The sequence below is a fragment of the Eublepharis macularius genome, chromosome 2 (assembly GCF_028583425.1).
Source record: "Eublepharis macularius isolate TG4126 chromosome 2, MPM_Emac_v1.0, whole genome shotgun sequence".
NCBI lineage: Eukaryota > Metazoa > Chordata > Lepidosauria > Squamata > Eublepharidae > Eublepharis > Eublepharis macularius.
Window position 1 is genome coordinate 52,400,902 of NC_072791.1, and position 144,179 is coordinate 52,545,080.

A 144,179-nucleotide genomic window follows, 5' to 3' on the forward strand; every position below is an offset into this window, starting at 1 on the left:
ACGGAACCACCCATGAAGGAATTCCATCTTCCATGTACACCTTATATTTCTTCCAGACCATGAAGAGGCTTCTCCGAATATAATGATGCAAGAACATAGAGTCCGCTTTCACTTTGTCATACCACATGTATGCATGCCATCCAAATATTTTTTTATGTCCCTCCAGGGCCAGCAACTTGTGATTTTTTAACGTTATCCAGTCTTTCAGCCATACAAGACATACTGCCTCATGGTACAGTCTTATGTTGGGCAGTTGCAAGCCTCCTCTTTCTTTAGCATCTTGTAAAACCTTCATTTTCACCTGTGGTTTCTTGCCAGCCCACACAAAATCTGAGATTTTCCTTTGCCATTTATCAAATTGTTTGGAGTCTCGAATAATTGGTATAGTTTGCAACAAGAACATCACACGAGGTAAGACATTCATTTTTACTGCTGCAATTCTTCCCAGCCATGATAAGTTCAGTTTGTTCCATTTTATTAAGTCTCTCTCTATTTGTATCCACAATTTCTCATAGTTATTTTTAAACAAATCCATATTTTTCGCCGTCAATTCTATGCCAAGATATTTTACTTTATTAGTCACCTCACAGTCTCACAGATTCTAGGTACTATTCAATATCTCGCCCAATATATACTCGATGAATCCCATTTAATGGTTCCAGGAAAAAAGCCCACAAGAAAAAAGCCCACATAGAGAAATGTCCACATGGAAAAAAGCCCATACCTAAAAAACCCTACACAGAAAAAAATCCCACACGGAAATAATATTTTTTTATTAATTACACCTTTTTATACAGGCTTGTTTCGTGCAACAATATCATTTGACAATTGGGGCCTGAACACCAAGCAGCTTTTGATAAACTGAAGCAGGCCATCACAATAGCACCAGTCATACAATATTTCAGTCCTGCAGAATAACTAGAGACCTAGGCTGATACATCCAAGAATGGGCCAGGTGTGTGTTTGTTCTAGAAATGGGAGTGAACAGCATACGCATTCCAAGCTCCATCTAAGGCAGAACACAACTATGAAGAAATAAAAAGAGGATTTTATCAATTGTCTTTGCAATGTCCACATTTCATCACTATGTATATATGTATGTGTGCACGCATTTGTGGTGCCCACATGAGAGTCCAATCTGTCCATAATCTATTTTTGCCAAGCCGATCAGGAAGGCCCCAGCAAGACAGCAGAAAATGTTACTACAACTGCAGAAGTGGTAGTATTCAGATCCGGAACATTCAGTCATTGAGCTGGTACAAAAAGGACAAAGGCATGTTAATAACTGCACACTCTGAAGGGCTACTACAGACATTACTCCTGTTGATATGGAACCCTTGACAGAAGAAAGTGATGTATGATGTTGGCATCACAACTCCACCCAGTGATCATATGCAGGCACCACCTCCTCCCAGGAGTTGCCCCAGGTGAAAGTTCTTCCACCTCTTTCCCCAGAAAAAAAGCCCAGGATTCTGCTGTCTTAATGGCAGGTGTGTTGGCAGGTGTGTTTCTCGCACAACGAGGTCATTGTATCGACAAAGCCCTCGATAACTGAAAAGTCACACTAGAGGTAGTCCCTGAATAGAGGTGCTGGAGAATCATGTTTTTAGGCTTGGGATCAATTGATGCAATGTTGATCTCCAGTGCCTTAGCCATCCGCATCAGTTGTTCTGAGTAAGCACGGAAGTCATCCGTGGGTGAAACTTTGCCGTCCTCACCTAGGATCTCATCTGGGAAAGGGTCCGAAGGTCCACTAGGGCTATCCTCCCTCTCATATGTCAGCCTCTGGCTCCTGGAGCTGAAAGGCCATTGAGGATCCCTAGATGGAATGTGACCGCCTCACCGAACTCAAGGGGGATTTGAGAAGAGCAGATCTGTATGGAAAGGTTCACCCACATCCATTCCACAGTGTGTTGGCATTTGCTGGTGGTACCATGGGGAACACCCATGAGAGAAGCATCGTCCTGAGTGGGTGGAGCGAGAGCTCCTTCTGGCTGCTCAGTGCCTTGAAATTTCCCCTTCCTCTTCAGATGATGAGGGTGATGGGACCTGGATCTAACAGACGGGGTCTTTGGTGTCTCCAAAATCTCCACCTTGGAGGAGTGCCATTCTCTCTGAGCCCTGGTCTTGTTGGGGGCCTTGTCTACTAGGTGTTTTGTCTTAGCCTGTTTCTTCCTCAGAGATTCAGATGACATCGTAGCAGAGTACTCAGGTGCTGTTGGATCTGAAGGTTGAGCTTGAGTTGGAGTTGGTGTCCCTGGTGGAGTCAAGGCTCATCTCGATCCCGGGCATCATGCTGGTTCTGAGTGTGTTGGTGATCTTGACTCCGAGTGGTGCTTCTTTCGGCTCTGAGCAGAATTCGACAAGCTCGACGTACCTCAGGGAGAAGAGGATGGTCAGTTCCGAGAAACTGTCAGTTCCGATGATGCAGTTTGGCCTGATGAGGTTGGCTTTGGATCCAACTGTCCCGTGGCATTTTCGGGAGTCTTTGGTTTTGATCTTGTTGTCACCGCCGCTAGTGCCTTTTCCCAAAGGGATGCCTTCAATCGACTGGCCCGTTCTGCACACACATTAGCAGTAAAGTACTGGCAGGTTTTACACGTTTGAGTGTTATGCTCTTCGCCCAAGGAAAGAAGGCAGAGCAAGTGGCCATCAGTTTTAGACATCTTTGTGTTGCATTTTGAACAATGTTTGAAGAGAGCCCTTTTGGCCATTACTCACAAGAGATATCTCTTTCTTTCCAGGCAAAGCCGAAGAAAAATGCTGAAAATGCCGAACAGCTCACACTACAGCTAGCCTCTCCTGCCGGCAGTGAAAGAGAAACTGAGCATATCGGGCATATCTGAGAATACCGGGCATATCTGCAAGCCTGTCAGGTTCTGATTGTGTTTAAGCTAAAGAGGCCATTTTAATCTTGTCAGTGTCTTAAGTGTTTCTTTTGCAGGTGAGAAGCCTGTTGCTGGAAGCTTAGAGAGAGGAGGAATGCATTCGGTTTTGTTTTCTCGGCCATGTCGGAAGCTCCTCTCCGCAGGTCCGGGAGGAAGCGCCCGAGCAGCCTGACCGGGCGGCTGATCTGCGAAGATTAGCCCCCAGGACTCCCAGTGAGGGAGGCAGGGTCTGGGACGCGGCAGGAAGAGCCCCCTGAAATTGATGCGGGGGGTAAATTGCCCGTTTGTCCCTATGGAGGCCGGCAGACGTGCGCGGCACCTTGAGTGCTGCCAGGCCATGGAAAACGGCAAAGAGCAGAACTAGGCGGAAGCCTGTAAGTAAGCGAATCCCTTCTGTTATTACAAGCGCACGCGAAGGAGTGGTGGGATCTGAAGCTAAGAAGGCTCGTTCTTCCCCCTCGCTGAGTTTCAGAATTTGGTTGGTGGTCCCCCCCCCCCTAAAATGGCAGCGAAAAAGCAGAGTCCCGCTTTGGGCAAGTCAATTTCGGCTGCCCTGCAGGGGAAAGGAGAGTCGCTCGAGGACTTGGTGAAGAGGTCGGTTATCGAAGCCATAAAGCCCTTTGTTGACATGCTGAATGAAACAGATCAAAGGGTGGGCTTAATTGAGAGCGAAGTGAAAACCATTAAGGAAGCAGCGGGGGGGGGGGCAGAGAAGTCTGCCCGGGAAAATGCATCACTCGTGAGGGCAACGAATAAAGAGTTAAAGCTGGTGGAGAACCAGCTGATCGGGCTACAAGTGGAACGAACACAGACAATTTTGCGCCTCCAGAACATGAAAGAGGAGGAAAATGAGGATTTATGGGGTCTGGCCTCAGAACTATTGGCAACACCCGCGAAGGCAACTAAAGAAGAGGTTAAAAGCGCCATTTTGGAAGTCCGTCGGGCTTCTTCAAAATATGCAACGAAGCGTCAGCTGCCTCGCAAGATCATCATCGATTTTTCATCTAAAAGGATCCGAGACACTATCCTATACAACTCATACAATGCGGATCTGGACTTTCTGGGTAATAAAGTCAAGATACTGAAGGACGTCCCATTTTTAGTTCGGAAAAGAAGATTTAAGTATAAAAAGCTCACAGCTCTTCTGAGGGAACGTGGAATAAAGTACAAATGGCTATTTCCGGAAGGTATCTGGTTCAGTTACAAAGATCAAGCCTACATGATAACATCAGAAGATCAACTAAGGGATTTTGAGGACAAAAATCAAGAATTTCAGCAAGACACCAAGCAAGAAGAAAAGGCGAAGTCTGAAGGGGGGGGAGGGAACGAGCACTGCGGCTGCAGTTGCTCAGAGAGAATTGCGTCCGAGGCCCGGGGGGGGGGGGGGAGGAAGACTTAATTTGAATTGTAATTTGTATTTTGCAAGGTCAACCACTCCATCAATATCATACAAAGTTTTAATTCTTTAATAATGGCAGTATGAAGGGAAAGCATTATGTGTAGTGTAGTGTTGTTATATGTTGCTGGGTTTTTTTCTTTCCTTCCCCTGCCCCCTTTCTTTCCCTCTGTATTGTTAGTTAATGTAGCTAATAAAAAAAATCTTTAAAAAAAAGAGAGAGAGAGGGGAGGAATGTTGTGTCTACATATATCTGCCTTTCCGACACCCTTGAGAAACTTTCACTTTCTCACCCTCGGGCCGTTTGTTTTGGGAACTGTGGGGGAGGATGGGGCCTGCAGGGAACTGCTTATTCTGTACCTCATCCTTTGCTTGGCATTCGTAACAATTTCTTCGTTCAGCTAAGATCCGTGTATCTTGGAATGTGTACTCTAATGGTTGTTTATCTCCAGTAAAGCCTTTTGAAACCAAGGGACTTTTGTCTTATTGCAAGAGGCAGGCTGAGTTGCAACTTTTAGCAAGCCACAGTCTGACAGGTGGAGGGCACCACACCTTACAGATATAGGCTGTTTCGGCAGGAAAACAGCCATGCCTGTGCTCTGGGAGACATCAAGCGCCTTCTAGTGACTTTTTTAAGCCTCTGGTTGGCAGGCCTGCACATGTGCAGTCCCATGCACATTTGCAGTCCCATGTGGGACTGCACCAGAAGATCGACAACGAACTGAAAATTACCTGATAGATCCATAGGGTGCTATAGAAAGCACGTAGTTATATACTACTGGTAATTATATACTACTTTACCAAATTCCCAAAGACTCTTCACTTGAAAGACAACCATGAGAGTAGCAAAACTGAAAGCAACATTTGCACATAATGGCATTCTGAAAGAACAGTTTGAGACCATGTGCCAGTCAGATGATGGACATTGCCTTGACACATTAGAGTCTGAGGTACCCCAATCACAGAAGCATGCAGAGTGCTCTGTTCAAACTATCTCATGATATGCAAGATGGTGCACTCATTTTGCACTACTAAGTATAAGGAAAACTCACATTACTGGGTTGGATTTTGCTTCAACCCACTTGCTAACGGGAAGGTTGTTGAGGAGCACCTTACTAGCCATGCAAACGGGTTGGATTCCAGCATCAGTAACTGCAAAATGTGAGTCATGCTTATATTTGGTCTCAAGGCCACCATTACAGAATTCCTTTGGATACACCTCGAGAGAGACTGTCCTTCCCCTAACAGGCACCCTGTCACAGAAACTCAGGAGTTAGTAGGTGAAGAGGCTCTTGCTGAGGCACTACTCCCATTAGAAAGAGAACCTCAGCAAGAGCTGAGTAGTAGAAACAACATATGTAATGAAGCAGACAAGGAGTGGGCGTGAGGTGATGTTGCCTGTAAAATTCAAGGTTATGGGATAATAGTAAAGACTAATCTCCAACAGTTAGTCAAGTACTAGTGACCTCTAACTCCCAGGTCTGAAGTGGTTGTGATGACAATCGATAAGGAAGTGTTAGCTTGAAGGAGAAGGATGTGATATATGTATGTTCATATACCTTTAAGTGAGCCCTCAACAGTTAGTTTCTGTTTCCTTCCTCAAGGCCTATATGTAGGTCTTGTTTTGAGTGTGTTGGTTGCAGTCTTTCAGCGTCTTTGGCATTCTCCATCTGTGAGTGTTCTCTTCCAGGTGGAAACAATGAGACCTGTTATTGAAACTACCAGAGTCTTATGTATGCTGGCTATTGAACAGGACTGAAGGGTGATCTGTTAGGGAAGCTTACCCCCACCCATCTCACTTCAGAGGATATTACAGGGACTTTCCCTTTTATATATATTGCTACTTTTAAAATATAGCAAGAACAGAACCAATACAACCAAAAAATTATTCGCCCACTTTTTGCTGGACCTACTGTCTTGCTCATGCCTGATATCATCAAGTTGCTTTAAATTAGATGATTGGGCTCATCGGACAGATTTATTGTCAAGGAATATTAAGATGATTGTAACCACAGTAGTCACTGCACTATCATGAGAGTCTTGTATTGTCATATTTGGTCGTTCCCAGTAACTAGAGTTTGATAACAGTTGCCTCACAAAGGTAACAAAATGCGTTTTTAAGATCTAAGCAGGGTACCTACCATAAGAACATCAATATTATAATGCCACACCAAAGAAACAGGAAATATTAACATATTTAACCTATTACACAAGAAAATGGAGAAAAGAATGCATTTCCCCTTTGTTTCACTTGAAGATTCCTCCCAGAGAGCCTGTAATCCTAAACCATTCAATAGAAATTGTAATAGTGCAAAATTGCTCTTATGAACACTGCAGTTTCACAGGGATGTCTGTTGGCCTCATTAAATTTAACAGTGAATCAAATCATTGAAAACAGCTACACCATCCATTTTAGCTCTACCACACACAAAGCCTACGTTAAAATTTAGTTTGACATGAAGTCAGATAAGGTAGATAAGTAGAACCATGAATATGTTTAAGTGGTGTTTCCAGAGCATGGGAATGTTACTTTCGGTAAAATAGAAGATGGTTTTCTTAGAGGTCCGACACTTCTACTGCATGCATTTTACTCAAGTTGATTTTACATTATATTGTAGCCCAGTTATACATGTTAGAAGTCCTGGTCTCACACAGCAGGAAACATCAGAGGAACCACTGCAGTTTCTTCATCCTGATCTTACAAAGGAGTCAACATCTGGACCAAAGTGCTGATCTGAGCACACTTCAAGGTGGCTGAGGACATTCCCAGTGTTCTTTCCACATCTACACAATTTGACTAGAAAAAAATGATCTTCACTTTCAGCTACAAAAGCTGAATTTAAAATGTTAATCTTGTAACCATGACAGTAGATATAATGAAGTAAAGATATAAGTACCCTTATAGTACCCTTATTTAATATAAAATTGTCAGTTAAAATAAAAATGTACTGGTTTAAAATAGCAAATAGAAACCCTAACCACAGTGCTCTAAATCCTCTAGCAAACTTGGGCCAGTTCATAAACGCAATAAGCAATAATATGGCCACTTTAAAAACAATCAAGGTGGGTTGCTCAGGTTCCTTAATGATGTTCTCTTTACACTATCAGCTAAAAACACTTGATAGTATGGCAAACCTGGACAAGTCCTGATGGAAGTATCTAGGTGAGCATATGGGATGTTCTATTTTCTATAGTTTTTCAGAATTTTTAGAGATGTGTCAAAAACAAAAATCTGAAGAGGAAGCACAACATGGCACTCCTCCTTACTATAATGAAAACAAAAACATACTTCTCAGAATTAATCCTAGCTGGTCTTCATGTACAAATATGTATCCAGCAAAATCCTTTTATTGTAAATGTAAGCATACCGGGGTGGCTGAATTCTTAGCAATGCAACTCCAATACTACAAGATGGGTGCTTTTGGGGCTTACTTCTGAAAGCTTGTCTATACAAAAAAGCAATTTTAATTTTCTATTCATTGGCACACTTGCCATATAATTAGCTGCCACTGAGTTACCACTAGTGCCAAACTGATTCAACTTTACTTTCCAACTTCAATGTAGAATTCCTTATCTTACCTTGGTCTTTTTATTTATTTTATTTGCTGTATTTATAGTTCACCTTTCTCACTAAACTCAAATCGGATTACACAGTGTTAATTGGTAACAGTCCATACTAAGACATTTAAGAAGTGCCAGGTAGGTTGATGCAATCAATATGATGCGATACTGAATGTAAAGTGCACTACGACTAAGATACCAAAATCTGAATGACGTGCAATCCTACACAGAGTTACTCCAATCTAAGCCCATTGAAATCAACAGCAAATACATGCAGCAAACTGCTATGTTCTATACAGGTGAATAAGGAAACCCACCAGAAATAAATTCAAAGAAAATGAATCTTGATTAGAAAAACTCGTTTCACTATGGTTAAACATTTTAATTCCCAATAGCAGTGACCCAATAGCTCATCCTGTGAGTGCTGAGTATTTTTTATTAAGCAGATAAAAGCATGTAGGAGAAAAGAGAGTCAGTGGAGGTGCCTGTCACTGAAAAGGAAACATTGGCACTTACTGTGAATTTTCAGTCCAAGAGGTTCTGAGACAGTCTTTTCTTCTGTAGAGTTCTTTCTTTTGGTAACAGGGTCACAGACATGAAATTCCAAGGGGAGGGGCTTTCCAGAATTCCCGTGTCTCTGATGTGAATGCTAAAACTTGAACTACAGAAAAACATCCACATTTAAGGAAATGGTTCCAACAATTTAAGAGGGAAAAACCTAGGTGTAAAGAGGGACATCCCACAGGTGCTGTCCATGCAGCTGGTGCAAGTGTTCCCAAAGTGTTCCCATATAAGTCTAGCTTGCTATAGGATGGGTCCCATAGCAGAATGGACAGTACACTGCCCCGCTACAGAACTTGTGAGAATACAAATTCACATTAAGTACTAACTTTTCATTTTCTGGAGACTCAGAGATAGGACAGTCTTGACTTCTGTGATGCTGAAAGGCAGTACATCCAGTAGGGAGGGTCTCTAAATTGAGAGAAAAATTGGTAGAACTCTTCTACAGAAGGCTGTCTTGGAAAATGCATAAATATCTATTTCATAGTGTTGAACAACTACAAAGGATAGATTTCTAGGTAGGCTATGCCTCTAGAGAGTGGGAAATAATGCCATCTGGAGGCAAGCTGCCCTTAACTGCTTAAACTTTTCAAATGCAGTCCCTAATTCACCATTCAATGATGGAACAAAAAAGTCTAATCTCCATGGAGTTACAAGAAAAAAAATATTTCAGTGTTCAGAACTGTTGAGTCCTATCATCGTCGGGTGTTGGGTGGACACTCCCAACACCAAGTGTCTACCCAACACCAAGTGCATGCTATTCTCATAGCATGGGTTTAAACAAAGTGATGGAAAAACCAATTCCTGAACCCTGTGAAGGATTTTATTAATCTTAGAGTTGAATGTGGGATTCATATTAGAACATGGCAACCAGCTGAGTGAAGTGGCTAGATTAGGAACTGGTAGACTCAGGTTGTAATCCCTTCTTTAGAATAGAATTTTGTTGGGTGACATTGGACAAGTCACTTTCTCTCAGCTTGACAAACATCCTGCATGCTGGTGAAAGGTCATTTTTAATTACAATTCCCTAAGAGGACAAATAGCTAAGTGTGGAAAGGAGAACAAGTGGCAGCAGACTAAGCCAATTTAAGATTTCAATTGGGGAACCTGCATATTGTAAGATGATTAAAGAAGGCCATCCTGTTTGAAAATCTACGATCATATATACACTGAAGCAAGGCCTACCGTTGACTGTGCACAGGATACTTGGCAAGCCAGCTTTCACGTCCGTGTGTTGATGCCAAGTCCATCTTGACAGAAATCCAGGAAAGTCACATTCCTGCACTTGTGGTGATCAACATTCCTACCATTGTACCATGTTAAGAAATCAAGCAACTTGAAGGGTACAAACGCAACCAACCCCATCTAGCTGCTGGCTAGAGAGTTGATTCCAACTGCTTGCTGAGACTGGAATTGCACGAGTAATCGGTGAAAATGTGTTTTCTAGAGTAGCAAAAAGATACGTCCGAGGTGCTTGCAGATGATTTGAAAGATGCTGGATGAAGCCGCCACTCCATCTGTTCTGCTGATATCATGCTGAGCCAATTGATGATCAAGCATTCCATCCTGGCACTATGTTTTGCTGATAGGGACTTTGCGATGCTGTTCTGACCAAGTCGAGTTCCAAATATTTCCTGGATCAAACAACTCTGTAACACAGAGAAGCCAACAGCCCAAAAGGGAGTTCTTTGTAATGGTAATGACTGGCAATGTGGCATAGATGAACCACAGAGAAACTGACGTTTGAAAAGGCTTCAGTAGATTGTAGAAATAAAATTCCAACACACAATCATTGCACAAAAAGTCTGACATAATTGAACTCTATCCAGAACATCCCTTTTTAATATAGTTTAAGCCATCTAACATCCAGAACGGCCTGAATGAGTTTTTTTTCTTGGGCACCATGAAAAAATTTGAGCACACCACAGGCTGGAAAGACTCATGGAAAATTTTTTGTCACCTGCATATCCAGGACAGCTGAGAGAATGAAGCTGTTTGGGGGGCAAAGAACTATTGAAGAATGAATAAATCTTTTGAGTGAAACAAGCTTTGAATTATAAGGAGTATCCTACCAATATTGTGCTGAGTACCAGAGATTCAATGCCATCTGGGGCATATATTAATACTGTTGAAGGTGATCTCCAATGGATGATGAAATTTGCCATCATACCTGCCTTGGATTCTTTGCACTACTAAAGGAATTAAAAGTGGACCATTTTGTTTTGAAGGGGTGAAAATGCCTAAACAGCTTTGGAAAATGGAAAGGAATTAAATCCTATCTGAAGTATGGTCATCACACTTTAGAAAGTATAAAGCCTTTTTCTTCTGTTTCCACAAGAATAATGTTAAGCAGGTCTCCATCTCCCAGTAACATAACCCAATATTAACCCAATATTATGACTAAGACATTAGAGGTCATGCCTCTGGTCAAACACTGTTCAGTCAACAAAGGCATCTGCAGCCAGATGAGACCTTTTTAGATTGTACTTCACCTTCTTAAGATGGAGTATGCATGCTTCCAAGTTCAGTCCACAAATAGCTGGCCTTTAAAAAAAGGGAAGGTCACTGTGGAATCCCTGAACCAGCAGTAGCTTCGAAATTTCTCTTCAGTGCTACCTTAATATGTTTGTCACTCCCCCTCGCACAGGCAATCAGAATCTGCCAGAAGAGCCAAAGAACCATAGAGGTGCCCCAGGAGCATCAATAAGGGGCATTTTAAATTAATCCATGAACTTTAGAGATATGGAATAAAGCTTAAAAACAGATCTGTGCAGACGGTATGAATTGAGGCAGCCTACTTAGTATTCACCATTGAAGGAGTACCATCACAGTGAGGAAACATCTTTTTAGCTGCTTTAAAAGCTGGAGTTCTCCCTTGATCCTTAGGTTGCTCACTAAGCACAAGGAACCGGAGCACCTTTAGGCAGGGTGGATACCAAAACAGGGGTGAGATACACACAAGCAAAAAAGGTGTCCTTTCTCCTGGACTGGCCACCCACGTCCTCCTACCAGTTTGATGGGAGTAGTTAGACTGTCAGACTAGGATCTGGGAGACCCAGGCTCAAACACTCACACTGCCATTGTACGCTTGCTGTGTACTCTGAGCCTAACCTACCTCACAAGGTTGTTGTGAGGATAAAATGGGCGAGAGGGGAATGATGTAAGCTGATTTGAGTCTCCCCCACCCCATTGGGAGAAAGGTAGGGTATAAATAAATGAATTCTTAACTAAGATGCCAAAGAGATAGTTGGCCTGGGTAATTCTGAGAAGCCCCCCGCCCCAATTCTGGCATCTCATCTCTGTAACTCTGCATGTGATCAAGAGAAGGTACTCCCAGGAAGTCAAGACTGCCCCATCTCTAATCCTTTGGAGATTGGGATCATTTGCCAGTCAGTAGTGTGTAGTAGAATGTAAAGTAGTTTGGGATGGGATCATTTGCCAGTCAGCAGTGTGTAGTAGAATGTAAAGTAGTGTAAAGTAGTGTGTAGTAGAATGTTAGAAAAAGCAACATGGCTGAAGTCACAAGTGGGAAAAGCAGACACAGCAGATCAACTTGAGCAGAAGGCAAGCTGGGGAAAACCTGTATGCTCTCCTGAATGAACTTAAGCTTTCTCCCAAGATCTCTGCAGTTCGAAACCCACAGAATTCAAAGATAAAATTCTAGCACATGTAGTTAGGAAACAGAGCTGATTCTTCAAGCCCAAAAATATCCCAGGACAGTTGTCTAGGATACTTGAGTTATCAGAAAATAAGAAAGGAAGAAACAGTAGAAGTGGAAATAGGAATTAAATGGAAATAAACTTCAAAGTATAGCTAGAAAAAATAGTTTTTCTATTTTCCACAAATAATTAGTATGGCGGTAATATTGTACATAAAAATGTTCATTCTAAAAAAATCAAATTATGCACTTTAACAAACACAACTTAGACCTCTTTTGCACGGTGAAGTTTACATCAGGCTTTCTGCATATTCTACCCATGCAGATTGGATCCACTTTATTCATCGGTTCTGGCCCCATACTGCTTCAAGTCTTTAAATCTACACTTTGAGGGAGTTGAACCGAAGTAATGTCTGTTTTTTATTTCTGCACTAGAAAAATGTCTTGATTCTGCTGCAGGCTCTGAAGACTCGTCAATTGAACAGCTGAGGCCTCATCAGTTTTCTCAGTCAATTAGCTAAGGACCCGTCAGTTTCCTCAGTCAATCGGCTGAGAGGTTTTTTATCTTTTTTAATGACACCAATGTTGCAATATAATTTTTTTAAATTCAGGGAACAACTGGATTGGTTGCTGTTCAACCTATCAGGATGCAAGGGCATTAAGGGGAGAGCGAAAGACACAGACAGGGTCAGGTTTCACACCGAAGAAAGCATTCTGCACTTCAAAAAAGCCCTTGTTTGATTTTGTCCCGGGGAGGGGGGGTATTAGGGTATGTATGCAGGGAGAAAAGCTGCCAAAAAGCCAGGGAAAAATTGATTCCATGGCAGTTGCAACTTTTCTCCATGCAGAATGCAAAAAAGTCTGGGAAGCAGTTTGGAGACTGAATTGGGGTATTTTAAAGTCTGTAGAGAAATTGATGTAGTATGGGCATCAGAACCGATGAAAAGGTCCTGTGCAGAAAAGACTCTTAATATTCACACAAAAATACCTATTACTGTGCATATCATACATACATGATCAATGCAGGAAACCTTTTCTGGTGGACACATCTGTTTTAGGCAGAACATAAAAGATATTTTTACCTATTTGGTAACAGCTTCAATGCAAGTCCAAGACAGTAATCTTAACAGTTACCATGTACATCACCATCCAGATTATACAGGACTTCATAGTGCTAAAAGCCTTCACCCTCAAGTTGCCTCCTAAATATCAATGCACATACAATTACAGTGTACAGGTATTTCCTTCTCTCAAAATTTTCATACCCCTCTCCAAAAAGTTCCCCACATGGTTTTCAACATTGAACCATTTATAAGCATACAAGTTTTCAATCTGAAATTTCATCACAGTGGTTAATTGAAATATATGGGGTAAGTTTGCCTTTAAAAACTTTAATACTCAACTAAACATTATACAAGGTAGGCATCTTAATGTTTTATTCATAGCATTCTGCATACAGATAAGCTTCACTGATACTGAATTCACTTTCTGTGAGTGGTATGACAAGATTACATGAATTATAAACAAAACTTTAAAAGTATATATATATATATATATATTCATCTGATATAGCATCACAGTTACTGTAAAAAAAAAGGATGAAATCACAATGCAGGCAAGGCCTAAATTTTTTAAACCTCTCCCATTAGCTTACATCTTTACAATTTCAAAGAGATAACAGAAACTAAACTCCAGTACCTAAAAAAAACCCAAGTCAATGGTAATTTCTAGCAACCATTATTCAAGTAATGCAGAATACACATACACTGTGAAAAATTGTTGCTCTTCATTAAAGTTGTATAATTATTTACACTATGTTAAAAGTTTGAGTGTAATGTAAAAATAATCTGCAAAACATTTAATATAAAATGTCACTTAAATGGTTTTATGTGTGACTAAATACACTGATAAAATGCTTAAATACTTGTTAAACACATACAGAATGACCCTAAGAACAATTATTAGGAAGTCCCAGAGACTTCAGCTTACTTGCTCCCTAGTAATTGTGCTCAGGATTGCAGCTTAAGGCTACAACCCATCTCTGTAATCATAATGGATCTTATGTAAGCACATCTGTGCTCAGAACTGCAACCTAAAGCTGTATGTATAGTTTAGAAATACATAAAATGTGACAAAGGGGATGCCAAAAGACAAAGTGACAACTGCTGAACACTGTTAACATGACTGTAAAACTGATTGGATTCACAGTATCAGCAACTTTCCCTGGCTTGAAACTTCAGAAAAAGTTTATAGCTGAATACCCCATTAGCCTAAAGGAACAAGTCGAACCACCAAATATGTAGGTAGGCTGGCTTTCTATAAAACCAATGACATCCATAGGATTCTCAAATCTTATGAGGACAATACCCTCCCCCTCCACAATCATATCTGATTTTCTCATTTTTCAGTTTAGCAGCCCCATATCCCCACCCAGTTTAAAAGGTGAAGGGGTATGTCTGTAAGAAGTTGCTGAAACAAGACTAATATGCAAAAAAATGTATGCTGCTGAGAATCTCATGGACAGCATTCACAGCACTTTAATTCTGAAGTACAAATTATGGAAATGACAAGTAGGCATACAGATTAATGCTTAAGTATTAAACCTGTGATCTACGGACATGATCCACTGGGAACACATTACACTTAGCTTTATGTAGCAGCAGGGAGTGCAAAGGTTGTACTGTTATTACAGGACATACATAATCAGAGGCATACTTATGCTGTGATACATAAGGGTGTACAAGGTGACTACCACCTTGGTGGATCATGCCCTAGGCCAACTGTAAGAGCAGAATTTTAACAGTTATGAGAAAATCTTTTCAAGAGAAGAATGCTGTTAGATAGTTGCCTGTAACAACTTGAAAACAAGTTCTGGAAATCAATCTGTTAGGGTAATAACACAGTGTATCAACATAGTTAACTAAATTACACTAGTTTACAAAAAGACGGCATTCTAAATGAGAAACAATTTCAACTTTTATATTGTGTTAGACAAATTTTTCAGATGGATATGATTGAAAAATTTAAGCCTACTTGCAATAGAAATAAGCTTTTTCTGTACAGTTTGATGCTTTTGTCTATACCATCTACAGTAGAAAAATAAATTCTTTAGCAACCTAGAAATAGTTTATAAAACTCTTGAAGATTATTTTTCTTAACATGCCTATGTTAAACTGATGGCTATAAATAAAAACTAGACAACAGATGTAATGTAAAACAAGTTATGCTACTACATTTACAGGACAAATTTTATTATTGTGTTTATATCCTGTGTGCTTTGAACTGGAATAGGTTTTTTGTTTTTTTTAGAAAAGATAATTACTTGCAAGAATATAACACAAATATCAAGATAATTTATAATATACAAATACTTCAACAGCAGCCTGGGTTATGGTATTTTAACTAAATGATAATCAGAGTCATAATTAGAAGTACAATACCTAGGACATACAATTGAAAAAGGCAATTTTTATTTTAGACAAATGGAGCAAAGCTCTTAAGAACCTTAAAATTCTTTAAAATCTTTGCAAATCAAACTTTTAAGAAACTTTATATTAAAACTGTTCTACTTGCTATAGTAGATCACAAACTATGGATGGTGATTACAATGGAAACTGTAAACATTTTTTAAAAAAATTCTCATAATTTCCCGGCAACTGAATAAATCAGGTTACTTCTTTTCAGAATGTAAAAGGGAAAAGAGGGTAAAGGGAAATTAAAATAGTATTAAGCTCTACTCAGATCTGATCCATGATTTCTAGCCTTCTATCACATTTATCAACACCAAAGGTTAACTAAGGATGTTTCTGGAAACTAAGCAGCAATCTTTTACAGCAAAACCTGTACCAATGTAAAAGAAAAAAGAATTTTAACATGGTGCAAACAGCCATTCTGAATTTTTAGTACAACAGGTCACATTAAAAAACATGAATATGTGTCATTTTATATACACATTAAGATGCTTCAGTACCCAAAGTATTTATTGCTATATATTAGCAATTTTTTATACCTTTAAAGGGCTGCAGAAAAATAGATATAGTGTATATGTTAAATTTAAGTCCTAGATTGTTTGGTTTAGAGAGTTTACACTAAAACAAAATTTGCATTTATGTATGAAAAGTTATAACCTTATATGAAAATGTCAAACTTTTTTCTATATACTAGATGAACTCCTCAGAGGGAAAAACTAAAATATCTAAAATATATTACATTAAGTTTACAAGATCATCAATGATCTTTCAAACATGCAACTGTTTACAGAATTAACAGTATTATAAAGTGTTTCAATAACATAAAATAAGGGGAAAGTAAGCAACAGCAACATTTTTGCACAAGGGTTAAACTCACTTTTACAATAAGCATGTCCTTGGTATTGTGCTGTAAGGAAAAAAAATTACTAACCCCTCAAACACAAATGTCCACAGATTTCTTTAAAAGAAATGGAAGGTATGGAATAGTATTTTTAGCAGTGCAGTTTATATTCTCTCCGAAAAGAGGCAGACTGTAGTGTAAGTAGTTTGGGGTTTAAAAATAAAATACAGCTGTGCTTTAGCTGTTCACAGCAACTGGCTAAAGGGGAATGGAACTGTCAGAAAAAAAGAACATTAAACAACAAAAACAGCCCTAAAGCAGGCTGTAAGCATTGAATGTTCCATAAATGATTTATTTAATCATTACATTTCTATAGAAAAATTTTATTCACAATATATTGTGACAAAATTGTCACAGGAATGATAGTGATTGCAATAAACGTTCATGCAACAGCAGCTTTGCATTTTAATTATTTTTGTTTAAAAAATTAAACCTCTTCCATCATGCTAATCACATAATTCTGATCGGTGTGTTTATGAACAAGGTGTACAGTATGTCTACAAGAAGTATTTCCTGGTTTGGATCCAAATACTTCCATAAATATGAAAGCAGTTTTTATATCTTCAGAACATGCATCTTTCCTTTCTATCCAATTCCAGGCTGACTGCAATCATCTTCTATTTACTGTAAGTTGTTATATTTAAATAATACCAAGAGGATCTGCTTGCAACTGTGGTTGTATTAGCTGAGGTTGTAGAGGTGGTGGTAATTGCAGTGGTACGATTGGATCCACCATTTGGACTGGGTTAGAAGATGCAGGCTGGTGTGCCACGGTGTCAGAAGTTTCTAAAATGTCTCCATTATAAAAGAAAAACTGGCACTGTTGAATGAATGTTTCTATTACTGACTGGAGGATCTTGGTGGTTGAGAGGAATTCTTTGTTTTCAAAATCAGGTCTCATTAAAGTTGGCCAAAAACAGATTGATAAGTTGTCTGCAGTCATAAAATTGGTTCTACTCTGCAGGCTAACCCTAAAATAAAATAAAGATGTTAATTAGATAAACAGCATTTATGAAGATGAAAACACAATGCACTTGAACATATTCAATTTATACTAATGCAATACTTTGTAAATTTGAAAAAATTGAGCTACACATCCATCCTAACAGTAACAACTACTGAACCACATATTAAGGTAAGAAATTAAGGAGAGGAATCCATCCTCTTGGTGGATGCTCTTGGGCATCACAATTCAGAGACAGGGTTTAGTTCAGCAGAGCACATAACAGGGCTAAACTACAATAACATATCTAAGTATCTATGCTTTATAAAACGCTAAATATACTAGGAAGTTATATTAACCAAATTCTTAGGCCTGCAGATCCACTAATATTTCTAAACAGACAGGAAAAAGGAAAGACCTTGCAGAAAATTAACATATTGAAAGTTGATAAATGAGATCTCCCAAAACCTGTCTTGGAGATTTGATTCCTTAAGATTGCTGGATCCATGGAGAAGGAAGTAATTCTGACATACAAAGTTTCAAGTAAAGTTGGCAATCTTTTTCCTGGTTGCTTATTCACCTTCACTGCTCCTGAACAGCCGGACTGGACATCACAAATCTCCATTAATCCTTTAAAGGAAAGTTAGAGCTGCACAGGAGCCCAATTTATATGGGGGACATGTGACAGAGCAAGAGAGGGTTTAACTTCTGTATCATTTTAATAATTCAAGCCACCTCCCACCACACTATTATGAATAAGTGCAGATCACTGGTTGCATTTGCAAAACTGCATAGGGATGAAAATGTTAAACTCTCTAATGTCTCCCTACGTTTGATCTGAATCAGGTCCCTGAGCAGCTAATAAGACACCAGTTCTATCTATGACATTTAAACCATGCCTTTCTCCACTAAAATGAAGGTAGTGCACATGAATCCACCCACCATTTTTTCTTCAAAACAACCTTATGAGTAGATTAAGATGAAAGAGACCACTGGCCCATGGTCAACCATGGCTAAGTGGACATTTGAACCCAAGTCATAAGCCAGCACTGAACATTACACCATGAAGAGTGGGGATAGGAGAATCCTGACTGGAACTCTGTCTCACCATATGCAGGTACAGCTTTAAAAGGCAAAAGCCAGAGGGCTCTTGGCCCGTGTCTTACAGCCTGAGACCCCACTGATCTAGACCAGGAAGGTCACCACCAGCCAGTTACATAAGTTTCCTGGGGAAAATTTCTGATTCCAACTTAATTAACTAATTTAAATAACATTAGCAAAATTTAAATAACATTAGCAAAAAGTGGCAAATGTATCATGTACAAGCCTGGTCAATATATAAGCACTGGAGTTTGTGCTTCATATCCCACATTTGTCCCATTTAACATGAATGATTTGTGACATAATAGCCCTATGACCACTTTGCTCATCTGAGCAGGGCCTTCTAGAGGTGCCACTTTCAGATGGGCAAGATCAAAAATTGCCCAGACACATGCATTCTCTGTTATGGTCTTCACATTATGAAATGGCCTGCCTGGTAAGGTCAGGAAGGCTCCCACTCTTCTGGCATTTCACAAACTAAGAAAAACTGAATTATTCAAGAGGGTATTTTTACAAATGTAAAAGGACTTTACCATAACAGAATGGCTCAGGAAGAATGCTTTAATAAAGTGAAACAGACTATGGACTACTCTACTACGTACAGTACGTACTATCAGTTGCTTTATATATTATCCTATTACATAATTTCTGCATCATTTAGTATTCCACATTATGCTTTTTCAACTTTGTTGTAGATTTTTACTAAATTTTGATTTCTACAATCCTAATCCAATTACATTGCTTATTGGATATTGTATTCTATTGACAACATTGATTTATACTGTGTAATCTGCCTTGAATCCCAGTGAGAAAGGCAGACTATAAATATCAAGTAAATCAATTTGCACATGCAGGGCAGAAAATTTTCCAAGAAAAAAAATGTATCATTGGAAATTTTTCCACATCAATGACACCAGCTTGAGACCCCTCTTCAGCTGCACAGGACAAGGTGTTAAGGGGCAGCAGTGTAAGGCTACACATCATCTAGGAATTTACATCTTGCTTTTAAGTTTATAGATTCAACTCAAAGTGTTTAAAGCACGTTTAAGCTTCAAGACAGCTGCTGTACAGGTCCTGAGACCATACATGAACACACCTGCAGAACAACATGAGAAAAGATACTGGAATGGCCCTCAAAGCAAAGAGTGGTAGGTCAGGAAGAGCATGGTAGTCAAAGGGGACAAATGTGAAGTGTGGAGTATAGAAGTGACTCTCACTACTTCAGGACTAGGGCTAATTGCATATAGAGTCTACTCTGTCATTTTGAGTTGATCTCATTAAGTACTCCAGTACTGTTAAAACCTAGTACAGGATAATATTACATACACAACTCCATAAATGACTTATATTTCTGAAGGAAACCATGAGGAACTGTGCTGTCTCCAAAACAAAAATACAACCACTACAACGGTAATATTTTTTGAAGAAAGTGGTACTGGATTGAGAACTTGCTGAAATCACGTATTTCCCATGGCCAAAAATTCTCCTGCTGCTCCAAGATCCCTCTTCTATTTTGTGCTTAATATAACTGCTCTTCCATCTCCTCTCCTTCCTCTTTATCATTCTTTGAGATGACATTCTTTGCTATCCCCTCTCAAGAACTATTTGAAACTCTACAACCAGGTGAACTACTCTGGCTACTATTAAGGGAACAATTAAAAAAACAATCTCCCAAATTGTTCAACAAGAAAAATGTTTGTTTGCTTCTAAGAATCCAGAAAAATTCCCAAATCCAAACTGTGTAAGCAGTAATTAAAGGCATCTCAGGTCTGAAGTGGTGTCAGACATGACATTCTGCCCCCCCTAAAGATGGCCCCTCACCCTAAGGCCCCGGTTTGTCAGGATATGAAAGTTTGAAATCAATCTGGGTGCATTCATATGGGACTACTCTACCCATTCTCTGTACGATTCATCAAAGTCCTTCCACCTGACTAGGTAAAAGAGTTTGTTGTGCTTAAGTTTTGAGTCTAGGATTTCTTCCACTTCATAGTGAATATGTCCATCCACTAGCATTGGATGTGGGGCCCCTTTTCTGGGTGCCACTGATCAGGTAAGGGGGCCCTTTTCAAAAGACTGAAGTGGAACACTGGGTAGATTTGTTTTAAGTTCTTTGGAAGTTCAATTTCTACAGTCACATTATTGATTAATTTCTTCACAGGAAAAGGGTCCAGATATCTTCATCCTAGTTTTTTACTAAGTTGCTCCCCTTTTATGTTTTTGGTGGTGATGTATACAAAATCTCCTGGTTTTAGTTCCCATTGCTCTGAGCGCTTTTTGTCAGCAAATTTTTTGTAATCCTCTTTGGCTTTGTCCAGTCTTTTGAATGATGCCCCATTGGGAAGTTAAATTAGTCCACCATTCTTCCAGGTCTCCTCCCTGTGAAGATTCAGGGGCTGTAGTGAAAGGCAAAGCGTTTCCTTCATATCCATGTATGATTTTGAATGGTGTGGCTCCTGTTGCAGAGTGTACTGAGTTGTTATAAGCATATTTGGCAAAATCGCAAAAATCTAACCAATCATCTGGTTGGTAGTTAATGTAGCATCTTAGAAACTGTACAAGCACTTGATTTGTGTGTTCTGATTGTCCGTCGCTTTGGGGATGATAGGCGGAGCTAATTCCTTGTTCAATCCCCACGAGTTTAAGAAGCTCCTGCCAGAAGTTGGCAATGAATTGTGGACCTTGGTTGGATATTACCTTATTAGGAAATGAGTGCCGTTTCCCTGTATGTTTCAGGAACAGGCTGGCTAGTTTCTTGGCTGTAGGTATTGTAGTACAAGGAATAAAATGAGCCTGTTTTGAAAAGAGATCCACCACTACTAAAATGACTGTGTCCCCTTTTGAGGGGGGAAGATCAGTAATAAAGTCCATTGAAATCACAGCCCATGGTCTAGGAGGAGTTTCCAATGGTTGTAACAGTTCAGGAGGTTTCCCCTTCCTTGATTTTCCCATTATACATACTGGACAGGAGGATACGTATTGAGACTCATCTTTTCTCACTGCTAGCCACCAAAATTGTCTTTGTACTAAGTGTACAGTTTTAAGATATCCAAAATGTCCAGCAGTTTTTGCATCATGACACTGATTTCTTTCTTTTCTCAAGCTGATTGGGATATAAAGTTTGCTTCCCTTGTACCAGTGGCCACCCCCCTACTGTTTCAGTTCAGCTTTGGGCACATTTTCTCCCTCCTTTTCAATTTCCGCTTTTACTCTCTCTCCTCACTCTGAGAGATCAGGTTTCGGGATGCTCTGCATTTTTGCGGCTTGGCTGCGTGTTGTCACCATTCCTCCCAACTGAGCTGGTGAGAAAACTGTATCAATTATCTCCTCTCTGGCTGTCATGTTGAGGCATGTGTGAAAGGGCATACACTAGGAAATTCGACCGCCCAGGGAGGTATTTCAACGTGAAGTTGAATTTAGAGAAGAATTCCACCCACCTTAATTGTTTAGCATTCAGTCTCCGGGGGGTACGTAGTGCCTCTTTTATGATCAGTCCATACTTCAAAAGGTACTTTAGCCCCCTCTAGCCAACGCCGCCAGGTTTCAAGTGCTAGTTTTACTGCAAACGATTCTTTCTCTCACACACTCCAATTGTGTTCAGTCTCAGAGAATTTCTTAGAAATGTATGCGCAGGGGTGCAGTTTGCCCTCATCATTGGCCTGTAAGAGCACTCCGCCCACTGTCGTGTTGCTAGTATCTACTTGGACTATGAATTTTCGGTTCTCATCAGGGTGCTGTAGAACTGGTCCAGAAATAAACAGTTTTTTTAGCTTTTCAAAAGCTTCTTGGCACTCTGCTGTCCAACTCAATTTAGCATTAGATTTTTTCCCTTGCAGTCTTTTCCCCTTCATTTTTAACAAGTCTGTTAAGGGGAGGACAATTTCAGCAAAGTTCTTTATGAAGGATCTGTAAAAATTAGCAAACCCTAGAAACGACTGCAATTGTCTCCTTGTTTTGGGGGCCTCCCACCCCACTATGGCTTGGATTTTTGCTGGGTCCATTTTCAGCCCTTGGTGAGAGACTCTGTACCCCAAAAAATCCAGCTCCTCTTTATGAAATTCACATTTAGACAATTTCACTGGCAGGTTGTGTTTCTTTAGAGCCGTCAGTACCTTTCTGACCAATTCCACATGCAATTCTTTATCAGCAGAATAAATCAACATGTCATCCAGATAAACAACTACACGCAGATAATTTCCAACAGTATGTAATCAATCCCAAACTCATAGCTATTTGCATCATATATGGGATGGAGAGAAGTAATTTTCACACAAAGTAAAAACCAGCAATTTAAGAATTAAAAGTATATTATTTATTGTTGCACACCCCTAGATTCAATACATGCTAGGCTCCTATAAATTGACACTGGAGCGCATAGATAATTTCCAACAGTATGTAATCAGTCCCAAACTCATAGCTATGTGCATCATATATGGGATGGAGAGAAGTAATTTTCACACAAAGTAAAAACCAGCAATTTAAGAATAAAATCATATTATTTATTGTTGACAGGTATTATTTTTTTTTATTTCTTACTGAACTGATACTTGATAAATACCTGTTCAGATGACTTATTACGTATTTGAAGACATCATAGTTCACTGGATGAAATTTCTTCACAATTTCTTTTAATTCATAGAGCCGTTCTGTTCTATCAGGAATTTCTGAAGAAATAAAAAATGTTGTATAAATACTGAAAAAGACTTTAAAGATGAACAATTTTACTAACCATATGCAGAGGGAAGAAGGAGAAAGACCAAATGCAATTTTACTTACTACTACATTTGGGTGTGAAAATACTTTTCGGAACTTGGAATTCAGAAAAAAAACTGCAGCTTTTCAAAGAGCACCTCAATCATGAACCAAAGGGCTGGATCCCATTGAAAAGATACACACACACACACACAAGGGCGAGGGAGTGCTGATTCTGTCCTCGATGGCAGCTCTACAACTCATCTCCCATGTTGTGTCTGGGGGGGAGCTGCCCACCTCTGGCCAGAATTTCAGGAAGCATTTTAGCATGCACTGGTGGAGGAGGAAGTTGCATAGAAATTTTAGATGCGATCCAACTCAATATTCCCTATTGGTCAGATAAAGCAAAAAAAAAAAAAAAAACCTGGCGAGGAGCATTTGGAATGGCTCTGGTCTTTCTAGTAACATTATGATTGTTTTCAGTTAACTAAAACCTAAACGTTAGTAAAATTCCAATAATTTAAGGTCAGTAGTAAATCACTACTAAGTCTGCATTCATACGCAATTCCTGGTTAGCTACAGAATGACTAAAATCTATTTCCCTAAGGAAAAAGCATGAATTTGTGTCAATGGCAAAAATTTTCATATGTCTATACCAGAACAGTTTTCTGCTTTTTTGTTACAAACTAGAAATCTTACGACTCTATAATATGCTAAAGTGTACCATTTTTATACGAACAGAAGTTATGCAATAGCTAATAAACCGAAGCTCAAAGAGATTCAAATCCCAACATATCACTGATATTTTAACAGATTTACTGATACTGAAACAATGCTGAAGAATATTCATTTCATTTGTAAAAATCATTTAGTAGGCTCATTACTTTACAAACAATGTTATATTTAATGTAGATCAACAGATGCTTGACTAAGAGCCATCTAACACATTACAGCAGAATTCTTTTCAAAGGATTCAGGTTGAAATCTCATAAATTTGGTTCTAAAGCAGTACAAATGGAACTCCACTCAATCAAGAGGGCTTTTCTACCTCCTGTTTGCTGCTAAAAGCACACATACTACCAAGTTAGGGGATTCTGTGGAACTGTATGGGCTGCAGTTGAAGAAAGCAATCTGTGGAAATTGAAGACCTTTGCATCCAAACCCACAGCTGTTTCAATTTACATTTATTTACATCTTTTCCCATATAAGTTCTTTAAAAATGGTTCATACAGCAGATACTCCATAAAAGATACTTACTTGATGCTTCTACTAGTTCTGGATGTAGAGAATAGGGAATTAACGGCTCTGGAAGATCTGCAAAGAAAGCTTTAAGGGCTCCTGCCACAGCATTTACTGTTACATCCATAGATTCTAAACTGATACTATGATCTATAAGATAATATTAAACAATTAATTAGAAAGACAGTATCACTGCTAATTAAGAATATGCATCACCTGAAATAAAACACTAATTAAATTTAAAAATCATCATCATAATATGCTATAATAGCTGCCTGCTGTAAGGTATTCTACTTAAGCAATGATCAATTATCAATTTTATATAAAATTTTCAGATGCTATACTAATGAGTGAATCTTCTCTATTGTTTTTGACAGTTAAAAAAATCAGGATCATGTCACATAAAATTAAGATATTTTCACACGGTGATACCATGGGGCATTTTTTTTAGGACAAAAATAATACATAGTTGGAGGAGAAGGGATGATTTCCTTCATAAGTTTCACAATTTCATTATTAATGGAGTATGAACACTAAGTAACTTCTAATGTTATCATATGCAAGCAAACAATACAGCTTGGCAAGAAAAATATGGGGACTGGCAACAGTGGTTAGTTTCTGATAAATTTTCCCCCTTAATACTTAAGAGCAAATAGTTATCAGTAATGTAATGATGCAAACAGTTCCATAATGGATTAAAGTACCCATTTCCTTTGTGGCTCAGAAGTCACTCCCTTCCACTCAATATAAAATGCACCTTTAGTAAATGAAATGTATAACTGCTATTACAACATAATTTTTAAAATGTGATGTCATAATATATTTTTGTAATACCAGGCCACTCTCAAAAGATAAATGCATACTATCTTTACGCATGCATAAATGGATAAATATGAACCACTGTATCTGGATCATTAGAAGCCATTTACAATTTCTGTAAATTTTAAAGCCATGGGAAAAAGAAGTCTTCACAAAAAAATTAAGAAAATGTAAATAAGCATAATAATTAGTAATTAAATCAAGCAGCCAGCCAGAATCCTGTGTCGTTATCAGTTCTGCCTTTAATGAAGGTAAGAGGATAATTTTGTCTTTGACGTTGTGATCAGCTTTAAGAGGTAACATGAATTCAGGATGGTTCCAAGTAGGGGTGTGCAGCAAAAAAAGATTTACGAAGGGGGGAAAAGAGTCGGAAATAAGCAATTTCCTAAGTGCCAAGCCGCTTCAGAAATTGCTTCTTGACCTGCTTCGAAATGCTCAGAAAAGATTAGGAGCACATCGAAGCTTCCTCGTCCCCGCAGCTTTGTCTTAACCCAATTGGGGGGGAGGGGGGAATTCCCTGTCACCCCAGCATCGGGTCAGTGAGTGGGGGTGGCCAGTTTAAATTACTCCCTCCCCCCCGCCGCTGCCAGGGAGACGAGGGAGTCTCTCCATTGCCGTGGCATTGGGTCAGCAGTAGGCATGTGCGCTTCAGGAATCTGATTAGGGAAAAAAACCTGAGTTGGGCCCGATTCAGAAAGATTTGGTATTTCTGAAAGATTCGGGCCTAATTTGGAAAGATTCGGAGATGGGGCATGTTGGCCCTGCTTCGAAAATACCGAAGCAAAGCTTTCCGAAGTTATTCGAGTCGCTTTGGAAAGATTCGGAAAGGTGGCGGCAGCCATTTGCTGGCTGTTTGCATTTGCAAACAGCCAGCAAATGGCTGCAGAAAGTCAAGCTTCCTGCTTGACTTTAATCTGAAGCTTTTTAATTTTAATTACCCTTTGCTTTTTTGTGGGGGTGGATTCGTGTGTGGGGGGAGTGTGGGGGGCCTCTTTTTTTTGCTTTGAGTGGCTGCTGGCTGAGGCTTTTGCTTGGAGGGGGGAGACTTCAGATATATCAGTATTTCTGATTTATCTTTTGTAATTGGAGCAAATAAGGAGATGTTGGTGGCATGTGATAGTAAAGCCTCTCTACAATTTTCTGATGTTCTTCTTTCTGACTCTACTTTCCCTTAAATGTTTTTGCAAGCATAAATGGCTAATTTACTGAAAGAGGAATACTAGCAGGATGCCAGCCAAAACCCAGCACTCAAGCCAATATTTGCAATTTGCAGCACTCGAGCCAATATGGGATAATGGGAATCTTTAGCAAACATAGCTACATTATTCTGCCTTTGAAACAGAAACACTTTTGGTGCTTTATTTCTCTGTTTGAACTTCTTTTAAATTTAGCTGGTTTTGTTTTAAGGCTTTATATAGGTTAGTTGGGGCTTTTATTTTCAAGTTGCTGTTGCGGGGGGGCTTAAAGGTTTAAAGGGTTAGGGGCTTGAATTTTTCCAGTTGTTTGGGAAGGGGTTAAAGGTTAATAATAGTATTGGGATTAAAGGTTAAAAATAGTAACTAACCAGCTTCCTTTCTGTTCCTGGCCTAGAGAGACTAGAGAGACTCCCACTGCCACTGGAGTTGGTAGAGGCTCTCTGTCTCCAGTTTGGCTGCAGCCAGCCACTGAAGAGGAGAGGACTTCACCTGGAGGATTCCTGCCTGCCTGACCATCACTGGACTGCAGGACTGGTGAGAGAGTCAGTGACTCACTGGGTTTTCTATTTGGGTAGGGAAAGGGGTGGGTTTTTGCTTGTCTGGGGGGGGAAGGGAATTTACAGTTACTGTTGGGGCTTGAGTGCAATTGTTGCGGGGGGAGTTACAGTTTTTAAGTGTTAGAGTGAGTTACACACACTAACCAGAATAGTTTTACTTTTAAATAGTGTTTTGAGAAGGTACGCTAGTTGTAGGCCTTCACTGAATATTTGCCCTCTGAACTTAATTGATAGGGAATCAAGGGTAGTTTGTTTTCCCCAGTAAATAGGCTTCGGTAGGAAAAGAATTAGTTAGAGTTAGGTTCTCTTCAAATTATATTTACTCATATAAATAGGCTGCCCATTAGTTCTCCCCTAATTAGGGTTTCACTGCTCATCTCTGGCACCCTTGGAGCTAGGCAGGGCACATTAGAGGTAAAGCTTTCCTTTTATATTGGGGTTTAGGGCCAGCTTAATTCCTGAAGAGGAATTCAGCTGTTTGGTACGTTTAGGTTCCCAAAAATAAATAGGGTTGTTTAAAAAGACATTTGATTGACCATCTCCAGTAGTAACAGATCCACAAGAAGCATAGCTTTAGAAATAGTTAGATAGTTTCTGAAACCAAATTCTAAGTTTTCAGATTTCTTAAAATAAATTTATCAACAGTAGTTAAGTGTAGGTTCAAGTAGGGGGAAGAATGGCTGATAGGAAAGCTGAGAGGGGCCCCGGGGGAAAGGTCAGAGGTAAGTTTAGAGGGGTGGAGGGGAGGGGGGACTGCTGCGGCTGTCCCCCCATCTGAGCAGAGGAGGCCTTCCCCTGCACAGCTGCCGTTCATCAGCCTGGCTTCTGGTAACAGGAAGAGGGTTTGCAAGGCCCTCTTTCTTGAGGCAGCTGTTGGAGGGCCACTCCCAATCCAGGTGTCTGAGGCAAGAGCTGACACTGGGCGGGGGCCTGCTGCTGAGGCTTCCCTTCCTCCAGCTGCTGGAGGAGGGGCAGCATCAGGTATCTACTGGAATGGACGTGGGGCACGTGACTTTTCCATCCCTCACACTCACCCCAGGGACCCGTAGGATGTTGGAGGAACTGCAGGAGGAACCCCTTGTTGGGCGGTCCTCCCTTGTTTTCTCTGAGGCCAGCAGCAGGCCTCTCGTGGCTGTGTAGGAGGAGGGAGTGCTGGAGGAAGAGGATGAGACTGTGGCTCACTTCCAGAGAACAGAGGATCCCTGGTTTGCTCAGTGCTGGCATTGTAGGCAGCGCATCAGTTGTGGCAGGGATGTGAACCATCTCTCCATGGCTGGCATGAGGAACCACCTGAAGAGGCAACACCAGGTGGTGCTTCTTCGGGGGGAGAGTTCAAGTGGAACCACACGGCTGACAGCTAGCCAGAAGGAGGCAGACCACTCCGGTGCTCTCCCCCCATGGGTTCCTGTAGGACAGGGACACCAAGCCTCTCTTACAGAGAGGCTTGATATGCAGGGCCCTAGTGTGCCCAGAGAGGGGATTCAGAGGGTGAGCAGGTGCATCACGTGCCGAATAGTCAAAATGATTGCCTATGATGGCCAGCCATTTGCCCTAGTTGATCAACTCAGCTTCCAGAAGCTGCTCCAGGATCTCGCTCCCTGGCACACGATCCCTGCTCGTACAACGTTGAGCAGGACCATGGTGCCCTCGTTTCACAGGGCTGCCAGGGACCACGTGAAGGCTCAGTTGTCCGATATCTGGATCTGCTCTAGCACTCAGCATTTGTACCTCTCGTTTACTGCGCACTGGTGGCAACCCGAAGACCTTCAGGGTGGGGGGTGGGGTGCCCAGAGTTAGGCAGAGACGGATGGGACCGCCGGGCCAGCTAGTGTAAGGCCTTGCTTCATGCTGAGGTTCTCAATATGTTGCACACGGCAGAGAACATTACTGCTGCCTTGAGGCGACAGCTGGATGACTGAATAGGCGAGGGCCCCATCACCGTGGGATGCATGGTGATAGATGGTGGCAGCAACATGAGGGCAACAGCACATCAGGTGAGCCAAGAGTGCATTTACTGTGCAGCTCACAAGCTTCACCTAGTGGTGAAAGGTGTGCTTGGGGTGGGCTCCTCCCCGGAGCCCCAGGACCCCGCGACTTGTGACTTCCAGTATCTCCTGCAGAAACATCGGAGGGTCACGAATCACTTCTTGTGCAGCATGACATCCACTCATGAACTGCGCCAGAAGCAGGCCAGGACAGGCATGCCGGAGCACATCCTGATCTCTGATGTAGCCGCTCGCTGGAACTCCACCTGTGCCATGCTGGAGCGCTTGGTGGAGCAGCAGGCTGCACTCCAGGCGTGGCTCTCAGAAAGTGACGCTGCGAGTCAGGTGGGTGAGTTCAGCCAGGAGAATTGGCTCACCATTACCCAGACAGTGGAGGTCCTGAAGCCCTTCAAGGACTTCAGTGTAGCGGTCTTGCCAGACACGGCGACCCTGGGTCTGGTCATTCCTCTGGTGCACATGCTCCAGCATGGACCCAGACGCACCACGTACTGACACTGTTCCATTGGTGCGCGCGCTCGTGAGAAGGCTGCAGCAGGGCATAGCTGCCAGGCTAACGCCTCTCACGGAGAAGGAGTTGTACATGTTGGCAATCATGTGCAACCCGCGCATTAAGGGCACTTTCGCCAAGTGGAACGGGAACCTCACCCAAGCCAGAGATGCCCTCTGTGCACGGGTGAGGTGTAGGCAGGCCAAGAGGGGCAGGTCCCTCTTGCACCACTTCTGAGCAGGCTCCCTCCGCAGCCACCGCTGGAATGTCCATGGAGATGGACATGCTCCGGCGGGCCCTTGGCCCCTCTGGGATCGTGAGTCGCGTAAGAGGATTTGGCAGAGGCAGTGGTCAGGGACTACCTTGTGGAGTCCTGTGAGTTGCTGTCCACTGATCCACTGAGCTACTGGGCCAAGAAGGAGATGGTCTGGCCAGACTTCTCCCTCGAGGCGCAGCGGCTCCTCTCATGCCCTCCGAAGAGCATGAAGAGCGAGCGTGTCTTTTCCTATGCGGGCGACATTGTCAGCCCACATCACTCTTGCCTTCTCCCATGGAGAGTTGAGCAGTTGGTTTTCGTTAAGGTCAGCTGTCGGCTCTTTGATTTCTCAGGAGTGGACTTCCAGAGTGAATGAGGTGAGCCCTCCTCGTGGCCTGCATTCTCTGCGAGTCTAGGTCCTGGGGAATCGTGCTCTTCCCTATATTAAACTTGTAGAACTTGATAAAAACAGCCAGCAGAAGAAGGGTGGGACTCAGTGGCAAAGGGAATGCCTCCTGCAATTTGGCTCCCCCCCCCCCCAAACCAGAAATTAAAAAATTGACCCAAAACTGTCATAGACCCCCGTGGGAACAAATTTATGTTGATAATTAGTAACATGCCCCAGGAATTATTTTACTCACAAAGGCGAAAATGCATTAAATGTTTTCGTTTTAGAAATCTGATTAAGATAGTATACTGATATATTGTTCTAGACTGAATATAAGGTTAGGATCTGATAAGATGTAAAATGCTTAAATATCACTGATGAGGTAGAATACAAGATATGAAAACTTTGGTATAATAGTTAAAAGAAATAGAAATGATCTGTATAGAAGCATTAGACCATACTAAGATATAGCAGTAAGAATGTGCATGGAGTCCACTTGTTTTGATCTTTAGTTGATCTAAAAGTGAACACTGTAGAAAAACAATGTATTTAGTCAGTAAGGTACACAGAAGCTGGAATAGTAGACGCAATCTTTATTTTAACATTGATGAACTCTTATGAAGGTATGTTGTGTGTATTTTAACAACCCTTGTAGTGCAAAATCCTACCGTTCCTTAGACCCTGTTATCCCCCCCCCTTTTTTTCTGTACCCCTTTGTTTTGAAAAAAAATAAATAACATGCCCCAGAAATGTTGATTGCCCCTGGAGAGAGAGAAAGATAAGATAGGGACTGATTAGGTTAGGGAGACTTTGCTGCTGTTTACTGTGGTTTAATGTTTTTTGATGTTTTTTAATGTTGTTGCATACTGTTAAAATGTTCATGTTGAAGGGGTGGGGGAGGAGTGGGGCAGGTAAGGATGATGCGGTTGGGGGCCAGCTGATGATGAAGGCTACATCACTGTGTCTCACAGGTGTTTGCCAGTACAGCTTGAAGCTGGCAGGGGGAGGGGGGAACCTCTGCAACCATGCTTCGCAAATGCCATTATGTTGTGCTTGTGGCTAGGTACTGTTCTGCTCTGTGGTGTTTCCCCACTGGCTGAACTAAAAGCCCAGCTGCAGGAAATGACAATGGTTCTGCTGGACTAAGTTGCAAGAGTTTCCCCCCTTTCATTTTGGTTTGGGAGGGGATGGATGCTTTCCTTCATGCTGTGCCAAGAAATAAAGTGTTTTTGAAAGAAACTGTGTGTGTGTGTGTGTGTGTGTGTGTGTTATTCTTTCTTGAATGGCCCCCCTTCATGCCTTTGAGTTGCTGTACCATAGCTGTGCATTGCTTGCCGGTGCCACTTGCCAAATGACTGTGCTGTGTCTTAATGTCATATTGCAGTAGTTTTAACCTAACATCCTATCAAAGGCCTGGGACACCTGTTATCTTATCACTCTGAGACTGTCTCAGTCAGCACTGTGGCCTTGGACACAGGTGTATGCCAGACTTATTGAGATTTACTGTCTTAATGTATTTTCCCCTCTAGTATAGACAATGCTTGTTTTCTGGAATAAAGCCTTTCAACCTAGAACTTCAGTGGGCTTGATGTGGGGGTGCAGAAGTTTTCCAACCATAGTATAAGAACCTAAAGTAACAGATTCTCTGATCTGAAGTAAGCTGAGGTACTATTGTGTGGGAGACTGCTGTGATGTCCTGTGTTGTGCCCTCATGCTGCGTAACCTAAAGCCGGGAAAGAAATAAAGTGTTTTGCCAGCAATTGTATTTTTGTGATTCTCTGATGTAAAGTTAGCTGTGGCACTTGTGTGGGAGACTGCTGTGATGTGTTACACTAGTGTGCCTTTAAAGATGTAATTGAAAGTTAGAAAATATTTTTTAAAAACTTTATTAAATGTGTGTTTGTGTGTTATTCTCTGGTATGCAGCTTAGTTCCCATCACAGGGAGTAAGGGGAAGCGGCTGGCCAGCCTGCTCGGGGGAAGGGGACTTTGGGGATGGTGTCTGTGATTCAAGACTGCTTTCCCAGGGACGAGCTTGCACTCAGGAATGTGCCCTCCACTGTGGCACCCCTGGCCTATGCATAATTGCCCTGGGAAAGAAAGTTTAAAAGTTCCCATCATAGGGAACAATGGGGAGTGGCTGGCCAGCCTGCTCTGGGGGTGGCAGGGAACTTGGGGGAGCATGTCTTTGGGTCTGTGGGGATGGTGGGGGGTAGATTTAAAGGGGGATTAGGCCTGAGGCTGTTGATGCCACATTCCATGTGTTCTTGCTGTGGGAGTCTGGATTTTCCTATAACAATAACCAATGGAGAGTGGCTGGCCAGTTACTGCAGGGGTGGTTAGGTTTGGGTGGGGGGTGTTCTTCTGATGGGTTGCTTGGGGGGTGTGTGGTGTAGCCGGACTGTGGGGGAGGATGAGAGGGCAGGTAGTAGAGGGTCCCCTGAAAATTGGATGCATTTTGCTTGCAAAATGCCACCCTAAAAGTCACCTAGAAATATCACTTGTTTTTCCCCATAGGGAATAATGGAGAGTGGAGGAGGATGGGGGTACCCCCCAAAGTCCAAATTTTCTGAAACTTGGGGGGTTGTTAGAGGAGAGTTATGAGAAGGTCGCCACCAAGTTTGGTTTGCTTCCTAAAGAAAATGCCCCCCCGGGGTCCTGGAAAGCCAGGAGCATTTTCCCCATTGAAAATAACAGTCGAATCTTTAAGAAGCAAATCTGAATCTTTCTGAATCGGGTATTCCGAAGGGGCTTGCCGCTTCGGAATTCCTTTTATTCCGGATGTTTTCCCGATTCAGGTATTCCAAATCGGGAAACCCAAATCACCCTGAGCCTTGTGGTCATCTTTGCCTACAGCATCTAATGATGTCATCACAATACACCAGAGCCAACATGCAATATTCAGCACCAATCCAAAACCTAGATTATGTTCCCAGATGCATGACAGGATGTCAGGAAAGTTTATCTGATTACCCTGACAACTTTAAATGGAATTGCAATTATGGGGAAATGATCAAAAACCCTTTGCTGTTGCTACATTTTAAAATCAAAGACTTTCTGAAGTATTGAACTTAAATCTTCTATGGTTTTTTACAAATAAATTCTGTTACTCAGTATTTATCAAGCTGTTCTTTTAGGAGGTTTACTACTTGCTAATTTAGAAAATACAATCTTTCTGCATATCTGAGGATTCTACAAACTCCTACTACCTCAGAGGGAAGCCCCAGTTCATTGTCCTACCTATAGGTACTCAACCATCAAGTTTCTATTAGAAGGAGCAATGTCAATGATACGAAAGCATGTTAAAAGTTCTCCAACATCTACAATTATCTATTAATAAAACAAAGGCTATTTTAGGGCTTTAAATAAAATGTAAAATACTTCATAACATAGTAGTTCATTAGATCCACCTGTATTTGACATTAAGCAAAGAATCCATTACCTTGATCAAACTGTTTCTGAATGTTGTCTTGATCAGTTTTATTTCCACTAACGCGATAGAGACCTTCTGTACATAAACCTTTGGGGGGAAAAAACAGTGTCTACATTATTGTATTTTACATACTATCATCGGGCCCCAACATTTGTACAAAGTTAATTCAGTAAAGCAGTATTCATAGTTAGGAGTTTAACACTACACTATTGATTTTTTCAGTAAGAGTGTGTGATCACAAGACTCCTAACAGGGAAGCAAATCTCACTTTGAACTTAGCAGAACTTACTTCTAAGTAAATATGGCTGTACCAATAATTAACTACTTATTATGAATTAATTTTGAGCTCTGTTAAAATAAAAGTGTCACAGATATATGGATTACAGCACTTTATACTTAAGCAATACGCATGTATGCTAATGAACTTTTCTGAACTGAGTGAACTCTGCTGTAGTTTTTTTCTAACTTGTTATATAACCACAGGTGTATATTCATCTTTTACAGCTAATTAAAAGTAGTGGACAGTATCTAGATTAATGTCCTCTAATCACAGAATGGACCAATGATGATCTACTCACTTAACTTTTCCTGTCATTTTTACTAATTTATAGTTTTTATCTTGCAGATGGACATAGTATTATTTTTTGGCTAATTAGAATGTTATATAATTGAAAATAATTAATTAATTAAGACTTAAACCAATCAGAGTTTATCTATGCTATCACATGAAAAAGATCTTAGATTTCTATATAAGATAACCTATAAAAGTGCCAACTCAGATAGTAGGTCAGAGTTCTGGCTGAATGAAATCTCATGAAAACGTAGGTGAGAAAACTTATGGTAATGTTAGTTATGGGAATCTTAATACATTTCATTAAAAATCTGCTTGTATTAAATTTAGAGTTAATTAAGAAATGTTCGCAAACCTAATTTTTCCTGCCTTTCTGTGTTCCATCTTTGTAGGATTTATATTAATAATCATATATGCTTTGATATCTTGCTTTGTTAAAAAGACTAGAGTATATTTCAATAAAAGAAGTATTTAAACTCTAAAGAGGAGCCTTTGTGTCTTGGGGGGAGAATATTGCAAGAACCACCCTATAAATAACTTTGTACTGATAAGCAGCCTTGTTTTAAAAATGAGTGCTATTTTCCAGGCCTCCGTTAATGGTCTAAAAACTGTCCAGGAGTAAAGATAAAGTCTTTAGTCTGGGACTGTGAAAGCCTTAATTAGATGCAAATAACAATCCATTACAAATTTTCAGTTGTGATCCCACTTAAAGAGAACACATATAAATCCATATTAGGACCCATTACAAATAAACCCCAATGCTAATGATTTTGCAAGTCTAATTCCCATAATCTCTCCATTTTCCCCACATTCTCATAAGTTTACTGAAAGAGTAATGAATTCAGAACATTTTACAAATTACACAAATCCAATATGCCATTTGAAGCTACAACATAGGATTGTAGTACACTAAAGAAAGAAACACAAAACATAAGAGAATCCCAAAGGGAACAATGACAAGATCAATTTACTGGCCACATTCAGCTGTCATGAAAACCTCTGCTTCTGAGAGAGAGACAAATACAGTTTGTTTTAATGGCTGTGTGCCCCCAAACTCCCATCACTGCAAACACAGAATGTGACTGAAAGCATCCTGGTCTGGGAAATCTTGAATCAAGCTCCAAATGACCATGCCATCCAAAAATTTCTCCTCACAAACTGAGATCCTAAACCATTGCTTAAACCCTTTCAGGCTGCTGCATCCAGCTATCAAAGCAATTTGAAACTTCACTGTAGACTTCCCAAACCAGAAACCATGCTATACATCCAAGGGGAGAAAGAATGGCATGCGTAAGTATGGCAGACAAACCACATTTTATGTCCATCATGCAGAGAAGTTTATTACCACATAAGTGTATTTAAAGCATATGTCTAAAAAGAAAAGACTGTAATGTTTTGCCATATAAACAGTTTGGGTGTTTTATATCTGCTAATTAAGATTGGGTTTTGAATGTATGTTTACTGTGGTTGTAAATGCAGGCCTCTAACATAAGAAGGATGACTGGATGGGTGAGTGAAGAATGCCACGACTGGATGGTAGTTATATCCTAGGGGTTGAGAGAACTGCAAGTTGGCGAGAGGGGTTTTGAGGGAAAGAGTTGAGGGTTTTGTCCAGGTGTTGTTAAGAGCTATTCTTGGGGAAAGAGGGAAAAGTAGTAAGGTACTACTACTTGAGGTGAGAAAAGTCTCTGTGTTCTTTTCTTTATGGTTATTATTAGCTTAAGTGGCAACTGGCGGAAAAGAAGTCTTCGACTCAGTCTGTTTAGAAACGTTTGAAAATCTGAACCTATCTTGAAAGCATTTCACTTATAAACTACTCTAAACCAATTATGCATATGTATTACTAAAACATCTGGATTCCCTTTTACCTCATAGCCACCTCCCTGCACTGACTAATTTGTCATGCTACCAAATGCCTTCCACTATTACAAGACAAACTGAGAATCTAAAGTGAGAGCCTTTGGAGGCAGCAAAAATAATTAAAATAATAACCAAGGGATGCAGCATAATAAATCTATTTCAAGCCTGTATAATGAGATGTCATTGCAGGCATTACTTACAACAGGTCTCATATAGGGACTTAGGGAGCAAAACTCCACACAGATATTCTCTTTAATGGTCATATAGTTGAGTTAAATTAGCATTAAAGTGCTAATTTAAATGGAACAGGAGTACCATGCTAGCACTGAATTCTCTAGAAGGAACTGTGCTTAAGTCTGTGAGTGAATATTTCTCACTGTTCACTATGCAGGCCAGCAAAACATTTTAATATTTTTAATATTTCAATGAAATTGAGTATAATAATATTGTGGCAGTTGTACAAAGAAGGAGGGATGCACTAATGAATACTTGGAGCATCAAGTAGTTTATAAGTAGCTTTTGCATCAGTAGTTTAACAGTCATCACATGTTATTTTATGTTTATAATTGATATTTGTAAACACTTGTAAGCAATGCCTATTGATAACGGTATCCTTCCATACTGACTTTGGGGGTTAGATCTGTTTTGTAGTCCTATCTTAAAAGTAGGTTTAAGAGTGTGGTGCTGGGGAACTACTGCTCTGCCCCTTGGCCTGTGACCTATGAGGTTCCACAAGTTTCTAGCTGGTCCCCCATGTTCTTCAGCATCTATGTAAAGGCACTGGGAGAAATCATCCAGAGATTTAGGCCGAGTTAGCACCAATATGTAGATGACACTCAGCTCCATTTTATGTTTCCAGCAGATCCAAGGAGGGGTATGGAAATGGTGAGCAGGTGCCTGTAGGCTAACAAACAACCTTAATCCCAATAAAATGGAGGTGGTACTAGTGTGGGGAAGGTTTGACCCAGGAAATGGGAGATAGCCCATTCTGGATGTGTTTGCACTTCCCCTAAAGGAACAAGTTTATAGCTCTTATTGGATAAATGAGTGGTGGGGACTAGAGGTGCCTTTCACCAGGTCTGGCTGGTGAGCCAGCTATGACTCTTCCTGGACAACAAAGATCTTGCCACTGTGGTGCATGCCCCGGTAAGATCCAGATTACTGCAATGTGGTGTACATGGGACTGCCCTTGGAGACTGTCCACAAGCTACAGTTAGTACAGAATGTAGCTGCCAAAATGTTGACTGAAGTAAGTCACGGGAACCACATTGCTCCAGTCTTATTCCATTTACAATAACTCCCAATTTGCTTCTGTGTCCAATTGAAGGAACTGCTATTAACCTTTAAAGCACTATAAAGGCTTGGGGCCAATCATACCTTAAGTACTGCCTTCTGAAGCTACCTGCTTACTCCAGTCATCTTAGGAGACCGTACTTCAGGAGCCCTCACCATATAAGGTTAGATGGGCGGCATCCAGAGAAAAAGCCTTCTTTGTTATGGCACCAAAATTTTGGAACTTCCTCCCCAAGGAGATTCATCTGTCTCCCTCTACTGTTCTCTTTTCCAAGCTGATAAAGACTTGTCCGTTTCATTTGCCATATCCCCAGGAAACTTAATTGACCTCTTTCCCTGATTATGTTTGTCAAAGGTCTATATGTTTGTATTGTATTGTTAAATAGGAACAGAGAAACACAGAGCTGGAAGGGAACACAAAGGCCATCTAGTCCAATCCCTACAAAATGTAGGAAATTCACAGCTACACCCTCCCCAATTCCTCCATTGACCCTTGCTCTATGCCCAGAGGAAGGCAAAAACCCTCCAGGATCCCTGGCCAATTTGTCCTGGATGAAAATTCATTCCGGACCCCAAAGTGACAATCAGCATTAATCTGAGCATATAATAAAGGGTCATGAGAGCCTAGCACTGGCTCATCCCTTCCTGCCTCCCTCTCATGATCTGCCTAAATTTATTCTGTCATAGAATCGGCATTGCTGAAAGATGGCCATCTAGCCTCTTGTTAAAAACCTCTAGGGAAGAACAGTTTGTTTAATTTTAACCAGTTGGTTCTGGTCTGACCCTCTGGAGTAACAGAAAACTCCACTCCATCCTCTATGTGACAGCCCTTCAAATACTTGAGGATGGCTATCATATCACCTCTCAGTTGTTTCCTCTCCAGGTTAAACCCTCCAGCTCCTTCAACCTCTCCTCATAGGACTTGGTCTCTAGACCCCTCACCAACTTTGTTGGCCTTTGGACATGTTCCAGCTTGTCAATATCCTTCTTTGAATGCTGTTGTTGGTATTATTATTACGGTTGTTGTTGTTATGGTTACACGCAACACAATCAATAATAAATAGCGACTGCACGTTATCATCGATTGGCCTTGCTAAGCTGTTTTCACAGCCTGAAGTAATTTTTCTGTACTTCTACTGATGTAATCATTCAAGCCCCTCTTTTCTTCTTCCACTACCTGGTGTACTTGTAACAGTCCTCTTCCACCAATTTTTCGTGGTAAATATAACCTGTCAACATAACTTTTCGGGTGTAAAGAGTGATGCGTGTTCATTAGTTTTCGTGTTTTCAATCTAATTTTTCTAAATCGCTTTGAGCCCAATCTATTATTCCAGCTGGATGTCTGATCACTGGAATCACCCATGTATTTATGGCCTTGATTGTATTTCCACCATTTAATTTTGATTTCAGAATTGTCCGTACTCTCTTGATATATTCTTTCTGAGTCAGTTCCTTTACTTTCACATGCAGGATGTTATCTAGCTCTAATATTCCAAAATATTTATAATTTTTTTTATTTGATAATGATTTCATAATGTCTCCATTTTCAAGTTTTATTTCGTCAATATTTTTTACTTTTCCACATTGCATGGGGAGTACTACACATTTGTCTAAGCCAAATTTCATTTGAATATCATCACTGTACATTCTCACTGTAATAAGCAATGATTCAAGTTCAGTGGGACTCTGCATACAATTTCAAATCATCCATGTACAGGAGATAGTTTATTTTCCCAGCCTGAAATATAACAGCCCATTTTCATTTTCTCTAGGACCATTGTCAAGGGGATTAATGAGATGTTGAATAATAAAGGTGACAAGGAATCCCCTTGAAATATACCTCTTTTGATATAAACTTCCCCAATTTCTTCACAATAGGCCATTAAACATGTTTTTACATTTTCACATATTTTTCTTAAGGAACAGCTTGAAGTTTCTGCTAATTCCAAAAATTTCTAGGCAGGTATTAATCCTGTCATGTCTTCTACCATCTCTAGATGGGCTCTTCGGAGAGAAACTGCACTGCCATGTGTTGCACTGCCATGTATTGACGACAACTTGTTAAATGTTAAACTGAACTTGAATCATTGCTTATTACAGTGAAACCTAAATGAGCCTTCAGGACACAGTGGTCTGACCATGGCACCGGCTCTATCACATCCAGAACCATATCCAACCCCGCTCCGAAGATCAGATCCAGCATGTAGCCTGCATTATGTGTAGGGGCTGATACAAATTGGGAAAATCCTAGTGCTGCCATGGCCAACACCAGGTCCGCAGCCTGAATGAAGGCAGCATCATCAACATGGACAATAAAGTCCCCCAGCACAATCGGCCTGCGGTACTCCAAGGCTCACCCTACCACCGCCTCCAACAGGTGCAACAGGGTATCTGCTGGCACACTGGGTGGTTGATACACGAAGCAGATAGCCAAACTTTCCTTGGCACTCCACACTAGTCCCACACAATCAACACCAGGGATCTCAGGGGCAGTGAGTGGCCTGAAGGAGAAAGCCTCTCGAGTAAGGATTGCCACCCCTCCCCCTGACCTCCTGTTCGAGACTGATGGAGGACTGAGTACCCGGGGGGGGGGGTCAGCTCTCCCTGAGGACATAATGCATTTAATAAGTTCCAGGGTTGTGGTACAGTGGTAAGATGTTCCCAATGGGAACTGAATATGCAAGGTAAATAACAGGAATGTTAGAAATTTAGGAACCAACCAACGAACCAACCAACCCATGCACACACGTTTTCCCAACCAGTGGAACGCTGAGTGCTGTATCAGCAAGTCAATGATCTAATGCTTATCCATAATATAATTCTGGATCTGCAACCAACTTGGCATGTATCACAGAAGCCTGACTGGATGATGGGGAAGTGGAATATCAGGCTATCACAGCTATGTCTGCTAGGTTTCTGAATTTTAACAGTAAGATTCACAGTCAGCACAATCTATTATTGATTCAGTCTCTTCAGCAACCTTGTATTACCTATTTTTAAGAGCTTGTATATGGATCTGGAACCATGAGAATTATTAGGGATTCTGTTGGTATATCTTCCACCCTAGTGACCAACATCTTCTTTGCTGGAGTTGATAAGGCTTTTGGCATTGTGTAATTTCAACATCTATGTTGAGATCTTGCTGTCTACAACAGCTCAGGACTCACTGGTTGGACTATGGAGATCTCAATGAATATCAGGACCCACACATACAGCTAGCCACACCATTTATTTGGTCATCTATATAGGGTGAGATTAATCTTATCTGGGGATGGAAGAGATTATCATGGGCTGACCATTACATTAGGTTTATGGTTTGGAAACTCAGTTTCCACAAAAGCAGATGACATATTAAAATGGTCCATCCCAAAAGAATGATGAATCCAAATGGGTTCTTAAAGTGGGTGCAACAGATAAAATACACCTTTGCATCATATCCATAATTCCGTTTTAGAGCCTATTCCTGCAAGCAGATTTGTTAAAACACCACACATGTTCTGTTTTCAAAGCCAGTGGCTTATCCCTGTCTCTCTCCTCTTGCTTCCACTCCCACTGTTCCTAAGCCCTGCTACCTAAAACTTTCAAGCTCCAGTCATCCATCTAGAAAGGACTTTAGCTGATTAAAACCTGTCTCATACCTCAGCTAATCTGAAGAATCTGCATGCGACTAGTCTACCCTGCTGCATTACCATCAGCAGTTCAGCCTTACAGACGCCTGGTACTGCAAGGAGATGCTAGACTTTCTTTTTTAAAAAAACTGTCAGTCAAAAAGCCTGTTTAATCACAACTGAATTTGTGATCTGAAAATACTCAAATCTCTTATACCAACCGAAAATTGCCATACTGCTTACATTCCAGGGCTGAGTCAATCATGCACATGGTAACAGTTAGAAACAAGAACTAAGTCATAATGCTTCTAACGTTACAGTTCCAATTAGAAGCATACATACACAATCCTATTTTTTCAGTAAAATATTCTTAAAAGTATTACACTGAAGAGCTATTTCACACATTCAACAAAATGGAATAAAATTACCACTACTGGTACAGCTTAGATTTTTTTAAAGTTGATTTTTATAGGAACTGTGCTTTAGGTAATTTGGTAACTATTTAAATCATTTTAGTAACCTGGATCCATGCTATGGTAACATCAAAACTTGACTATTGTAATGCATTATACATTGGTCTCCCATCTAAGTTAACTAGGAGGCTCCAATTGGTGCAAAATGCTGTGGCTCAACTATTATCAGGAGCAAGCAGAAGCTTGAACATCACTCCCATCCTACAGTCACTCCATTGGCTACCTATCAGTTACCATGCTCAGTTCAAGGTAATGGTTATTACATACAAAGCCCTTCACATCCTTGGTCCAGCATACCTATGGGACCGCCTCTCTCCCTATGTCCCTCCACGGCAGCTTCGCTCATCTGAACAGGGTCTCTTGCAGGTGTCAGCCTGTACATGGGTGAAATCAACAGCATCCTGTACATGGACTTTCTCTGTGGTGGCCCCTACCCTATGGAATGGCCTGCCTGAGGAAGTCGGGAGAGAGCCCACCCTCCTGGCTTTCCACAAACAATGCAAAACTGAATTATTCAAAAAGGCCTTTTTTCTCAGCTAAGAGGGTGGTATTGTAGGAAAGAGATCCCAGATGTTTTGCTAATGAGTTAGAAACCATAGATTTCACCATTATGTTGCCTTACATATTATCTGCTGCTTTAAATATGTACTCCTATATCCTACCTGTGATTTATGTTGTTCAATGTAAGTCCTAGAATTGATTATGTTCTGTTTCAGCAATTCCTCAACCTCATACTGGATCCTTGCTAATACCATATCTTTGTAAACTTATATTCTTTTACCCCATGACATTGTTTACAGAAATGTTCTTGACACTATATGGAAATACCTGCCCCTGCCCTTGTCCTTGCCACTAATTGTACTAATCTCACACTATGTAATCTGCCTTGAGTCTCAGTGAAAAAGGTGGAATATAATAAACAAAAACAAACAAATAAATAAACAGCTTTAGCTAATGTACTCTAGTCATTAAGAGCTTACTTTTCAAAGTTCTTCAATGGTGCAGACTACAGCCTATCCATGGAACAAATCTCACACAGTTATTCTACTACTTAGCTCATTTAGGAAAATGAAACACGCATGAAAAGCCCAGTCGATTCACACGACCCAGGAGAAACAGCTGTTCATGGAAATTCATCGACGTAGGTAAAAAAAAGTAAGTATATTTGAAAATTTCCACGAAGAAGCATCCCTTTATTAGACCTTTCTGTAGACCCAAATTTAAACCCTGTTCATCATCAAAGAAAATCACCTAACTATGTGTCATTATGACCACCAAAGCACATTAAAGACTTTAATTTATCCTGCATTCCCCAGTAAGTTACAGTGACATTTATTAGAAATATTTAGCACAGTACTAGAGCAACTAAGTTTTTCATGTGGAACACTAAATGCCTTGAATCTGCTTTCATATTTCTAGTCATATTTCAGCACACGAGTCAACAGCATGGTGGCTGATAGTGGGCAATTTTTAGATCAAGCCTACCATGGTTCAATTCCAAATTAAAACCTGATCCAATATATAGCAGTATACTCATTGGAGTATAACTTTCTAGAGCCTAGAATAGAGATATAAAAGGTACAGGATGATAAGCAGGAGACCGGATTACACCTACCCAGCCTTTCCCCAAGTTTTTTCAACTGAAAAATATAAAATATTTTCTTCTTTTGGAATGAGTTAAATGATTTATAACACACAGTTTTACTCACTGGGATTCTCAGGTTCGACATTGGTTCCTTTGCTGCAGCTTGGTTCTGTTGGGCTTTGTTCGTTAAGCTTGCAAGGGGGTGTAATGATGAATCAAAGAATCCCAAACAGGGGGGAGGGGGGAGAGACAGGTCGTGGAGTTTAAAAACTTTTGAAATCTTTCCCTATATGAAACAATTGAGAGTGGCTGAGGTCAGTTTGTTCAGAAGCCCATGGAACTGGACCCTGGGGTCCAATCCTCTTAAAAGTTGGACAGGGCTTTAATAGACAGAAGTAGTTGGTTGTTGTGGATTTTCCGGGCTGTATAGCTGTGGTCTTGGCACTGTAGTTCCTGACATTTCACCAGCAGCTGTGACTGGCATCTTCAGAGGTGTAGCACCAAAAGACTGAGATCTCTCAGTGTCACAGTGTGGAGAAGATGTGGACAGGTAATTTATATCTGGGTTATTCTTACAGGATGACTCAGCCCAAACTCACCTTCCTGAGTAGATATAAATCTTCTCCACACGGTGACACTGAGAGTGTCACATCTTCTCCACACTGTGACACTGAGAGATCTCTGTCTTTTGGTGCTACACCTCTGAAGATGTCAGTCACAGCTGCTGGTGAAACATCAGGAACTACAATGCCAAGACCACGGCTATACAGCCCGGAAAATCCACAACAACCATTGTTCTCCGGCCGTGAAAGCCTTCAACAAGACAGGAGTAGGTTTTCAGCAAATTTGGTGGTTTGCTTAAAAAATGCCTCCCAGCCCCCTGCCCCCTGACATTTTTCCTCATAGGGAATAACGGTCAGTTAAATCTATGATTCTCTAACCCAGATAGGAGAATCTGACTCAGATTTCAGGGATTCTTTTGGCTTGGCCATGAGTCCTCCCTTAAAGGCCAAAACAGACATGGGTAAGACCTTGCTTCCTTCCCCTGCCTTTTACTGATAGAAAACAAAGGCCTGAAGGCTGGTAACACTGTTGTGGTTTCCTAACAAACCCCATAATGACTGCTAATGGCATTTGTTTCTTAGGACTACAGGTGCTGCTTCTATTATTTGGAAGGGGGAGTTAACTCCAATGTATCTTTTCTTTTGGATATCAGATATTTTCTGCAAAGCTGGGGCCTTTTCAGGTTTGTAGAAGAATCTGTTTTGTCTGTTTATAACTCCAAGCTCTGGATTTAAATAAGCACAGATTTGGCCACATTGAGAATTAGATATTGATATGACATGTAAAAACTATGCACACTTAAAGCAGTAAAAAGCTTATGCTTGATAAGAAAATATTGCATGTATCCCCCACCCCCACCCCACACACACACACACCGGACGCAAGCTTTGTAATGGTTTCAACATTTCTGGAAATTTCCAATTTCTGCAAATTTTACATCTCTAGCCTGGAAAAAGTAACCTGGTTGTAGAAATCATAGGCTCTCATGATTAGGGATAGAAAACCTGTTGCTTGTGCTTCCTAATTAATTTGGTTTTTTCATTAATTATTTTAATTTGTAACTAATTCAGACTCATTTGGAGTCTTAATGAACTAAAAACAGGCATGGCACCTTAATGACACCGTGAAAGCATCGAGTTCTCAAAGCCTCTGAGCCTAAGAAATAAAGAGTCTTCATGTGCCAGGAAATAGTAAAAGCTGCCACAACTAAAACAATCCAGACCAGGCTCTCTCTATGCTCTAACAAAGTTTGGGGGAGAAAGGCAGCAGAGACCTTCAGGCTCCATGAACAACTGCAGCTCTGCAAAGATCTGAGATGCCTCAGAAAGTGATTATGATTATCATCATCATCATCATCATCAAACATTCGATTAATATACTGCCCACGACTTAAAACCCACTCAGAGCGGTTTGCAAAGTATGTTATTATTATCCCCACAACAACAATCACCCTGTGAAGTGGGTGGGGCTGAGAGAGCTCCAGAGAGCTGTGACTGACCCAAGGTCACCCAGCTGGCTTCAAGTGGAGGATTAGGGAATCAAATCTGGTTCTCCAGATTAGAGTCCTGTGCTCTTAACCACTACACCAAACTGACTCTCTTATATAAAACATGACACCATGAAATAGGCATATGCTTCATAGCGATTTATCATATAAACAAGACACCAGGTTCCCCACTTGGGTAATCTGCAAGCTGACTCAATGTCTTTACCAGCCATGAAGGCAGAAAGATGGTAGGGACAGCCTAGTTCCAGTTCTATTGAGCCCAAGCCCTTAGCCAAATGTATGGTTGACTACGCAGCATGTCAAACTCAGACAAGCCAGATCTGGTCTAGAATAGACCTGGAACACATGGACACAAAATCTGAAACAAATACAATAATCCTAGATTCTGGTGTCATCTAAAGTCAGTATGGTCTGTTCCTGTAAAAGATAGGAGAGTGGAAGTAGATTAACTACATCTTTGTGCCTCTATCTTTTAATGATCCTATGCTTCAGATATGCTATGCAATCAATATCTTTCAAAGTTATTACTTATGATTGGTCCCAGGGGATGTTCTATGAGTTAGAGAACTGAGTTGATCTCTGAAGAGGACACAGTGGACACTATGTAATGAATGAAAGATTTCATTTCATTCATTTCAGTTATCAGATTTATATCTCGCCCTCCCTGCAAGGAGGCTCAGGGCAGGTCACAACAATGCTAAAACATACAGATATAATTTACATTAAAATAAAACCATATCAACAGTTAAAAGTACAGAGATGTCTGCTGTCAATTTCAGTTAAAGGCAGAATAAGCAGCAGCAAGCAACTGGCAAATTAAAAAATTCATATCCAGGGCAAGGGTGGCGGAACATGAGCAGTCAGGAGGGCCAAATTGCCTTAGCCAAAGGCCTGTTGGAACAGCTCCATTTTACAGGCCCTGCAGAACTGCAACAGATCTCACAGGGCCCGGATCTCAACCGGAAGAGCATTCCACCAGGCCAGCACAGGGCTGAAAAAGTTCTGGCCCTAGTCAAGGACCACCACCAGCTGCTTGTCTGCAGAATCTTACGAGGGATATATGGGAAGCTATTAAATTAATCTAGGTATATCAGAATACTAGGGGAAAGTTTACAATGCAATTTGAAACATGATTTTCTTGGCAATATTTTTGTATCTTCACTTCAAAAACTGGAACAGAAACAAGTGCAATTTACAAATGGGTAAGAATGGATAACTTGTATAAATCAATTGTCAAATATAAATTTTGTTTCAAACATTTCAACAAGTATTTTGGATGAAATCCTATAATGGTGATTGTATAGAACAACAAACTTGCAAGAACCAGATTTCTTCAATGAATTTGGAGAGTGATATGGTTATCTTGCAATTCTTGTGGCCTTGCGTGAACCAGCCCATTTGGATCAGAGACCAGCTCTTGAGTTGTAGCAAGTATCCCCCTTTGTTGTTTGTCCAATTATATTGTGGTTGTGGAGGCAAGCTACTTTGGGTCCCCCTCCAGGAAAATATTTAAATAAAGTATCAAGCAGTATCTTTCAAATATGCCAGATTGCCAATTACATTTTCTTTATAATTAATACAAAGTGTTGATATTCAAGTTGAAGATGTAGCTGAACAAGATATGTAAATTCACCAAAAATAACAGTATCTTATGCAGATTTACTTTAGAAGATTAATAGTGGTCTCTTGTTCTTTTTCAATTATCTACACATCTCAAAACCGGGAGATGAGAGTTTAAATGAATAACAATTTCCTTGTTTCAAGAGCCAAAGATCCTCCATTCGGTTTAATATGAGACCAGTTCACAAAGTATATCTAAGAAAATGCTATTGGGTGAAGCCAACTATCTATTGTATGGTTGTTGTGGATTTTCCGGGCTATATAGCATATATGGCATTGTAGTTCCTGACGTTTCGCCAGCAGCTGTGGCTGGCATCTTCAGAGGTGTAGCAGAGGTGTAGCTTTTGGTGCTACACCTCTGAAGATGCCAGCCACAGCTGCTGGCGAAACGTCAGGAACTATAATGCCAAGACCACGGCTATACAGCTCGGAAAATCCACAACAACCATGAAAGCCTTCGACAATATATCTATTGTATTTTTATCCTGACCTTTACCCAAGGAGTTCAGGGTGGCACACATAATTCTTCCCTCCTCATTCAGTTCTGCCTTCACAACAAGTATGTCACCATGAGAAAAAGTGAGCAGCCCAAGGTCATTTGAATCTTAGTCTCCCAAGTCCTAGTCCAACACTGCAACATATTGGCTATAATACAAGAAACCATAACTAGGATGGCAAAAAAGAGAGAGAGAGTAGAGAACAGGGAAATGACACAGATACCAAACAGTATGTACTGAAATCTGTTCCCTATAAAGCTCCATATCCTAGCTTCCTGCCAGGATTTCTCATGTGCAAGTAAACAGCAAGTTGATGTTTGCATTTAAATAAAGTGAAAAATTCCAATCTTTTCAAGAAACAATTTAGTTTATGTGAATCTCTTATTGGCAATTGCCTGAAAGCAAGCAGTTTTCAAACACACACAGTTACTTAGTAGTTTTGTATTAACGTTCACTGTGATGCAATAATTGAAAAAAGCAGGACCAAATAGCCATCAAGAAAGAAGTCAAAAGTTGTTGAAATTCAACTCGTTTCCTACCTGTATCTTCAATGAACTCCACGCATTTCTCAACAAAGAGTGGTATAGGCTTGTCAGGTGTAACCAAATCCTGCAGGGGCATCCCAAAGTAATTACTTTCCCAATTTCTACGAGTCGGTGGATTGAATGTCTTAGTTTTCTTTTTTTGCTACAACAAAACAGTCAAGAATGTCAGTCTGCAACATGAAACTGAAAACACCAAACGAAAATCCTTTATATATTTTAATTAAATGCAGGGTAGCTCCCTTACCAAGGAAGATATAGTAGCATGGTAACAACCTAAACTTTTTCATTTTTGTTTTATTTCTAAAACTGTACAGATTAGTGAGCTGGATCCAGTGATCCATCAGGAGAAAGCACTAACAGCCACAGGATCTTCCCCACAATCATTTTAGACCCAGAAAATTTACTCCTGGCGTCCAACATGGAGTAATAGCTATTTGGCTTGGAAGGCTGCAATGAAAAGCAGGCAAAGTAATTCACCTCCTCCTACCTCATGCATGAATAGGGTTCTGCCTAAAGAACAGTTATTTCTCCCTGCTCCAACCCATGTGGCTATTATTCTACATATGTCCCACATCATTAAAAATAAACCTTCCTAGATTTCAAAATGGATGCTGTGAAGCAGGGAGCTGAGAAATTCAGAGATCCAATTCAGTGTCCAAAAAGGAAATAATTAAAATAGCAACAGAATTATTTAAAAACTATTACAATTACTTTAAATAATAGCTACAGCTTTTTCCATACACAATTATTGACAGTATACGCTATATTGTCTAACAAACCTGCAGTGTACATTGTATTTTGCCACTAGGTCATCCAGTATATCTGTGGCTTAATTCAGACTCTAATGTACTGGACTATACTGGTTGTTGAATGTGGTGGCTTTATTTTTTTAAAACACAAAAGACCTGATATTGAGTTGACTAATTCTGAGCAATGCTGTCTTCAAACTGTAGTGCTATTATTTGAATTAATGAGCAATTGTAGGGCACAGAGCTTACAACCAAAGGAACCTCAGGGATGTGGACATTGGAAAGGCATGATGAACTGTCTGCGCAACTTGACTTGGATCCACACTGCTGATTCTTTCCACACTAGTTTTCCCCCTCCAGAAAACCAGTACAAGGAGGAGTGTTGTGTAGGATTATCCGATGTAGTCAGGTTTTAATTAATCTGCATTTCACCACACCAAAAGGTTCCTGATGGTCAAAAATAGACCAGCATAATCAAGGACATGCAAAGAACTTGAGGAAATGAAAAGAAGAAATACAGGTGAGGAGGAGAGAAGCAGCAGTAAAGGAGTCACCATATTTTCCTCCTCCTGGCCACCTCTGCGTCACTGACTTCTCTCCCAGGTAGGGAGCAGGAGTATAGCTTGAGAAAGGACAGAAAGCACTATGCCTTGTTGTTTGTCCACCCAGTTTGATTCCTTTACTTTCCCCATACCAGCAACACTATCATCTACCTAATTCCACCAACTACCACTGCTCATTCATCAGCCATCTTTTCCTCTGTGGCTGCCTCCATTCCACCACCACTGATGGATGCCATTCTTAACTACGTTGACTGTATCACAAGGTCTCTCTTCCTTTATGTTGTCTGCACAAGAATAAACAATGTTCTTCCATTTGAGAGGAACTTTTGGAAATTTTCTGCAAACCTGGGAACTCTCCTAGGTCTGTAGAAAAGTGTCTCCTGTCTCTATTTAGCAGCATTCTCTGAGATTTTCAATCCACACTGGGACCAGATTCTGAGTAAAATATAGGACTTCTGGGAGGTACCTCTTACCCAGTATCTTCTCTATCCCCCCCTGAAAGCTCCTATTATGACTAGGAGGGAGCTTCCTCCTCCCTCCTGGCCGCTAGTTTTCCTCCTGTAGGGGTGTGCGCTTCGGGAATCACACCCGAATTTGACCCGATTCAGAAAGATTTGGTATTTCCAAAGCAGGGCCAGCATGCTGGCCCCAATGCGGAAATACTGAAGTGGGTATTTCCGAAGCGATTCGGATTGCTTTGGAATTATTCGGAAATCAGAGAAGCAGCCATTTGCTGGCTGTTTGCATTTGCAAACAGCTAGCAAATTTCTGCAGGAAGAGGGTAGGGGGGAGAAGGAGTGAGTGACTCACTACCTCCTCCTCACCCCTCCCATCTAGCAAAAAAAGGCAGGAATCTTTGCTTTGCTGGCTCACACCAACGCCAAGGCCTGGGGTTTCTTTTTTCAGTTTTAACTTGAAGCTGGGCCACTGCTTGACTCATAAGAACATAAGAACATAAGCAAAGCCATGTTGGATCAGGCCAGTGGCCCATCCAGTCCAACATTCTGTCACACACAGTGGCTAGAAATCCAGTGCCATCTAAAGGACTGTCAGTGAGGCCAGGACACCAGTGAGGCCAGGACTGTCAGTGAGGCCAGGACTCTTTTCAAACTGTTCAAACTGTTTGACTGGGGATTTCTTTTCACAGTGGGCCTTGCCATTCAGGCCTTACTGGCTCACACCAATGCCATTGCCTCTTTTTTCAGTTTTTTAACTTGAAGCTGGGACAATGCTTGACTCTGTTTAAACTGTTTGACTGTGGCTTTCCTTTCACACTGGGCCTTGCCATTCAGGCCTTACTGGCTCACACCAACACCAAGGCCTGGATTTTTTTCAGTTTCTGGGGGAAGGTAGTTTATGGATTGCTATACTAACCTCCTTCCATTCTGTTCCTGGCCTAGACAGACTACGGAAACTCTCGGTGCTGCTGAGGCTCTCGTCTCCAGTTTTACTGCAGCCTGCAACTGAGGAGGAGAGGACTTCCTCTGGAGGATTCCTGGCTGCCCATCACTTCACTGCCCATCGCTGGACTTCAGGACTGGTGAGAGAGTCTGTGACTCACTGGGTTTTCCATTTGGGTGGGGAAAGGGGTGGAGTTTTGCTTGTCTGGGTGGAGGGGAGTTACAGTTTCCACACACCACACACACACACACCAGAATAGCTTTTCTTTTAAATGGTGTCTTTAGAAGGTAGGCCAGTTGTAGGCCTTCAGTAGCTATTTGCCCTCCACTTAATTGATAGGGAACCAAGGGTAGTTTGTTATCCCCAGTGAATAGGATTCAGTAGGAAAAGTATTAGTTAGAGTTCAGTTATCTTCAAATGAGAGAGAGAGAGAGAGAGAGAGAGAGAGAGAGAGAGAGAGAGAGAGTCATATAAATAGGCTGCCTATTAGTTCCCCCATAATTAGGGTTTCACTGCTCATCTCTGGCACCCTTGGAGCCAGGCTGGGCATATGAGTTTTGTAACAGGCTAAGGCTTTCCTTTTATATTGGGGTTTAGGGCCAGCTTGATTCCTGAAGAGGAATTCAGCTGTTTGGTAGGTTTAGGTTCCCAAAAATAAATAGGGTTGTTTAAAAAGATATTGGACTGACCATTTCCAGCAGTAAAAGAGCCACAAGAAGCATAGCTTTAGAAATAGGTAGATAGATTTGGAAAGCAAAATGTAAATTTTGGGGGTTTTTTTCTTAAAAACCAAACAACAGGTAGTTCGTGCAGGTACAAGGAGGGGAAAGAATGGCAGATAGGAAAGCTGAGAGGGGCCCTGGGGAAAGGCAAGAAGCAAGTCTAGAGGGGTGGAGGGCAGGGGGAGGGAGACTGCTGCAGCTGTCCCCCCATCTGAGCGGAGAAGGCCCTCCCCTACGCTGCTGCCATTCACCAGCCTGGCTTCTGGCGACAGGAAGAGGGTTCGCAAGGCCCTCTTTCCTGAGGCAGCAGGTGCAGGGCCACCCCCAGTGCAGGTGTCTGAGGCAGGGGCTGGAACTGGGCAGGGGCCTGCTGCTGAGGCTCCTCCTCCTCCAGCGATTGAGACCCAGCTGCTGGAAGAGGAGCAGTATGTGGTGTCTCCTGGGATGGCCGTGGAGCACATGACTCTCTGTGCTCCCGCTCACCCCAGGAACCCGTAGGACGTTGGAGGAACTGCAGGAGGAACCCCCCGCTGAGAGGTCCTCACCTGTTTTCTCTGAGACCAGCAGCAGGCCTCTCGTGGCTGTGTAGGAGGAGGGGGTGCTGGAGGAAGAGGATGAGACTGTGGTGGAAGAGCCCACATCTCAGCCCCTTCAACCTCAGCCATCCCCAACTGCCCAACCAAGAGTAGGACACAGTGTGTCTGGCCTGCGCACCTCACAGGAGGTGTCTGCTGAGGGGCCCGTGAGAACCTCCCCTGTGAGCACATACTGATCTCTGACGTTCCCACTCGCTGGAACTCCACCTGTGCCATGCTGGAGCGCTTGGTGGAGCAGCAGGCCGCACTCCACGCATGGCTCTCAGAGAGCGGCGGTGCGAATAAGGTGGGTGAGTTCAGCCAGGAGGACTGGCTCACCATCACCCAGACAGTGGATGCCCTGAAGCCCTTTAAGGACTTCACTGTGGCAGTCTTGTCAGACATGGCAACCCTGGGTCTGGTCATTCCTCTGGTGCACATGCTCCAGAGTTCACTGCCCCCCTTTGTGGACCCAGACGCACCACGTGCTGACTCTTCCATCGGTGTGAGTGCTCGTGAGAAGGCTGCAGAAGGACATAGCTGCCAGGCTAACGCCTCTCACCCAGAAGGAGTCGTACATGTTGGCAACCATGTGTGACCCGTGCATTAAGAGCACTTTCGCCGAGCGGGACAGGAACCTCAGCCAAGCCAGAGATGCCCCCTGTGCGCGGGTGAGATGCAGGCAGGCCAAGAGGGTACACCTGTCATCAGAGGGGACGGAAGAGGGGCCCTGCCCTGAGGGTCCCTATTGTGCCCCCTCTGAGCAGGCTCCCCCAGTGGCCATCACCAGAATGTCCATGGTGATGGAGATGCTCCGGCAGCCCCTCAGCCATCGTGAGTCGCTTGAGACAGGATTAAGTGGAGGCAGTGGTCAGGGACTACCTTGCGGAGCCCTGTGAGTTGCTGTTCACTGGCCTGCTCAGCTACTGGGCCAAGGAGATGGTCTGGCCGGACCTCTCCCTCGAGGTGCAGCGGCTTTGGTGGGGGTAGATTTAAAGGGGGATTAGGCCTGAGGCCGTGGATGCCACATTCCATGTGTTCTTGTTGGGGGAGTCTGGATTTTCCCATAACAATAACCAATGGAGAGTGGCTGGCCAGTAACTGCAGGGGTAGGTAGGTTTTTTTGGAGGGTGGTTCTTCTGATGGGTTGCTTGGGTGTGTGTGGTGTGGCCAGACTATGGCTGTGGCCATTGGCAGCACAAATCCATGTGTTTCTGCTGTGTGGATGGAAGTCTTCCACACAGTAGAAAGAAATTGAATGGTGTGGTGGTGGGAGAACCACCTTTGGGGGGCCATTCCATGGCCCCCCTGAAATGCAATATCCCTGAATCTTAGGGGAGGATGGGAGGACAGGTAGTAGCAGGTCCCCTGAAAGTTGGGTGCATTTTGCTAGCAAAATGCCACGCCAAGCCAGAAAAGCCCCCTCTTTTTTCACCACAGAGATTAGTGGAGTGGGGGAGGAAAGGAGCACCTTCTTTGGGGGTCTGTAACATGGCCCCTCAAAGTGCAATCTCACTGAAACTTGTGGACAGGTGGGAGGACAGGTAGAAGCAGGTCCCTGAAAGTTGGGTGCATTTTACTTGCAAAATGCCACCCCAAGCCAGAAAAGCCCCCTTTTCCCCCATAGAGATTAGTGGAGTGGAGAAGGAAAGGAGCACCTTCTTTGGGGGTCCATAAAATGGCCCCCCCAAAGTGCAATCTTCCTGAAACTTGGGAGGGGGTGGGAGGACAGGTAGGAGAGGGTCCCCTGAAAATTGGGTGCATTTTGCTTGCAAAATGCCACCCCAAGCCACCAAGAAAGGTCACTTGTTTTTCCCCACAGAGAATAATGGAGAGTGGAGGAGGATGGGGTACCTTCTTAGGGGGGCATAACATGGCCCCCCAAGGTCCAATCTTTCTGAAGCTTGGGAGGGGTCATTAGAGAAGAGTTAGGAGAAGGTCCCCACCAAGTTTGGTTTGCTTCGGAAAGAAAATGCCCCACCCAGGCTCCCAGAAAGCCGGGAGCAAGTTCCCCATTGAAAATAACGGCCGAATCTTAACGAAGCAAACCCGAATCTTTCCTAATCTTGTATTCCGAAGTGGCTTGCCGCTTCGGAATCCCCTTTATTCCGAAGCGGTTTCCCGATTCGGGTAAACCTGAATCGGGAAACATGAATCAGCCTGGCCCTGCACACCCCTACTGAGCCTCTAAGCATGTACAGATTTATAGTGAATGGCTTGAGTAGAAGGCCTGTGGGTGAGGACACACCCACAGGCCTTCTACTCAAGAAAAATGTTCATTGGTTTACAGAATATAAAAGATATACAGAGAGACAGAGCGCACACAGTATACAGGAAGTAACCATAAGCTTGGGTTACAGCTAAGACAAAAGAAATAAAAGGCAAGAGTCTAATCTTTAACTGTACCTTGAGTATTACCAAACAGACATGGACATCCCATACTGGGATGGGTGTTCATCCTTACGGGGTAGAAGATACAGACATGCCAGCCTCTAACACCTTCCCAGCTCCTTTCCTAGGATAACAGCTACCCTCATCTCTCCCAGGATGACAGGTTTTTTTTTTTCAATTGAACAAATCAACCAAAGAGGTGTTCGTCAGAACTGGTGCCAAAGGTGTTTTTTTCTGCCAGCTTTGTCCTTCTCTTCCCTGCCTTTCAAGGCAGGATTAGAAAAATTCACAAGCCAGCTTAATATCTGAAAGAGGTCTTATTATCACAGCCTCCATAGCCTCTTTTCTATTCTTCCTTCTCTCCTTCCCACCTATCAGCCAACTTAGCTTTATCTGCTCCCTTGTCTTCAGCTTTCTCTTCTTTCCTCCCCAGCATCCTCTATGTGGAAAAACTATGGCTCATTTGCTTGGTGCCAGCTACTCGGCCTAGCTACATAGTGGTAACCCATAGACTTGCACAGAAGACACCTCATTTCCCCCTGCATCCCATTCTCCAAACTATTTTTTCTTTCCTTCTTCCTAGCAGCCCCTATACCCTCACCTTTTCTTGCCTTTTCTCCTTCCTACATAGCCCACCAACTTACATTTTATCTACCCCCATCTTCAGCTACATTTATTATTTACATTTACCTTTCTCCACAAGGTGAACCCAAAGCAGCGTACATCATTTTCCTCTCCTCCATTTTATCCACACAACAACCCTGTGATATAGGTTAGGCTGAGAATATGTAACTGGCCCAAGATCTGCCAGTAAGCTTCTGTGGCAGAGTGGGGCTTTGAACCTGGGTCTCCCATATCCTAGTCTGAAGTTCTAACCACTATACAACACTGGCCCATGGCAGTTTTGTTTGTAGAAAGTTCTTGATTCAGTTCTTGACATTTTTAAGGATAGTTCAAGTGGGTAGCCATGTTGGTCTGCAGTAGAATAGCAGGATTTTAGTCCAGTGGCAAGTTGGAGACCAACAAGATTTTCAGAGTGTAAGCTTTCAAGAGTCAGAGCTCCCTTCTTCAGACACTTACACCACTTACACTGGTGGTCTCTAAGTTACCACTGCACTAAAATTCTAACATTTTCAAGTAAATGATCTCCAGCAGCAGTTATTGTAAAAAAATTTCTCTCTCCCCAAAAAGACCCTGGAGAGCTCCTCCTGTCAGTTGGTATAGACAGTACTGAACTACATGGGCTAATGATCTGGTTTGGAACTTCGGGTTTTGGCTAATGGTCCAAAGCATGGCTACAAAGATGGTGACAGGTCTGGAGATCAAGTCCTATGAGGAAAGGCTGAAAGAGTTGGGTATGTTTAGCCTGGAGAGGAGATGACAGAGAGGTGATATGATAGTCATCTTCAAGTATTTGAAGAGCTGTAACAGATGATAAAGCGGAGTTGTCTTCTGTTGCTACAAGAGGATCAGACCAGAACCAACAGATTAAAATTAAACCAAAAAGAGTTTTCAGCTAAACATTAGGAAGAAATTTCCTGATGGTTAAAACGGTTCTTCGGTGGAACAGGCTTCCTCAAGAGGTGGTGGGCTCTCCTTCGGAGATTTTTAAGCAGAGATGGCTGATTCTATGACTCTGTATGAACTTAGGTATATAGTGAGAGGAAGGAAATGAAGGGATGAGCCAATGCTCAGCTAATTAGAACATGGATATTATTCGTATTCTGCAGTTACTCCAATAGCTGCTCATCAGCTACCAGGCTCAATTCAAAGTTTTGCCTATCATATATAAAGCCCCTCAGGGTCCTATCTACAGGACTGCCTCTCTCCCTAGGCTCCGCCACAACAGCTTCACTCCTCTGAACACTGCCACCCTGCAAATGGGCAAAATCAGTAACTGCCAGTATAAACACATTCTCTGTAGTAGCCCCTACCTTGTGGAATGGCTTACCAGAAGAGGTCAGGAAAGCTCCCACTCTCCTAGCTTCCCGCAAACTGTACAAACTCAAATTACTCGGGAGGGTTTTCTTACAGGTAACAGAACTACACTGTAAGGAAATGGTCAAAGATATGCTTCGATAAAGGGATTAGGACTAAAGACTACACTACTGTTTCCTATCTATCAACTGTTATTTACGGATAGAGCTCTGTAACAGATTTCTCATTTTCAAATTTCTGCAATCAACATCTTCTTGTACTATTAACTGAATGCCCAGGTGTTGATTGTATTGAACTACACTGTGTAATTCACTGTGCACACCTTGAGTCTCATTGGGAAAGGTGGACTATAAATAAATAAAATAAAATAAACAAGCAGTAAATTGCAACTTTTTTGCCAGTCTAGTAAGAACTGGTAAGCCCAGTTGCCAAATTGTTTTAAGAAATTCTTTCTGGAAAAATTTTCAAGCCAATTAACCAAGCCCCTCACTCCAGAAAAACATATGACACCAGACACACAGTTTGTACTGAACTGCAAGGCTGCTGATTAGATGTGCACTTCCAGCCATAAAAGTTCTGCAATCTCTGTTGTTGAAGATGTCCGGGGTCAGCAGCCCAGCCCCCAGACTTGCTGGCAGACAGCGGCAGGGGGCAGCCGGGAGACAGCAGTTCAGCTGCTCTGTCTGGCAAACAGAGCCAGACCCTGCTTACTCCAGGGGGAAGGGGCAAAAGGCCAAAGCCTCAGAAGGCTGGAGGGAGCAGGGAGAAGCCAGCTAGTCCCACCCACCATGGGGGAGAAAGGGGGCTAAGCAGGCTAGAGGAAAAGGGCCAAGGCAAGGGGAACAGGGACACAGCAACAGCCCAGACAGAGCCCTTACCTTCCAAGGAGGAGAAGCAGCCACCACAGCCCAGAGCCACACCCTGGCTAGAGGACAGCAGCCTGGCTCAGGAGGTGCTAGGAGCCAAGCCCCTCCAGGTGGAGCTGCCACAGGCATTCTGGGGGAGGAGATGGGTAGCCCCTCCCAGCATCAGTGAACAGGCAGCACAGAAGCTGGCCAGGGCAGCTCCTCGCGAGCAAGGCCAGACAGGCTCAGCAGCACAAAAGCTGGCCAGGGCAGCTCCTCGCGAGCAAGGCCAGGCAGGCTCAGCAGCACAGAAGCCGGCTGGGGCAGCTCCTCGTGAGCAAGGCCAAGGAGACCTCAGCTGGGGATGGCTCGCATTCAACCCCACCCTGCCAGCAAGGCAAGGAAGCCAAGAAGGGATTAGTGGTAGGAGGGAAACACCTGAGGGAAGGCACAGCTGGGCCAAGTCAGGAGAGGGAACAAGCCTAGAAGGAGGGCGGGGCGGGGAAAGGAAGCCCTATATAAGGTGGCTAGGAAGAGCTCTGAGGTGGTGGGTGTGAGTGAGGAGTGATGATGTGGAGTGAGAGCAGTAGGATGCAAGGGTGGAGGCTTGGAGGAGAGTTCTGGAAGGAGGAGATGGAGGACACAGAGGGTAAGCAGGCCAGGTTGAGCAGGCCAGCGAGTGGACTGAGAGGGAGTCTGGGTGAGGTATACCGCCCCTCCTTCCACAGAGCAGGGTCCTGCAGAGTCCCTGGCCCCCCTGTGACGTCAGGAGCAGACTGCCCAGTGCCACGCCCAGTGGCAGCCGCAGCAAGCCCTGACAAGTTGGTGGCCCGTACGGGGAAGGTCGTTCCAACGCAGGCGCCAGGCGAGGGGATGCATCCCAATGCCACTGCAGAGCTCAGACCATGGCTAGAGGCACACCTGGACGAGGTGTGGAGGAAGCTGGAGGCAACCTTCCAAGCAGCTCAGGTGAAGCTAGCACAGGCGGTGGAACACCAGATACAAGCCTGCACCCCCACAGCCACTCCACCCGTGGTATGCGCATTCGCATGGGAAATTAACCCACCAGCCGGCAAGGCGGTGCAGGGGCTGTGCGCCACCGTGAGAATAGGACGGCAGACCCTACAAGCCCTATTGGACTCAGGGAGCGCAGTATCAGCAATTCGTTCCCAACTTATCCCAGCTGACACCCCAGTGCATCGCTGGGTCCCGGTGACAGACGTGATGGGCCGCACCCAGCCGTACCCTATGGTCTGGATCACAGTGGAATACCTGGGAGCGCTCCGCCGCCTGGAAGTGGCCAAGGTAGCCCACTTACCGCTCCCTATGCTGCTGGGGAGAGATGCCCCGGGGTTCTCCAGGCTACTTAGGGAGGCAGCCGAGGGACTGGCAAACCCACAGGTTGCCCCAGTGCTGCAAGTGGAGGAGGCCCCCGACCCGGATGAGGGTCCCTCTACCAGACCAGGAGCAGGCCCGCAGGCCAAGGAACCAGCGGGACCCCTGGCCGACCGCCCCTTCTGCGAGGCCCAAGGGGCAGATGAGTCCTTACAGCGCTTGCGGGAGACAGCAGTTCGTGAAGAGGACCGAGTGCAGGATGAGCGGAGGTCCCAACGGCTTCCCCGCATTGAGAAGCAAGGAGGGGTGTGGGTCCGCCTAGCCCGTGCCCCAAACGGCCAGGGAGAGATCCGCCAGCTACTGGTGCCGGCAGCTTACCGGGCAGAAGTCCTCCGCACGGCCCATGAACACGCTTGGGCCGGGCATCTGGGGCACCACAAGACCCTGAAGAAGATCCTCGAGCAGTTCTTCTGGCCCTCTGTGAACGCGGACGTGAAGGCCCACTGCCGCTCGTGCCCCACCTGTCAGCGGGTGGCAGCCCGGCGCCCACCAAAGGCCCCCCTCTCCCCGCTGCCCGTCATGGAGACGCCCTTCCAGCGCATCGCGATGGACTTTATCGGCCCACTGCCACGCACGCCCCGGGGCCACCGCTTTGCCCTGGTGATTGTGGACTATGCTACACGATTCCCTGAGGTCATCCCGCTTAAGACGATGCAGACCCCGGGGATGATACGAGCCCTGTCCAAGCTTTTTGCCATGGTGGGACTGCCTGATGAAATCTTGACAGACCGGGGGGGGCCGTTCCGGGCCAAAGCCATGCGTCAACTCTGCCAGAATTTGGGGATCCGGCAGGTGTTCACCTCGGCATATCACCCTCAGACTGACGGTTTGGCAGAGCGTCTGAACCAGACCGTCAAGGAAGCCTTGAGGAAGATGACACGGGACAAGCCTCGACAGTGGGACCTATACATCGACCCCCTCATGTTCGCCCTTAGGGAGACCCCGCAGGCGTCCACTGGCTTTAGCCCCTTTGAACTGCTGTACGGGCGCAAGCCGCGGGGGATGCTCTCTCGGCTGGCGGAACAGTGGGGTCCCCGCACCAGCAGCCCTGCTCCCCCCATACCGGAGTACATGAGCCAGCTCCGTGGGCGGGTGCAGCAGTCCCAGGCTGAGGCCAACCGCCAGCTGACCCACGCCCAGACAAAGCAGAAGGCGGCCTATGACCGGGGCGCAAGGATGAGGACCTTCCAAGTCGGAGAGAAGGTCCTGGTACACCACTCGGTGTTCCCACGGGAGGAGGGGGACCCATGGAGGGGCCCTTACCAAATTCGGAGGGTGCTGGGCCCCACCACCTATGAGCTGCAGTGCGGGCCAGGCCGACGCCAACGGAGAACCCTGCACGTGAACCTGCTCAAGCGGTGGCATGAGCGGCCAGAGGATGGGTGCGCCTTGGCCGAAGACCCCTTAGACCTCCCAGACAGCGAGCTGCCATGGACCGCTGACGCCCCGGAGTTCGAGGAGCCGAAGGTGGATCCACAGCTCAACCCTGCACAGAAGGCCCAGCTACAGGCCCTGTGGGAGCAAGCGCCCGGGGTCTTTTCAAGACGCCCCGGGGTCACGAACCTGGTGCACCATGCCATCCCCACCCGGCCGGGGCAATCTGCAAGGGCAACCTGGCGACCCATCCCCCGGAAGCAGTGGGAGGCGGTGGATCGGGAGACGGAGGAAATGCTGCGCCTGGGGGTGATTGAACCGTCCCGAAGTGAATGGCGCAGCCCCATCGTGTTGGTGCCAAAGCCAGACGGGTCGACTCGCTTCTGCATCGACTACCGGGAACTGAACAAAGTGGCCAAGTTCGACGCATACCCCATGCCGCGGGCAGACGTCCTAGTGGGTCAACTGGGGCCGGCCCGGTACTTGTCCGCCCTCGACCTGACGAAAGGGTACTGGCAGGTACCAGTGCGCCTGGAGGACCGGGAGAAGACGGCCTTCGCCACCCCCCGGGGCCTCTTCCAGTTCCGCCGCATGCCCTTTGGCCTCCACGGGGCAGCGGCTACCTTCCAGCGGCTGGTGGATCAAGTCCTGGGGGACTGTCGGGACTTTGCAATGGCTTACATTGATGACATCGTCATCTTCAGTCCTGACTGGCCCTCCCACCTACAGCACCTGGAGAAAGTCCTCACCGCACTCCAAAAGGCAGGGCTGAAGGCCAACCCCAAGAAGAGCCACTTGGGATTCCAGGAGCTCAAGTACCTGGGATTTGTCATCGGAGGTGGACAGATCCGACCCCCGCCTGAAAAGGTGGCCTCCATAGGGGATGTGCCCCAACCACAGACCAAGCGTCAGCTCAGGAGGTTTCTGGGGCTTCTTGGCTACTACGGGCGCTTCATCCCCCATTTTGCGACCCGCTCAGCCCCCCTGACGGACTGTCTGAAGAAGGGCAGCCCTAGTCGCCTCAGCTGGACGCCGGAGCGGGAGGCTGCCTTCCAGGACTTACGCACTGCACTATCGGACACCACCAAGCTCTGGAATCCGGACTTTGAGAAACCCTTCGTACTGGCAACTGACGCATCGGCCTCAGGCCTGGGGGCGGTCCTGATGCAGGAGCAAGATGGAGGGAGGGTGCCCGTCTTGTTCCTGAGCCGCAAGCTCCAGCCAGCGGAGCAGAAGTATGCCACCATTGAGAGGGAGGCCCTTGCCATCAAATGGGCCGTGGGGGCTTTGCGGTATTATCTGGCGAATAACCCCTTTACATTGGTGACAGACCATGCACCCCTCCAATGGATGCACCGGATGAAAGAGCACAACCCTCGCATCCTGAGGTGGTACCTGTCTCTACTGCCATACCGGTTCACCATTACCTACCGCCGGGGGACCAGCCATAGGGATGCGGACTTCATGTCACGGCTCTTCGAGCCAGACCCCCCCGAGCCAGCGTCCAGGCTAAGAGGGGGGGTGTGTCCGGGGTCAGCAGCCCAGCCCCCAGACTTGCTGGCAGACAGCGGCAGGGGGCAGCCGGGAGACAGCAGTTCAGCTGCTCTGTCTGGCAAACAGAGCCAGACCCTGCTTACTCCAGGGGGAAGGGGCAAAAGGCCAAAGCCTCAGAAGGCTGGAGGGAGCAGGGAGAAGCCAGCTAGTCCCACCCACCATGGGGGAGAAAGGGGGCTAAGCAGGCTAGAGGAAAAGGGCCAAGGCAAGGGGAACAGGGACACAGCAACAGCCCAGACAGAGCCCTTACCTTCCAAGGAGGAGAAGCAGCCACCACAGCCCAGAGCCACACCCTGGCTAGAGGACAGCAGCCTGGCTCAGGAGGTGCTAGGAGCCAAGCCCCTCCAGGTGGAGCTGCCACAGGCATTCTGGGGGAGGAGATGGGTAGCCCCTCCCAGCATCAGTGAACAGGCAGCACAGAAGCTGGCCAGGGCAGCTCCTCGCGAGCAAGGCCAGACAGGCTCAGCAGCACAAAAGCTGGCCAGGGCAGCTCCTCGCGAGCAAGGCCAGGCAGGCTCAGCAGCACAGAAGCCGGCTGGGGCAGCTCCTCGTGAGCAAGGCCAAGGAGACCTCAGCTGGGGATGGCTCGCATTCAACCCCACCCTGCCAGCAAGGCAAGGAAGCCAAGAAGGGATTAGTGGTAGGAGGGAAACACCTGAGGGAAGGCACAGCTGGGCCAAGTCAGGAGAGGGAACAAGCCTAGAAGGAGGGCGGGGCGGGGAAAGGAAGCCCTATATAAGGTGGCTAGGAAGAGCTCTGAGGTGGTGGGTGTGAGTGAGGAGTGATGATGTGGAGTGAGAGCAGTAGGATGCAAGGGTGGAGGCTTGGAGGAGAGTTCTGGAAGGAGGAGATGGAGGACACAGAGGGTAAGCAGGCCAGGTTGAGCAGGCCAGCGAGTGGACTGAGAGGGAGTCTGGGTGAGGTATACCGCCCCTCCTTCCACAGAGCAGGGTCCTGCAGAGTCCCTGGCCCCCCTGTGACGTCAGGAGCAGACTGCCCAGTGCCACGCCCAGTGGCAGCCGCAGCAAGCCCTGACAGAAGATAGTGCTGAATAGTAAGGTGAGCAAGTTTATAGATGCAAAAGCTTTCCTGTATGCAGGAACACCCCTTTGCATACATGGCATTCCATCAGAAGTAGCAATCCACAAGAAAAAAATGGTTGTTCTCTTTCAGACAATTAAAATATGGAAATACTGACCTGCTTTACAGGGATTTTATGATGACTGTATAAGAACCATTTTATTATAAATAACTTTTACAACTTTTAGATAACTTCCTATCACACCCAGTATAGCAGTGAGAGTATATTAAAACACAAGTTAATTTGTGTTTTCTGTTCTCAAAAGCTTCTAAGCTGACGTTTGAATAATGAGCTGCACAGCTCAAAGATCTATTCTACTCCTCCCTACCACAGCAGCCCACTAAGCAAAATCTGAAACTTTGTTTGTGAGGTTTGAAGGAGACCTTCACAAACAGCATGGGCAAGAAACACAGGAAGAGGCATCACCAAAAATTGTCTTGTCATATCTGAAGACAGTTCTTTCAGCAGAAAACCAATCAACTCACAGCATGCAGTCACTTAAAAAGTTTAATGAAACCATCCAAATTAAAAATGTTCAATTCAGAATAAGAGAGAATTTTAAATGTCAATTTGCCTTTGTTTATATCTGAACTACACAACTATTTATATAACAGAAATAAAGCACCTGAGACCAAATCATGCACCTCCCCATGCTTTGATTAAAAGAGACTCCATCAGCTATAAATTCAGCATCAAGATAATCTGAGTTAATACTCACTTGCTACAGTGGTCCTATCTCACCAACAAGAGTAACAGTTTTTGCCACTAGATTCCATTCTGAATAATATCTGAAATACACATATGCAGCAAACCACAGCTGACATTTTAAAAATAGCTCTGTGATATGACAACAAAGCAAGTTAAAAACACTGATGTATTCAGAGGAAGAGCCAGCTTAAATTTTCAACAAAATAATAGTAAACTTACTTTCTTGTCTTCTTTCACTTTTTGAGTTTTCTTCTTCATCTTTTTATCATCTAATTCTTGATCTGATGTAATTGCTGGGTTATCAATGCCACCTTTCCATGTTTCTACAGGGGACAGAAGCGGGTCTTCTTCACTACCACGATGTCTTCCTTTTCTTTTTGTTTTAGAGGTTGTAAAAGCTTCATCATCACTTGCATCTGAATGTGCTCTCCTATAATAAGATTTGGCTTTACTAAAGAGTGTTTTAGATTTATATTTGTATTTTGAAGGTCTTCTTTCTCCATGAGTCCTTGAAGTTCTGTCAGGAAATCCATTTTCTTCATCACCTTGGGCATTATTTATAGCAAATGAATTTTGAATTTTAATCATACGATTTTGACTATCATCAGGAACTGCATAGATATCATCACCAGTAACACCTCTGAGCTTAAAAACTGTGTCTATAGGTTCTGCATAATTATCAGATTGATCTAGATCATCAGTTGCTGCCAGAGGCATTCTACATTTTCTTGGATTTTTACCAATGCCTGCCTCAATTGTTTTTAATAGGTTTGGATCCAGTTTTTTCACATTTGTCTTGGGTACAATTGGCTTTGGCTTTATGGGAGGAGGCACTTTATGATTGCGTTCATGATCATGACAATTAAGTGGCGTACTATGCACAGGATATTCATTACCTTCCAAATCTAGTCTATATTTTGATCGATCGCTGGGTGTTGGTAGCAGCTGTACATCATCTCCAATTGGGCTGTACGGAGGTGGGGCTTCAGTATCATCTTCTGAATCCGGGTAGCCACTGTAGGCAAGAGAGCTTCTTTTGGGAGAATGCAGGAAAACATCCTCACTTGTATGTGTTGACTCTCTTGTACTATCAGATACATACGAATTTTCAATCATATTTTTCTTTTCCAAAACGTCACTGAAGAACAGTGTGAAAACCTCAGTTTGACGATGATATTGAGATAAAGAATACAAAGCTGTAAATTTAGCAGTAATTTCAGTGGCTATGTGCTCCCCCTCGGTCATTAATTCTTTGATAGCTTCGTTCTCAAAAAAGTCTGCCTGACTGTCAGTAACAGCCACCAATTGGACAGGAATAGTATCTTGTACTTCTGAAAGAAATGCTCGAAGCATTCCCATAGATGCTTTCCGCTTAGCAGAGTAAACCAATATATACCCATGAACAAGTTCATCTTTTCTTACACCAATTGAAGAATGATATGATAATATTGTAATCTGTATTCGCCGCCTTTTTTCACCTATAATTTTATCAAGCATTAGGGAGTTACTTTGACCAGCCTGAGCAGCACTACATGAATGAGAGTCAAGGAAAGGTGAAAGTATAAGATCTACACTGAATGGATCTCCACACATAGCACACATTACAATTCTCAAATCAGCTTCTGAAAGGTCCTTAATTATAGGAACAGGGCTTACAACTTCAAAATGGTGTTTAACTGCTTCCAAAACTCCCCTCAAAGCTTGTTTTATTTGAGCCTCATTAAATTTACGTGGGTAAGTACCAGCAGGCACATCTATAAAAGGACACTGCAACTTGTTTGCCAATTGCTGTCCTTGGTGTCTTAGAATTGGCAAATTCTTGCTTACGCTCTCTCTCTGATTAGCTATTATTAATGTAAATGGAAGATTGGCCATATATTTGTCTCTTCTTATTTGAGATGCCTCAGTCCTTATTTTTCCAATGCAATCACCAATAAAATTCAGTGATTCAATAGAATTAAACACACAGAAACATCCATGCGGTTTGAAGGCAGAAGTCCATAACTGACTCAAAAGATAAGGTGATTTTGCATCAACTGGTCTAAGATCAAGTTCATATATTTTTCCATCTAAGGCATACTCATCATCTGTGGATTGTGTCCGAATCTCATTTGCCAGCTCTTGTGCCAGACCATCTTTACCCAGAATAAAAAGATTAACTTTATCAATACTGGTACTATCATGATACAAATGTAAGCGACCATGGTCCAACTGCAAGAGACTATTGGCAAGTAGCTGTTCCACTTTAATGTCCATGCAGTTTTGGCCACTGAGACACGTTTCTTTAGTGGGATGATACACAAACCCTATATGTTTAAGAAGAAGAGACTCTCTATCAGGTGCAAGTTTCTGCAAAGCTTTGTATCTAGGCTCTTCACTCAGAACTGCATGTATTTCACTCATTTTATCAGAACTAGGCGTTGCATTCAAATCTAGGTCATAAAACAGCTCTGAATGTTCAAAAAGCATTTCCTGAAATTCCTCTTTGGCTTTTTCAACTATTTCCCGTTGATGTCTGCTATATACTTCCCTACTATCTGCCTCAGTAATATATTTGAAAGCCTCATCCTCCATTACAAAACACATAACTTCTTCCCAGGGCTGCCCAGGAGAGATGAACTGTATTCTTTCAAGTGTTTTTTTGAACTTCTCCTTCATTTCAACTCTCCTTTTTTCTGATATAAGATGCTGTACATGATTCTGATAGACTTTTTCGGCTTCTAGCGTACTCAGAAGGTCAAATGGAATCCTTCTGTCATTCACTTTATCTATATGGTCAGTTTCATCCCAGGGTGTTTTTTCCAGCACCACAAAACATAGTGGGAAATCTGGTCTTTTCTCCATCAATTTCAAAGCTTCAGACCAGCTCAAGTGCTCAATTTCTTCAAGGTTTGACAAAAGGGTGTTAAAAGCTCTTGGTAATGTATTAATATATTCATCTCTTCTTTTTCTTATATGCTCTTGTTTAAGCTGTTCTATGTGTTTTGAAAAAGTATTTTTGGCCTTTTTTGTTCCTTCTAAATTAATGTATTCTTCATAATCTGGATGATTTTTCAATTTATTACTAACAGTTTTCCATGTGGCATGGTAGTCTCTAACGGTCTGCACAAGTTTTTCAAATTTATCTGTTGCAGTAACAACAAGTTGTCTCTGTGTTTTATAGGCATCCAGATAGGGAATTATTTTAGGCTTACCACGGGTTTTATCCATCATTTGTACTAATGCAGTAAAACATGTCTCTACATTGACATTGAATCTTGCTGATGTTTCAACTACCAGAAGGTTTTTTTTATTTGAAGCAAATGCCTGAACCTCTCGTAAATAATGTTCCACACATTCATCACATTTAGTTGCTGCTATTATTATTGGCTTTTTAGATTTTGATAGCTGAATATAGAGGTTATTCACAAACTTAAGTTGATCATCAAACTTTCTATTACACCCTTGACTTACGTCAATGCACAACACAAATCCATCAATGTTTAGTTTCCCCTCAGGCATTTGTTTTTGCTCAAAGTCTTGCTCCAATCCAAGCTGATCTGTGCAAATATACATAAGTTTTTCTGCTGACTGCAATTTGGTTGCAGCTGCACGTTTTATATAGAGTTGTAAATTCGTACTCCGATGAGGCAAAAAAGTCTGATCATCGATAAACTCAGTCTGTTCAATAACATGAATTTTGCAATCTATTCCATCCTCTCCACATTGCGTTACGTCACCCCAGTATAAAAAGTGATCATTATTAACAACTCGGCCACCAAAGTCAATTGTGCTAAGCACAGAGGTATGTTCTGGGTAGTATTCATCTGCTTTTGAACGCACAAATCTATTGCACAAACACGACTTCCCGACTCCACAGTTCCCCTTGTCTTTTTCAGTTCCAGAAAGTCCAACCACACTAATAGCATAGGATGGGGGGCGAGGTTCTTTGTTCTTTGCCATCATAGCGTTCTTCTCATTATTCTATATTCACTAACATAAGCGGGTGTAGCTTTCATTCTTAAAAGTGCCTTTACACACTGAAAATTTATCTTCAAGCTCATAGAATTAGTTGTCAGTTTTTCTTAGATTTTCAAGCTTGCAATTAACTAAGGGTTCAGATCCAGATGTCTGAAAAGAGAGGAAAAGACAGTTTTTGTTAAGCAACAATTCTTTTAATTAAAAATGTTGAAATAAATTCAATGCACACAATATCAGATGCCTTTAAGCAAGTTAAAGCTATACTAAATTGGACTTCTCCCTTTTATTTGCATCTACTACTGCCATTACATTGTTTTTCCTTATATACGGTTACAGGATTTCTTGTGCTGTCTAATTGCTTTCTATATTTTGTAATCCACCTTGAATCTCAGTGAGAAAGGTGGGCTATCAGTGAACAGGCTACTATGACTGTAAAATTAACTATAATAATCTGTAAAGGATAACCATATTTATATTTTAAACTTAAAAGCTTTTTATAGTACTTTACGTTATCTTGGGAGCCTCCCTACTGGTCCCCCACCAGGGAGGCTATGAAACCATCTGCCCCCCTTACAAGCGAAGTCACTAGAATGATATAAACTGTGGCTCCCACCCCCACCTTTTTGATTACATTATGATTGGGTAAATGGAGGGGGCCGCCCTCTGAGATGTTGATTGTGCATGTATGGATTTATGTGCATGTATGGTTTATGTATGTGCATGTCTTGATTTTGTATTTAAATATTTTTAAATTTTGTATTAATCATATTATTGAACCCTGCCCTGAGTCTGCTCGCAGGGCGGGCAGGCTAAAAATTGAATTAATAATAAACAATAATAATAAATAATAAACTTCTTAAACAAAACTATTATTTATACAACTGCCTATTACTGGAATAGAACTAGATACTAAGGAACAGGAATATAACTATTGCTCCTGTAAGTAAAGTTTTATCAATTGAGAGGACTCTTGATCAAGAAAGGCATATGAAATTCATGGTCTCTGTTAAAAACATTTCAATGAAACCATGTCCCACTAAAGTAAATGCCACTTGCTTCCAAGTAAATACATCTGACCCAGGAAGGGTGATCTTTATCATGAAACAGGCAACCATGCATGAAGCATTTTTCTGAACACAATCTAAAACAGGAAAGTAGGAAACAGAAAGTACTAATAAGAATAACATGCTCTTTATGGGCTGATTTGCAGGCACTCCATCTTCCAACAAGTAAATAAGCAATGTCAAAGCTGATCATACCAGTCACGTATGCAGTATAGTATGTCCCCATGCATAGCTGTATGTGTGCATCACTCAGATTAAATATGCCTCAAACAATTCAGGAGCAGTGATCACATTGCTTTAAGACATGCACGGTTTTAAAGCAATGTGATTTCCAAGGCAACAGCAATAACTAACTAGCACTAAACTAGCTTCAAAGCAGCAAAACCAAATTAAGGTATATACTGAAGTTTAAAGTTGCAGGCTTCCCTTCAGAGTGAAGCTAAAAAGAGTGAAGTTAAAAGATTCAGAGTGAAGCTAAAAGATTCCCTTGCTTTAACTGTAGCATTACTGTCATGAAGAAGACTTCTATCTAAGAATTCAAAGTCTACTTTACACAGACACCAGTGTGTTTTGGGCAAGAGTTATTGGGTAGTGGGTTTGTGACTCCCTGTCAAGCCAAAAAGAAGAGGGGTTTTATCTTCTGAGGAAAAGATTAATTCCTGCCCAGTTTTGAAGGGGGGTTGATTCGGAGGAGGACCCCAGGTCTGTTGTGAAGGAAAAGCGGTTTTAGACTACTCAGGAGATAGAAATGCCCTCTAGTTTCCAGAAAGGAGTGAGTAAGGGGCACAAAGAAAGTGATTAACTGCAGAAAACCTGAAAGGTCATAGGAAACTTCCGGAAGACATCTCTCACTGTTAAAACCAAGAATATATGAAAATAAGCTTCAAAGATACTATTTTGCCTATTGCAAAAAGCGTATTCTGTAAAACCAACAAAATTTTTCCTCTGCATTTCCATCCCCTGACTACACTTACTCAATCCCTGCCTGTTAAATAAAGTTGCATTTCTTTTTAAATGTTATACAGTCTCATTTCCAAGCACAAAAAGGGAGTTCCTGCTTTTCCTCATCAAGTTCCTGGGCTGGGCTAAAAGCCAAAAATATATCTGCATGACAGAGTAGGACAAACAGACTTTCTAAACCACAAATATTAACATGCTACTTGGGGCAACTCAGTCAAAGCACGGAAATTCAATTTGGCAGGAAAATCTGTCTCACAGTGGGGAGAGTGGGGGGAGTCTATCATACCATGCAACCTAGCTATATGAAATATCATGTGCATCTGACCATGTTCGGAATGTACAACACTGTCCCGCCCTTATCAGTTCGGAGAGAGACAGCCAGTTTGGTGTAGTGGTTAAGAGCGCAGGATTCTAATCTGGAGAGCAGGGTTTGATTCCCCACTCCTCCACTTGAAGCCAGCTGGGTGACCTTGGGCTAGTTACGGCTCTCTGGAGCTCTCTCAGCCCCACCCACCTCACAGGGTGTTTTGTTGTTGGGATAATAATGACATACTTTGTAAACCACTCTGAGTGGGCATTGTCCTGAAGGGTGGTATATAAATCGAATGTTGTTGTTGTTGTCATAACTTCACTCAAAATCTTGGAATATGGCTAAAAGCCTGAACAGGCATGATGTTGAGGCAGGCATTTTCAGTAACCTCTCCCTATAGAAAAGATATACTTCACTATTGGAGGACAAAGGCATAAGGGAGCACAGTAATAAGGCAGTTTTAACCCTTGCCTTCTTTCACTATAGCAAAGACTTATGTATATCCTCTTAAAGATTGGAGTCAAGAATAATATTTGCTGTAAATGCCAAGACAGCAAAATGGTGAAATAGTACTGTGGCATGTACAGATGGTGTTTCCCTCAACACACAGTAATCATACCATCCACATACATGACATTACAGCATAACTATGAGGGAGTGATTTATAAGCAGGTATAACTCTGAAATCTTCCATTTTAATAACTAGCTTTAATAACTAACTTTGTTAGTTTAACTACAGACAATACACTTTTCACTGGAAGCACTGATAGCATGTCATATTATATATTAGTTTTATGAATCCCACAACACAATTCTACACTTTTAAGTCTTACTTTATAACTTTATACTTAGTTTTGTACAAATGATGATCTTTTAAAATATTTTTAAAAATTAAAAACCCACTAGTGAAACATGAGATAAAGCTCCTAAATCAGGCACAAGCCATTATACAGCCTAAGTTATGGTACAGCTGAGTTATATATCTAATTAAATTCCAATCTGGACAATAACCTCAGAATGTGGATCAAAAATTCCACACAATAGGACCATGTATAGAGATGGTGTATTGTTCTACAAGTGAGGGAAAGCTCCAGATTTGCAGAAAAATATGAAATGTTTTTTAAAAGTTTTAAAAAGGATAAAAAACTAAACATTTTAGTTTATTTTTCTTTTTTATTTTGTATTGATAGTATCTTACTTTTGTTTTCCTCTACATATTTTGTTAATGTATGATTGTAAGTATCTATTTTGTGACTGAATAAAAAGGAAAAAACCTAAAAACAGAGAAGCAATGTCCACTTCTTTAAGAAAAAAAATACCATGGAGATCTTGTAAGACTATTTTGCGAGATCTCAGCAGTCATTTTAGGAGTTGCTAGGTAATCCCCAACCTAGCTGGGTTGAAGGCGGCTGAAGATGGGATAACAGAAAAGGGTAGGTAGGTGGGTCTAAGAAAAGGGAATTCTGGACCAACCATGGGAAAACCCAGTTGAAAAGCAAGAGTATGAGAGGGGGGAAATGAGACCTCAGTATGAATACTCATGGGTCCTCCACTTGTATTTTTTCACATCTCATAGCGATCAATAGCTTCATACTCTTTTCCCACTCCACAAAAACCTGAACTCTTCTAAATTGCTCCATTTTGGAGAGCCAGTTTGGTGTAGTGGTTAAGAGTGTGGGACTCTAATCTGGAGAGCCGGGTTTGATTCCTCACTCCTCCACTTGAAGCTAGCTGGGTGACCTTGAGCTAGTCACAGTTCTCTGGAGCTCTCTCAGCTCCACCCACCTCACAGGGTGTTTTGTTGTGGGGATAACATACTTTGTAAACCGCTGAGTGAGCATTAAGTTGTCATGAAGGGCAGTATATAAATCGAATGTTATTATTATATTATTATTTGTAAAGGAATCCAGGACAGCCTATTTCCACTTTTACATTATAACTTATTTTAATTGTTTAGAGCCTCACAGTGCATTCCTCAGAAATTGTTCCATGCAACAGGATTTGCTCCCAAATATGTACGCATAAAATTACAGCCCTAGTGTACTAGTCACTCAAGCTGCCGCTCGCCCACCTGCCTGCCCTTTTGCTTCCAGGGATCCCGCCAAGATGTCTCTCTCCAACAAGCTCACCCTCGACAAGGTGGACGTGAAGAGTAAGCGGGTGGTCATGAGGGTTGATTTCAATGTCCCAATGAAGAACAACCAAATAACCAACAACCAAAGAATCAAGGCAGCTATTCCAACCATCAAGCACTGTTTGGACCATGGAGCCAATTCTGTGGTACTAATGGCGACCTGATGGAGTTCCTATGCCTGACAAGTTCTCTCTGGAGCCAGTGGTAGCAGAACTCAAAACATTACTAGGCAGGGACATCTTGTTCCTAAAAGACTGCGTAGGTCCAGAGGTGGAAAAGGCTTGTGCTAATCCTCCAGCTGGTTCAGTTATTCTCCTGGAGAACCTCAGGTTTCATGTAGAAGAGGAAGGAAAAGGGAAGGATGCTTCAGGGAATAAGATCAAGGCTGATCCTGCAAAAGTGGATACTTTCAGGGCCTCGCTTTTGAAACTAGGAGATGTTTATGTTATTGATGCTTTTGGAACTGCACACAGAGCTCACAGTTCCATGGTAGGTGTCAATCTACCTCAGAAAGCTGCCGGTTTTCTGATGAAGAAAGAACTGGATTACTTTGCTAAAGCTCTTGAGAGTCCAGAACGCCCCTTTTTGGCAATCCTTGGAGGAGCTAAAGTTCAGGATAAGATTCAGCTGATCAATAACATGCTGGATCAGGTAAACGAGATGATTATTGGAGGCGGAATGGCTTTCACCTTCCTCAAAGTGCTCAACAACATGGAGACTGGCAATTCTCTGTTTGACGAAGAAGGGTCAAAAATAGTCAAGGACTTGATGTCCAAAGCAGAGAAAAATAAAGTGCGAATCACTTTGCCCGTGGATTTTATCACTGCAGATAAATTTGATGAGAATGACAATACTGGAGAAGCCACAGTGTCCTCTGGGATTCCTGCTAGATGGATGGGCTTGGATTGTGGTCCTGAAAGCATCAAGAAGTTTGTTGAAGCTGTGGGCAGAGCCAAGCAGATTGTGTGGAATGGTCCTGTTGGTGTGTTTGAGTGGGACAATTTTCCAAAGGAACCAAAGCCTTGATGGATAAGGTTGTTGAAGTTACAGGAAAAGGCTGTATCACCATCATTGGTGGGGGAGACACTGCTACCTGCTGGGCCAAATGGAACACTGAAGATAAAGTCAGTCATGTGAGCACTGGAGGTGGTGCCAATCTGGAACTTCTAGAAGGTAAAGTTCTTCCTGGAGTAGCTGCTCTGAGCAATGTGTAATGGCTAGAACCAGCGATGGTTAAGAACCTCTTCCCTAGTATGTTCCTGCACATCCAGTCCTTAAAGCAGTCGCTGCAGTGCTTCTGTCTCTGTACAAGTGGCAGATCCCAAATGTAAACTGGAAGTCAATGGAATGATGAAGATGGCTCAATTTGCAGTTTACATAATGTTGATTTGCCCACTGTTACCCCACTTGGAGCAACTGTAGTGCATTAAATAGTTCTTGTGAGTTAGTGTGTATATATAAATGTCTAAGATAAGATACTAGTGACTCCTTTCACAGCTCAATATATACAGTAATTCCTTTGCTGTATATGAAAATCAAGAGAAGGAACTCTTCCTTTCCTCATCTCCAATAGACATGGGCACGAAATGGAAAAAGCCCAAAATGAGAGTTTCATGTTTCGTTGCAATCCATGAATGGCGAATCATGAAACTTCACGAAATTGACACGTTTACCAAAATGATTCGTTAGTTTCGTGATTTGTCAGAACCCAGGGCATTTCAACAGTCCCCTTCATACCTGGAGATGCCAAACTCACAGGGAAACTTCAGCAGGTTCTCCTCCACCCACCCTCCCAGTTTGCAACACGTTGATTGGGAAGGGTGGGAAGGAAAGTGCTGCCAGAGTGCATGACTGAAACGGGAACCGGGAATTGCTAGATCAGAGGAGGATGAAGGACCGGTCATGGTGGAGCTGGGCTGGGAAGACAGAGTGAGGGGTAGGGTGGAGGAAAAAAGACACCCTCACCCAAAGACCTTCCCATAGCAAGGCCAAGAGCTGGAAATAAGAGACTTCTTTCAGTCTCTTCAAAGCAGCAACAGCCAAAAGCACAACCCCAAATCCTTCCACACACTCTCCCACTCCAAACCCAGTAAAACGCTAACATAGATCAGAACAAGAGTTCTGTGGTTGGCTGACAGACTTGCCTAACAGGGTTTGGAGAGGTGAGATTGGTGTCCCCATGGCTACAGAAGGCCCACCTCCTTGGTTGCCTAGGGGATTGACTCCCAGCTCCTGGCTGTATAGGGCAGAATGGAAGCTCTCCAGATGGCTAGGAGAGCTGCCAATCAAGGGTAAGTGGGCTATAATTGGGGTTTCCAATGGCAACAAAAGGTCTGGGCCCATTGTTGCCTAGGGAATCAATGGATTGGTGCCAGCCTGTCTGCAATTACAAATTGTTCATGAAGCTAACGAAACAGGCCAAAAAGTTGTGAAGTTTGATAATTTCGTGATACCTGAGGCCCCACAAAACGCTGTTTCGCGACACACACGAAACAGCCCATTTCGTGACGAAATTTGCATCGTATTTCGATTCATGCCCATGTCTAATCTCCAACCTTTAGCTCTTTGTAGAAATATCTATGTGACACAAACAGGTGTGCTAAATGGAGAATCAGTCAACAGCATAAAGTATTTTATGTTACTGACACATTTTACATCTGTATTTTTTGTTTGGGGTTGATACCGGTTTTAAATTTTGGAGATGGTTCCTATATCTGGGTGATCTGTGTTCCTGTACCTTCTTAAAGCCTGCCCAAATACTATTTCCTTAGAATTGGTGATCGGTATCAAGCACTTGCACATATCTTTCTAGCCCTTCCCCCAAACAGAGATATTCACTAAATGCTGGATTTTCCTTGAAGATTTTATCTCCCAGAGTTTAACTGTGGGGTTCCTGTGCAGGGCATTCGAAATAGATACAGTACAATTCTAATAACCCAACTTCTCAAGGAAATTTGGGGTGGGAAAAGTCACCCAAATATGCTACTGTTACTTTCCCTGCCCTATTCTCTGTTATGTTCCTAAAGAAAACAGGGTTAACATACCTGTAACTTATGTTCATCGAGTTCTTCTGTGCTGACACACATGGGGACTGCGCAGGCGCAGGCCAGCCGCCGGAGAATTTTCTAGAGCTTCCATGGCTCCGAAGGGGCCGTTTGTCGCGCGCCTCAGCGACCGTTTTCCCGCCCAAACGGTCACGTGATCCTCCAGCGACCAACGGCCCCTTCCCTCAGTTCTCCCTTGCCGCCGCTTGACCAACACACTTCAGCCGTAACACCTTAAAAACACCAATATCCGTTACAGCCATCACAGTATTGTGCATTGGAGTTCACAGCGGGGTAGGAGGGAGGGTTGTGTGTCAGCACAGAAGAACTCGATGAACATAAGTTACAGGTATGTTAACCCTGTTTTCATCTTCGTTCTTCTGTGCCTCCACACATGGGAGTGTACCAAGCTTCACACAATAAGGAAGGCGGGGGTGAAGTCCAACACAATTTTATTAAGCAAACAAGATCAACAATAAATAGACATGCATATATACATCTATGTAAAAATACTGTGTAAGGACACATAAATACTCAATATTTACATATATACACACCCCCAAGGTACATATATACACACTTCCACTCAAGGGTACCCAAGAGGTACGTCAAGGAAGTCAAACCAAAAACTCCCTCAGGAAAAGAGGGAGTGTAAGACAGCCTTGGCCACAGATACATCCTGCTCCGCATTGACATCAACGGCGTAATGCCTGACAAAGGTGTCTGCAGAGGACCATGTGGCTGCTTTACAAATGTTAACCAGGGGCACCCCCCTGAGGAGTGCCGAAGAGGATGCTTGGGACCGCGTGGAGTGGGCTCTGACATGAAGCGGGCAAGCCACCCCTGCTAGGGAATAGGCCTCGCTAATGGCCGCCACAATCCACCTAGACAGGGTCTGTGAGGAAGCCCTGTTACCCTTGTCCTTGGCCCCAAAACATACAAACAGGTGAGGACTGGAGCGGAATCCCTTTGTCCTATCCAGGTAATAGGCTAGGGCCCTCTTCAAGTCTAGGGAATGAAGGGCCTTTTCCCCCTTAGAGGAAGGTTGAGGAAAGAAAGCAGGCAGTGAGATATCCTGCGAGAGGTGGAAGGCGGACACCACCTTGGGCAGGAACCCAAGGCAGGGACGCAGGACCACCTTGTTGGGATGAAACACAAGAAAGGGAGGGTCAGACCGCAGTGCAGACAGCTCACTGACCCTTCTGGCCGATGTGACGGCCACCAAGAATGCCACCTTGTAGGATAGCATATCCAAGGGGCAGGTAGCCATCGGTTCAAATGGAGGCAACATGAGACGTGAGAGCACCAAGGACAGCGACCACTGAGGCACTGGCGCTGACACAGGTGGGTAAAGATTGTACATGCCCTTAAGGAACTGGCGGGATTGTGGGTGAGAAAACACCGTAGCACCCTCAACTCGGGTGTGAGCAGCCGATATCGCTGCCAGGTGGACCTTGAGGGAGGAAGCCTTCAAGCCCAGGCCACGCAAGTGGCACAAATACTCGAACACCACCCCCAAGGGACTGTTGTCAGGCACCACTCCTCTGGCAAGTGCCCAGAGCTCAAACCTGCGCCACTTGGCCGCATAAGCGCGCCTAGTGGATGGCCGACGAGCATTCAGGAGGACCCTCTGTACCTCGTCAGTAAAGCCTATCGGGGAGGAACGATCCGCCAAGCCGTTAGATGCAGCTTCCTTGGATCGTGGTGGACCAGGCTCCCGTTTAGGAGAAGGTCTTGCCGAGGGGGCAGACTCACATACGTCCGTTGGGACATCCGCAGGAGCTTCGGGAACCAAACCTGCCGTGGCCAGAAGGGGGCCACTAGAATGCAGTCCGTCCCGTCCTCCTCTATCTTGCACAAGACCCTGGGAATCAAGGGGAATGGAGGAAACATGTAGTGCAAGCCCTGCGTCCACGTAAACTGGAAGGCATCCCCAATAGAGAGGGGGTCGCTCCCTGCCCTGGAACAGAACGTGTGGGCCTTGGTGGTCGCCGCAGTGGCGAATACGTCTATCACCGGGTGACCCCACATCTGGAAGATCGGCCCAACGCACTCTACGTTCAGTTCCCACTCGTGTTCCAGTAAAGGGACCCTGCTGAGGGCATCTGCCCGGGCATTGTCCGACCCAGCCACGTGTATAGCACGGAGCGACACGCCGTTCTTGATAGCCCACTGCCAAGTGAGTGTGGCTTCCCGGCACAGGGCCATGGACACTGTGCCCCCCTGCTGATTCACGTAGTACATGGCAGTCGTGTTGTCCGTCTGTACCAAGACCTGACGATTTCTCAGCAGTGCTGTAAGAGACACAAGTGCGAAACGAATGGCCCTTAGTTCAAGCACATTGATATGGAGGGTCTTTTCCCTGTCAGACCAGACATCTTGCAGCGACACATCACCACAGTAAGCCCCCCATCCCAACAGAGAGGCATCAGTGGTAACCGTGATGTCATGGTGTTGATACCCGAAAGGGGTCCCTCTAAACAGACAGCCACCAGTCCAAGGAGGAGAGGATGACCCTCGGGATAGAGAATTTGAGGGACGGAGGGTGCAGCAGAGCATCGTACCTCCGCACAAACCAGTTCTGTAGAGGGCGCATACGCAGCCTAGCGAAAGGCACCACAGAGGTGGCCGCTGCCATATGCCCTAGTAAGCACTGGATAGTGCGCACAGACTGGAACCGGTTCCTTTTAAACATGGACACTAGACCCCTTAGGGACCGAGCCCTCTCCAAGGGGAGCAGGGCCTTACCCTCCACAGAGTCTAACAGTGCACCAATGTAGGACACCTTGCAGTTGGGCACCAGTTTGGATTTCTCCAAGTTCACCAGGAGCCCCAGGCGTTGGCAAGTGCTAAGTACCAAGCCAATGTCCTGCACCAGCCTAGACTCTGATTCAGCCACGATGAGCCAGTCATCGAGGTACGGAAAGATGGTACAGCCTTCTTCCCGTAGGAAGGAAACCACAGGGGCCACACATTTAGTGAACACTCGTGGGGCAGTGGACAGGCCAAAGGGGAGCACCCTATACCGGAAAACCCGTTGCCGGTAAACAAAGCTCAGGTACTTCCTGTGCTCCTTCCGTATGCCCACGTGAAAGTATGCGTCTTTTAAGTCAAGAACCGCAAACCAATCCCCCTGTTTCAGCAAGGCGATCACAGCCGCCAACGTTACCATTTTGAATTTGGTCACCTTGAGGAAGGCATTAAGGCCCCTCAGATCTAAGATGGGACGTAAGCCCCCATCCTTCTTAGGGACCAGGAAGAACCTAGAGAAGAATCCCTTCACAGAGTCCTCATAGGGCAATTCTTCCACAGCACCCTTGGCCAAGAGCGACACGATCTCCGCATCCAGCTCGGCCATAGTGTTATTGACAGCTGTCAGGGGTGAACTGCATCTAGGCAGCTCAACGAACTCCAGCCCGTATCCCAGTTCAACAATAGTTAAGACCCATGAGTCAGATGTTATTGACTCCCACTCAGAGAGGAGTGGACTAAGTCTGTCCGAAAAGTTCGGGGATACGGCTGGCGTGACCCGTCAGTACTGCCTCCCGGTGCCCTGCTGATCCTTCTGCTGGGCCGGTTGTTGTGCCGGACGAGGCTTGAAGGGCCGACGCCTCCTCTGCTGTTGTGCGGGAGGGTAAGGCCGCTGTTGGTAGGCAGGATACTGCTGGTAGCCTGGCCGCTGTTGATGGTATCTGCCCTGGTAATGGTAAGGGCCAGATCGGGGAGCGTACCGTGACCTGGAGGAGGGCTTGTCCGCTGGAGCCAGACCCAAAGACCGCGCCGTCTGCCGGTCCTCTTTCTTTTTCTTCAGGGTCTCGTCGGTCGCTTTGGAAAAAAGCGAATCCCCCTCAAATGGCATGCTCTCCACTCTGGAACGCACCTCTTGGGACAGGGCCGTAGACCGCAACCAGGAGTGGCGCCTGAGGACCACCGCCGAAGCCATCCCTCTAGCAGCAGTGTCAGCAGCGTGGCTTCCAGCGTTCATCTGCTGCTTAGACAGCCTCACAGCCTCTGTCTGCAGCAGGGACACCACAGCCTTCTGCTCAGGAGGGAGGTCTCGTGTATAGGATGCCAACTTCTCCCAAAGGTACAGCTGGTACCCTGCCATGATGGTCTGATAGTTGGCAATCCTCAGACCTAGGGAAGAAACAATGTATTGGCGCCTGCCCATGGCATCCAGTTTCTTGCCCTCCTTATCGGCAGGTACCGAGGAGTGACCCGATCGCCTGGGGTTGAACTCCTCTGTGACCAAGGAGGAAGGTGGAGGGTGTTTCACCAGCGCCGGCCAGGTACCCTGCTTGATCTTGTAGAGCTGCTCAATCCTCTTGGATGTTGGAGGTTGATCGCAGGGCACCTGCCACACCTTCTCCACGATTTCCTCAAGACCCTCGAGCATGGGGAAGCCAACATATGCCGGGTTGTCTCCGTAAATGCGTTTGAGGAGCTTGTCCTTGGTCTGGGGAACTGCCGAGGAGATGTCCATCTCGAGAGCCTTGGCCATCCTTGCCATCTGGTCGGCGTAGATGCGGAGGTCCTCGAATGGCGAGTCCGCAGATGGTACAAGCTCTTCAGCTGGCGATGGTTCGGACCAGGACTCCGACTGGTAGCCGCCAAAGCTCTCCACATCCTCCTCATCGGAACCGAGCTGGGATTCCGGAACCTGGTGCGGAGGGGGAGCCCACGTCGACCTCGATGTCGAAGGCCTCGGTTCCGACACGGAGAAACCTGCAGGTGCCCCTTCCCACTGGCAATGGTATGGCGAGGGGAGGTAGGAGGCCTGTCGATGTCGGGACGCAGTGGACCGGACCGATCGGACACTGTCCCCAGACCGACGTCGCTCACGACCGGCAGCTGGTGGAGACGGACGGGCAGGCGACGGACGGCTCCGACGAGGAGACGGGCTCGGTTCCAGCCTCGGCGACCGAAGAGCAGGCGATGTTCGGATCCGACGGCGCGGGCTCGGCTCCGGTCCCGAAGAGAATTCTGCGGGCACCGTCTCGAAGGCCATCGGATCCGGCACCGGCACGGAGATGTCCTCTGGCTCCGGGGAATCCAGATGAGGGGAAGGCGTGTGAGGAAGCACGATGACCTCTTCCTGGGGAGCGGGATGCGGCGACCGGTGATGTTTGGTCTTCTTCCTCTTCTTCGCCGGTTCCGAAGAAGACCTCGGAACCGACGCGCTCCTCGCCTTCGAAGGGGACCTCGGCCTCGATCTCTTAGGTTTTACCGGAATCGACCCGGTCGTCGGTTCCGATCGGGGACTCGGTAGACGGATCCTCGGTTCCGATGTCGGTCTCGGATCCGACCTGGTGGAAGATGCGCTACGGGGCGGCCGCACCGGTCCCTGCGCTGGAGAGGCCGCTCTCGACGCCGAGGCACTCGGGGGACGCGGTTTCGACCCCGACCTCGCGGAGGCCACTGAGCCAGCTCTGGAATGCCGTTCGGCAGAGGGGCTAGGGCCGGCCTTGGAGGAGGGCAACGGGGCGCCTCCGGACATGACCTTCTGCCACAGGGAGGAGTTAAGACGGGCCTTGCGCTCCTGTCGGGCCTTGCTGGTGAAGCCCTGGCAAATCTTACAGGCCGTTACATTATGGGTCTCCCCCAAACAGAACAGGCACAGTTCATGGCCATCGGTCTTGGCCATTTTAGTGTGGCATTGGAGGCAATGCTTGAAGAGAGCCTTTGAGGCCATCTTCAGGGGCACGCAAAAGGAAGGTCAAAAAACAGTCCGAGTCAAATTACCGAGTCCACAACAAAGTCCAAACGAGATCCGAAGAATAGTCGAGGTCACGAAGTCCGAAGTCAAAAGCCAAGCAATCAGTCAGAATAAAGCACGAAGCACAAAAGCACAGAGCAACGAAGCTCACGTTCTCTCCAAGCGGCGGCAAGAAGAGAACTGAGGGAAGGGGCCGTTGGTCGCTGGAGGATCACGTGACCGTTTGGGCGGGAAAACGGTCGCTGAGGCGCGCGACAAACGGCCCCTTCGGAGCCATGGAAGCTCTAGAAAATTCTCCGGCGGCTGGCCTGCGCCTGCGCAGTCCCCATGTGTGGAGGCACAGAAGAACGAAGATGAACCTTTGGTTCCCAACTCTTCCTCACTCAACTTTCTAACAAGTTTTTTGATTACATTACTTTTACAAGAATAACTCCCAAATGTACCTTCAGACATCTAATTCCTGAATTGTCATCACAAATTGAAAACAATGAAAACCAAATTTCCTCATCTTGCCAACTAACTCTGTCTCATTATCTGTACTTTATGTAACATACATTTAGCTTCGAAGCCTGTCACTTTCCTTTTTTATATTATTATCCCTAACCTCTACTATTTACACTTTTCTATTTCCTCTTACATTTCTTTTTCAAGATATGAACACCCAACACACGGGTAACTAGCACATATAGGAGAACTTCTTGACTTTTGGTCTTCTATTTGCAGGGATTTTTAAGAGGCAGCATTAAAATATGTATCCAGAGGTGTTTGTCTGTAGTTGCAAAAAGTCCATTGGCACCTTTAAGACTAACCAACTTTATTGAGGCATAAGCTTTCGAGAATCACAGCTCTCCTGCATATGATGAAGAGAGCTGTGTTTCTCAAAAGCTTATGCCTCAATAAAGTTGGTTAGTCTTAAAGATGCTACTGGACTTTTTACTATTTTAAAACATGTAACCACCCAGCTTCACCCTCAACAGGGACTGGCAGGTGCCTTCACTAGTTTTCCTAAATTAAATCAAGATCAGTGATCGTCTTTTCTGGATTTAAAGAGTCAAGAATTTCTTTTAAAGTATTTTGCCCTTCTCCATCTAACAAACATTTGAAGTGTGGAATTCACACAAGTAACTCTGCTTGTGACCACAAGAGGGCACTTCTGAAAAAAAAAGACATATGCCTCTAGGCATTATTACAAAACATAAAGATAGGAAATGCCTTTGGGTGCAAGAGACACATGTACTTTAAGAAGTAAACGGCTGCCAGGCGCATGAGGCCTGTTCCCAAGATGGATAAGGAGTAGCTGTAAAGGACAACAAGAGCAACAGTTGTATGAGTTATCAGCAAAGGACAATTTCAAGTTGGAGAAAGAGAGCTATTGGAAAGCAAACGACAGAATTCAATGGCTCAGCACCCAAAAGGTGGAAGTACGGAACTGGTATGGCCTTCAATCACTGCAGCAACCACATAACAGAATTATTAGTGCAAAAACAGCATTGAATGATTGATGACCTAATAAACTACTTTTCTAGCTATTCAATAGTGATATTTTAGATTTTAAAATTCAGCCTAATTTTCAAGATTTATTTTGGTACTTTAAAAGGCAGCTCTGATATGATACTGAATATCATATACTAGTCTGCCTACAAATTTCCTCTGAAAGATTTTATCTAAATATCAAATTACAAAAAACACAAAGTTAAGATGTTTAGAAAACAGTACTCATATATTGTCTTTAAGAAAATACCAGACGCTTACCCTTTACAGACAAAACTGTGGTACTTTCTAAATTTTCTTCAAATATTTCTTCCCTGAGAGCATTCTGAAAAAAATCAAGATGAGAGGGGTTTTTTTGTTTTTGTTTTTTATTATTATTATTAATTTTGAATTAGTTTACAACATATATCTCACAAAACATAACATTAACAAACTTCAACAGATGTTTAAAACAGTTCATTGAAACCATATCATGAGTTATTAGCTTACATTAAATTAACAAGTAAAATGTTATTATAGCAAAAGCAGTATTAAATAGAACTTTATCTGGGTAAGACTACCACAAACCCTACATTTCCATATCTAGGATATCTTGATAGGATGAGAGAGTTTTAAAAGCATGAATGTATCACAAAAGTCACAGGAAAACATAAATGACATCATTTTACTCAAAATGTCTATCCTCACTTAAGTATATTTGTCCTTAATATAGGGCTTCAAATACGAATTACAATCTGCAAACATCCAACAAGGGCTGCATAACGTATGGTTCTTATTCTTACAAGGTTCTTATTCTTCATGACAAGTTAATGTAGCTAGTGCAACAACCAAAGCTGATAAAAAGTTTTCCTGGCCATGGACACCATCTGGATATCCAAGGATAAAACTGGATTAAGAAGTACTCCCAAGCTCCAAAGCAGAACCTTAAGGGAACATGACTTCATTAAGGACAGAAAAGGCATCAGCTTCAGAGTCAACTGACATCACCAATCTCTCTGACTTAGAGCCAATCTACACGAGACACCAGACACGTGTTCTTCATGTGTCAGGTCCCACAAGGTTCCCTGGGAAGTGTAGTTTTACAAAGAACAGTCACTCAATGCGATTCTCCACCGAGGGAAGAGCGATGAAAAGGATTCTCTCTCTCTCTTCCAAAAAGCTTCAGCTTGGGTTATCCTCCAGGAGCTTGAGAGGGGACCCGTAACAGGAGACAGGAAATCCAGGGTGGCTCTTTGCAAGAGAAAGAGCATCCTCCCCCCCACAGCTCTTCTCCTCAGCAGAGAATCACATTGTGGATTTTCTCTCTTGCGAAAAGCCGCCCTGGATTTCCTGCTTCCTGTTACATCCCATTCCCCCCCACACATCCTTATAAGGAAAACCCAAGCCGAGGCTTTTTGAAAGAGAGAGAATCCCTCCCATTATTCATCCCAACCACATCGAGTGGCTGTTCTTTTTAACAGTACACTGCCCAAGGAACCTTGCGGAACCCGAAATGAGCCTGTAGTTTCCCTCTTACCTGGACTGAGTCTTTGCTTAATTACGAATCTATCAATTGCCTCTAGGAATTTGCTTAAAACTTCAACCATCTCACCTAAACTAGATGAGAAAAAAATAGGGCTGGATCCCACTCTACTTTCAGCATTAATGCCACTAACGTTTAAGCCCATATTCTGCTAAAATGGAAGGAAAGGAAATTAACTATAAATGTTATCCCTAAAAGACATTAAACCAGACTTTTTTTTTGCCTTGTACTCAAACAATTACTAGGTTTTCATTGGAATTGTTGGTTATATTTGAGTAATTCCCAGTTCCTGGCAAACATTCAAATTCCCTAAAATATGTTAAAATTGCTGCGGTTGAAGTATTGATCATACAATCGCATCCAGCCAGTGAAATACCAACATCCACCAAGCACATACTACACGCCTTCTCCCTCATGAGCTATTATTGGATGAGTCCCCACCATACTGATATTGCTATGATGTGAATTGCAAAGGCATGTAACAAAATTACAGGGCACAGATTAACTACTCAGTTGTCATTCAAAATATTTGTAACTGTGGTTTAAAACTGTGGCCTCTAAAGCAAGGGAGTGCTGGATGGGTGAGTGAAGTGTGCTGTGAGTGGATGGGAGCTGTACCTTAGGGGGCAGAGTGAACTGGAATTTAACCAGGATGCACAAGGAAAGTTTAGTCAGTTAGTGAGTTCGTGGAAATCTGTGTGACTGAAAGGAATGTTATTTATTCTGTTAATGAAGTACTGAAGGAAGGAGCCTGTGTGTTTGACTCTGTGCACGAAGTCAGTCTGAGTGACAACTGAGGGAAATAAGTCTTTGCGACTGGGTCTCTCTCTACATGAGACGCCTCAGCACATGTTCCTCAACTGTAGGGAGACAACATTAGCCGGGAAGCGTAGTTTTAAAAGAGCCACTGGAGAAAGCTTCTCAGAGGGTTTGCCAATTTCATCTTCGCCTCCCAGAAGGCTCTGCCAATTTCACCTCTCCAGTTTAAAACTGTGTGGGGTCTCAACCAGAAGGCAGTGAGAAATGGAAATGGGCTGGAGCTGCCTTCTAGAGCTGCTTGAACCTGGAGAGGTTATAATGGGCTGAAGTTTCCCTTCTGGCATTTCACAGCCCCTTCACATAGCTCCAGTGTATAGCAAAGCCTTTGCCCTGCTGCCAGTTCTGTCTTTTTAAACTACTCTTCCTGGCTAACATTGCATCTCCCGACACATGTTCTTCACATGTCAGATATCTCATGTAGAAAGACTCTAAGTCTGTTTATTTTGGACTAAGTGACCGCTATGTGGAAAATTAGTCTTTGTGACTGGGTGTGTAGAGAAATGTTTAAAGATCTGTACCTGTTTTGAAACCAGGTTTATGAACCATTTTGAAATCCACACACTTTAAATTACTCTGAAACCATTGCACACATGTACTTGCAAATAAATTCTATTTCTCATTAAATAAAATGCCTTTTTCATCTGGAATATAGGAGTCTTTTTTTACTTCATAGTCACCACCATGCACTGACCATTCTGTCATTCTACATCTACATCTATAACTAAGTCTTCCTAAAATACAAGCTCAACTGAGACAGAACTAAGGCAAAAGCTGTTGGGGGCAGCGAAAATCTAAGGAAATCAGGGAAGCAGCAAAATAAACACCACACTTAAAACATTCTTCACAATATAGTTATTAGAGTTAGAATTCCCTAATGTTGTTTTTAAAACTCAGATTCTCATATGCTATTAAATAATCTTACGTTTAACTTCTAAATTAAATATAAACTCACACACTTGGTTTAAACATAATTCTGTCAACTGTTTAACAGTTAAACAATTGCGAAAGGTAAAAGGATCACAAGACTTGGGTCCAATAGCACCTTAAAGACCAACTAGATCTCTAGAGTATGAGCTTTCAGGAGTCAGAGCTCCCTGCATCAGGTATCAGGCAGAGATATCTTCGTTACGCATCTGATGAAGGGAGCTCCAATTCTCAAAAGTTCATACCCTGGAAATCTAACTGGTCTTTAAGGTACTACAGGACCCAAATCTTGCTCTTCTGTTACAGACCAACATGACTATCCACCTGAAACCATTGTAGTTGGATTGCACTCTTTCCCCAAACCCCATAAAAATGGAGTACACATTTCCCCTACTGTATTTAACCTTTGTTAATTATTACAGCAGTTGTAATGTAAACAGGGATGTTGGTGGTTAACCAGATTACCCTTTTAACCCAGCATACAGGTAGAAGCAATGGATCATACCAGGACTATGTATTTCATATACAGACATGAATATTGTTCATGAGAGTATTCTGGTCCCATTAAACTATAATTTGGGAAATGATGCTATTTTGCATGTATACTTAAGAAATTTCATTTTGTATCAAATAAATTAGCCTAATAGCAATTATATTAGATTTCAACAAACTTAAACAGCTGTCAATGCTATTTATTCTAAATGAATTAAACATGAATGATTAAAGAATTTGCCCTGTTCTCACCAAAGGACATGAAGACTTTTCAAAGCCCACTGTCTGGACAGAAACATTTGGAAATCCATTTCAACAAAGCCTTAGTTTTAATCTAGTTATATTCAGTGTGAGAAAATCTATTTTCAGATTCCTTAAATTAGGTACAAAGGGTTCAAAGTTCATGCAATCTTTTTCTGTTATACAAATTTCATCTTTACAAGAAACATTTTGCTTTGTTTTAAACACAAAATCGACAAAAAAAGTGTTAATAGACAAAGGACAGAAAAGTGAAAGGTATCAGAAGAAAACTAACAGGCCATATTTATAGTCCAGTGTAGTCAACATCCAATTATCAAATAAATTATAAGTCCATACATACAATCCAAGTTTTGAATGAAAGTATCCTACTTACAGAATACAACCAATGCAATTTCCAGTCTTAAAAAAAACATTTAAGACAGGAATTTGTGGTAGTTGTATTCTGCATAGTTTACAAGTCTATGCACCATAGTAGTTATTTATTACATTTCTAGACCGCCCTCCCTGTCGGGACGGGCTCAGGGCAGTGTAACAACATACAATTTATAACATACAATTTAAAACAATAAACACATTATAAACAAACATTTAAAACATTATTCCATGTGCAATAAAATTTCTCAAATGGCAAGTATAAATATTAATATTCAGCATTTTAGGCGCAGGGCTTGGCTCTTACATAATGACCTGTGTCACATTTTATGAGCTCCTGCATGGGTGGTGGACGGTCTTCAGTGGTATGGCCGGCAAGAGGACAGCCTAGCCCCCACCAAATGCCTGGCGGAACATCTCAGTCTTGCAGGCCTGGTGGAAAAATAACAAATCCCCCCGGGCCCTAGTCTCCTCAGACAGAGTTCCACCAAGTCGGAGCCAGGACTGAAAAGGCCCTGGCTCTGGTAGAGGCCAGAAGGACCTCCCTGGGGCCAGGGACCATCAGCAACTGCTTATTAGCTGATTGAAGCGACCTCCAGGGAACGTATGGGGAGAGGTGGTCCCGAAGTTATGCTGGACCCAGTCCGCATAGGGCTTTATAGGTCAACACCAAAACCTTGAACTAGACCCAGTACTCAACTGGTAACCAGTGCAGTTGACAGAGGATGTGCCATGATTGGAGCTCTTGCAACCACTCGTGCAGCTGCATTCTGAACCAGCTGCAGTTTCTGGATCAAGCCCATGGGAAGCCCCGCGTACAGCAAGTTACAGTCGTCTAATCTGGAGGTGACTGTTGCCTGGATCACTGCTGTAAGGTCATGGGTCAACAAGTAAGGGACAAGTTGCCGAGTCTGTCTTAGGTAGAAAAATGAGGATCAAACAACTGCTGCGACCTGTGCCTCCATAGACAGGGAAGCATCCAGGACCACCCCCAGGCTCCTAACTCTCGACACCGGCGTAAGCGGCGCTCCATCAAGAGCAGGGAGCCGGAGTCCCGCACCCATGGACCCTAGACCCACATGCAGGACCTCTGTTTTCATGGGATTCAATCTCAGCCGACTCTGCTTCAACCATCCAGTCACAGCTTCGAAGGCATGTTCCAGGACATCTGGGGCAGAGCCAGGCCGGCCATCCATCATCAGATACAATTGGGTGTCATCTGCATATTGATGGCACCCAAGTCCAAAACTCCGCACCAGCTGGGCGAGGGGGCACATATATACGTTAAATAGCAAGGGGGAGAGTATTGCCCCTTGAGGGACACCACACACCAGCGGGTGGAGGGATGACAACTTCTCCCCCAGTGCCACCCTCTGTCCCCAACCATGGAGAAAAGAGACAAACCACTGCAAGGCCATCCCTTGTATCCCCACATCAGCAAGGCAGTGGCTCAACAGGTCATGATTGACCGTATCGAATGCTGCTGACAGATCTAACAATATCAGTAGCCCCAACCCGCCTTGATCCAGCTGTCTACGGAGATCATCCATCAGGGTGACCAGTAATGTCTCTGTCCCATGTCTCGGACGGAAGCTGGACTGGAAGGGATCTAGGGATGAGGAATCATTCAGGAAGACCTGCAGCTGCTCTACCATCGCCCGCTCAATCACCTTACCCAGGAACGGGAGGTTCAAAACTGGGCGGTAACTGACCAGGTCAGCAGGGTCCAAAGATGGTTTTTTCAAGAGAGGCCTAACCACAGCTTCTTCAATGGCCTCCAGGGCATCCCATAGCCCATCTACGCTGGCCTTCACCACCCACGAAGGGCACGGGTCCAAGGAGTATGTGGTAGGCCTAACTGCTCGCAGGATCCTGTCAATCTCATCCCCAGAGAGTGGGCTGAAATGATCTAATATTATCCCAGAAGGCGGCCAAGGGGCCTCCAGTTCGCACACTGTATCAACTGTGGCTGGGAGATCGCAGCGGAGAGACAAGATTTTATCAGCAAAAAAGCTCCCAAGAGCCTCGCAGCCAATATCTGAATTTAAATTTTGACGGTCATTGCAAACCATGAGCATTTCAACAACCAAAGATGTTCATGTCTTAATGCCAGCAAAACTGAGGTCTACAAATAAAGTTGACTTCGGAAACCATACATTTAATTTGGATGCCTGGCTGTTTCTATTCTGGATACTCAAAGTCAGAGAACCCTTAAGTTTTGCCTGAATTCCACAGAACCTGAATGGGAATGGTGACAAATGACTCTCTACTACTTTACATCAAGAAGTGAAAAGACAGGAAGCACCATGAGGAGGTTGCTATGACTACCTCCAAAGACCAGCACAAGTGATCTCTTCTCTTAACTGTGACACAAACCCTACCCTCTTCTGTCCATGGCATGACACCCACATTCGGTCACTCTGACATGTGACCTTACACATGTCAGATTTCATTAAATCGGTTTCCAACCTTCACAGTGTTAAAGGGTCATTCCTTTCCCACTGCTACTTCCATATTTAATGCATTACATGGAATTTAATCACAGGTTCACCATTCACTGTTAACGATACTATACATGCATTTTACCATTTCATCTTTGGTACTTTACATCAACAACTGAAAATTGTAAAACAGTAAAAAAGGCATTACAAATGTACTGCACTGTTAAGCGTACACTACCCAGCAGCAGTTTCATACATCTGAGTTTTCAGAAATGCTTATAATATCCACCTAGTAATAGAAAAAAAATCACCATATAAAAATAACCAAATATTTTGAATTAATCTTCTGCTGTTCTGGCACAAAAAAGCGCAATAAGATTGTGCATATTCTCAACTAAAAATGGAAAGAATACCAAACAGATGAACGTCAGATTTTAAAAAAAGCTTTTCAAAGCAGAGTACACATATTGCCAATATTGTAGTTTGGGCACTGCATTTATTCTTGCCTAAAACACAATGTGAGATACTACTAACTTGACAAGAATTTCCAACCGTAGAAGTCTGTGATAAAGACAAAATTAATAGTTTAAGGAAGTGATGGCGAACCTTTTTGAGCCCGAGTGCCCAAACTGCAACACAAAACCAACTTATTTCAAAATGCCAGCACTGCAATTAAACCTGAATACTGAGGTTTTAGTTAAGAAAAAACAACTCACAGTTGTCCCAACTAACATCTCTCTCTCTCTCTCTCTCTCTCTCTCTCTCTCTCTCTCTCTCTCTCTCACTCAAGCCATGAATGAAAGTAAAGCAAGTTAAATCAAAGCAGTTTGCCCTTCTTTAGACCAGCAGCCCTGCTTGCAAGTACTCTCTCTCTCTCTCTCTCTCTCTCTCTCTCAAGAGCCACGACTGAAAGTAAAGCAAGTTAAATCAAAGCAGCTTACTCTTCTTTAGAAAGCCAGCCCCAGCAGCCTGGCTGCTGCATCCGCTTCCTGCTGCTAAAGAGACGGGCAGCAGGGAGGCAGCCTTGAGGAAAAGGAATCACGTGAGCAGGGTCAAAACCCATGTGATCTCTGCTCAGAGCTACTGGAACGCCGTTGCAGGCGTTCCCCCTCCAAATGAGCCCTGGACGTAGCGATCGGCAACTTGGCTCGTGTGCCCACAGAGAGGGCTCTGCGTGCCAGCTGTGGCACGCGTGCCATAGGTTCGCCATCGCTGGTTTAGGGGAACCCACAAGGACTTATGGGGTAACTAAATTTTCCCGTCTCACTTTCCCCACACTGTATCCTCTCTCTCTTCTTCCAGCAGCCCCCAAATCATCTCCCATTTGTCTGATTCTTTTTCTCTTCATTCACAACCAACCTTTATTATTTCATTTATACCCCACTTTCTCAACAAGAGACCAAAATTGGCTTCTCTACTTTATCCTCACAACAGTCCTGTGAGGTAGAATAGGCCAAGAAAGAGTGACTGGCCCAAGATCACCCAGCAACTATCATGACAGATGGGAAATTTGATCCTGGATCTCTCAGATCCTAGGTCCTACATCCTAAACACTACATCACAATAGGACTCAGATTTCCCTCCACCACCACCACAGCAGTCTCTCCCTAGGAAAAGTCTGGGCAAGATGCAAAAATGACGTTGTGGCAAGTCATTCAAATGAGTTGTATGGTGGCCACTGCCAGTCCTGCCTAAGTCATGCAAGTTCCTTGGAGGTTGCTGCTGGGCCCATACAAGTTGTGTGGCCACCACCACACTTGGGTGAGTTGCACAAATTGCATGGTAGCAAGTTACCTGGTGGTTGCTGCCAGGCCTTGTCCAATGAGTCCTCCCCCTTCAGAGCACGGGGGGGGGGGGGGGAGCAAGGTGAACTTGGAGGCCAAAAGAGACCTGCAAAGGGGCCTTCTCCCATGCCTTTTTCTTACAGAAGCAAAGGTTTGATGGCTGGCAATGTCGCTGTGGTTGCCTAGCAACCCCCAACAATGGCCACTGAGATGTCATTTCTTCAAGGTACAAGCACTGCTTCTATTATTCATTAGGTTGCAGATTTTTTCTGCAAACGTGGTGCTTTTCTCAGGTTGTAGAAAAACTTGTTTTTTTCTGTTCATGGCTCCAATCTCTAGATTTAAGTATCAACAGATAGGGTCACGTTAAAAATTAGATATACTGTGTTGCTTTTTTAAAATTCATAGTCCCTTTAGTAAAAATTTAACAGAAACGATTAAGGCATCTTGCATGTGACAAAAAGTATCTTATCACATTAGAAGTAGACATGGGCACGAACCAGAATAAACGAACCACGGGGTTCATGGGGTTTCCACGAACCACGAACTGACACGGAACTGGCCCAGTTACGAACCAGTTCATGGGGTTTAAATGCCCCTTTCCGGCATTTTAAAAGACCCTTTCCTGCCACTTACAAGCAGTAGGTCCCTTTAAACTATCAGCTGGCAGGCGGCGGGTGGGGGGGGGAATCCCTGATAGTTTAAAGGGACCTGCCACTTCCAAGCAGCAGGGCCCTTTAAACAGCCCAACCCACAGACCTCACCCCCCAGACCCAACCCCCAGACCCCCACTTACCTTCCCTCTGATGCTGGGGTGGTGGAGGCCTCCTTTGCTGCCCGCGCAGCAGAGGAGAAGGCCAAAAATGCCCTTTCCGCCCCTCAAATGGCAGCCACAGGAGGGCCCTTTTCCGCCGCCTCTGCTGCCCTGCAGGCGCGCAGGCCAACAGACGAAGCCGAAAAGTGCCCTCCCGCTCCTCAAATAGCAGCCACGGCTGCCATTTGAGGGGTGGGAAGGCCCTTTTCTGCCTCCTCTGCTGCCAGTGGAGGAGGCCTCCACCACCCCAGCATCAGATGGAAGGTAAGTGGAGTGCTGGGGCAGGGGCTTGGGAGGGGGTGAGGGGCTGGGGGTGGAGGCAGGGCCGTGTAAAGGGCTCTGCCGCTTGAAAGCGGTAGGTCCCTTTAAACTATCGGCTGGCAGTCGGTGAAGGGAGGAATCCCCCCCTGCCACCTGACAGTTTAAAGGGCTCTGGCGCTTGCAAGTGGCAGGAAGAGTTTAAATGGCCATTTCCCCCGGGAAAATGGTCATTTAAACTGGTCCTTTAATACGAACCAAACAAACCAATAGTCCAGTTCGTGGAAACGAGCTTCCACGAACCCTGATTCGCGAACCCCGAACCGGGCTGGTTCGTGGGTTTTTTTGGTTCGTATTTAGGTTCGTGCCCATCTCTAATTACAAGTACTATCCACGTTAAGCAATGAGCAAAACATTTGGTAAATTAGAGAAACTAATTGAAGCAAATTTTGCCATGCCTGCCTATTCAGCATTTTCTTTTCTAATGGAATAGATAGCATGTCCCAGGCCATGATCTAAGAACACACAATGAAAACAACTTTGATGAAGCACAGCATGTCCAGTCTATGCCTGGGTGGGAGACTGCTGGGGAACCTTATATTTGAGATATTGGGGAGAAAGATGGGATGTAAATATAATATAAACAAACTTAAAACAGAATATAAATAGTATAATCTCAAGACATGTTTTACTAGCTTATCACAAATCTCACCCTATGCCAGTAATGCATAAATTGCAGGAACCTTACAACAGCATCACAGGGACAATGCAACAAAATCACTAAAAGGTATGCCAAATCAAATGTTTAAGCTTTATTTGCTAAACTCATGCTTATAAAGTAAAATATTGATAAAGTACCATTAATCATGTATTAAAAATATTTACAAACATCACTTATACTAGATTAACAGCCTAACTAGAAATAATAATGGCAGATCTTTAAACATTTTTGGTCCTTTAGTGAAACTATTCAGAAGTGATTATGTGTAATACTTAAGGAAAACATGTATGCAGCAGCAGCATACTAAACCAATTTTGTAGAAGACTAAAGAACACAGGCAAGCCAATTTACGAGTACAGGCTAAATATCAGGATTATACTTTTAAAATATTGTATATTTTTACTGCTATTTTGCTCCAATTATTTCTTACAATAACTATTCAGTTCATTTAGATATTAAATAGCTAATCTATCTTTGATTAATAGTATATAGTGTTTGCCATATTGCCCAGTAACACACTTACAATGCAGCCCTTAGAACACTATCTTGGAGTAAGTCCCATTTAATAAACTGGATCAGGATTACTCTAAGAATGCAATCCTAAACAAAGTTACTCCAGTCTAATCCCATTGAAATCAACGAGTTTAGACTAGAGTAACTCTGTTTAGGATTGCGTTGTACGTGTAACATTTTATAAACTAACCAATGTATTGTGGAATTAGTTTTTTTATGTGTAAGAGTCTGCTTCACCATATACAGGACACAAGAAAAACATTATATTCGATAATGTAGTACAAAATTAAAGTACTGCTACTGTCAACAAACATCAACACATAATTATTTCTATGACTAAAAGAATGAGCTATAATGAAAAATATTCAGGATACTGATATGTAACACTGACACTGAGGACTTGTGGACCTCAGTTAATAAAATTCCAGAGAAAAACATAAAATAGTAGAATAATAAGGGACACGAAAGCAGTGCACACCCCAGAAAAATATTGCCTTAACTCCCTATTCATTTTTGAAATTGTGAACACCAATATAAATGCCATTATTCTTCTCAAAAAGAAAGAAACCCGTTAAAAATGCAGCTAAAATGGATGGGCAATTGATCCACAAATGTTTGGATCCATTGTACTGTGTTACTGTGCAGTGGTAGAAATCTCTGCCAATTGCTGGTATCTAAGAGGGAAAATACACTAATTATCTATGAGAGCCTAAACTTAACATGCACACCCACCCACTAACCTATTTTAAAACATTTTCCTCCTACTTTTCAGGCAAATCCTTAACACTGGAGCTGCTGAAAACCTCATGTACAAAAAGACTATGAGAAGACTTCCACACCCTTTTTTAAAAGAACAATAATAGCAAATCTTACATTTTAAAGCCATTATCACGCAAGAAAGCTTCTTTCCTCCCTTTAAACTTATTATGCATTACTCCACGTCAGACTGTCATTTCCAGGCTTCCATATAGTCCTTTTCTCCCCCCTTGATGGATGAAATCCGGGGTTACGCAGGCAAGAAAGAACATGAAAAAATAAGCAGCACAGCTCGCATAACCTAGGTTCCAGAAGTATTCTACACCCACCCAATGTAGGTGGGGAAAGGGTTCAAGGAGAGAGTAGGCCACTCGCACATTTTTAGAGACTAAAGTTTGCTATAGCGAGCTTCAGGGAGGTGGCCAAAGCGAAGAGAAGAGGGGGGAGAAGGAAGAGAAAGGAATGCTAGGGTCGAGGTGGGAAAGCAGTAGGACAGAAGGGAAAGGAGGACGGAGAGGCAGAAAAAGAAACAAGGAAGGAAATAAGGTGCATTGCTCCCTTCCTTCCCTCTCGCTGGGAGAGCCGTGATCAGCGGGCAGCCGCCGCCGCCAGCGCCTGGCAGAGCAGGCTGCGATCCTCCCCGCTGGCTCAGGCCTCCATCACCTGTCTGGGACCAGAGCCACCAAGGCGTGCAACCCTCGTCCATTCACTACCACCCCTCCTCCGAGGCGTGAAGGTACGCAGCGGGCTCGACGGAGGGAAAGGGAAAGAAAGGGGAGCTCTTGGATCTCTCTCACAAGCACGGCGGCCTCAGCCTTCTTTGGAACTGGCGGCGGCCAGCAGAGTCCGGGCTGCTGCGGCACTCGCCCGGCTCCGAACCCCTCTGCTCTGCAGCTGACGAGCTCGGTGTAATGGGGAGGGAAAAGAAAGACCGGCCGGAGTTGGCCGAGGGAGCAGGGGGAGGAGCGGGTTATTCCCCCTACCTCGGACTCGGTTCTTCCGCGGCATTCCCAGGGCTTTCCGTCCGCGCCGGCGGCGACCGTTTCCCTCCGGACCGCAGCCCCCCTCACAACTTCCAGCCGCGACGGCCTGGCCCCATCCCCCCTCCCTCTCCCTCCCCGGTGCTCTCGACTTAGTAATGGCGGCGACCGCCGCCGAGCCTCCCCGGCACTAGCTCGGCTGACGAAGTCTCCTCACTCACTCGCTCCCTCACTCTCTCGCTCTCGCGCAGACACTCTTCCCCCGCCCCCACCGCCAACTTTACCTCAGCCGCTTTCCCTTCCTTCCCTCCCTCCCCCCCTTTCCCTCGTCTTGCCCGCCGCCGCCGCGACTCAGCGCGCGCGTCCCCGAGGCCTAGCCGGGCTTGCGCGTGCGCGGGACGGACCCGGCCAACGTTTCCGTTTCTTCCGCGAGGTTCCCTGGAAGCCCTGCCCACGCACCACGCGCGTGACAAAGCAGGTTCTCGGGCACGAGCGCAGGCCGTTTTGCGCGCGCACGAGTACCGTCTGCTTCCCCCTCTCCTTTTCTCTCTCCCCCCCCTCCTCTGCTGGCCAAAGCGCTTTGGGAATCGGGGAGGGGGAGTAAGAGGGGGTGGAGGAGGAGCAGGTTACAATCTCCGCCTCGGATTAAGCAGGCAATAGTGCTAAGAAACGTTTTCGGGATCCCGAAAAGCGCGTTCGATGACGTCAGTAGGTAATGGGGGAGGCTGCCTCGCCAAACGCTGGCTGTTCTCGTCGCTAGAATTGTATACGATTTGTATAAGGCCGAGTCGAAATGGATGGGTTGTCAAAATCTTTACAATTCAGGTTCTCGAAATGAATATGTTTGGTGAATGGTGTATTGCAGTTGTGTGTTGACTTTCCTGCAGAGATTTCTCAGCTTCACAACAGTCCTGTGAAAGTGACTTGCCGTTCACTGGGTTGCCAGCTCCGGTTTGGAAATTTCCTGGAGATTTGGGGGTGGAGCCAAGGGAGGAACCTTCGTGAAGTATAATGTCATAGAGTCCACTCTACAGGTTCTGTCTGGTTTGGAACTCAAGGCCATCCAGTATGTTTCATAGCTGCTGAAAGTTTGTGCTCCGATTTTCAAACAGCCCGCTTCAACAGTAAAGCTCTTTACTTCAGTGCTGTCTGTGCTGCCATTCAGATATGCAGAGTATGTTGCAGCTGGAGTAAATGTCTTCTGTTTGAAGAATTTAGGTGTGGACTAGTGTTGCCGAACTGGAGTTCTCCAGGAATTACAAGTGATCTTCATACTTCAAAGATCAATTGCCCAGAAGGAAATGGCAGATTTGGAGGGTGGACTCTATGGCACCCTGCTGAGTAACCTCCCCAGGAACTGCCCCCCAAATGCTAGGTGTTTCCCAAGCTGGAGTTGGCAACCATAACACCAAGGGATGCTGGTTTCCCACATCCAAACTCATTCTGTCTCTTTCCATCCTGGTTCCTCTGTGGATGTAATGATTGCAAATTAATAGGTCAAACTGCAGTTAATCTCCAACCAAGTAGTCATGTACCCTGAACAATTTTTAGTTTCTGTATGATGGAAGAAAGTGTGACCTATTAGCATTTTAATTGTAATTTAATTTTAATTGTAACACTATAGTGGCCCACTGTCACAAGTTATCTGTGTTACATACCAAGAAATCTTTAAACATTTATGTTAGGCCCCAAAGTATACATCTGTGTATATTTCTGGAATAACTGGAAAACTTTATGAAAATTGAATAATTTGTGCTCTTTGTGTGATATAGTGGTTATATTAGTGATAATCGGTGCCTCAGGATCCATATGCTGTGCTCTTTTAAGCACTGTTCTGAATGTGGCACCACCCACCCCTGTGATCCAGGAAAGTGGACAAGGGCATTGTCCAGTAGTACTTGTGGTTAGCAGGTGGTTCCCACCTTAAAGCAGTTTTCATCAGAAGTCAAGGAGGATGGGTTAGCTGCAGATTTCCTTGAGCTGCAGATCTCAGGCCAAGGATGAAAGTCAAGGGGCCATCCTCTCCAACAACCCTCCACGCTTCTCCATAGCCTCTGCACTCTCATTCCAGCCTCCAGGTAATGGAGCAGTGGTGGTAATTCTCAACATGACCTTGTCTGTGGATTGGGGCCAGTTTGAGAAAAATCTCAAGGTGTTTTTTCTTTTAGCTCAAAATTAGTGGAATGACATCTGTGCACGCACAGATGGTGTAAACTTACAGGAGTTGCTGGCCAGTGGGCAGGGAGGAGGAATGGCTGTTGCTGCTGGTCATCCCTGAGGCAGCAAAGCTGAAGTAGGAAGGAGAAGCAGGAGCTGCCGTTGCCCCCCCCCCCCGCATCAAGCTGACCGAAACAAGCTCTGTCACTCCTCTGCAAGTGGTGGACAAGGAGTGGGATCTGCCACCCCACACACACTGTGTGAGTCAGGTGGGTGGACAGGTGGCCGGGGAGGGGCAAGTTGCAGTGCTGCCAGTGGACAGCGTGATAAGTTACTGGCTCAATGGCCAAGCAGGAGGAGCAGGAAGATGGGTTTGCGGGGAAGGAGAAAGAGAGACGCTGTGGGAGAGAAGTAGTGAATGGAAGAAAGAGATAGAGAAGGGAGAGAGTGACTGTGAGAGAAGGGGTGGGGGAGAAGAGAGGAAGCAAAGGTGAAGGGATGGGATACCCTCTCCCCACAAATACTTTACAGTCCCCGCCTGCGTAAGATTAACATCGTTATGGTGTGTGTGTGTGTAGTGGGGTGGCATACACAGGGCGTACAGTGTTCATGTGGCTCTTCGGGTTGATGGTAATTGTGAATGTGGCTCTCCATGATCCGCAAACTCTGCACCATTGGGTTGGAATATCAGACTGGGATCTGGGAGATGCAGATTTGAGTCCCTGTTCTGCCGTGGACGCTTGCTGGGTAACCTTGGGCCATTCACACACACACAGAGCCTAATCTACCTCACAGAAGAGGAGAACATAAACTACTTTGGGAGCCCATTGGGGAGAAAGGCAGGGTTTAAATGATGTACAAAATAGTTCTGACTTTTTCCATGCAACCTTCCTTAATGAATACCTTGAACAATTATCATCTCAATGTATTAACATTTTTCTCCTGTTATGACAACCTAAAGAATGAGAACTACTGCACATATCAAACTTCCACTCAACGTGGAGTATCTGTAGTAACCGTAACGGAAAGTGTACTTTCCCTGGTGTACTTTATGGATCCCTATAAGAATGGGGAAAGGGATGGACAGTCACCAGCAACTGGGACTGCCACAACATCCTGCTGAACAGTGGGTTTCTTCTACACAAAATACAATTCTGTGATTTTGCTCAGTTCAGTTTATCTACATCCTATTTCAAAACAAGGGGTAATATGTTTAGAATCAACATCTGTTTAGATCTTGCCTTAGTCACAGAGATATGGCTGAACTGTCAAAACACACAGCTTGTCAAATTAGTGAAAAAATACTTTTTAAACCATTTTTATTATAATTAACAAAAAATTAAGGTAAACATTCTACCATAGAGGGTCTAGAGATACAAGCAGCTGTGTGTTGTTGATTAGCATGTGGAAAGACAATAAAGGATGCCTCTACTTTTTGCCAGTTCTGATAGCTTACATCATTACAGGAAAGTATTATAGTACTAATAAGCAGAATACCTCAACATTTGCAAATGTGCTGTTGGTGAGAAGGTAAGAAGAAGGATTCCGTCATTCAGCAGCACCTCCTTACACTTCCCAAATGCCTTCAGAGGTCAAGGTCTCCTCTAGAGTGGCAGTTGATGGGGAAAAAGGACTGGGGGGGGGGCACAGGTAATGTGTTAGTACTTTCTCCTCTAATCTTTCTATACAAAGGTTAGGACTGTAGCAGCCAATTCTAGGGTTTTTTTGGTAATTGTTCTGGAATAGGCTTCTGGCTGCGGTTTTGTAAGACAATCAGGAGGAACTTTGACTATACTGTTGTTGACTATCTAACTGTTGGTTTTTAGACTACTGGGGTGTGTGAGTGAACTGGCTGAAATAAGTTTGCATATGTACGCTGATTTTTAGTTATACAACTGTAGCTTTTGATAGTGCAGTTTGCTTTCTGTGTCCCACCTCAAGCACATTCATAGCAAAAAGGTTTGTGGAAATATCAATATAAATAACATAGATAAATAAATCCTGGCTATAATCTTTTCCCAGATTTACTAGAATTGAAAACCTTTGTGAAATTGGTGACAGTCCATTGAAGAAAACTTGGGACTATTTAACAGGATTGAAAATTCTGGGGATTTAGATTCCACACACATCGCAATACTGCTGGAGAGCATACTATAAATAGACAAATCTTCCTCTTCTTAGCATGACAGATATAAGGTTAGATCAAGATGGGTAGCTATGTTAGTCTGTCTGTAGCAGTAGAAAAGAGCAAGAGACCAGTAGCCCCTATAAGACTAACAACATTTATTGTAGGGTATGAGCTTTTGTGAGATACAGCTCACTTCTTCAGATACAGCTAGAATGTAAATCCATCTGTCCTTATATCTTGGAAAATGAAGCAATTTAAGAAATCAAATGACAATAGCAGGTAAATTTCAATCACCAGTGAATGACAATAGCAGGCGTGATTGGATTAGATGTGGTGAAATCAGCACTGATGATGAGACAAGAAGTCTAGATCTCGATTCAGTCCAGGTGGATGCATTGTCTTGAGCTTCATTATCAGTTGTAATTCAGCAGTATCTCTTTCTAACTTCCCTTTGAAATTCCACTGCAGGATAACTGCTACTCTTAGATCATCAACTGAGTGTCCTGAAAGGTTAAAGTGTTTCCCCCACTGTTTTTTGAAAATTGTGGTTTCTGATGTCAGACTTGTGTCTATTAAATCTTGTCCAGGGGGCTGCCCAGTTTGTCCAGTGTAGAGGGTGGAAGGGCATTGCTGACATGTGATGGCATAAATCACATTCGAAGATGAGCAGGAATATGAACCTGAGATGGTATGGTTGATGTTCTTGGGTCCACCAATGGTGTTGATACCAGAGTCCATGTTACTGTTAAGTCGTTTATCATTACAGGTGAGTAGCTGTTTTAGGTTGGCAGGCTGTCTGTCCACCCCACCATCAATCTAACTATGAATCACTTTACACAAGAAATAAACTTCCTGGACACCACAGTATGGATACACAAAGGTCACGTAAGTACCACATTATACCAGAAACTGACAGACTGGAAAACAGATTGGTGCCTCTAGCTACCACCCCAACCACGTTAAGCAATCCATTGTGTATAGAGATACTCAAAGGATCTGCAACAGGTATTTTTGCAACTACAGTATCCCTCTGACATGGTGAGAAAGGTGATTGGGAAGGCTAGAATGACACCCAGAGTCAGCTTGCTACAAGACAAGCCCAAAGAAAATAACAACAGAACACCACTGGTGGTCGCCTATAGCTCGCAATTTGAGCCAGTTCAATGCATTATTAATGACATACAACCCATGCTAGATTGTGACACTTCCCTCTTCCCTCACACAGACACCCGGGGGAGGGGGGACCTATCCTTGCTTACAGACAGCCTTGCTCTTTTATAGAGAGAAAAGGTTAGTCACAGTTTTCAGTGGCATGTAATGAGCTGAGGAAGAGGGAGGAGCAAGACTGTACTAGTACGCAACTACTACTGAGTGACTAACCCATTTCACAACATTTCATTCAGCTCACCATTCCAAAATTAGGGTCTTATTATACTATGACCATGGCATTGCTTCAGCTGTACTTTAATGGTTTCCCTGCTTTCCGGTTCTCCTCCTTTTAAGACACACACAAAAGAAACCAACAATGGAATATAATGTGGACAACACTGAAGAAGTTGGAGCTGCAGGAGAAAATGCCTAGATCAGAAACCCAGCATCATTCCAAGAGTCATGGAATGGAAGACCGGGTCCCTGCTAGCCCAGCAAAAGGATACTATAGCAATGAGTTTGCATAGCTCCAAGCTGATGCCCAACAGCAGCCAACTTAGCCCAGATGACACAATTGAACTGTATGACACTGAACTTTGTTATCTTAGATTTGTAGTCCTATGGAACTAATAATACACTAATATAAATAGAGTGTATATGGATAAATGAATGCATACAGATAGTTTCAGGTGGATAGCTGTGTTGGTCTGCAGTAGAAGAACAAGATCCCAGTCCATTAGCACCTTAAAGACCAACTATATTTTCAAAGTATGAGCTTTTGAGAGCTATCTGACAAAGGGAGCTTTGACTCTCACACGTTCATACCTTAGAAATCTAGTTGGTCTTTCAGGTGCTATTTGATCTGGATCTGAATACATACAATAGCCCTTTCCTTCCTAATAGTGGTTTATATGACAAGATCATTGTCTGCTTTTAATCTCAGAATACTTTACTCCTAAAACATACCACTTCCCAATGATTTTGGCAACTATACATGACAGAATGATTGTCACTCTTCTCCACCATTAATCTTTCTTGGACAACAGTCAATATTTGCTCAGATAAAACCCATGTATTTTTAAGTACTGTACTAGTTAAGGCTTTCCTTGGTGCACTGGTGTGGAGGCATATGTAAGCATTGAAAATGAAAGATAGGACAGTGACTGAGAAAAGTAGCTTGGATGTCATGGAAATTCAGGAAAAATTAACAGTGGGTTGTTAATTATCAGGTATCATCAAATAGGTACTGAAAGGAGTGACTGAGCACATGCTGATCTTCTGCCATTCAGTAAAAGTCTCAGCTCTTAATTCTCAAAAATATGAAATTTTAGAACCACTCCTTATTTTACTACTCTGCCATTAGTTACATCATTGGGTAAAATCCTTTATTTGTATACCCTGATCTGGATAGCCCAGGCAAGCCCAATAATCAGATCTCAGACACTAAGCAGGGTTGACCTTGGTTGGTAATTGGATAAGAGACCTCCACAGAAGATGGAAGACCAGGGTCACTGTGCAAAGGTGGGCAATGACAAACCACCTCTGTTAGTCTCTTGCCTTGAAAACCCCAGAGGGGGATCACCATAATTCAGCTGTGATTTGACAGCATACTCCACCATCACCACTTTGTGCTCAAAGGTAATTCCAGCACCTCTGTTGAGCATAGGCTGATACATCTTCTTTCAGGATCACTGACCAGGCATGCTGAAAACTTACAAAATTGTCAGCACTTTGTTTTTAAATGCACTCTCAGAATAAACACTGCCTCACCAAGTCCAGCAGAAGTAGCCAGTCCTGTTCCTTATGCTATGCCCTTGGGAAGGCATCAACTACTTCCTTTGGGCAGGCTGCCAGACTTCTGTACAAAAGTCGTGGCTGGTACTTAAAATAGCATGTTATTACATGTTTTTGACTAAGGGACAGGGTTGGAGAAAATTTACAGCAGATAGCACCTTCATAATAGGATAGTGAAATCTTATCGCTACTATTTATTTTTCAGTTGTGCTGGTACAGTAGTCTCCTTTTTAAAAAAAATAATGGGCAGAACTATTTGTAACGTTGCTGTTGCACAAGCCTCAATCCTGCAGCAGAGGTCCTCTGCATATGAATGAGTACTTTGATTGCTCAAAGTAATGAAGCTAGAAGGAAGACAGCCTTGCAGCTGAGGGCATGAACTCACATGAAATTGCGTCCTAGTAAATGAAACCCTTGGTCCAACAAGGCTAGTATTGCCTACTCAGACTGGCAGAGGCTCTTGAGAGTCTTAGGTAGAGGTCTTTCACATCACCTACCATCTAATCCTTTAAACTGGAGATGCCAAGAATTGAACCTGAGACCTGCATATCAAGCAGATGCTCTAACTGAGCCATGGCCCCTCCAAAAAGGCATAAGTTTGTATCACCTGAATAATCAACTGTCCAATAGGCACTCACAACTATTTTTAGATATCATTTTTAAGAGCAATAGTGAACCTAGGTAAAGGTGAGAATTGCATTCAACTGGTGATACCACTTCAAGAAACCAAGCATAGGAGCACAACCTGGAAAGCAGACAGCTGATCCTATATGAGATTATTATACCAAAAAAGAATCATCTGCATATGAATGCAGGAACCCATACATTAGTGAATCAGTTAAACTGAAGGCGCTGATAGCAAGAACTCCCAGGAGCCTTGTTAACCAAGTTGAGAGTTTCCTTTAACATAACCAAGTGGAGTAAAACACATCCGTTCACTCCACACTGTGTCAATAGTACATCAACAATGCAATATCCCTTTCCCTAAGTTCAGTAAAGGCAGTTGGTCTGCAGTTACTGGGATGCAAACTCATTGATTTGCTGAGTGTATAATACCTTATTTTTATTCAGGTGGCATTCACAAAATGAAGAAGAGCTTTATAAACAAACCTTTCACTGGTATTGATCATTGAAAAGTTTTGGGAACTGCTAGAAAGAGATTACATTGATCACAGGTGAACACAAAGGGAGCTGTGAGAAGCAGAAACCAACAAAGACTCCTGGGGTGGGATGTGATGGAGGCTTGTTGGTGATGTCATGACCCCTCCTGCTCTTCATTCATAGTGATTGTGTTTTGAAACGTATTGATCTAGGTGGGGTGGTGCTGAGGTGGGAGTCTGCGAAGGATATGATTTCTGTGTGATCTTTTGTAAAATAAATGGCTAGCACCAATACATTGCAGTTCCAGATGCCACAGGGACATGTGAGTAGTATATAAATGGGGGAGAGAGTATATTCTTGAGTATTTTAAGGCTACAATAGATTTCCCTTTCTAAAAAAGAAAGGTGTGAAATGTCTTGGCAGAAGTGAATAAAAATATTTTGACACTATTGAAGATGATTGCAAACAATATGAAGCAGCAACAAGTGTACTTAACATTAGTGAGTATGCATTGTGAGGGAAAACATTCCTCAGACTTCTGTAGTCTTCATGGATTAAATTCTAGCATACAGTGAGCTAACTTGAAGGATACTGACTGCTGGAATTTTCCTAATATAAATATTATAAAAAATATGTACAATAGACACTTTAATGTAAGCTTGATTTATATAGTTCCCTTCATTTTTTTAAAAAAAAATACAGAACTATACAGTTAAATATGCCTCAAGTTACGGTTTGCAGCTTTGATTCATTTAGAGCACTGGTAAAAAATAAAATCAATCGCAGCTGTTGTTGAAATGCTGCTCAATAGGTCGATGGGTGTCATGAAATTCAGTGAGCTCCAGTGAATTCAGTCTATCATTAAATATCATGCCACATACTATCTAAATTCTTTGACAAGTTAACTCAAATAGAGCACTTAATTTCTGTACAAATTAAATGTATTTGAATATATTTGGCATAATCAGTTCATTCTAAATCCATTGTTTAGACTTCAAAGAATCCAGAACTCCAAACAAAGACTCGATTGCACTTTTATCTATATGGATAGCAATCTCATAATCCGAACAGTCTAGTGATATGTGCTGTGGTCACTGCTGCTAGTGTGTGCCTCACTTGTAATCTGCGTGACACAGAGGAAATGGACAGCTTTTCCTCTGTGTGTTACATTTGCGCCGTTGACTGTAGAGAGAAAAGAGAAGCATTGGGATGATGATGAAGAACAGAAAACCACTGCAACAGATCGTTCCAGTGATAGAACTCATAAAGAACTGAAGAGTGGATCAAATTAGGAAGGGGTGGTATACTTTGCTTTCTCAGCCTAGCTTCATACGAGCCTTTTGGCAGTCCTTGTGATAGTCGCATTTGGAGTTTCACCAGCTGGGGAAGACAATGTAGTCATTTCTAGGGTACTCACTCATCCTCTGAATGAAGTTTTGCCGAAACGCTGCAGTTTGTTTTTTTCCATTCCACATGCCATTGCTCTCATCCTGCAAAGCATACTGAGTCATGATGAGTATTTAGCCAGCAATCACAATAGGTGGAGCACAATGACTGATGTTCATCAACAAAGGAGCTTATGTGCCTTCCAATTAGAAGTTGCTTCAAGTGTATGAAAGACTCACTTCCACAATCCAAAATATCATCCCTCTTACATTTTATGTTGCTATGTGTGTAGTGTTGGCCACTGTAAAAAAAGTAGGCACCATATGCTATGTTTTGAGGGAGAGATGAAAATGTCTTATTTTCAGATTTTTTCAGTAACCTGTCAAAGTGGACTATGTTTTTACTAAATGTCAGCATTCTGCGTATTTTGGAAGTTCCTTAAAAGTACTCTGCCAGTAAGACCCAAGCATCTTTAAGACTGCAATTCTCTGTACATGGACTTGGAACGTAAATCTCATTGAATTGTGAGTCTTATGTCAGTCACAAAGGGAAAATTTAAGGAATATCCTTTGATCAGTCCAAGTGGCCAACACACTGTTTTACCATTGCTGCCACTGCATAGTAATATTGGCAGTGTCTGGAAACAACTGAAAAGGGATGTGGTAGTAGAGCAAGAGAGGATCAAGACTTTGATTTAAATGAGACCCCAAATAAGGGGTGCTCATAAATCTATTCAGAAGCAAATTATATATGGAGAGATACTTTTCTTCAAAAACTCTCCTGATATGTATTTAATCCCAATTTTTATCATGTTATCTTAAAAGCAATCAACTGTATTAACAAGCAATCCAATGACAGTTTAAAAAGCAAGATTATGTTTCATTAGCTATACATATTACAGCTGTTTTAAATCAGACATTGTACTTGGTTTTTATAAGTGACATATACAGACTACAAACACACTCCACAAGTTCCTGTCTACAAAACCATCACCCTCTCTGTTCCACTCCTTTGCATCCAATTGTGCCAGAAGGTCAGGATGATTATTTCAGCAAAAATAGGTGAGATTATTGAGAAAGATGTTCAATGACAAAGAAACTTTATATTCTTAAGAAAAATATTTAGCAGTGACTCTACAAAGCTGAGCGTGTAGAATAACGTAGAACATCCCAAGACTGATTTCATCAACATCTTACAGTAATTGCATTCCAAGAGATAAAGTAATATACATATCCTCAAGAATCTGAAATCATTTTATTTATCATATTGTTTTAAGAACTTTTTTTAAAAATAAGCTGGTACTTTCCTGAGAGTAGCCCCATTTGAACAGACCTTAGTAGGATTTTGAGTAGATCTGTCTCTGTGTAAAGTATGTAAGTAATATGCCATCAGGTTACAGCTGACATGGCAACCTCTCAAGGGGTTTTCAAGGCAAAAGGCAAACAGATGGCTTGCATTTGCCTGTCTCTGCATGGAGAGCCTTGTCTTCCTTGGTGATCTCCGATCCAAGTGCTCACCAGGGCCAACCCTGCTTAGTTTCTGAGATCTGTCAAGATCAGGCTCTCTTGGGCTATCCAGGTCACAGCAGACTTGCTTAGAATGCTCTTATGACTTATTTATGGTATTACATAGAAGGGCATGGAATGGCAATATAAAGAGATTTAAAGCGTTTATTACACATTGCAAAAACATTACTGTCCTACTTCCAGCCACAGTAAAATAACAACAACAACATTTGATTTATATACCGCCCTTCAGGACAACTTAATGCCCATTCAGAGCAGTTTACAAAGTATGCCATTATTATCCCCATAACAAATCACCCTGTGAGGTGGGTGGGTCTGAGAGAGCTCCAGAGAACTGTGACTAGCCCAAGGTCACCCAGCTGGCTTCAAGTGGAGAGTGGGGAATCAAACCCGGCTTTCCAGATTAGAGTCCCACGCTCTTAACCACTACACCAAACTGGCTCTCTCAAAATCAATTGTATTAAAGAAAAACATGTACAAAAATAAAAATATTTATAATTACACAATTCATCTTTTATCAATGAGATATAGTCACATAGGTGAAATTAACAACTGCCATACATGTGCATTCTCTGTGGTGGCCTATGGAACAGCCTGCCTGAGGAAGTCAGGACGGAGATCCCCCTCTCCTGGCCTTCCGCAAGAGCCAGTTTGGTGTAGTGGTTAAGAGCATGGGACTAATCTGGAGAGCTGGGTTTGATTCCCCACTCCTCCGCTTGAAACCAGCTGGGTGACCTTGGGCTAGTCACAGTTCTCTGGAGCTCTCTCAGCCCCACCCACCTCACAAGGGTGTTTTGTTGTGGGGATAATAATGGCATACTTTGCAAACCGATCTGAGTGGGCATTAAGTTGTCCTGAAGGGTGGTATATAAATCGAACGTTGTTGTTGTTGTTGTTGTTGTTGTTATAATAAATGACACAAAACTGAATTATTCAAAAGGGACTTTTATACAGATAGGAGGGCTGTATTGTAGGAAGATGATCTCAAAGAGATGCTTCACTATTATGGTAGGGACCATAGACTTTACCACTAAGTTGCTGCACGGACTATCCATTGTGTTAAATATGTTCTACCTGTTGCTTTATGTATGATCCTAGTGGGTAGTTCTCTGTTGTCTAATGTCAGTTCTAGAATTGCTTATGCTCTGTTTCAGCATTTCTTCAACTTTGTATTGGATTTTGCTAATGTTATATCTTCGTAAACTTGCATTGATTTATCCTATGGCATTGTTTATTGAAATGTCCTTGATATTGACTATGCTAATTTCACTCTATGTAATCTGCCTTGAGTCTCAGTGAGAAAGACGGACTATAAATTACATAAATAAATAAAAAATACTACTTTCCTTAGAATACATCAAAAAAAATCATATTTAAATGTATTTTTAATAATAAAAATAGAGGCCTCTAATATGGATACAATTGATTCCAAATGTCTGTCTGTCTGTCTGTCTGTCTGTCTGTCTGTCTGTCTGTCTGTCTGTCTGTCTGTCTGTCTGTTGTCCATCTTTCTCGCTGAGAATCAAGGCAGATTACACAATGCAACAGCAGGATTTTCATCCAGTGGCACCTTAGAGACCAAAAGGATTTTCAGAGAGTAAGCTTTTCAGAGTCAGAGCTCCGTTCTTTGGACACAAGTTCTGACTGTCGAAAGTTTACATTCTTAAAATATTGTTGGTCTCTAAGGCACCGCTGGATGAAAATCCTGCTGTTCTACTCCAGACAAACAGTGCTTACCTATCCAACTATACACAGTGCAAGTGACAATACAATGTAATCAACAGCTAGGACATTCACTGAGCAAAGTACAATAATGAACAACAGGACATTCAGGGAAAGAGATACAATAGGGTACGGTAGCAGAAAATTTCAAGCAAAAAGCTGAGTACAGAGATGAAATGTTCCTGAAACAAGGCATAACTAATTTACATGGCAAGTTTAGCAACATAGAAACTCCCTACCAGGCACATGTCTACATCAGCAGACAGTATGCAAAAGAGTAGTATATAGTCCCTGCCCCTAATAATAATAATATTCGATTTATATACCATCCTTCAGGACAACTTAATGCCCACTCAGAACGGTTTACAAAGTATGTCATAATTATCCGCACAACAAAACACCCTGTGAGGTGGGTGGGGCTGAGAGAGCTCCAGAGAGCCGTGACTAACCCAAGGTCATCCAGCTGGCTTCAAGTGGAGGAGTGGGGAATCAAACCCGGCTCTCCAGATTAGAGTCCTGTGCTCTTAACCACTACACCAAACTGGCTCTGCGCAGAGTTACTTCTTACGCCACAGCCCTTTAATTTGGGTAGAAAGCCATCCTGAATAAATCAGTTTTACATAATTTGCAGAAAGCCAGGAAACTGGGAGACTTCCTGACCTCCTCAAGCAGAATTTTTTTCTAAAATTCTGCCTTCACAGGTTATATCAATTAATCTTATTTTATTGTTTTGTTTTCACCATTTAAATAAGTGCTTATTCTCTGTTTGTTTGAACCAGGTTATAGATATTATTAAAACTTTAAAAAACAACAAAACTCCCGGAATAGATGGATTCCTGGCAGAATACTATAAAAATATGCACATTTATTAGCTAGACCACTAACTGAAGTGTGCAATAAAATAATAAGGAACTATGCCTCCCTTCAGGACAGAATCAAACATGATTGTAATACTTAAGCCAGGCAAAGATGTAACCAACCCAACCTCTTACCGCCTCATCACGCTGTTGAACCAAGATACTAAAGTATTTACAGCTATATTAACCATAAGCTTGAACAAAATTATCATCAATTATATACATACAGATGAGGCCGGATTTATCTCCAACAGACAAATGACAGACATTAGAAAAACATTAAACATTATAAATTTTGGCAAAAAGTCTAAACTAACAACATTATTATTAGTACTTAATGTTGAAAAGGCCTTTGACAGGGTGGAAATGAATTATTTAAAAATTATGTTACAAGAAATGAGTTTTGGAATTAGTCAAGCAAGCCTTTATTGGCATATATAAAATATAAAATTTTAAATAAAGAGACTCCATACAAAATGAGATTAAAATACAGATAGGAGCAGGGCAACAATGCAGCAAAACCAGTACAGAATATTACTTGTCAGGGCGTATAGCCTGACCATTTTCTAAGATCAATACAATCACTATATAACTCTCCAACTACCCAAATAAAAATTAATGGACTAGTGTCAGGGAAAATCAACCTATTAATGGTGCCCACTTTCGCCATTATTATTTGCAATTGCAAGTGGATCCTTGGCTGAACATATTAGAAACTGTACTTGCATTAAAGGAATTGGCATAGGTAATAAGGAATTCAAAATCTCGCTGTTTGCAGACGACATGTTATTATACTTGTCGGAACCACAAATCTTCCTTAAAGCATAATTGGCACTCGACCCACAAGTGATCTGTCCACATTTTTATCCCTATCTCGGGAGAAGTTTGTTTCACTAAATTTTTGGATATCAGCAAGTAATCAATTGTAGCGTATACCTCATGCTGGGGAGAGAAGTACATATAGTTCCTCTCCTCCGACGGGTGGTGCCTCCAAATATCCACAAGATCAAAATCTCCAATTTAGATTGTTCTGGGTTTTTTTGAGTTTATGGTGGGTAGTTTTAGAGTAAGTTGTTTGATCTAGGTTTGGGTTTACAATTAAATTCAAGTCACCACCAATTAATAACTCTCCTTGAAATAATTTTAATTAGGTTAGGGTTCCTTCTATAAATTGTTGTCAGTTATTGCAGGGGGCATATAAGGAGGCTATTATCAGTTTTTTTTATTCAATAATCCCTTTAAGAAATACATATCATCTGTTTCTAAGTCTATAAAGTCAAATTTTAAATTTTTAGATAGTAGTATAGCCACCCATCTTGATTTTGATGAACCACTTGCCTGATATTGGTGCACCCACCAATAAATACCTATTTTGAAGAGGCAGATAGGTGGGTTTCTTGAAGGATTAATATGTTGTTTTATTACCATTGTAGCAATTCTTTTGCATTTGATTTTATTATTGAGGCCCCTGCAGTTCAAAGATAAAGCCTTAAATGACATAAAATACCATTAATAAATTGCTTGAATTGAACCCTTTATATACATAAAAGCTTTTTACCAAACCTGAACTATTCTTTACTGTCACAGTAATATTTGCTATCACCTTTCGTTTGTGCCATTGTCTACTTTCAAAGAAAGAAAGAAAAACTGAAATTTTCTCCATAACATCCAGTACCTCAATTATAATTTCCGTGATTTGCCTCTTTTCACGTTCTTTCTGTCTCCCTTTAATTTCTGGGAGTTGACTTACTGTAGAATAAAAAGGAATAGGAAAGAACAGCAACAACGAAAGATAAAGAAATACTAGACTTAACAAACTCATGGTCAACAAATTAGGACCCACTTGGGTTACCACTAATATACTGTGTAACAAAGGGCAATTAAAGAAAAAAAGAGCCCCTTTTCCTTGGTATTCTTTAAAAAGTTGGAGGCCTTAAGATGGCCCCATTCCCCCCCCCCCAGCCAAAGTGCCTATTCAAATTAAAACATTATTTTTACAATGCTGTATTTTTATATAACCAAACCCTGGTTATTGAATATAGTCTCTGAGTATAAACAGGAAAAGACATCCAGGTGTCTTTTTTTCTAGGGATTCTGCTCCATTTCTTCATAGATGCTTGATCTTTTGGTGTAGGGTATTTCGTGGGGCTGTCTGGAGATCCAATTGTAGTTCTTGTAGCACCTGGGTTCCCAAATCTACATCTGTAATCTGGAAAGTCTTACCCTGATGGTGGATCATAAGCTCTGTTGATACAATCCAACAATATCTTATATTAGCTTCATTTAGCTTAGATGTGATTGGTCTCAGTTCTTTCCTTTTAGCTAAAATTTCACCAGAGAAGTCTTGAAGCACTAGAATTTTTTTGCTTTTATATAAAAGGTGGCCTTTTGACCGAGCCACCTTCATTATTTTCTCTTTGGTTCTGGAATCTTGAAATCTCACCACTATATCTCTTTGTGGCTTGATATTTGGAGTTTTTGCTGGGCTTACTCTGTAGGCTCTTTCAATTAAAGGAGCAATTCCTTCTCCTAATTTTAGATCGTAGGCCAGCCATCCTGCTAAGAATGCTATCAAATCCACAGTGCCCTCCTTGGCTTCATCAAACTATCTCAGTTTAATATTATTATATCTGGTTTTACTTTCCAGATCCATTACTTTATTTTTTATTTCTTCTTCACTGGATTGTACAGCACATACCTCTTCCAGGAGTATGACTCCCAGCTCTATGGCAGTATCTGCCATCTGTGCCACTTGTTGGAGGGAATCCTTGATCTCAGTTGCTCAGTCACTGGTTTAAGCAAGAATTCAATTCTGGATACTATTTTCTTTTCCATCTTCTCTTCTTTTAACTCGTTCTCCACGGCTTGCAGTTCTTCTGTGTCATCTGCTGATTTTGTGGCAGCCATTTTGGGTTTCACCGGCTGCTCAGTGTCTTTGCTGGTTAAGACTTCTACTGCTGCTAAAAATGGCTTCACTGAAGGTATTGGTGGGTTAGAGGGCTTGCCCTTACCCCCACCAATTTTTTCCATCTTAATTTTGGTTTGGCTTGCCTCAAGGTGCTTGTTTTTGGCCACGGAGAGGAATCAGGTTTTGGATTTCTGAATCTAGGCATCCACCATTATTGTGTGACACCCCGCCTCCCCTTAATAGTTTGTTAATTTTTAAAGATTTTATGCTGTTTTATGCTTTTAGCATGTTTTAATTTTTAAGCCACCTCAAGCAGGTTCTATGAAAAGGTGGCACAAAAATGTGTATTATGAGTTATACTCAAAGATCCTTAAGAAAGAGATATACCTTAGTTCACTCCACTCCATCACTACCAAGTACAAGAGTGGGTGTAGTGGTGCTAGCAAAGAAGGAGGTATCTTTTGAACCTATACTCTTTATATCTTTTGCCACCTGAATATTTGCTAGCTATGGCCCTGATCATATATGGTGGCCCTTTGCATGAAAATAGTGGAGTGGATGGTCCATTCATGAAAACTATGCATATGGTAGCAATATTTTGGTTCACTGTTAAATGTTAATTTTAAACATTACTAGGGTCTCTACCTTGCACTGTGTTTTGAATCTCATTGTGCTAGGAATATGAATGGTTCTCGTTCTTTCTAGGCTATGCTTGTATAAGATACTTTTTAACAATTGTGGGCAGAATTATGATGTATATTTTTTGTTATGCATTGAAATAATGGGAAGTTCTTGTCTAAGTGCCAATGGAGCTTGACCGTAGAATTGGACTTAGTGCATGTATTCTAACTATAATTCTTCCAATACCATATAGCAAGTTGAAATTTCATTTTAATACTTCATGATATCAGACAATTGCATACAATATAAATTATTTAATCAGGGTGTTTGCATTCTGTGGACCCACACCATAGCTTGCTGTGCTCATATTTTAGTGCTATTTTAAATAACCACAGTTGATGGAGGTCTTATGCTCATCCATTTCACTCCCATTAACCTTTCACTTCACCATAATCTTTGGTGTTAGTCAAGCAAGCAAAATTTGACCCTACAGAAAGACAGATAAGACTTTCCAGGAAAGAAAATGTAGCACACATCTCTTCTAATATTCAATTGGAGATGAGCCATAGCCTGTAATTATTGTGCTTGTTCCCATACGCATTCACTCCCTGGCCCACACACTCCAAACAAACAGGGTTTTTTTTAAAGCATTTGGTAGCAAATAGAAAGCATAATGCACGCATGAAAGGAAACGGAAAGCTCTGCCATGCAACGTGTATGCAATTAGAGCTAAGCTGTGTGTACCACTTTCCATACCAGTCTTTTATTCCTCAGAGTTAGATCTGTTAATATAGCTTTCCATAGTTGGAAGAAAAATAGCAAACATTTTTAAAAAATGCTTCTAAACCATGCTAATGTTAGTTATGTGAAAGCTTTTCAGAAGCTTTCTACTCAGAAAAGAAAATTTATATGAAACCAATGCATTCAGATTCTTTCACAGTAGATATATTATGCCTAGAGATAGCATATATTCCTTACAGGATATAAAATATACTGAACTATCTTTTCTCATTGGAATTCTAGCAATTTCTGTATCTCATGGAGTTCATTGATTGAATTTTTATTTTGCACTGTATGTACTGCACAGGAGTTTTTGATAGTGGTGGTAGGATTGATATTCATACACCTACACTTCAGACCCAGCTCAGTTTTCCAAGTGAAAAACGTTACTATGAAATGTAACTAAATACTTTACCTATTTTATGTTAATCATTTGAATTGTGTCATTAACTTACAGTTGGTACAATTTTTCACAGCTCCCCACGAGTTAGTCTCTACGGGCACAATCCTGCCAAAGTAAAGTTTCTGTTTATTTAAACAGCAGTGTTCAGCGTATGATTTAACTTTTCCCCTTAAAATCAACACAGTTGAAAAGTGCTAGATAGTACCCCCACACACGGTGTTTAATTTCACTTATCTGGTATGGAGATGGTTCCAAATGCCGACCTGTTTCAAAACCTTTTTAGCTCATATGAACACATCTCAAATGTTAGCAACAAGGACAAGGCTAACTGACAGGAGCACAAACAGCAGCATAAGCATGGTATAATAAATCAGATCCCACAGAGCAAGAAGTCTTGGCAAAGTCAGATCCAAAACACACAAGTAATTTTTTCTAAAGGCTTTATTTGCCACTAGACAGTGTGATGTCTCCCTTTTAAAAACAAACAAATAAACAAGCTATCTTTACTCCTTGGTGTCAAAGATCACCATAAAAATAGAAACTGTACCCAGTATCATCAAGGTTTTCTAACAGCAGTGCTATAATCCAGCACCTTTTTGTAGCTATGTAAAATGATACAATAGCAGACTTCAGTAAGAATCACAGAACAGAGGACAGAAAAGATATTCCAGTGTCTGATGGGGAGTGAGAGGCTTAATGCATATCTAGGGTTTTGCTTTTTAAAAGCATACACTATAGGATTTAAGGAGTGTCACCCTTCTCTCATTGAAGCAAAGGAGGAAACTTGCAGACTAAAGTAGAAACAGGCTTGAGGCTTGTGGTCTCATCTATCTTTAATACAAATTTGTTCAGCTGCAGTGACATCCATTTTATCATCTGCTCAAAGACGATTGGCTGCTTTTGAACCTTTGGTCAGATTAGGAAGTTTGACAGATGGTACTTTCAATTTAAATGGATTTATATGCCATTAAAAGAAATACTTGTGCTGGCTAAGAAGAGTATTGACTGTGAAAGTCATGGCACAGTAGATCATTTCCTCTGAGAATTTTGTCAGTATCCTTCCAATTAGTCCATCAATACAATGCCCTTATAAACATATTTTATTTTTCTCCGGGGCTTTCCTTCTATCCTAAGCAGACAGGATGTGTCTAGAAAAGGAAAAGAGCTTTTTCAAAGCACTTAATTCTGTAAAAAAGCACCTGCAATTAATGTACACTTTCGCGTTATGAATAAGAAAAAAGCAAGTGCCCAGCTGCTTGTAAAAATGCACATTGCTTTTACTCATGCATGGCAGACTTGCAGACGTCTGATACTTATTTATTAACTAAATGTGGAGATTTGTCACCCTCATGATGTGGAAGAACTCAAAGAGTGGCAAGTTCGTGACAAATGAAAAATAGGGAATTGTCTGAAACTGCAGAAATATAGTAAGACAAGCCCAGTGCAGACTTAACACTGGCTCCCAGCAAACATGGTTTGCCAGTTGGAAATGGGAAAATCCACATACAAATTATCACTAAAATGCATTGAAAGTGGATTGAAAGTGCATTATTCGGCATGTGGGAAAGCAGCCCCAGAGTTTGAATGTGCACTATCACTCCTATTCTTTGTGGAGCATTACCTGTTTACTAGCACCGATAATACTAAATGCAAACCACAGTTCACACATAAATCAGAGTGAGTTTGCAAAGTATGGGTACACAAAAACAGGGTTGGCTTCAAATATGTCTTGTGTTAGTGAACATGTAACACAAAACCGTGGCTAATACTGGAAAAGAAAGGGGGAAATAGCACCAGAGACTAAGAAATTAGAGTAGAGAAGGGATGAGAGTAAATACACATTCATAAGACTGAATAGCAGTTCATAGTCTGCACTGAACCAGTATTAGTGAATTGGGACAAAGTGATTGTAGGTGAGTGGGTTCAAAAGGCTTTTAAAAGTTAAGATAGTGTACTTATATTTTAATAAAACCAGCATCATCTAAATGCTGCCTCTAGCTTAATCAGTCTGCGTGTAACAGAAAACAACATGATGCCAGAAGTGGACTTCCCAAAAAAACTGGTTTAAAGAGACATTGCTGTGAAGAACTGACAGAAATTCAGAGACTGAGCTTCTGCAGACTGCTAAAGAAATAAAACTCTGAGGTAATGCTGCAGAATCCTGAAAATATTCAAAGTTATAATGAATAAATAGAGACTGCAGATCATGGTGAAAAAAGGTAACAGAAAATAGCTATATTCCTGAATATTATAAGAACAGAAGCAATTAAGTTTTAATAGCACACTCATCAGCTAAGCTGAGGGCCAGAAATGATACAGTTATGAAGAAGTTTGTATATCAAAGAAAAGAGAAACATTTGAGAGATGTTTCAAAAGAAAACTTAAAGGGAAGGTAAATCATTTAAATAATTTTTAACAGACCTGATACTTATGCCAGAGCTGCAACAACATACAATTATCATATACCATCATAATTGATTATCTGGGCATTAAAGTTCTAAAATTGTTTGGAAAATTTAGATTTTAAACCATCACAAATGTGCCTTAAGATTATTTGCTCAAGAATAAAAATAATAGAGAGGAATCCAATTGCTGTTATTTTAAGATACTATAATATTGAGAAGAATTTCGTATGCTGCTTTGGATCCCCACTTGGGATCCCACTCCCACAATGGGGGTGGGGGATCCCCACTTCGCGCCTCCACCCCCTGAGACCTCTCACCTAGCCAGTGGGGAAGGGGGAAGGTGTGGGCCATGGGAATGGGCACGGGGGGCCTTCATCTTCTTGTCGTGCTGGGAATGATGTCATTCACACACCCTTAACCCTCACCCTGTCCCCCAGTTTGGGCTCAGAGGGATCTGGCAACCCTGATTCCTACTGGGGAGAAAGGTGAAATATAGTGAAAAAACAGAAACCAGAATGCAAAAAGGACAACAAGTAAAATGGCCTTATCAGAAGACAATGGGAGGTGGTGACGGTATACTAGGGACATAGTTGCAGCACTGCGGAGGTATGCAACTTTTGAATGGCTAGTGGAAACAAGTGGTAGCAGGTGACATCATCACCCCTCCCTCACACCAGATTCCACCAGCCATTCTGAAGTTGCATGCCTGCATGGTGCTGCAGCAAAGGCCTCAGGAGCTCCCATTGCCGGTATAGGCACCACGTTCCCCTCTTCATTCAGTGGCGGAGGTTAGGATGTTCCCTGCACCCCAGTCCACTTTATAGCTCACTGTTGCTTTTAAGTGTATGTGCATAAGGTGTTACATCTGTTTAAGCCTTACACATTGAAGCTGTATCGTAAATAAAAACATGCATGAGCAAAAAGTTCACTATACAATTGCTCAGCATATAATCTATGCTGCTAGAAAAGTTGCACTAGTCTTAGACCTGAAATTAAAGGAGGAACAGATTCCATGTCCCTGGAATAATTTAAAAATCAGAGGACCCCACAGGGTGGATGTGCTCAACAACTCTGTCCAGATCCAAATGACTCAAAGAGATTAAAAGGAAAGTCTCCTGCCCTAAATTTTTGGTGATTTGGTTTGTGAAATATTTGCCAACATTAGATACATTAGCAAAATTTTGGCATATTCCAATAAGAAGATCTGGTAATAACAGGCACTTTGGAGGGGAGGAATCTGACATCTAACATAGAACAGGGGAGAATTATCTGTGGTAATTTGATAAAGAAAATTTGTCCAATATCAGGAAAAAATGTGGTAGGAATTTGCACAGCAAACAACATAACACTGCAGTAGGTATCATCCCAGACTGGCCAGCACATTACCTGTAATTACCTATCTCATATTTTCAATTTAAAGCAAACTTATCTATGATTAATGGGGGCCTTGTATGGAGGCCAAGAATTGACAGTGTCCAATATGTACATGCTTCACAAAGAGCATCTGGCTTTTGAAAATGTATGGAAAGACAGGTACACTGTATCTGTTCCAGATGAATGTACATATTAAGCTGTTGTTGACAATGTGTGATATAAGTCAAAAACAAGGCCTAGGCAACAGACAGTCCAGTCCATGTGGGTAAACAATGACAAATTAGAGAGATGGTACAAATTGAGGTTGACATCTTTATGTACCTGCTGGTCTTGGTTTATTGCTCTCAGTCAAATAATTGTTAAAAAACATGACAACACAACATATTATAGTGCATTTGAAAATGATCTGTTCAAGGCATGGCACACTAAATGTGTCGATATCTGATAATGATTCTCAGTTAGATGGAAACTTTTCTTTTCATTGCAGGTGCTGTGGGTTAGGAATCGGATACAGAAATATGTGGGTGTAAGAATCTCCAGTCTTCCCTTTGTCCCCCTCCGTCAGCAGGCCTTTCTGACTTCAGGAAGTTTGATTGTCATAGCAGCAGGATCCACATGGATTAATAGCCACATGTGCCCAGGAACTGTGCTGATAAAGGGGAAGAGGATGAAATTGCTCTCTTCTCCCCCTTTTATCAGTGCATCTCCACTAATGGAAGAGGTAGAAGGGATGATGTGATGGACTGCATGTTTTTTAAAAAGCCTGGTAGTGCTGTACACACAGCTACAAGACTATTAAGGGTTAATCCCTCACAGAATCAGAGAGCTTTGAGTGACAAGCTACTCCAAGGGATCTGATTGAGTAGCATGAGCTGGAAAGAGGAGGATCTGTTTTCAGTTCTAGAAGGGTGGAATCCAGTGTGAAGAGACTGAGTCCTAACAGGGAGAGCAGTTTTAACACCCACAGGAGAAATGGGGAAGTTGGCAAGGAGGTGTGGGAAGTGAATGCAGACTCCCAAATGGGCCAATTGAAGCAGGTAGGTGTTTGTGGCATAATAACTACCAGGTTGATTCCCTGTTGAGTATAATATATAGGTTGTTGCCCTTCAGTCATTTATTGAAAAAAAGGAACATTTCCCTTTAAAAATGGAAAGACTTTCCACCAGTTGGATGGCTTTAAGGATTGTTGACACGTTCCTTGATTCCTTTGTATACTATTTATGGATGTATTTATTGAAGTATTTATTGAAGTATTTTTGTGTAAGAATTATTGAATGTATCTTGTGGACTGAATTTGATATCATGTATATATTAGGAATGTATTCTTATATCTGATTACCACTGTGCATCAGTTGAGCACTTTTTGCTCAGTTGCACTTTAAAAATAAATAAATTGATATTTGTGTAGTAATTGTGGATTTAGCTCTTTACCTCCAGGCGTGTATTGCTTTGGGTTAGTGGTTTCCTATACCCAGGGTAGCCCTTTTGGTTTGATAGCTGGCATCCATTTTGGGCCAGGCAATGTCTTGGGCTTTAGATACACTAGCAACAATGCCCGTTGTATGAAAAAATACAATGGGCTCTAGAAAATTGATTCAGTAGGCCCCCTCCTGGTAGCAAGCGGGTGCTTCACATTGGCCTGGAGGCCAGAGCAGGACGGCACTGAGGGGAGGTGTGGGGAGAAGTGCTTCGGCCATTGATTTGGCAGGCCCCCTTCCAGTGGCAAGAAGGTACTTTACAGCAGTCTCGAGGCCAAAGTCAGTAATGTGCCTGTGCGAGGATAAAAAGTGAGTTGTCACCAATGTCAGGTTATACTGCCGGCACCATGGTGCTGTATGCCGGCACACCTGACTTCGACTCTGGAAAGCCATCAGGGATGGTGCAGGGCCTTGCTCTGTGGAAGGAGGGGGGTATACCTCACCCTTGCTCCCTCTCAACTCACTCACAGGCCTGCTCAACCTGGCTGACTCCCGGCTGCTTCCTCCTGCCTCCAGTTTCCCAAAGCCTTCAGCCTCCTTGCCTCCTCCTTGCTTGTTGTTCTTTCCCTCCTTCCTTGCTCTTGCTCTTGCTCTTGCTCTTGCTCTTGCTCTTGCTCTTGCTCTTGCTCTTGCTCTTGCTCCTTCCATCTCTCTCACACTCTCTCTCCTCCTTCATGCTCCTAAACAGCCCGCCGTCCTCCTTCTCCCACTTCCTGCTCCTAACTCACCACCCCACCTTATGAGAGAACTTCCCTTATATCTCTTTTCCCATCCCTAGTTCCACCTGCCAACCACACCCCCAGCCCTCTAGCCAGGACCCTAGCTGTCCTAAGCAGCCATACCTGTGATTGCTTTGCTAGCTGCTCTGAGCAGCCACACCTGCACCTCCTTTGCTGGCTGCCGGGCTTTCTCTGCTAATTGCCTCAGGCAGCCCCACCTGTGGCTGCTTGGCTCCCAGCCTCACCTGGCTCTAGATAATCCCTTCTAGCCTGCCTGCAGGCTGGGGCATGGCTCTGTGCTGCCTTGGCTGTCTTTCCTCTACTGCCAGTAAGGTGGCTGGCTGGCTGTCTCTGCTTCCTGTGCCTTCTCCCTCTGGTCTGGTCCCCTCCTGGTTGTCCTCTCCCTGCCTGGGCTCCTGGCCTCCCACTAGAGGTTGGGGCTAGCTGGCTTCCACCTTCTAACACTGCCCATTCTAACCCTCTGAAGCGTGGGTGCTTCTCCTCCTCCCTCTGGTGCTGGCAGGTTCTGGCCCTGGGTGTCTGTTGGGGTGGCTGGGTAGCTATCTCCGGGCTATCTCCTGTCCCCTCCTCCTGGCAAGTACGGGGGCTGTGCCTCAGACCCTGAACAACCAATATGGCTTACCTTTTACATAGTAGATGGGGAAGGGTGTTTATGATATTCCATCTATAAATTGCTGTCATAACATGAAGAGGGGTCTGACTGCTAACACATGTTGACAACAGATGACACATGTAGCTAAAAAGTTTGTTCTAAAGTTATATGAATTAAAACAACACATAGTCATTAGATGCAACAAAAGACCCCTTCATCTAATACCAGAAGAGGAAAAATATTGGAAAGCAATCTTCAAATAATATGCCTGAACAGAGTGTGAAGTGTCCTTAATTAGCATACAATCATCCAGCAGAACAGAGTACAGCATCGAGCATTCCAATGCACAGAGACAGGATGGGACCATGTAGATAAAGACTATGAAGAGCTCCATATAAGCATGTTTTAATGCGGTTTTTTTAATAATTTATAAGTCATTTTCTTGATGCAAGTCTTTATTTGAATAGGGGGATACTGAGACAGAATGCAGTCCTTTTTAAAAGGACAGTTTGTAACCTTACAGTTAAGCTAATGCTACTCAATATAGCACAGAGAACAGGTTTGCTTGGAGCAGGTTATCATTCATTCATTCATTCATTCATTCATTCATTCCCTGCCTTTCTCCCCAATGGGGACCCAAAGCAGCTAACATCATTCTCCTCTCCTCCATTTAATCCTCACAACTCTGTGAGGTAGGTTAGGCTGAGACTGTGAGCCAAGCTACAAGTGATGCCTGACACAGGTTGGACACTTGTCAGCTTCCCTTAAGTTTTGATGGGAAATGTAGGCATCCTGGTCTTGCAGCTGTAATGGAGAGCCAAGCTGTAAAACCAGGACACCTACATTTCCCATTAAAACTTGAGGTAAGCTGACAAGTATCCAACCTCTGTAAGGCGTCACTTGTAGCTTGGCTCTCAGCGAAGGGTGCAACGGCCCCCAGTAAATCCCATGGCAGAATGAGGATTCTAACCTGGGTTCACAGGATCCTAGTCTGATTCTCTAACCACACAGGCTCACTTTGAATTTTTCTTTATTTAAACTATAAATAATAACATAAAAGTTATAAACAACAAACATAGAGGATAAAAATCATTCTAATAAGAAGACACACTAGCAATACATAGACAAGTGAAAAAGAGAAAAGAAAAAGAAACCCATAAACTAAACTACAGTTTGAGTTCCGATTTTCTTCACCACAAATACAGATCATTTTCAGAATCTCACTTATTCTAAGTTAAACATAAAAGCCCTCTTTTTTCTATTGTTCATGGTTCTTAATCCATAAATCCAGATGTCATCAAGTTCTTATTATCCATTTCATGTAAAAAGTCTATAAACGGTTTCCATTCAGTCAAAAATGTAACTAACCATTCCTCCACTGTAGACAATGTTGAAGTTTTCCACTTTTGTGCACTAGAGTGCATAGAGTAATCAAATATAAAAACTAGTCTGACATTCTAACCACTACACCACACAGGCTCACTTTGAACAAAAGCAGTTTAATCTAAAGAATGCCTCTAACAGTCAATCGGATAAAGTAGAACATAGCATAAAAACTGTGGGGGAGGGGCATCCCTAACCCCCACCTGTGGGCAGTTTTGGAATTTTGAGAACAGATAGTGGGTACCACAAAATGGCTGCCCTGGGGGCTGAGTCCAGTGACACAAAGTGGGAGGATGAACAAAATAAGAGGTTCCAAGCCAAGTGAAGGAACCTCACTTCAGTGTTGGAGGCAGCTGTTTCCAAATGAGTGCTCCCTGTAAACACAAAGGCTTCCTTTCTTCTGAAGCACCTAGTCCGGTAATCTGGAAGAAAGCCAGAACTGGTGTTTTCCTTTGGGGAAGAGATGCTTTGGTAAAGAAGCTAGTAAGCACCAGGAAACATTCAATGGGCACCACAGAATCTACAAGCACCATGCTGGGAACCCTGGACTATGTTTTCTATCCAAAGTACTGTCAGCTGAGCTCCACCAGCAGAATAGAACTATCTCACACGTCTCCTCCCATTTATATGCACTGAGCTGTCCAAAATATTGCCTCTGGGGAACTAGAACCCTCAGGAGCAGCCTGGGAATAGTGGACATACGCAGTGGTTGAGTGTATTGGCACTGGTCTCTCCTCTCTTATACTGTGCCTTGGTGGTAGAGAGTGCCATCAAGTCATAGCTGATTTATAGCAACCCCAGGTGGTGTTTTAATGGCAAGAGACTAAAATTAAGACCCAAGGCCTCAGTCTTCTAGCACCTGCCAAAAGGTTCACACCTGTGGCCATGCCCCAGCTTTAATACCTGAAATAGGAAGATTTTTTTAAAAAAAATAACCTTGATCTCTAAAGTTGGCAGACGTGTTTCCAAGATTGCCTTCACTACTCCATGCTAAAATGTGTGAATTTCTTCTCCTCTTCTAGCAATAATTAAAAACAGTGAATGTATTACTAACAATTTTAACATAAATAGTTTTAATCACAACTTCCATTATGAATTATGTTCAGCTGTTGAAATGTGGACATTACATATTTGTTTCCATAATTTGTCATGTCCACACACAAACTTAGACTTTATCTGAAAATGAACAAATTGAAATTGAACCCAGACAAGACTGAAGTGATGCTTGCTGGGAAGGCAGATATCATGAAGGACATTGTATTCCCTGCTTTCAATGGAGTTCATCTGACCCTTGCAGACTCGGTTAAGAGCCATGGGGTTATACTGGATCCAGCACTACTACTAGAAAAACAAGTTAAGGCAGCTGCAAAAAATGCTTTCTATAACTTCACTCTAGCCTGTAAGATGGTTCTTACCTCGACACAGCTGACCTGGCTACCTGGATCCATGCTATGGTAACATCAAGGCTTGATTACTGTAATGCACTATAAATAGGTCTCCCATATAAGTTAACCAGGAGACTCCAATTGGTGCAAAATGCTGTGGTGCAACTGTTATCAAGAGCAGGCAAGAGCATGAACATCACCCCCATCCTACAGTCACTCCATTGGCTACCTATCGGTTACCATGCTCAGTTCAAGGTATTGGTTATTACATACAAAGCTCTTCACGGCCTTGGTCCAGCATACCTACAGGACCATCTCCCTCCCTTTGTCCCTCCCTATGTTCCTCCACGGCAGCTTTGCTCATCTGAACAGGGTCTCCTGAAGGTGCCAGCCTGCACATGGGTGAAATCAACAGCAGCCCATACATGGGCTTTCTCTGTGGTGGCCTCTTCCCCGTGGAATGACCTGCCTGAGTAGGTCAGGAGAGCCCCCACTCTCCTGGCTTTCTGCAAATGACGCAAAACACAAATTATTCAAAAAGGCTTTTTACTCAGATAGGAGGGCTGTATTGTAGGGAGGGGATCTCAGATGCTTCACTAATGAGTTAGGGACCATAGACTTCACTACTATGTTGCCTGACATATTATCTGTTGCTTTAAATATGTACTCCTATGTACTCCCTGTGCTTCTTGTTGTCTAATGTCAGTCCTAGAATTTATTATGTTCTGTTTCAGCATTTCTTCAACCCTGTATTGGATTCTTGTTAATGCTATGTCCTTGAAACTTGTATTTATTTACCTTATGGCATTATTTATGGAAATGTCCTTAACACTGTATGGAAATGTCCTTGATACTGATTGTACTAATCACACATTGTGTAATCTGCCTTGAGTCTCAGTGAGAAAGGCAGACTATAAATGACATTAAATAAATAAATAAAATAGCAACAGCATTACTATCAGTTTGCTTTTTAAAATACATTCTAGCTTCAACCTTTTCTACATTGAGCAACAAATGCCTGAAATACATGATTCAGTAAAGAGGAAGAAATTCTTTATTGTAATGTCCTTCTAAATACAAAAAAAAATTAACCCAGAAAAGGTGCAACCTCCATATATAATGTACAGATATTAAAATATGGTACTACACTATTATATGGTAGCCAAAGTTATGTAAAAAAGACTTTCAAAGAGAATCAGAGGTTCCCACTTTTTTTATAGGAAACAGAGCTGCCCATATTTTTCTACTGTTGTATACATCAATTCCAATGTGGAAGGTTGTCCCCAGCTTTCCTTAGGAAGTGCGTCTCTCTGGAGTCCATGTCATTACTCCTAGTCAAACCATGCAACTAGTCAGGGCTGTGCCCTGTGTGCAAAGCAGGGCACCTTGTTTATACCAGAACCAACACAAACAGAACAGAGTTACAATTCTATGTGTTTGTAGTTCAGGGAGAATTAACCAACATTTTAAATAGGAGGTGAATAAGACCATGATAAGAACAGGAACTACAAGAGTGATGTCTCAGCAGGTAACACTGAAAGCTGTCCATTAACTCATTGGGGAAAGGCAATGTGTTCTGAAACAAGATATGTTCAATGGTTGTTGTGGGTTTTCCGGGCTGAATTGCCGTGGTCTTGGCATTGTAGTTCCTGATGTTTCGCCAGCAGCTGTGGCTGGCATCTTCAGAGGTGTAGCACCAAAAGACAGAGATCTCTCAGTGTCACAGTGTGGAAAAGATGTTGGCAGGTCATTTATATCTACTCAGGAGGGGTGGGGTTGAGCTGAGTCATCCTGTAAGAGTTTCCCAGGGTGTGGAATGCTAATGGCGGGAGGCTTCACTGTATCCTGAGGAGGTTCTTTTGCATATGGATTGGTGCTTGATGTGCTAATCTTCTCTGCAGGGCTATTGTCGGGTATAGAGTGTTTTGTTAGCCTGGTGTTTTTCAGAACTGGAAACCATGCTCTGATCATTCTTAAGGTTTCTTCTTCCCTGTTGAAGTTTTGCTTATGCTTGTGAATTTCAATGGCTTCCCTGTGCAGTCTGACAAAGTAGTTGGAAGGTCGAATCCACATTCACCCATTACCCGCATGTTTATCGGATATCTTCCGTTTGCCTCCAATCCGCGATTTTTTCCTCTTCGTTCACATTCCTGCGTCCAATCCATCTTTCTCGCGCGTCTCTCTGGTCACACGGCTGCTCGAAAACCGCTTTTTTGGGTGGGACCTTTTTTCCCGCCCATTTTTTAAATTTTTTTTTAGTGCACTTTTCCGTTATTTCGATCTTGCCTTATAAAGAAACATCAATGAAGATAATTATGCCTCTCTTTCCCCCACTGACAGCACTGATGGCTCTCTCCCGTTTCTTTTTTGGAAATTTGGAAGCATGTGGGAAGCTTTCATGGGCATTTCCTATGCAGGACAGTTCAGGGCCTGAATTTTACTGAAGTTTCACTTCCTTGGAGTGTCATTATTTCGATATTTCATAATTTCGATATTACAGTAATATAAAATAAAAAAATAAAAAAACAGTTAAAAAGGAAGTTTCGCGAGTCCGTTCTGAGGGTGGATTCACCCCAAAATGATTTTTCAAACTACCAGATTTGATTCAGAAACAGCATAATCAATAAATCCAATGCTATGAAGTCAAAAACAGTCTTTTGCAGACTACGGAGCACTTGCAAGTTGAATCGGCCAATAGGAACTCTCGGAACAGCCGGAGAGACAGGAAGGGGGGTGGTTTTTAAAAAAAACGCATAAATTGCGCATTGGCCTGTTCACGGCCACCGTGAAACTCCCGTTGAAAACCTGTGACCACATATTCAGGAGAAATGCGAATGAAATGCGTCTGTTTAATGAGGTAATGTGACCGGCACTCGGGATTGCGTGGGGAATGCGGGGAACATGCGACTTAGAATGAGTAATGTGGATTTGACCGAAGTGTTGTCCAGTATTTTGGTGTCCTGGAATAAGATACTGTGCCCTGTTTGAGTTAGGCTATGTTCAGCCACTGCTGATTTTTCAGGTTGTCCAAGTCTGCAGTGTCTTTCATGTTCTTTTATTCTTGTCTGGATGCTACGCTTTGTGGTCCTGATGTAAACTTGTCCACAGCTGCAGGGTATACGGTATACTCCTGCAGAGGTGAGGGGGTCTCTACTGTCTTTTGCTGATCGTAGCATCAGCATGTTCAAGTCCTGCCCTGGGGAGATGTGATTATGGCCTTTATAAGGTATGACTTGGGGCGGGGGGGTGGGTCTTGCTGACAATAACACTTTTAAGTAGAAAAAGAAAAGGCAGCAGAACGAGAACCTAGGCCTCCTGCTCCACAGAGGAGCAAACTGAGCATAAGAAATGTGGGGTGTTGTCAAGAGGCTGCTGGGCTGCTGTCCCCTCACCCTTGCTAATGATCCATGGCAATGCCATGGGCAATATACTGGTATGTTGTTGGGAAACCCACTGCCTTCCTATTCCAAGATGCCTCATCAGATGTCTAGTGAGAGGTGAACTCCAATTGGCTTAAATCAAACCAAGCTACTTTTCTAAGACCAATTCCAAATTTGGAAACCCCATCTTGCTTTGCCCTCAGCAAAACAGGAATAAAAGATATCATGAAATGAAACCGAGAAAATGTAGAAGAAAGAAAAAAGAACTTTATTTAGTGCTGGTGGTGTGTTTGGATTAGTTGCAAATTTAGAAATAATGCTGTGCTTTGCTGAGGCTCAGGAGGGATTGGGGGGAAGGGGCAATTGTTTTTGGATTCTCCATTAACTCTAGTGGGAGTGTTTAATGCTTCTTTTTAAAATTTATTTTTATTTACATCATTTTCATCTGCCTTTCTTACTGAGACTCAAGGCAGATTACACAGTATGAGTCAGTACAGTAAATTTCAAAGGCATTTCAATAAACAATGTAATAGGGTATATAAATGCAAATTTGCAAAGATTTAAAACTAACAAAAATCCAGTACAGAATTGAAGAAATGCTAAAACAGAGCATATGCAACTGGAAGACTGACATATTAAACAACATAGAAACTAGTTGTAGATTTTCCGGGCTGCATGGCCGTGGTCTTGGGCTGGCATTGTAGTTCCTGATGTTTCACCAGCAGCTGTGACTGGCATCTTCAGAGGTGTAACACCAAAAGACAGAGATCTCTCAGTGTCAGTGCCAACAAGATGCAAGATCTCTGTCTTTTGGTGCTACGCCTCTAAAGATGCCAGTCACAGCTGCTGGCGAAACATCATGAACTACGATGCCAGCCCAAGACCACAGCCATACAGCCTGGAAAATCTACAACAACTGATGTTTTCCGGCCGTGAAAGCCTTTGACAATATAACATAGAAACAACCCAGTAAGATCATACTTAGCAATAGATAGTATATAGGATTGAAGTCTATAGTCCCTATCCCTTTACTTATGTACCTTGAAATTTACTAACTCATAATGTGTAATCCACTTGAGTCTTTGAATGTTCAATAATTTGCATGTTCAACAAGCTACATGTGGGGTTCATTCTATTTCCTAGTCAGAAGTGCCTTTGAAAATGAATGTTACAATATGGGGGATAGTTTTGGGGTTCAGACTCTGGCATGTCTCTACTAAAGAAGATCAAGCAGGCGATCTCTGTGTTTGATCTCATTGCTAAGAAGGATAAGTAACTTTCATTCTGCAACTTGCTTCTTTTCTTTGTCTTCTTTTTTCATCTTTGATCTGGAAAAATAATTATAGCAGCAAATTCAGCAAGAGTTAGCCTAAGTGTGCATCTTTTCTCTCTATGACTGTGCTGTTCTCAGGAGCTTTTACTGGCATTTAGGCATATTCACTCGGAAGCAAATACCTCATGAAGACCTCTTCTTCCTTCTGAAAGGAAAAGTAGACTCTTAAGATTAACAAATGTTTAAAAATGCCTTCAGAACTAACAGGAAGAAAAAGCCTCTTAAAACAAGGAGTGTTTAGAATCATCGTTCTGTAGGGAGTTTTGGATAGCTTGTAATATTTCAAAAACGATTCAAAAGGAAGGGAAATGGTTTGATTTTGAAACTAGAGATTTTAGAGATGCACAGCTAAAGGGTACTTTAATATTTCATGTCCTTTATAACCTCTTCAGTTCTGGAAAAATATTTATTGAACACTCAAAGTTTTATAGATAGTTTTAGAGCTAGGGGAAAAAAAACAATTAGTGGTGATTTTATGCAGAGTGAAAAGCCATGGGGAATGGAATGAGAAAAAATATGCCTGGATTTATGCTTACATCCCTCTAGGTGGCTGGAAAAAGCCTTTTCAAATTGATATGGATTATTTATTCACTCTAAACAGAAATCTTAGGATCACTGCCTGGACAATAATTATACCCTTTAAAATGTAATCTTCAATCTTGTAATTTTTCATCACCCTACAGGTGCACATTCTTGCTGATCATAAAAAGGTACAGATTATGTACACTCTGGATTAAGATGTGCATTGGAAAGAAGTAACATTCCTCTTTTGTTTTACTTGCTCTGATAAAAATATTATATATATATATATATAAATTTATTAAAATGTTTAAAGCACTGTGTTACGACCACCTGGATCCCCAAATATCACCAACAGAGACCTGATACATGGATTGTGTATATGTATGGGGGGGGGGGAGAACAGAATCTAACTTTGGCTTATTCCTGAAATCTTTTTGCAGACAATGATGTCTTATATGTGAACTGGAGTTCCACCATCATGGACGGCCAACTATGGGAGAGGCAGCAGGAGTTAATGGCTCTTTGGTACAGAGCATCCAGCTACAGCACGGAGTTAGACCTACATGCCTTCCTGCCTCTCCAGTCTTGTCTGAACTGTACCAGTACATACTGTAAATGGGCAGAATAACATGACTGAGTGCTCCTACACAGGAAAAAAACTCTGTATGTAGACTACTACATAGCAGCTTCTAGCCTAGTTTTCTCCCCAACATGCAAGTGTGTGTGGGGGGGTGGAGTTCATGGAGGACCATCCCATCATATGAGCCTCTCTTGGCAGTCTGAAGTGGTAACAGCCAGACAGAGGTTTACCAGACATCTGCTGTTTGTGAATAATAGATTTTGGTTCACAGGCCCACCACCAAATCTTGGCTATTGGATCAGTGTCAGCCAACAAGATGCAAGTCTTTTTAAATATTCAGTATTCTTAACTGAAGTCGGGCACTTTACCTACTAAACTACGACTTTCCAGAGAGAATGATCTACACAGGGAAATTATTTGCACCATGCCTAGAGGAGTATGTTTCTGGAAAAGATGCTACACCCATTCTGAAGCTATATTAGTTTGGGTAGCACTTATATCAACTACTCATATCGTAATTAGAGTTCAAATAATGTAAATGATACTCATTCACAAGGCTGACTAAAGTTTAATGGGACTATTACTGTGGTTCAGAGATTCGCAATCAGCCTGTGAGTTTGTAGAATCATTTGCAGGAGAGCCAAGTAATTTACTGCTGGAGTCTGGACAATTACGCTATCCCATTGATACCATGGTGAATGCCACATTCACTAGTATTCTCAGTTCCCCTTCTTGTTCCTTCCATTTGCATAAAACTATTCATGAGGTTTTGTATTAAGCATACAAAAGGGTTCAAATACTGTCCCCACCCACTTCATCCCACCCCACATCCCACTAAATCAAACACAAGTCAGACTGAAAGAAAATAAAACTTTCATTTATTCCTTATGTAATCATCAATGCTGTAAAATGTGCAAAGGAGGATTGGTCATCAAAGAAGTTTTCTTTGCATTTATTTTCAATTATATTTAAATGGTAGCATTAGCACCAGCCTCAGCAATCCATACTCGTTTTACCAAGTGCATTCCAATGACATAATCTATAGCAATTTTGAATAGCTTCCTTGATCGTTAGCGCTGCAGTGAAATAGGCCAGGTCAGAAGGGTCGTGATGGAGCCAAACAGGGTTCTACCTGCAACCTAATTATGCAAAGAGCTAAAGGCAGCTTGCAAAGTCCTACAGCACCTCTGGTCATACTGCAGTCAATGGCAATGGCTCCCCCCCTCCAATGTACATAAATATGGTCCCTTGCTCTTCAGTATATACTGCTTCCAGCTCAATCAGCAACGTTCTCTTTCTTGAATTCAACTTTCTTGACAGAATGGGAACATTAGTCTAGCCATACTGCAGAAAATGTGCTCTAGCGTGACAGTGCTGTCCTAAGGAGAGTTGCACCCTTCGAAGCCCATGGACTTCAATAGTCTCAGAAAGGTGTTATTCTGCTTAGGACAGCACTGCTAGTCTTTGTTAACATCATGATAAACTTCCACTGTGATGAGAAACAGCAAGATAGTAATCACTGGCAAACATTCACAAATTATAAACAGCCAGTGTGTGTATGTGTAGATATAGGCTGTGTAATGCATATCTCCTGAGCATCCCACACAGCATTTATATCCAGCCAAAGTAAGTTTTTCTTACATAAATGCAAATACAAGTCAAATACATCACAGAGATGACAGAACCAAAGTAAAATGCATCCTATGATTTAAAAAAAGTTCAAGAGCCACATCAACAAAAAAGGTCCAAAACCAACTGCCCATCAATCATTGTGTTGAAGCAGTGGCCCTTAGAAACCAGTTTGGGGCTTCTAAGAATTTAATCACTCTTGGTCCCAGTAGCAACACAGTCAGTTCATTGGTGACTGCAAACATCACCCCACCCCACTCCACTGGTTTCACACATTGCATTGTCATACAAAGCAAACGACATAACCTTGGTCTGTCAGAGGTAAGGCAGAAAGAGGGGAAAGGTCATATCTCAATGTGCACCTTGTGTTTGCATCCTATGGTCCTTTTAAGTGGGTGGGTCCTCCTGGCAAACATTACTGACCCAGCTGCCATCTCAGAGCGAAACTACAAGTGACAAAAGGCACAGGTTGGACACTTGTCAGCTTCCCTCAAGTTTTGATGGGAAATGTAGGCAGCTTGGCGAAATGTTGGACAAGTGACAGTTGAAAAGTCCATTGGACAGCAGTCAGAGAGCCAAGCTGGAAGACTAGGATGCCTACATTTCCCATCAAAACTTGAGGGAAGCTGACAAGTGTCCAACCTGTGCCTTTTGTCACTTGTAGTTCCGCTCTCAGTTATGGAATTCCATCTTTACAGAAAAGGAACTCACTCAAACTTGAAATTCCAAGTCTTTAGGAAAAGGTGAAGGTATTATAATTCCAAAGGCTTTTAAGAGTTGTGTTTTAACCAAAAAGATGTCCTGAGGACTCTTAAAGACTAGCTGACTTATTTTGGCACACATCCATGGACTAGAGACCTGGCATCTGATGGAGTTTACACCACAATAAATCAGTTAAAGGTACAGCAAAATTCCTGTTAGGTTTTACTGGCAGACTAATATGACTAGCGCTCTGGATTGTTGTATTTGGCAGTAATCTTAAATTGCTGGAGACACGGTTTGAATGGATGGCTTTGATTTTTACGCATCTATTTTTCTATATTTTATGTTTTGTACGCTGCTTCGGGTGTCCCAAAGGGAAAGGGGAAGTGGGAAGTGAGATACAGTCACTGATACGTCTTAGTTGTCCACTGCAATATCTAAGCCCTGCTTGTGCTGCTGACTTGTTTATTGACCCATGCCCATTCTTTTTGACAGCATTCCTGCATGCTCGTTGCCCTTCTCAAGAAGCTTTGATTAAAACAGTGGTTGTTCAGTCACCTTCTAACACTCAAGCTTTAATTACATTTTCTGTTTCTACCTGAAGAATTCCCAGTGTCTCATTCTATTTGTGGTTGTTGTGCAGTACAAGTCCCCTCCTGAACGTTCCCTTTAATCCTGTTGCCCATCCAACTATCTACATTTACAATAATCTACAATACTCATGGCTTTTCACACAACCTCTCTCTGCCTACTTTACATTCTGGCAATTGGGCATATCTTACAGCATCATACTGTTTTCTGCCCCGCTCACTTTCATTATCTATTCCATCAAGGTTTTCTTCTGAGACCCAGTGTGGTGTAGTGCTTAGAGTGTCAGGCTGGGAGACCCAGGTCTGCATGACTGTGGGCCAGTCACACACTTTAGCCTACCTTGTGGGGTTGTTGTGAGGATGAAATGGAGGAGAAGAGAATAATGTAAGCTGCTTTGGGTCCCCACTGGGGGAAAAGGCAGCGTATAAATGCAGTAAATGGATAGATACATTCTTGTGCTTCCCAAAGCTCCTTCAGTCCCCCCACTCCTTCCATCAATTCCTTCCCCTATCAAAGTGTCTACTCAATCAGTATTTATTCAGACTACCCAGATTATGAGTCACAGCTTGTGACAGATTTGCACTTGCACAGTCAGCAGACAAAATCGTTAGAGAAGAAAGCACATAACCCCCAGTGCAGGATCGGGTCATGACCTACTTACTGAGCACAGAATAACTTTCAGTTTGTCTCCTTTTTGCAGTTGGTTGGTCAAATTTATTATTTAAATGCCCTGCAGTGCATAAATGGCTTGCTTTTGCAGTTGCAAAAAGTTGCAAAATAGCCCCACAGTTGTGTAGGGAATGATAGGTCATTCCAGAAAAATAACTATAACTTAAACAAAGCAATACAAGAATGTGCATGCACAAATTGATCACATTAAGACAATTCAACTGCCTACCTTTCAGTTTTCTCAGGGGCATGATGTGCCAAAAATACTGTGATAAGTCAAAACCTAAGATACATCTTTTGTTAGTCAAACACGTTTTAAACATTATTTTTGTGGACATGGGTGGGAGGGAAAAGCAGACTGCTCATGAGGCAGTGCAAGAATGTGCACCCGCAATTATTACCCAGATCCAGACAATGTAGCAGTCATTGGTGAACACCAACTAAAGTTGCCATAAGGGACACAGTCACTTTCGAGGAAACCCTGAAGTGTGTGTGTGTGTGTTTGCTTTACATAAAGTGGCAAGCTGCAGCTGGTGACAGCAGACACAGTTAGCCTTCCACTGACATCACTTCTGGTTTACAATGAAAGTGTTGGGGGTTCAATGGGGCCAAATCTGCCCCAAACATAGCAATTTTGCTGTTTGAGGGCGATTGCCCCCGCCACTGAGCCCATCGCTTATGTTTTAAACTAAAATGAAGTCAGTAGAAGGCCTCTGGAGTGCACACATACCAAGCCTGCATACAAACAAAGAGGACTGGCTCCCTCCCCAGACAGCAGCCCTCTGCCTCCCAGTTTGAAGGTAAGGGTTGGCAGCCTTAGACACAGTTGAAGTGGTGGCTGAGGAGGGAGACAGCTGTGGTAACTCTATGGGATTTTACTGTTCAGACACAGATGAATAGTATGTCAAATATTTCTCTCTGACAATTGCAGCTCATAAGCAGGCTGCAAGCCCAAGTTATGAGAGAGCGGGCACATTACTATTAAAAGGAGTAATATCCAACAGTCTAAAAGTCTAGTCCCCAAGACACATTTTTTTTCTACTACAAAAATGTGCTTATGAGAATAAACTTATTTTGTGTCGGTGTGCATGCACACAAAACTAACTCATGAAGAGCCATCAAGTCCCTGATACAAAGGGTATTGAAAGGTGATAAGACTGCATGGGAAGGAAATAGGAGTGCCCATACCAGCTTTGGAAATTCCTGGATATTTGGGGGTGGAGCCTGGGGAGAACAGAGTTTGGAGAGAGGAGGAACCTCAGCAGATAAAATGCCATGCAACCCACTCTACAATGCTGCCATTTTCTACAGGGGAACTGATTTCAATAGTCTGGAGATTAGTTTTAATTTTGGGAGAATTCCAGCCCCCACCCCTCCCCAAAAAGTTGGCAACCCTAACTGGAAGAGGGCTTTGTTATAAGGAAACAGTCTGGAAACATTCTGAGGAAAAGTTACCAGACGTGCTAACCAGAGATTTTGATGTCAGTTGCCTGCTTCCTTCACTTTTCCTGTGTTTATCCACATGAGATGTAGAGAAAGTAAAAGTTAATAAGCCACAGAAATTTAAGCACATACACAGCAATATGTGAATAGCTAAATGTGTTTTCTTGTTGTTAGCACCTGAATAGTCCATCAGAGGCCAACATGAATACTAGATTGATGCCAAACTGGTGACCCAAAATCTCTTATTTTACTTGTATATACTTTGTTTTTTCTTTCCAAAATACAAATCACAGGTTCTTGAGCTGCTTGTCCCTTAGTAGCATTATGCCAGGTTGCCTGTACCTCTCCTCATTTTGTTAATTAATTACTGTAAGCAACAACAGTGACAGGCAAACTCGTCTCAAATGATTAAAGAACCTGCCTCTCTGGGGAAGCAAGCAGTTGACCTTCTGGGCCACTAATTCATTCTAAAACATTCAGGTGGAGCATTAATAGGGGGAGAATGTACTCTGTGTCCTCTGCTTCTTTATTATTTAATCAATTTATATCAGTTACTATTATAGAGGCTATTACCATATTTTATATTTGTAAAATAGGATGTCCATGTGCAGACATCAGAGGCAAATGCTTAAAGGGAGAGAGGGCAAAGAAGCAGAGGTTGTCTACCAATGGTAGCTCGAGAGTTGCAGAAAAATAGTGGAATGACCACCCCACCTCCCAACCCCAAATGCCAGTCCTGGATGGGGATTGTGTATGTGGTTATGAATGAAACAGCTAGGAAATGTTACTGCTAGGTAGGAAACGGTAACAAATTAGTACCAGTCCTGGGATGGCAGTCCATCGGATAATTAGGGTTGTTGAGTCAAATACCCACATCCTACAGGATCACTGGTAAAAGGCAGTTGAGTTTGTCCTTTGCCTCTGAAGTAAATGTCAGGGAGGAGGGACTTTCTGAGAAAGTGGTTCCCTATGGCATGAAAGGACAGCGGAAATCTGCTCCCCATTGTGTCCAAAGCAATTACAATATTTACGCAAATGCAAAACTAAGTTGTATTTTTCCTGGAATGTTAAACTGCCCCCTCAAAACCAAGGAGTAGTCTTTTTTTTTTTTTTTTGAAAAATTTTTTATTGGGTTAGAATCCGTTATTTTTACATTTACATCCAATTTTCCCCAAATTTTTCATTTCTAACCCCCTCCCTTTCCCCCCCTTTTGTTGACTTCCAACAGCTTTCCCACCCTTTGTCCCTTTTCCCTTACTTCTATTAAATTCCTCTATCTAAAACAGATATACATTCTCCATTATATTAAGCAGTACATCCTTAACTACTTTTCTTGTTATATACCCAAACTGTAAGTCTTTGTTAAACAATTTATCCCATTTTCCGGTTTTAAATATTTCTATATATCATAAACCTATATATCATAAACCATAAAAATCTTACACTTAAATCAAACAATTTGACTTATTCTCTATATATTACTCATTCTATCTTTTTATGGTAATTCTATATAGCTCATCACATAGTCAATCAATTTGACTCTTCTATACATTCAGTTTGGTGCATTATATAAATCTTATCAAAGAAAGAAAATATTGTTGGTTACCCAATCCTTATATTTAAACCTTATCATTAACTATTTTCTATCAATATTCTATCTATTAACCTATATATATCTATATATATATCAATCTGTTAATCTAACTGCTTATAAATTCACATTTATCTCTTCCTCTCCCGGTAAAGTCACCCCCCTCTATTATACTTTTATTATACTTCAGTAGTTCTCAAACTGCCACAGTTTTCCTCCCACCTCCCATTTCTTCTCCAAATATTGTTTCAGCTTCTCCCAATCTGTGTTAAACTGCCCTGAGTCCAGATTTCTCAGTTTTCTTGTCATCTTGTCCATCTCTGCCATGTACAGCAATTTGTAGATCCAATCTTCAATAGTTGGCACTTCTCGTACTTTCCATTTTTGCGCATACAAAAGTCTAGCTGCTGCTGTCATATAAAATGTTAACGTCCTATGATGGGCTGGAATTCCCTCCATTCCCAAGTTTAGTAGCAGGAGTTCTGGGTTCTTATTTATTTGAAACTGTAAAATTTCACTCATTTCTCTTATTATTTCCCCCCAGTACTGCCTGGCTACCTCACATGACCACCACATATGATAGAGGGAGCCCTCATGCTTCTTACATTTCCAGCATTTATTAGAAGTGTTCAAATTCCCTAGCGCAATCTTCTTTGGTGTCATGTACCAACGATAGATCATTTTGTAAATGTTCTCTTTAATATTAGTACATGTCGTTGTCTTCATTGTAGTTTTCCACAAGTATTCCCATGCCTCCATTGTTATTTCTTTATTAAAATTTATAGCCCATTTCACCATCTGTGTTTTAACTGTCTCATCCTCGGTATACCATTTCAACAGTACTTGGTATACCTTGGATATTCGTTTCTTATCTTCTTTAAGAAGGGTCTGCTCTAGTTCCGAGTTCTCTGTTCGTATACCCCCCTTTACAGAGTCCGAGTTATATAAGTCTCTGATCTGTCTATACTGGAACCAGTCGTAATTAGGTGATAGTTCCTCTTGCGTCTTTATTCTAAGTTTAGATGCTTCAGTTTTAGTTATTTCTTTGTACGTTAAACATTGTTGTTCATTATCAACAGCTCTCGGATCTATCACCTCATATGGAACCACCCACAAGGGAGTTCCTTCTTGTAAGTAAATTCTGTACTTCTTCCAGATTATATATAGACTTCTCCGTACAAAATGGTGCAGGAACATCGAGTTGACCTTTACTTTGTCATGCCATAGGTATGCGTGCCATCCAAAAAATTTTTTATATCCCTCTAGGGCTAATAGTTTCTTGTTCTTTAATGTCATCCACTCTTTCAACCAAACTAGGCAGATTGCATCATGGTAAAGTCTCAGATTGGGCAGTTGCATTCCGCCTCTTTCCTTTGCATCTTGTAAAACTTTTACTTTCACTCGAGGCTTCTTGCCTGCCCAAACAAAATCTGATATTTTCCTCTGCCATTTTTCAAATTGTTTAGAGTCTCTGATGATTGGTATTGTCTGTAGCAAAAACATTACTCTTGGTAACACATTCATCTTAACTGCTGCAATTCTGCCCAACCATGACAAATTCAGTCTATTCCATTTAATCAAGTCTCTCTCTATCTGAGTCCATAGTTTTTCATAGTTGTTTTTGAATAAATCTATATTCTTTGCAGTCAGTTCAACTCCCAAATATTTCACTTTGCTTGTTACTTCACAATCCGTTGTTTCCGTTAACAATTGTTGTTTCTGCTTAGTCATATTTTTACATAATATCTTTGACTTCTTTTTGTTGATATAAAAACCTGCCAAGTCCCCAAACTCCTTGATCTTATCTATCACTTTTGGCATGTTCTCCAATGGGTCCTCTACAATTAACATTATGTCATCCGCAAATGCTCTGACCTTGTATGAATAGTCCTTTATTTTTATTCCACGAATTTCCTCATCTTGTCGTATTTGTATCATCAGAATCTCCAATACTAAAATAAACAACAGTGGAGACAACGGGCAACCTTGTCTTGTTCCTTTACTAATCGTCAGTTTCTTAGTCACTTCATCATTCACCACAATTGCTGCAGTCTGGTCTCTGTAAATTTCCTTGATTGCTCTGATGAATCTTTCTCCCAATTGTAGCTTTTCCATAGTGGCAAACATAAAGTCCCAGTTTAAATTGTCAAACGCCTTTTCAGCGTCAACAAAGAAGAAACCAACCTCTTTATCACAACGCTTGTCATAATATTCAATAGCATTGATCACTGTCCTTAAGTTATCTCTTATTTGTCTGTCTGGCAAAAAGCCTGCTTGTTCCTCTTCTATGACTTCCGAGAGCCATCCCTTCAGTCTCTCCGCCAATATCTTCGCAAAAATTTTATAGTCATTGTTAAGTAGCGATATAGGTCTGTAATTTTTCACGTTAGTCAAGTCTTGGCCCTCTTTTGGGATCAATGATATGTTCACTTCACTCCAAGTGTCTGGAATCCTTTGATCCCTAAAAACTCCATTCATCACCTCTTTTAGGAATGGTGCCAGTTCATTAGCCATTGTCTTATAAAATTTAGCCGTAAGTCCATCTGGCCCTGGCGCCTTTCCTAGATTTGCGGATTGTATTGCCTTGCTTATTTCCTCGTCAGTTACTTCACTGTTCAATTTATTTCTCCAAGCTTCCGAGATTTCTGGAAGTTTGGTTTTCTCCAGATATGTCGCTATTGATTCTTTATTTACTTCTTTCTTATTGTACAGCTTAGCGTAAAATTTATAAAAGGCTCTACTAATGGTAGTCTGCTCCAGATACGTTTTGTTGTCTTCACAAATTTTATTTATTATTTTCTTTTCCCTTCTCTTCTTCAATTGCCATGCCAGGTACTTCCCAGGTTTATTGGCACCCTCAAACGCTTTTTGATTCAGTCTTTTAAGATTCCACTCCAATTCTTTATTACTCATTGCTGTTAGCTGCTCTTGGAGTATTTTAATTTCCTGGTATAATTTCTTTTTCCCTGGTCTCTTTTTTAGCTGTATCTCTTTGGCTTTTATTTTCTCCTCAATCTCTTGTCTTTTCTCCTCTTTCTTCTTTCTTGCTCTACCATTTAAGTCCATTAGTATGCCCCTTATAACCGCCTTATAAGCATCCCAAACTTTATTGGTTGGTACTTCTTTATTCACATTATATTGTATAAAAAACTTTGTCTCTCTTCTCAATATTTCCATATTCTCTCTTTCCTGTAACAAGTCCTCATTTATTCTCCATGCTTTCCTCTTTCTCCTTTTTCCTAGTTTCCACATAATTGGGTTGTGATCTGAGCCTACCATCGGCATTATTTCTACCTCCTTAGTCCATAACGCTAAGTCTTTTGAGGCCCAGATCATGTCAATTCTTGATAATGTAGAGTGCCTTGCAGAATAAAAAGTAAACTGTCTACTTTTAGGATATTCTCTCCTCCATACATCTTCGAGAGTCTCTTGTTGAATCAACTCAAAAAAGAGCTTTGGCAATAGTCCTCTTTTCTTTTGTGCCGTTGTAATCTTTTTATCTAGTTCCAAGTCTGTCACTCCATTGAAGTCTCCAGCAAGAATTATCTGGTCATATGAAAGGTCATCTAAATGCTTCCTCAAATCCTCAAAGAAGCTTTCTTTTGCACCGTTAGGTGCATAAAGTCCGACTACCAACACTCTCTTTAAATTCCAAATACATTCCACTGCTACAAATCTGGCTTCCACATCTCTCATAACAAATTTTGGCTGTAGCTCCTCTTTTATATACAACACCACTCCTCTTTTTTTCTTGTTGGAGGCCGCTACAAATTCTTTGCCCAATTTTCCAGATTTTAAATATTTTACATCCTGCTTTCTAATATGGGTCTCTTGCAAACAAACAATATCACATTTTTGTTTTAGTAGCCAGTGAAAAATATTTTTCCTCTTATTCGGTGAGTTTAGTCCATTTACATTCCAAGATATTACTTTACATTCCATGCTCATAATCTTGTTGGTAAGTCTTTTTCATTGTCCTTAATAAATCGCTCCATCTCTCGCTCAGATCTGATACGTTTTTTGACCCCTCCAAACTCAAAGGACACTCCTTCTGGTAACTCCCATCTGTACCTGATTTTCATGTCCTTCAAGATCTGAATTAGCACTTTATATTTTTTCCGGTCCAATAACACTGACCTAGGTAGTTCCTTCATTATAATGATCGTCTTGCCATCAATCTCCAATGGATCTTGAAACTGTTTTGTCACAATCTTCTCTTTCATATTTCGTGTCGTAAACTGCACAATCACATCTCTTGGTAGTTTCCTCTGGGTTGCAATTCTCGAATTCACACGATATGCCACATCTAGGATAGCCACAACTTCCTCCTCCTCCTTCCCCAGGTATTCAGCTAACACCTCAGTCATCTGTTCTTGCGCTGACTTTCCTTCCACTTCTGGCAAGCCCCGAAAACGTAGCTGCTTCTCCATGTGTTTAGTTTCTGCAACTGACATTCTCCCCTTCACCAGTCTCATCTCTGTTTGTTGCGTGTCTGCTAAATTCTCCATCGCGTCTTCTACTGTTTTAACTCTCTGCTGCGTTCCTTGTAGTTCACTTTGTATTGTTTCCATACCTTTTTTCACTTCTGACAGCTCCGATTTTACTGTCTGTGTAACCTCTTTAACCTCTTTAATCAGTTCCAGTTTCGTGTCCTTAAGTTCTTTAATCACATCTAAAAGTTTTTTATCCAGGTTTTCTATTGCCGATTGCCACTCTTTTTTTGACATCGTGGGGCTTGCTTTAGCTCGCTCCCACGAGTCCGCTCTCTTCCTTAACTCCGTGGCGTAAAATTTAAAGTCTTTTTATTTTAAATGTCCCGGTCTTCTTGCAAAAATTAAATTTTAAAGAGTCCAAAATGTCGGGCGTCTTTTCTCTATGGTTTCTCTATGATTTTGTAATCCAAGATGGCCTACTTCCTTTTCCGCTGAAGCCGCGACCCTTCCCCTTTCAAAGATGGCGATTCCCTTCTTCCTGCCCTCCTGCAAGGGCCGCTTCTCTCCAGCCACTCTATTGTTATTACGCACTTCCTGTCTCCCGTCTTCCCACAGCAGATCTCGCGATGGTGTCTTTTTCTCACAGCTCCAAAGCCACAGGTATTCAAAACAATAGTCCGTTTTCTTTAATAACTTCCTTAAACTTAGTCTCTTTTCAGATACAACTCCTGCCGAGTCTTCCCCTCCTTTTCACTAGTCTGTTGCAGTTTAAAAATCTACTTTTTTTCCTCTCTGTTTTTGTCAATCTGTCCTGTATCGGAAGATAATGATCTTTACCTTCTCTTCACTTTTCTCGGGTTGTAATCGCTGTTTCGATTTTAAGTTCTCCTCTCAGCTTCTTCCCCCAATCGAAGCTTGGGTATGTAGGTCTTATGCCAGCCGAATTGGCCCCAAAACTGCCGCAGAGATTGTAGCCGACCCGTCGCAAGGTGGGACCTCAAGGATCGAGAGGGGACCCGTTGTGTAGAGCCCCCCCTCGTCCGAGATCTAACTCACCCTAGGGTCTTGAGCGTTCTTTGCCTGCTCTCCGCCTGAGAGCAGTCGGCCGCGGGCTATTTTCACCCCGCCGGCCGGTTAAAACGGCAGTCCGGTCAGCTCCGCAAGTGGAGCTGCGTTAGACCTCCATGAATCCCAAACCGGAAGTCAAAACCAAGGAGTAGTCTTAAATTCGCATACAAGTTACAGTTATCTCTAATAATTTTTATATGATATATTATTTTTAGGGGGCCAGGGCTTTTTTCTGGGAAAAGAGTTGGTGGAACTCACTGGGTATCATATACACATGCACTTTGCGTGCATGCGCACACTCCTGGGACCGTGTGATGATGTCACTTCTAGGAAGTGACGTTATCACGCAGGCAGTGGCTGCCCCAGGAGCACTCCTGTGTTTCACAGGGGCCCCAATTTGGGCCCAAATCAGCATGGAACGTGCCACTGTCACGCAGGAGAGCACTCCCCTGCCCAGCAGTGGACCAATCCTGGCCATTTAAGGCCTGAATTGGACCGAAATGGAGCCAAAATGGCCAAAATGAGCCAAAATGGACCGAAACAGAGCCAAAATGGACCTGAAATGGCCCAGATCTAGCCCAAATTGGCCTGGAACCGGCAGCTGCCATGTGGGGGAACCCTCCCCTACCTGGCAGCGGCCCAATCCTGGCTGATTTGGGCCCAAATTGGGCCAAAACAGGCCCAATGTGGCCAAAATGGGCATGAAACGGCCTGGATCCAGCCTGGAACTGGCTGCTGACATGTGAGGGGAACCCTCCTCCACCTGGCAGTGACCTAATACTGGCCATTTTGGGCCCAAATTAGGCTAAAAGGCCCAAAATGGCCCAGATTGGGCCCAAATCGGCCTGGAATGAGGCTCTGCCACAGGAGGGGACCTTCCCCCACCCAACTGTGGCTCGATCCAGGCTGTTTGGGTTCCATTTTGGCCATAGGCTCAAAATGGCCAAAAGGGCTGAATACCCACCAGTCATATGGGTATTTTAAATAGGTACCAGAATGCAGTTCCGCTGCATTCCAGCTGAAAAAAAGCCCTGGATTTTTAGGGGGACTGTTGTGTTACATTAAGAGTTGTCTTCCTTTCTGGTAAATACAGTACAAGAGGCACTGATGGAGCCATAGGAATTTTCCAGTGAAACCAATGTCCTCCACAACTCTTACATTGTTGGAGAAGGAACTAAGATCAAGAAAGCTTTTTTTGATTCCAGTTGCTCTCCTCACAAAAGATTGACTCATTGCAGGGCAAAGGAAAGGGGCAATGGGATAAAAAAGCTTTCCCCAATATTCTTTCTGCCTGCACTTTCTTGCATGTTCCTGCTTATAGAATTCCTAGTATTATGGGGTAAACAGTGCAAAAATAATGGAAGATTATTCATCATATATCATGTGATGTTGTACCACTTGTCAAATCCAGATACTATATTGGATCCAACCAGCTTTTTCACTCCATTCTATTCAGTTCCCCTCTCTACCACAGCCTCTCCTCATTTGTTTTTCTCTGGAAAACCTCAGGTGGGTTCAACCCACTGAATAGAAGTTTGCTCTTTCCTTCTCTCTCATATGTATACTGTTATGCCATTGTTGGGCATGGGATTGAACTCTGGGTGATTTGGATTAAGTATTTTCTAGTCATAAAGCGGCTCCCGCTACACCCATATTGTCTCCTTTCGCTGGTAGTGTCCCATCAATGGCAGCAATTACCTATCATCAGAATTACAGTGTCATAATATCAGCAACAGTTCATTGTTTCTTTTTTTTTAATAATTTTTTTAAATTTTTAATTGCTTACAATAACTAACAATACAAAGGGAAGGAAGGGGGGCAGAGGGAAGGAAAGAAAAAACAACAACACCATATAACAACACTACACTACAAATAATGCTTTCCCTTCATACTGCCATTGTTCAGTATTAAAACTTTGTAAAATACTGATGGAATGGTTGACCTTGCAAAATACAGATTACAATCCAAATTAAATCTTCCTCCCCCCCCCTGGGCCTCGGACGCAGTTCTCTCTGAACAGCTGCAACCGCCGTGCTCGTTCCCTCCTCCCCTCCCCCTTCAGACTTCGAGTCCTTTTCTTCTTGCTTGGCCTCTTGCTGAAATTCTTGGTTTTTGCCCTCAAAGTCCCTTAGCTGATCTTCTGATATTATCTTGTAAGCTTGATCTTTGTAACTAAACCAGATACCTTCCAGAAATAGCCATTTATACTTTATTCCACGTTCCCTCAGAAGAGCTGCAAACCTTTTATACTTAAATCTTCTTTTCCGAACTAAAAATGGAACGTCCTTCAGTATCTTGACCTTGTTCAAAAAGTCCAGATCCGCATTGTATGAGTTATATAGGATAGTGTCCCCGGATCCTCTTAGATGAAAAATCAAAGATGATCTTGCGAGGCAGCTGACGCTTCGTTGCATATTTTGAAGAAGCCCGACGGACCTCCAAAATGGCACTTTTTACCTCTTCTTTAGTTGCCCTTGCGGGTGTCGCCAATAATTCCGAGGCAAGATCCTTTAAATCCTCATTTTCCTCCTCTTCCACGTTCTGGAGGCGCAAAATTGTCTGTGTTCGTTCCACTTGTAGCCTGATCAGCTGGTTCTCCACCAGCTTTAATTCTTTGTTCGTTGCCCTCACGAGTGACGCATTTTCCCGAGCAGACTTCTCTGCCCCCCCCGCTACTTCCTTAATGGTTTTCACTTCGCTCTCAATTAAGCCCACCCTTTGATCTGTTTCGTTTAACTTGTCAACAAAGGGCTTTATGGCTTCGATAACCGACCTCTTCACTAAGTCCTCAAGAGACTCTCCTTTTCCCTGCAGGGCAGCCGAGATTGACTTGCCCAAAGCGGGACTCTGCTTTTTCGTCGCCATTTTAGGGGGGGGAGACCGCCAAACAAGTTCTGAAACTCAGTGAGGGGGAAGAAACCCAAGCCTTCTTAGCTTCAGATCCCACCAATCCTTCACGTACGCTTGTAATAACAGAAGGAATTCGCTTACTTACAGGCTTTCGCCTAGTTCTGCTCTTTGCCGTTTTCCATGGCCCGGCAGCACTCGAGGTGCCGCACACGTCTGCCGGCAACAGTTCATTGTTTCTTATAAAACCTCACCTTCTCCCCTTTTTTTCTGCTGCTTTAGGTTCTTATTCTGCCAGCACAGTGACATTTAGCAGTGATCCTATTCCACTCATACAAAGGATGGCATAGTTAGCTATTAGTATTTTCTGCTATTCGGAAGAAGACTAATGAAGATTTAATTACTTTGACTGAATATGAGGATTGTTTTGGTTCTTAATTATGGCTGGAAGGGGAAAGGTATATTGTGCACATAGCCAAGTAAAGGAATACGTTCAATGAGACACACAGAATACCTTTTTTTTCCTGAAGCTGTAAAAGGACTACCATGATATCAGTAAAGAAGTTGGATGTTTTACACTATCAAAACAACTGTTTGCAATATTTTGTCATCAATGATACATGCACTACACAGTTATGGAAAATATGTCTTTTGGTTTATTTATTATTCAACAAAGACATGTCTTCTCTTCCCTGACTTTGTGGCGATACATCCATGCTTAGGCAATCCTAAGCAGAGTTACACTCATTGACTTTGATGGTGTAGTTTTGCTTCCTTAGAACTGAATTGTTAGTTTATATTTGTTGTTGCTTTAATCTTTTTTTTTACCTACAGAACAACAAAAAAATATAATAACAATGGTGGCAGGTCTACACATGGACTTCTGTTAGGCTCGGCTGCCAGGTCATCGATCCTGGTGGGGGGACTTTCCAGGTTGGCCCCTCTTCCTAGCCTCAGGCTGTACGGTAGGCCTCAGAATGGGGGAGGAGGGGGTTTACAGCACCCTTGCACCCTCTCTCCCCCTTTTTGTGTGCTGGCCTACCAAGTGGGTCTCCTGCGCTCTTGCTCTCTCTGCCTCCCCACTCTAGCCAAGTGCCAAAAAACACTCCTCCCTGACCTGCCCTTTTAGCCCACTTTGATGGGTCTGCCCTGTGAGGGTACCCACCCCTCCCCCAGGCTCCATCCCATGGCCTCCCTCC

General features: G+C 42.8%; 1 protein-coding gene and 1 pseudogene across 2 annotated transcripts; one reads left to right on the forward strand and one right to left on the reverse strand.

Annotated features, from left to right (window-relative positions):
* Positions 1–12,237: 12,237 nt before the first annotated feature.
* On the reverse strand, positions 12,238–94,541 carry ARHGAP5 (Rho GTPase activating protein 5). Of its 2 annotated transcripts, none has more exons than XM_054972370.1 (8): positions 94,307–94,541; positions 81,908–81,971; positions 63,187–67,077; positions 47,666–47,813; positions 33,558–33,635; positions 24,426–24,557; positions 23,035–23,140; positions 12,238–17,406 (listed from the first exon to the last, which is right to left on the reverse strand). In XM_054972370.1, the coding sequence occupies exons 3-8, from the start codon at positions 66,910–66,912 to the stop codon at positions 17,076–17,078; spliced, it is 4,521 nt and encodes a 1,506-aa protein (XP_054828345.1). In that variant the 5' UTR covers positions 66,913–67,077; positions 81,908–81,971; positions 94,307–94,541; the 3' UTR covers positions 12,238–17,075. The 2 variants fall into 2 exon arrangements, with proteins under 2 accessions (XP_054828345.1, XP_054828346.1); XM_054972371.1 differs by lacking the exon at positions 94,307–94,541 and adding an exon at positions 93,441–93,516.
* On the forward strand, positions 71,352–72,684 carry LOC129324915 (phosphoglycerate kinase-like; annotated as a pseudogene).
* Positions 94,542–144,179: the final 49,638 nt, after the last annotated feature.

What these genes read in the sequence shown, in the direction of transcription:
- ARHGAP5 (XM_054972370.1), bottom strand. Translation starts at nt 66,912, where the DNA reads ATGATGGCAAAGAACAAAGAACCTCGCCCCCCATCCTATGCTATTAGT. An exon ending in GGAGTTCATTGAAGATACAG is followed by an intron (nt 33,636 to 47,665) that starts GTAGGAAACGAG and finishes TTCCCCCCAAAG; the next exon opens with GTTTATGTACAGAAGGTCTC. An exon ending in GTAATAAGTCATCTGAACAG is followed by an intron (nt 17,407 to 23,034) that starts GTATTTATCAAG and finishes ATTTTATTTTAG; the next exon opens with GGTTAGCCTGCAGAGTAGAA.